Genomic DNA, 144179 nt, shown 5'->3' on the forward strand with positions numbered 1-144179 from the left:
AAAACAGAATAAAAAAGCTAACAGATCTGTTTTTTTGTACTAAGCTTTTTCTCCCATAGAGCACACACAACATCAAATAAGCTCTTGTCGGATGGTAAACACCCATAATACCTTGAACTATCCGAATTATAAAGTATTAGCCTTCTTGCTCTGTGTTCCTTTTTATTTTCTGTTCCTGCTGAGTTTGGGAAACAAAGCACATGGTGACATTGCCATTTATATACGCATTTCTAAAAAATTCTTCTGTTAGAGGGAATCTATATATAAATTTCTAGTTCTAGCAGCATTTGTTAAGGAAATTTTGTGCAGTTCTGTAAAATAATTCTCTTGACATAAGTGTGTGTCTTCTGAGAGTGAAGAATTGCTGAATGAATTGGGCATAAAACCAAGGGGAAACGGATAATGCCACCCAGGAATAAAGTCTAGTCTTTACACTCCAAATTCAGTTTGGTCGCCACAGGAGGCTACGCACTACATCTTTAGAAAAGAGCCTTAGTCTCAGTGCTACAATGAGAGGTCAGGGTTTACATAACATTCTGCTAAACCTACCTGTCAAGCTGAAAATTCTGCAGCTTCGAAATAATGCTAATCTATATGCAAGACAAGTTCCTGCTTCCTAAAACATGCCTAATCATCTCATTATGTATGCAGAGTTTTCCTTTCAAAAATAAGTCTTAAATTCAGCTTGGTGGAAATGCAGAGTAAATGGGCTAAGTTTCAGTTCACACCAGCAGAATGTGCACTTCGGTGCAGAACGTAGTGCCTTGTTTGTTGCTTCTGAGGGGAAAAAGTACAATTAGTTTTTCCTGAGTGGCACATACTAGAACACTTTGGAGTAGGAAGATTAATGTGATTTGTCATTTCTTTCTTTTGCACATGCTAAATTTATTAGTGCATAATTTTCCTATCAGAACTTCCCTGCCAAATAGGAAACAGAGAAGATTAATTTCCTAATCACTTTATAGCATTTAAATAATATGCCAATTTGTAGAACTCATTACACACAAATTTTAATAATTCGAAATATTGGTATAAAGGAGTTCTGAATAAAATCATATGGGGGAATGCTATTGCTGTGCTTTAGGAAAGAAAAAGTAGCGCTGGTTGCTGCCAGCTACCTAAAGAAATAATACTGTAGGAACAGGAAATTATAAAAACAAAGCACTTTTTAAACCTGTTTTGCATTGCTAATTACGATAGTTTAATATTTTAAACAATAAAAAAGTTTGCATCACTTGATGATGCAAATATTAACATGAGTTTGTAGAATTCCGTACAGTATCTGCTAAATAAACAAGTTTGGCAGCTTAGCAAATATATGATTGCAGCATCCATGATTTGAATTCAAACTGATTTTTTTTTTTATTTTTTTTTTCCCCTCAGCAAAGAGTTTGTAAATCAGAGTAGCACACTCCTGGGTTCTGGACGGTGTCTGACCCCAATGAGTTTGAGAAATCTACTTAATAGTGCATGGCCCCTGTGCAGAACTGCCCCAATCAAACGATGGTCTCCTTTGAGTTCCTTTTGAGAGACTGCAGGCCCAGCAGGGACTGCTGATTGGAGGGGACGTTGGCAGACTTTGGGATGAGGAGTATCACTCGCTGATTGGTCCGACGCCATTCGTTGTATAATCTACAGTGATACCTAAAGGATACCTGGGGAGAGAAAAGAGGTGTACCGTGTTAAGAGTCACTGTGGTCCTCCAAGAAATCAGCTGGGGCTTGGGGGGAAACGCCTTCAGGTGTAACACAATGCTGATGAGCAGCCTAACTGGGTGGGATAAAAACAACCAAAAAGCAGCGGGCAAAGATGAGACCTCCTGTGTAGATGGTTTGTTCCTGAGGTTGCCACAGTAGAGAAGAAAACCAGCCTGTGCCCTAACTTCTGCTGTTGCTTACCTCTCATTCCCCTCTTTTACAACAGGAAAAATCAGACATCCTGCCTCCATCTTTCCCAAGAACTAGAATTATTGGCAGCCACATGAGAATGAATTTGGGGTACTGTCATGCTGCAAGGTGTTAAACTGGCAAATAATGTCATTGTCTGGATGGTGAAGGCTTGCAGGTAGCTAAGCTGTGTGCAAACACTGACAGGGTTGTACGTTCCACCGTGTAACACTTTATTGCTGAACGCATCACATTCAAGCTCGCACATACGCAACAAGGTGAGTGTGAGCCATCTGCCAATGTGTGTGTCTCAATTGAGATTGTCTTTGAATATTTTTTTTTTTTTGTTACCAGCTAACCAATTTCAATCCTAGTGTAGTTCTGCTAATAGTGGAAGAGAAATGACTGACTGCTATGGATATACATGATAGCTTAGCTCTGTATATTTTTATTTTTTTTAAATAGTTTACTGCTTATTTTAGTGACAGCCAAGTGTAGCAAGTTACATTTGTGTAAGATGATGTACATGTACAGTTCAAAAAAAAAAAAAAAAACAAAACACAAAAAACCCCAAACCACTCACAAACCTGTGAACTGGCCCGGGACCTTTTTGGGGGAATGTGCCACATGACAATTATAATATTCTTGAGCTGTGGGCAGGAGGGACACAGGCACTGAGCACAGGAGGAACCTTCTCTTGTTAGCTGTTCTGTCTTCATGTGCAGCTGGTCATTTGTCACTGATTTTTTGCACGTGTGCCACTTCTGTAGGTCAGTGCTATTCAGAGGGCAAAGGGTGCCATAAAGGCTGGAGGTAACACGCTTGGTTTGTGCTTGTGGGTGGAAGATGCTGCTGACTGCAGAGAAGTGGCTGCGTGGGCTGCTATCGAAAGGGGCTGCGCCACTTGCTTTCCTGCCCCTACAGCAATGACAAGCTGGCTGCCAGTGCGGTATGGAGGGATATTAAGTAATATATGTGCCTATGAACGTGTCCTTCAGAACCCTTTCCTCATTGCAAAAAAGGGTGCTTTTAACTAAATAAATTATTTACCTTTCTATAAAATCCCACTAGGGACAAAAAAAGACTTCCTGGTTTTGTTTTGTTTTGGTTTTTTTATTAGATCTTTTCACAGCTGTCTGCTGTTAACAAGGGAAACGTATTGAGCTTTTGTTCACTAAGCAGTTGCTGAAAGACGGCTCTTCCAATCGGTGAATTGATTCCCCACCCTTCAATCTCCTCTGCTTCCCCTGAAAATAAAAGTTTGTATCTTCATTTCTGTAGAACATCGTATATGAAGAAAACACGAGAAATCAAGGCACTGCAGTATCAGCAGAAATCATGTGAGGAGGGGAAAAAAACAAAAACCCACACAAGACCTGCAAAGATGAATGCCATGCAAAATGCAGCGACTGCTTCAGAGGAGTAAGACAGAGTTTAGGTGTAGTTTTCAAAAAGCATCACACGCATCATTAGGCCAGGCTTTAACTGCTTGTTTAAGGCACTTTCACAGGATATCCTAGTTAAGTTTGACAGCTTGTTTACAGTGGGTTCTTGCCTGGAGGCAGTGTCCAAGCGATGTCAGCTACTGAACTGCCGCAGCGCCAGGGTTGCTCACCCAGAGCTGTTACACTGGGTGCAAAGCTCTTGAGATGCTGAGCAAAGGCCGGAGTTACATTGGTCCCTGGCACACTCAACTCCTTTGTTCGCCTCTTCAACAGGACAGCAAGAGGAGTGTCTTACTCTGAATTAACTCGGGCTAGTCTTTGTTTCAAACCAGCCATTATGTTATACTGCAAGCTACAGGGCCAAATCCTGTTGTACTCCAACCTGCTACTTGATCTTACAGGAGTCAAGATTACCTGAGAGCAAGAAAAAGCAGTGTGTGGCCCTGAATTCTTAGTTTAAATAGCAATCTGTTTTGTGTGTGAAGCTTTCTTGTTGGAAGTAGCAGGCGCTTTTTTTTTTTTGTGTGTGTGTGTGTACATCTGTTACAATGATTAAATGCTGAGGAAAAGCAACAGCATTTTATGGAGAACTTGGCTGTTTTACAGGAAGGGATAAAATAGCTTCTTGGATGCTAAAAATAGCGTCTCTCCCCTTCTCTACTCACTGGGATAACTGTGGTGTGTGAATATGCCAGCTTTTGCCTCCAGAGAAAATAAGCTGATTTACTGGAAGTAAAAAGAAGTTTTACTTTTCTTAATTTTCCCAGGACCTAAAGGAGCCTTATATTACACGTTGTGTTTAACTTACCCCACAGCACTCAATATATTCCCTGCACAGCCATAACTGAGCAAGCAGTACCGGATTTTCTCATTTCTGAAAATTAAAAGGCAGGTGCCACTGAAGCGCTTGATGGGGTTATCACTCCGGCGGGTGAGTCCATTCCTTGCCGCACGGCAAGGGGAGAGTGGAGCCTCCCCAAGGCAAATGTAGGCAGGGGCTTTCCTGCATGAGTGATGGGTCTCAGGCATGTCTTCCATGTGTAGGGTGCTCAGTGCCATTTGTAAAGCAGTTGCTTTAAATCTCTGCCTTGCAAATCTGCCCTCTGAGAAAATGCGTGAAAACGCTGCCACTCAAGCCTGTTGACTTAATCTGCAGATATACTTAAACCTCCTCAAAACTCTTCCATCCAGTACTAATGCTGTGGGGGCAAGGAGGGCATCTTCTGTACTGTGAAGAGAGCCCGAGAGTCCTCACCGCTTCTCCCTGCTCTGCCCCCTGAATTAACCCCATGCTGACCAGGAGGGCTACTCTGCCCTGGAAAGCTCCCTGCCTTGCCCTTCCCTGATGAATACAGGGCTTCATTAGCCCATCCACCTCCTGCTGGTCTGAATAACAGACCAGTGGAATTACATCTTCCACAACTCAGTGGATGTTGAAGATACTGTATTTCAAAATCAACCATAGTATGCATTTATGGCAGGCTCACTATTGCCGTATTCTCTAAGTGCCAATAACACATTTCTCTGTATGCTTTTAAAGGAGTAAAAGTTATAAAGTTAACAGAAGGGATTTATGCCACATACAATGCAAATGCAATAGATGGTGTTAGGGACTACAACTGAGACGCTGCAGAAGTCTTAATGAGCTAGGTCAGGTATGTCCGTGTGTCATGGGTGATTAAATCCAACTACTTAGCCGGACTATCCTTTCCAACTTGGAACCATTTTGGTGCTTGTGAATTATGTATATTAGGTAAACTGGACAGCATTTGGGTTTCTAGGACAGTCACACACAAAGGTGCCACATCACTGCTGAAGTACATGGCCCCCCTGTCAAAGGGCAGCGCTGCTGCTTCACAGAAGATGGAAGCAGAAACAACAGAAAGAGAACCTGCAGGAGGCTGAGGCAAAACTCTGAGCTTTCCCTACCCTTGTGCACTGCTAAAATTAGCCTGTGGTGCTCTACGGATGAGAAAGGGTTTCATTGTTAGGAATGAAGAAAACTTTATGGAAGGAGATGCCACCTTCCATAGCTTTCTTGGAACTAGCTGTTAGGCAGCGTGGGGTTTTTGTGTTTCCCTCCACCTCTCCTATTCCAAGCTTACGCTGGGCTCAGCATAGGAGTTTCTTGCCATGGGCTAGCTCTACTAATGCAGTTCTTAAAGTGCCACCTCCTCAGCAGCTTACACTCATCAAAAACTGCTGGAAGAGGTCAGGCATACAGTGTGAGAGGCCATACCCACTGAGGGGAGAGCTGGGCACTGTCCCTTTGGGCTTAGCGGCTGTGCCAGCCCCACAGGCAGGGTGTCTGTCGCAGTTTGGGCTGGGTCTGGACAGTGGTCTTGCCCCCACTTGGGGCAGCACAGGCTGAGATGAGTTTTTCCTCTCACAGCAGCACAGCCTTGCACCATTGCGCAAGCACTACCCCGTTAGTGTGAATGTTCCCTGTCTGCAGTCACTTTTCTGTTCTCCTTCCCCCACCAGAGCTAGAGGTGTGAAACGTCAAACTCAACAGTAACCTGGGGTTTTTCAGTGAGCTGCTAAACCACAGCTTGATCAACACTTATTTGGGCAGCTGTTCTCTGGGTTCTTTTCATTTCTGCTGGGCCATTTCTGCTAGTTTGTTGGTGTGCTGTGGCCAGGAACTGATGTCAGTTTAATGACTTGGCACAAAACAAGTGGCTTTTAGGATGTGACAGCACACCTGGGTGCAGGATGGGAATAAGGCAGCGGTTTAATCTGCACTGCAAAGGCAGCTACATTTCTACAGACCTGGGTGTGTGTTCTGCCGTGGACTTCCCACAGTACAATGAGTAGGAGGAATGCATGGGAAAGCATGGGATGTACCCACATCCAAGGCTTTTGGATTGTAAAATTGGCCAGAAGTTGGGTTAGAGTAAAATATGAATCCTCTTTGGCAGCCAGTTTGTTCACCTAAAGCTTTTTTGTGCACTGAGCCTCCACCTTCTGCACATTATCCTTGATGAAACTCCCTCCTATATCATCTGTCTTGAACTCCTCCGTGTTACTTCCTTCTCTCCCTCCTGCTATCCCCTCTGGTGTTTGTGATTCGGGAATTACTGACCCCAAAGGCAAACTGTCTTTCTGGTTTTCCAGAGAACTTGAATGGTGTAGAACTAAAAGGTTTCTTGCAGGCGTAACTTAAATTTATCAGTACAGAAGGTAAATATAAGCAATGTTTTGTACAGTAGTCCACCTGCTCTACAGCAGGTAGACTGTGTAATTAATTTTCTGATTTGCTCCTTTTCCTTGCTCCTGTGAGTTGAGTAGGAAACCAATACTTACTAGGGTCCAAAAGAGGTAAATAGTGAAGAGCGCGACAGTGAGTGCAATGAGGCCAACAGCTTCTAGCCTGCTACTAAAGTGCAGATGGTCCACCGCTCCTCGCAGACACAGCCAGCCAGAGATGGTCGCCAGCGGAGTGATAAACAAGAAGCACACCACGTCTCCAAAAAGAGTCCGTTTCTCGTGCTGGGGTCCTGGGTTCCTCAGCCACTGTAGGCAAAACGCAGACAAAGCAAGTGTCAGCACAGGGAGGACGTTTTACCTGAGATGAGCTGCTTGCTTGCAGAACACAGACCTGCCCCTTCGAGGAGGGAACACGGACCACAGGCAGGACGTGGCTTTGGCTGTCCCTAGAGAGCTCACACCTGAACTTCTCCCCCTTGCTGCCTGCTGATGCGCACCTCTACCTACCGCAGCGTTTATTCAGCTGTAGGAAAAGCTGCCTTCAGGAGGGGAAGTGTTTTGCGTAGCACGGGCCCTGGCATTCAGCTGCTGAACTTTCTGAGAAACTCCCTTAATGTGGAAAGAATCACATGCTCTCCTGACAACTCAAGAATGCAGAAAATGTTTGTTAATATTTTGTATGCTATTATGATTACTTTTTTTTTTACATTCTACTCGTTATATTGGCAAAGCCATTTTCAACTTGCTTTAAGATATCCACATGCAAGCAGAGCTGAATGCACACAAGGTTACTTTTATTAAGAGGATATTAATCTTGCAAAGCAGAGTGCCTGAAAGTCAACTGCTAGAACGAAGGCCGATTTACCAGCTATCAAGCCCATACACCCATGTTTCTATAATGAGGATTTTAGATAGCAGAGCTGAAAGAAGTTCAGCCTACAATAGTACACTGAGGCCTTTTAATAAAAAAACCTCATCACTCAAGTCAATATTTGAACAGGAAGACTACCCAGCCCTGCAATTTTTGCCAATGTACACCATAGGATTTGGTCAAAACTGCTCTTCAGCATCCTTTTGTATTTTTTTTGTTGTTCTTTGATCATCTAACCGTATGCACAGTACTCCCAAGGATAGCAAGTGTTTCTTACTGTGGCATCTGGGAACCCAACCAGCCTGGGAGCTGTACATATTACCTTAGCCAACGAGGGTGAACACACCATGTCCCACACAGGACTGCGTCTGCCCCAGGGAGCCCACGATCTAAGCAGAGGAGTCAAAGCCGAGAGCGGGCAGTAGAGGTGGAGTGAGCTGCCATAACCCCAGCTGCCTGCGCAGGGCAGGCTGTTGATTCCCAGACTGGCACAACCTCCCAGGCCCCAGCTCTGAGTGCGGAGGCCATGCAGAAGGCAAGGAAAGCCACGCTCCTCCAGGGAGCCATTGCATTATCGGTCATCAGAGCAACAAGAAACCAAAGCCACTGCAGCTGCTCTGTGCCAGTGGACGTGGATAAGGCTCATGCACCTTTAAACTGTTTGGCCCTCTTATTCCTCACAGCATATTATACGTGGCAGTATAAGTCCTGTCTCTTCAGCTCCAGAAACTAAGGTTGGGGAGGCAACTTTATCCCTTCACTAGTTAATGCCTTTTATTTCCAGCCACCTCAGGGCTTTTTTTTGTCTTCCCTGTTAAAACACTACAGCAATGACCCAGACGAATAGCAGCTGCAGAGCAGAGCAGCAGCGGAGTCAAAACTCTCAAGAGTTTTGACAAGAGAGGGCAAGGCTAAGAGCATTGTGCGAGCAAATGAACATTTCTCATCTAGGTATCCTACCCCTCTATTATTTTCAGACCCTGCTTCATCTTTCCCCACTTAGCCCACAACATGAGAACAAATGCAGCATTTTCTCTCCATCTTCATATGGGGTAAAATAACAGTCAAGAAACTGAGTGCAACCAGGAACAGGTAGTCACCGATCTGGCACAAGCAAAAGATGCAAATCAGTAGACAAGTTTGCCTCAGCTTTACCATCATCTCAGTAATGTGAAACTGCCAGGAAAATGAGAGGAACTGAATGTGTCTGGTAGTGGAGATTCTGCTTTTAAAGCTGAATGTAAATAAGTTTTCTGAAAAGTATTTGTTTAAAAGGTGACCCATAAGAGAATTGCTGAGTGCCTGCACTTCTCCTTGATCTCAATGGGAATTGCAGGTGTTCACCACTTTCGCATGGCAGACCTTAAAATGCGAACATCTCCTTATTTCAGCGCTATGTTGACTGTCACCCCTGTAACTGGGCGGTGAAGAACGCACTGCAACACTTCAGAGTCCATTTAGTGGAGGTTGCATCCTCAAATTACAGTCTGTTGCGACCCCTTTGGCATCCGTGCAGCTCAGCTAGTGCAAGAAACACTGTTTATGGATCTGAGCGAGAAGGAAGAACAGGAAGAATACATACATGCGAGGAAGCACATGCATTAAGGCATGTGTTGTGATCTCTGCCATATGACTTCCACAAGACACAGTAAACTGCACTTGAACTGACAGCATTTTATGGTGTGTCATCTAACTTGATTGAAAGTTTAAGGAGACAAAAATGGTGCGAGGCCGCTTCACTAGCTGGTGGCTCCCTGCACTCCGTATGTCTTGTCTGACCCATATGAACAAATAAGCAAATCCAAGCCATTCAGGTATTAGATGAGGCTAGGACATTCAAGAGTAGTATTAAATAATAGATAAAACCCGCACCATTCCACAATCTAACCTTAAAAGTTAGAGACATTTCATTACTAGTTCTGAAGTGGAAGTCAAAAGCGACGAGTAAGTAATTTCGGCAGCTGTATGGGTTTCAGCCACAGCACCTATTTTTCTCCTGAAGTAGTGAACGTGTTTCTAAACCTGTGTCTGTTTAGATTCTAGGTTTCAATTTTTTGTCTTGGAAATGTGCACTATCAAGTTACTTTATAGCTAAAAAGACAAGTCAGCAAATCCTTTTGTGAAAGTGAAACCCACACAACGATCCCAACAAAGTGCTGAGCAGATTAATTATTGTGGCAGTACAGTAGGGACTACCCTGCTGGCAAAGAACGAGATGTAAGGCCAAATGCAACTGTCAGATCTGCACTATGATACTCTGAAATCTGCCCTATTAAAATGTGTCAATGTGCTAAATTATTTCTGCAGTAAATTGAGACTCTCACAACAATAATTTCCATTTGGGGAAAAAAAAAAAAGGGGGCATCACAGAAAGGGTCACGTTTGAAGCAAAATGCTGGCCTGCCTGGCAAAGCACTGCTTTATCAAGTGCTATCTTAAAGTGAACTGTGATTCCTGTTCCTGATACACAGGTGGAGAGCCAGAGTAAGGAGACACAAATTGACTGTAGCAAGGGCGGCAAGCACAAATTCAAGAACAGGTAAGTGCAGCGCCTGATGCACAACCCAATATTGGCTCATGACTGACACAAGCAAAGCACCCTGTGCCTGGAGACGGACACACACCTGAGGAGAATCCCCCCCCTCGAAGAAACGTGGGGTCCCACCTCATCCCTCACAGTCACACATACCAAACGGGGTCTGCTCAGAAGGAAAACATTCCCTAAGCCCTGAGCTAATGGCAATGGCTGTGTAATGTCTCTCTGCTCCCCCATGACATCACTTCAGCAGTGGGTGCTGCTGCTGCCGCTGTGGTCGCCTGGACCACACGCTCTGCTCCAGCACAGGGTCTCTCCGCTCAGCCAGGCGCGGCCACACGGGGCAGGTGTTGCTGAAATGACCCAGACCCTCCATCCACTGGGGAACGGGCACTGCCCAAAGGGCAACCCCAGCAATCAGTCTGGGCAGGGCGACATCTTCGGCCACGTGTCTCTTCGCCCAGTAAAGGTGTGTGCCTCAGCCTGCTGGCAGTGGCAGCAGCTCCCCTGAGACAGCATGGTGGGTCTCCTCCTCTGCTCAGACAGGATCACTTCAACTGGGAAATAGAAAGGGCATTGGAAAGCCCACCCCACAAGAGGGGACTTTAAAAATTTGACTCTTTTGTCCAAGCAAAGTCACACTCTAAAAGCATCTTGGGGATGGCCAAAAGAAGGGCGAACAGAAGGGGGACATCAGTGAAGCAGAAGTGCTAATTAAGCTAATGGACAATGTTGGCCTAAGAACAAATGGATAATAGTTGGCCATATATTTAGGGTAAGAATCAGAAAAAAATTCCCAGCCTTCAGAGGATCCTCCCAAGAAAAGCAGTGTAGGCTAAAACCCCCAAAGCTGCGACAGTTTTATGAAGGAACTTACATTTTGAAAGGGATGTTTGTTGTACTGCATTTGATGCGAGAAGACACTGTTAACACACGCAAGGCCCCTTCACCTCATAGGCTGACGTGTAATACACATTCAAGGATTTGTTGCAGATGCTTCACAAAGCAAAGTTGAATTTGAATTATTATCTGCCCTAAAACAGTTAAATTGAGCTCTTGACCTTCATCAGAGGGTCTCCACCTTTCATCAACTGAATGCAAACTCTAGTGCTCAGGAGCTTAACGTGGATTTGGCAAACTTTTGATCTATGATACCACTACTGGCTTCCATAATTTTACCTGATATTTAAAACTGCACACAAAACCAGGCTGAGATGTCTGCGTGACGTGCCAGCAAAGTGAAGCCTTATATTTGGAGAAGGAAATCATCAGAACAAGCAGCAACCGAGGACCAGAACACGCTGGAGAGGCTCAGACTGGGAATTTATCTAACCTAAATGAATGAGTTGCCAGCAGAGAACTGCTGTAAAACACCTCCATGCATTTGAGCTGCTTCCTCATTGCCAAAGGCCAAATCCTGGAATCACCCCCTCCACAGATCTAACTTCAATTAGATGACTCACAAACGCTAGGTAAAGTATGTGCATAGTGTTTTCCAGATGAGATCCTAAGGCTACAACCTATTTCTACTGGGAAGCCCTTTTTTGTTCACTACATTTTCATTGGAAAATTGATTTTACATAAATGTTGCTGGTGTTATACCAGCAGCAAAGAAGATACCACAAAGTATGAAGAAAATCCATCACATTGCTTTTTAGTTAAAGGTATTTAAATAGTTATCACATATGAAGCTGGGGGAAGTAGACAGGAAGGAATTGTCTTCCCTAAATGTGTTTCCCTTTGAACTAAAAATAGCTTATTACACATCAAACATGTCAGTTAATTTCATTCCTTTCACACTGATTGTAGTGATTCTTGATGAAAGAATCTTGCAGTGAATCCTGATGAAAGCAGTTTGTACACAAGCAAAACTGCTAGCAATTATTGTCATTTCTGGTTTCATGCCAGCAGTGACCAATGGAAGCATTTTGCCTTGGGCTTTAAGCAAAGAAAGACTGATATTGTGGGGTTTTTGGAGTGTTTCTCTTGAATGAAGGACATTTTTAAAGACCAGAAGGTCCAGTTATTGGTAAAAAAAAAATAAAAATTACATCTGAACCGTTTTGTTCAAATACTGTTTTACTTGAAAAGTTTGTTTTAACCTATTTCAGTGAAATGTTTTTAAACTAAGCTTAACTGCGTGTAACTCAAAATAAAGTCTCCCGGACCAGAATGGTATGTCTGTTTGTTTTCAGTGCAACGAAACATTTGGGGTGACTTGAAAATCTTCTAGGTTAATGTTTTGCCAAGGAAAACAAATATTTGACAGTTACTCTTCTGTTGGAAAAATATTTATATTTCAGTTTTTGGGTTTCTGCTTAGATCAAATATTCAGTTACTGGCACAGTGTTATTGTCCTCACTGGGTGCTTTTAGAAAGGCCACGGTGACAGCTCGCAGAGATGTTCCTTTGGTCCCACAGATTGGGACCTGACCAACAGATAGCCTGTTGACAGCTAGAACTTTATTATGCTAATATTATGGCCTTTTTGTAACTGAGTCTCCTCTTAATTAAGTTTAATCCTTATTTTAACTCAAGTTCCAGGGAATAATTTAATCGTGGATGTCCAATGAGCCCAAGCTACTTTTTGAAACAGCATATTAATTTCATTTGCATGTTTTTGTAAGTGGAAAGAATGTTATTCATTGTAAGAGTGGTGCATGATACACCTTTAATTTTTTTTATTTTGTAAAAAGAATATACCACAGTGCAGATAGGAACCAACCCTAGGCGGTAGCTAAGTCCAAGGAGAGTACTACAGGCTGTTGCCATCACACCATAACCGAATTTGCAAACTAGACCTTGGGTAGTTTGGCAGCTGAAAATCAGGAGTTTGATATACAATGGTCCACCAAGTAGCAATACTACAGTGCCCAGCAGATGTGGTGTTCAGTTTCTGGATTATACAACTTTAATGTCTAAAAACAGGATTGGTAAATCTCTGATTGTGAAAACCAACAACAGAGCTTGCTAAACTGCGCTATAAAAATCTATGAAATTTCTTGCAGGTCCAATTAAACAATCTTATAGTCTTTAATGTTAGCTGGGCTTACTGCTATTCTGTTTTCCTACTACCCACTTTTAGTTTATATTTCAGGTGATGCTTGTATGAGGTAAAAGACTTCAAGATGTGTCAAGAAAAAAAGATTTTGTGGAACTGTGGGAGAAGCAGTATTTCCTTCTATCTGTATGTTTTTAGAAGCTCACGTTCCATTTTGGATGAATGTATTCCAATTAGGCAGACAAATGTATGCATTTAAGAAAATCAATCCACAAAAATCACGTTTTGCATTTTAAATCAAAAGCAAAGCCAATTTGCTATTGGCAACACATTTTTCAACACATTGCGAATGTCCTATCTACAAGTTCAAATATATGGAAACTAAAGACATGATAGATAAGAAATGCTTGGTAGCTCTCCAAAAAGACAGATGCAATAAAACTTTTCATCTTAGCACTTTTTTTTTCCGTAGAAAAAGCAAACTTTGACTGGCTCCTATTGGTGACAGGAAATGCTAAAGAAATGATAGCCAGGCAGTTTAGAACTGTATTACAGAATCATGATGCCCAAAGAAAAGTCACCAATACCATTATCTAAAATAAAAATAGCTGTAACTTTGAAAACCTACAGCATCTTCCCTCATCTTGCTAGTCCTTAAAGAATATCATTTGGCCTTCTTCAAAGCAGCTGTTTCCTCTCTGATTGTTCATTTACTTTCTCCTGGGAATTTTCCTCAACATTTTTTGCCCATGATCACAAGTTCTTTAAATTTAGGAAAAAGCAGTTACAGATGTGATGGTTTAAAGGCATAGTCTGTTCACTGACAAGTAATTTTTGGTTTTTTTCTTGGGGTTTTTTTTTGGGGGTGGTAGGTTGCTCTTGTTTGCATTCTTGCTGTCAGTACTAGGAGAAAGATTTGTGCTTGGGAAAAGTCAAGCACTGTAGAAAAATTTTCCATAAAAAACATAAAACAACTATTTCATTTCTCTTTATAGAAAAGAGAACAGCTTGTTTTGGTGTCTGCATTTTTCCTCATTGCAAATGAATAGAGTATGGTATTCTAGGTGTAAAAAGTGCATCTTGAAGAGGTCATGTTTCTAAAACTGTATGTGTTGGGGAGTTTATTGTTTATTTTTTTTAAATACTTTAACTCAGACATACTTCTACTGGAAGTCTACATGGCTGCTTCAAATTCTCCCCGTGTGACTTGGGTTTCAGGGTGGTGGAGAGGGGGCATTTACACAGCTGAAGACAACTAGGTAAAAAAGCATCTGCATCACCATCTTATTTTGCCCTTTTAGGGTCAAGAAGGGAGGGAAGATGTACACTTAAGTTATCTGCTCCCAGCCCTAACATGCTGTATTGACAGCTGCAGTTCCTCCAAACACAGATTCATGGAAGTTTCCCTTGTTGGTGACTACACTGAGTCACCATTTTCCTTCTGGCTTTAAGCGTGATCCTTCTATAAGCTATGTGTAGCAAATCTGGTGTCTCTTCATTACAGTAATTTAATGCTAATGACTTGCTTCACTGAGCAGTGGAGAGGAAAAATAAGTAAAAAGAATCCCAAGATAAAACCAGCATGACTCAAAGTCTTGCACAAAAACTGAATTCATATTTCAGTGTAAGGCTTCTGGAAATTTTAAATTATAATATAAGCTCATCTTAACTACTTCATGCATAGATATAGGTTTTAGTTGTGTTTTTTTGTTGGTTTTTTTTTTAATTTATTTTTCTTCTCTAGCATGAGCTCTACAGCCAGCAATAAACTGGGAAAAACTGAAGTTAATTTCTGAGAAATATTATGAAGATTATCCTGACTTTCATTTTTCTTCTAGTCATGCTGTTTTGCTTCTGAGTTTATACTGTTAATTAAGTGTTTTCTCTTTGTTTGTTTGTTTGCAAAAAATGAACCAATAGATACCAAATCCTGGTTGGTTTAAAACATGCAAATAACTTACAAGCAATGCAAACCTGACTTACATGGTCACATAATGTTTTTATACCGTATTTATGTTGTAGCTGGTTGTTTTCTAACAACATTTTATTGCGCACAAATACATTTTGTACTGCCGTGTTTCGTGTCTCTTTCTGTACTAAGGCAAGTGGAAGCAACATAGAAGCAATATGGAAATAGAAATAAAGATGATGTATAATACTCATAATAAAGCTTGCCTAATCTTTATGCTGAAACATAGCAAAAGCACCTATGTGAATAATGTCATGCACTTCTAGAGTGGATTTCTTTCTGTGGATTGGTTGCATTAGAAGAGCAGATTATATAAAAGTGGAAGCTCTATAAAAATCACTACCTGAAATTACTGCCGTTTGATTTCACTGTGGGTGTTTTGAGATCCTTCCAGGTTTGTGACAAGGAACAACAGCTCTATGCAAGTCAACCACCACATCACCGGCTTTTGTTTCCTCTGGTGTCTTAAGAGTTCCTGCTGCTTCAGCCTGGGTCCCCTGCATCACCTGTATGCAGGCTCTCACTGACAGTGGGGTAACCAAGACATGGGAGGCAGAAGTAGAGCTATTCAGCAGCAGCTGCTTTTTCCTTTGAGATGCATCATCCCCAGGCACATTCACAATGAGATATCCATGTGGCCAAACACACGTCCTGCACGCCTCTAGTTTCCAGCAGACTGTACAGGGGTGCTGTGCATCCAGCACACAGTAGAAGAAGTGGGTTCAGACCTTTGCCTGTACTTCTTGAATTGAATTTTGCAGTATCAAGAGCCCTGGGACTGAGGGGAATGAGCATGTACTGGTTAATGTATAAATGGACGATGTCTTTTGGATTACTGGCAAATAGGTCCTTTTAACTGGCTGTGGATGTCTCCAAACAATCCCTTTATCTGAAGGAGGAACTTTGAAATCAAGCAAAATGGCTAGACTTGCTCTGCCGGTGCCTGCCAAGTGCCTCAATGGCAACATGTTGTCTAGCAAAAAAGTGACTCCAAATGGCAGCTCCAAAGATGCTACAGAAAGCTTATGCTCCAGTAGATTATGTCTGATTGATGTTGGTGGTTTCAATTTTCCATGCCAGAACTTGCCAGGTGCCCTCCAGAAGGGAGATGAACAGAAGGACTCGGTGATCTTCAGTATGAAAAAAACTCATTTTCTATCACAATCCATCTCTTGCTCCTTTACAACAATATATCACGTTCTCTCCAGTGCAGCCATTGTGAACAAGTTCACGAGTGACTGAGAAATAAGGAAGTCCCAGGTCCCAATGGAGAGAGGAGGAGTATCAGCCCAGCCTCTGTCACAACAGAAGAAGGTTCATCTGGAGGGAGTGTGACAGCGCCCACTCAGTTAGCTTGGTCCATAAACATGGCAGTGTAAGTGCTGAAAGTCAGATGGGACAGGAGAGGGCTCTGCAGTGCATTAGCCACCCATTTAATAAAATCTGTGAAGGCTCAACAGCAAGCAATTCTTACCGACAACAGTAAAATCAAAAAGGGCACATTGAAACAGGGAGGCCAACAGTATGGAGACAAGGAACTGTAAAGGAGACCAGTCCTTTTGGCTGACCAACCTTTAACAAACACCCATGGAGGAGATTAAATGTGTGCATTCTCTGGTGTGTTCTTCTTTGACTTGATGAAGGACAGTTCACAGAGCTCCTTCACCCAATATAGCAGGAGGCAAAAGAAATAAATGGTGGATGGCAATCACATATCACTTTCCTTGAGCGCTGACGGAGGGGTAAACCCCCATCATAATGCTTGATTCATGGTTCAGAAACACAATTCTTCCAGGGAAAATAATCTGAGTTAAAAAAAGAAGAGGTCCAAGAATGTCTGAAGCTTCACAAAAGCAATGTTGAGAGGATGGATCTGCCTGACAGATTGTACTACTGTTTCCTGCCTCTCTGGTTGGGTTTTGGGCATCAAATAGCAGATTGGGAGATGCTTCTCCCCCAGACAACAAAAACATGTCCTCTAGCACAGATAAAGGAATGTCTCCCTTGAGAAATGCAGAGTTTGAAACTCAGCTGACCAGAGATAGGCTTACAATGGACAAAAGATACAAAGGATAAAAGAGGAAATGGAGGTCTAAATGAATGCTATTTTTCCTTCTTTTTTCCTTGCAAAAGAAATCCCAGAAAAAAAGAGGCAGCTGTGCCCAACATAAGTTGGGGAGAGGAAGCAAAGGCGAGCTCCCTGCATTTTTGCATCCCATGTGTGATGTATGCAGGAGGCAGGATATAGTTGTAGATACGTCCCTTGTACCTGAGCTAAAGAACTCCTGTTTGAGTCCATGGGCCCACATCCTTGATGTCAACACGGGCAACTGCTTAAAAGAAGGGAAAAAGCCATCTTGCAACAAATTTTTATGGAGCGCTTGCTTTCATTTCATAATGAACTGATGGCAAACTAGAAACATGGTGAGGGGTAGAGGGGGAAAAATGCTATGGGCTCACAAGCCTGTACTGATGCAATCACGAAGCACAGCAAGAAATTCTCTGCTGCTTCCATAATAATGTACACAGGGGAGGAAGGAATATGGCTGAACAACCAGCTGTGCCACTGACTGCTCACTTCATCTAAAGCCCACTACTGCTGCAGCCTCTCCTGGGTGCTAACAGCAGGAATGAAGTCAGATATGATATTTCTACATAAAGCAAGTGAAGTATCTCAATTTTTTTTCCATTGAGATTTCCTTCACACCCATGGATAAGCTGCTAAGTAGTGATCAATCCAGTGAAGGGATGAGGAGAAACCATAATACCGTGTTTGCTTTTTTTTTTGACCCCTTTAAGAAAGTGCCTAATATGTCTTTGAATAGTCAGAAATACCATTTTCTTTCCTGATGGAAAATCTCTAGGAGAAAAGATGAATGTGATGACTGATTCCTTCAAGCATTTTTTATATTACCTGTCACTGACCGGTGGATGGGATATATTCTCTGCATGAGATAGGGCCTGCTGAGGAGTTACTGGATAAGCTCCTAGACAGTATGCTCTACAAACAACTTTATGAGTACAATAGTCCCTCTTGACCTCCTAAAATGCATTGGTAAACTCATCATTCACCTCCACTGAAAGGACCATTTACCATTTCTACTATCTAGTTCAGAGGAATCTTCAGAGAACTAATTTTCTTACTAAATAAAGAGAACTTTGACTCCTCATGCCCACCTTCCCCTCCCCACCTGCAACCAACCAAACACCAGCACACACATGAGTTAAAAGCAGGTGGCCACTCTGGCTTGTCACTTGTCCAAAAATTACAGCAGACTATTGCAAAAGATGGTCCTACTATACCTGATACACCTCCCTCCGTGCCCTTATACGCCAGGTAATACAGGGAGACAGAAAGGACAGTGCTTTTAGGAGAGAGAAGATGGGGGAATCTGGCAACTTGCATCTGCTTTAGTCATGCTTTGGGAAGTTTCAGATTCACTGTAATTACTTGCATGGAAATGTCTTTGGATTTCTAAGCACTGTGTATTAACTAAGTACAAACTTTAAGGACAAACTTAAATTATATTAACAGAAATCTAGAAATTTGACTGATTTTTCACCTTGCATATAACTTCTCTTAGTTACTCTTTGTCTCTGCTGCTCTCAACTTTAAGAGTAAAGTTCCCATTCCCTTCTAAACTGAAAACATAGGGCTTGTATAAAATCACAAATACTTTAAAAAAATCAGTTGCCTTTTTTTAAGACCTTTTCTGCAACTGCATGTAATTGTTGATTAGTGCACTAGAATACTGTGGGGATGACAGCTGAGAAGCAAAAAAAGATCAGGTACTAAAGAGAAAAACATCAATTAACAATGTGTACTACGTTTCAGAAATTTTCTTGCACCTGGTTCTCATTTGTCCACAGCTGAGAAACAAAAGACAGCTTTATCATTATTATTGTTATTATTGTTGTTGTTGTTATTATTTATTACTACGTTTGCCAAAAAGAAGCCTCACTTCATCAGGGAATGATCAAGTGACCAGATCCCCCCAGCCTGGGTTAACTTCGCTTTCAACTTCTTCAATCATCATTAGCGCTGAACAATGTCACGTCCCGTTTGTGCAAAGCAAGGGTCATAAGCAGCTGTTGCAAGGGAACAGCTTGAGGAAGCTGGACTCTAAAATCCAACTGTTTACTTTGCACTGCCTGAGCAGTGCTTATCTTTCTTTTCAGAAGGCAAATTCAGAATGGCATCGTCCTCGCACCAAAACTCAACTGAAAACTGCTTGGCGCAGTCTCAGAGCAGCTGGATGAATGAAGATGTTATCGTCTTCGCTGGAGAATACTCAGTTATAAAAAATTTGCCGCTCAGTCGCTGACAGCCTGAGAACACTCAACAGCAGCGTTTCTCAAACTGGCACCAGCTTCCTGGGAGAGGCTGGAGTCCTGCTAGAAGCAGGTCTTGTGCTAAATACTGTGTCATGTACCTCTTTTTTTTGTGCTGATCCTAAGGAAGAATGAAGATATCCTTAGGCTTAGCCACAAAATGCACGTGCCTAAATTAATCCAGCACAAAGCAATTTTGGTAGTCTTCAACAAGAACTGCTCACCTCCCTCTCTGCACGGGCCCCGACCCACTTCCCAGCAGACAGTTTTATCCTGTATCCTCTCATCTGTGAATAAGTGCAAAACAAGATGCCTCCCTTCCCCCTTATTTTTAATACTGTATCTCTTTCAACCAGGTCTGCTGCACTTTACAGGAAAAATGGAAGATGCACAGGATGGATATGCTGTCCTGAACCCAGGCTTAGCTTGTAAGTGCCTGTGTCACCAACTGGTATAATAAGATGCTTCTCATCACTTTTGTGAAATGTTATTATTTGTAACCCCCTTTTAATTCCAACACAAAGCATATCTTTTACATTTTTTCCCAAATTAAAATAGGAGAGGAGAAAGACCATTAACAGTGTAAATATAGTGATCTTGGCTTTTTTTCTTTTTTTCTTTTCCTGAGGATGAAAAACCCAACTTTTCAAAATCCATGCAGCCACCAAAGCATCTATAGTTGGCAAAACCGGAATTTTAATTGATAAAGGAGAAACAATTGTCCAATTCACTGTTGAGCCTGGTACACAGGCAAATGGAGGCCAAAAGGTCACTCACAAATGGCTAAACATGTCAGACACAGAGCAAGAACAATTCCCTCTTGTGGGCTTGACATAGAAACCGTGTTTCTAAGGCTCCTCAGTTTGTTACCTCTCTCTCAAAATCAAGAAAAAAAAAAATACTCCTGACCTCTATTTAACATGCTGGATACTGACGCTTGTCTCACATTCCACAGAAACTGTTACTTAGCTCTCTTCCATCCTCTACCAAGCTGGCTGTTATACTAGGAATTCGCTGCACACTGTTTCCCAAATCTTCACGCACGCTTACAGTGAAGCAAACCCATCATCCCCATTCTTCTCGCTTGTTTTACTTTGGTTCAAAATAAGGGTTCTGTTACTCCTGCCCTTTCCCTGAGCCCCTGCCCTCACCTTGCCAAGCCCAAAACTCACAGCTTGCTTTGGCTTCAGCAGAGCTGCAAAGGACTTGCAACACCTACAATATAAGAAGAAACATGATTTGCTCTTAATGAGCAAGCTTTGGGGGATGTGCCCCGTCCACTGACCTCCACCAATGGCCTGGGTTTGCGTTCCACTGCAAACCTGAAGTGGCAGAGCTCACAGTAGCTGGTGTTCGAAGACGACAGCCAGTGCTCCAGGCAGCTGCGGTGAATGGTCCCCAGGGTCCCCGTACATTCGCAGGGGGAAAGCAGGTCTTCCTGACTGCTGCCCTCGTGGCAGATCCTGCACATTGGGCGGTCATTGAAAGGGCTGCTGGAGGAAGAGAGAAAATTGTCGGTCAGTGTACGGGGCTGTGATCTCGCCTCTCTCTCTCTGCACGGCACGAATTAACAATGTGGGAAACATTTGCAGCTTGCGTACTTTGCTCTCTAGTTAGTACACCAAGATGCTGGGCTAATAGCTGCAGGAACTTCGGCATTCTTGTTTGAAATATCTTTTCTGTGGGGGGAAAAAAGTGCAGAGTGAAAACCACATCAGAATGGCAGATGAGAGACCGACAACCAAGTGCATCTCTATCTTTGTATTTCCCACCTCTTCACAGTGCAATGGAGCAGCCACTTCAAGAAATCACTAAAAGTATCAGAGAAGTTTTAAACCTGCCTCAGGCGGGCACGTCTTATGCTAGTGATGATCTGTGCCACTACGCCACAGGGTAGCATCTCTTGTGCTAGTAATGATCCCCAGACCTACAGGGTAAGCTGTTTTCAGTGATAAACAGCAAAGGAGTACCAGACCTGAAACAACAGCACCTTGCCCTGTAGCGGTGTGACAGCAGGACCAACACGTCAGGCAGGGGCACGCAGGCAGGAAGCTCCTGTCTCTGGGGAGGTTTCCCTCTCTTTGGGACAACACCCCACGAGCAGCTCTGGGAGTGACATTAATGGCACTGAAAAGGAGGTCTGTGCCACACACATCCCTCTCACATGGCTGCCCACAGCTATTTCCCTTGCATTGCCTCCCACAAAGCACCCACCTGGTAGGTGGTGGGGTGCTAACATGCAAAGGGGGATGGGTGCTCCTCTTGCCAGTGACAAGCTGAAGATTCTGATTTTAACTATTGAGATTCTCTGTTTTACAGAGGCATCTTTCAGGAAAGAGGAAGGCAGCTGCGTGGCTCCCCAGGCTGCTTGGGCTTAGCGCAGCGGGAGGAAAGCAGGAGCCAGCTGCGAGCCCCAGTGCTGCTGAACCACGGATCCACTCCCCTCCAGCTTCAACTCAGCTTTCCGACTGCCAAGGCTGAGAAGGTCAAACTCGTGTCTGAAGTCTTGGAAACAAAAAGTCTCCCTACCACATACGGCACCTCAGGTGATCTCCCCAGAAAAGCAGGTTTTGTCACTGTCACTGACAAAGCCTCGTTACTGGATAGCACACAGCTGTTCCCTCTGTCCCTCTTCTTGCTCTTTGCAGGCTGCCTCAGGTAGACGTCACTCAACTGTAGCTGTAGGAAAGTGTAAAGAAGCCAGCAGGCTCCTTTCAATCTGCCTGGTAAAACAGTATGAAGTTGTGGTTGATGCTCTGCACACACATCCGAGCTGTGCAAAATGTACAGAGTTTAAAAAGTTGCTACAAGTAAAGGGGAAAAGGCCCTTTCAGGCTGTCACATCGCACATGCAGCAGCAGTTAACAATTTCACTCTTCACACAAGTGCAGTGGATTGGATTATGTTTGCTGCTTTGTGAAAATCCAGGGCTACTTCAAGACCTGTGCAGTCTTTCCAGCTTCACGTCTGTGAAGCAGAACTTAATTTTGACCCAAGTATCAAGTCTGGATATGGCCAAGCCCTTAAGCATCCTTTCTTGCTTCTAATGAAAACTGCATCCAGCTCTAGGGCCTCTAACATAAGAAGGACATGGACCTGTTGGAGTGGGTCCAGAGGGCCACGAAGATCATCAAAGGGCTGAAGCATCTTTCCTATGAGGACAGGCTGAGAGAGTTGGGGTTGTTAAGCCTGGAGAAGAGAAAGCTCCAGCGAGATCTCATAGCGGCCTTCCAGTATCTGAAGGGGGCCTACAAGAAAGCTGGAGAGGGACCTTTTACAAGGGCATGTAGTGGTAGGATGAGGGATAGTGGCTTCAAACGGGAAGAGGGCAACTTTAGATCAGATATCAGGAAGAAATTTTTCACTATGAGGGTGGTGAAGCACTGGAAGAGGTTGCCCAGAGAAGCTCTGGATTCCCCTTCCCTGGAAGTGTTCAAGTCCAGGCTGGATGGGGCTTTGAGCAACCTGCTCTAGTGGGAGGTGTCCCTGCCCATGGCAGGGGGGTTGGAACTTGTTGATCTTTCAGGTCCCTTCCAATCTAAACCATTTTATGATTCTATTAACACAAAGCAAATCCAAAGCAGGCTAGTGTTTAGAAGGGTATATTTCACCACTAATCTGCCATTCTAAACTGACAGCAGAAAGAGCTGCTCTCAATTACTTGGATGATGGCTGAAGCAGCAACACTTGTGTGTGCACCTCCACTAGAAATAGCTCGTCTGGCTGCTCAGCACACTGGCTTGGCAAGTGTGAAGGAAACGTGCTGCAGAAGTGCTGGCAGCAGCACACAGGCTGAACACAGCATCCCGTGCCATCCAGCGCCTGCCAAAGCCCCCTGCTACATATCGGGGCAAATCATTGCAGCTGGCGCACTTGAGCAGCATCATCCCTAGACAGCTTTGCTTCCCCCTTCTTCACTGAGAGTAATGGTGAGGGCTTAATTACATATGTAGCATAACCATTACAGAGTTAGGACGAGGGTTTAATTACAAGTGCACTGTGGTGAGTGTTGACGAAGCACACCACCACCACATCTTCCCTTCAAGCACCCGTGGGACGTGCGGGTGGCAGCCAGGGTGGGTGCACTCCAGCCCATGCAGGGAAGGGGCCCATCCCATCATGTCCACGTACCTCTGCGTGGCGAGCGTCCGCACGACGGAGGAGAGCAGCTGCCCATCTTTGGCTGACACCTGCATGACATACTGGGGGCAGCTGCTGGCTGGGCCACTGCCGCCGCTGCCGCCGGGCAGGGTCTTGCCATCGGCTGCTGGTGGGCGCGGGCGCTCCGGCGGGACTCCCGGCAGGTGACTGCAGCGGCTCGTCCTCATGGTGGTGGGTGGTGGGTCCCCATCTAGGGAGAAGGGAGGAGAGGGTGGTGGGCTGGAGGGAAGGGGCACCTCCCTCCCTCTCTGCTACTCCGTCGCACCGATCGATAACCAGGCGTGAGAAAAAGCACTCCCCGCTCCCCGCCCCAGCCCTTCGAAACCCGCGCAGCAGGGAGAGTAAGCTTACAACATCATGTGTGGCGGATAAACAGTCTGTACCTCTCAGAAACAGCAAGCCAGGGACTCTGCACTGCTTTTCTTCTCCGCAGACTCCTAAAATCACAAAAGATAAATGGAAAGACTGAACCTTTTTGTCTCTTCTCCCCCTCAAAATGCTGCGAAGGAATATACAATCTTCACCTGGTGCGCTTTTAAACCTAAAGACTGCCCCTGTCCAACAATGGGGAAAGTTGTGTACCAGAGGAGAAAGTGGCTGATCAGCTCCAAATTCCCTGTGAAATCTCTCCACTGCTGCTAAGTGCTTTCCACCACAAATCCACTGCAGAGCACGGACCTGGCAAATAATCCCGCATAGAGCTTTTGTCACACAGACTTGCCTAATAACAGCCTGCGTGCACTAATAATTTATGCCACAAGGTGAGACAGAAATCACAGATTGCCTGTGCCTTTCTTCTCTGCTTTGCTCTTATTCCCATCACTTAGAGCTTATTTTGCATGATGCTTTCAACCGTGGTAATTGGGAATGTAAATTCCAGATGCTTTTCAAAGGATGTTCCTTGCTAGGTGTGCCCGCCTGGGAGAGCAGTCTGTGTGATTCAACAGGCAGAGCATCAGGCTGCATGCCTGCAGGCTTGCTCTCCGGGACGCTCACCAACAACATGCCTATGGGGTAGATTAGTCCCCTTGGCAAAAGGAGGGGAAAGACTTCCTAGCACGCCTTGAGACACTTGGCTACAGTCACATGTAAATCCTACAGGTTGCCACTACGATATCCACATGTTGAAATCAGGCACATTTGTCTGTGCTACACTTAACCCTCAAAAAAAAGCATTTTGCATCAGACACCACTGTTACTTGTGTAGTACCAGTACCGCAGCAGGAAACTGAGTCTTTAAAAATTAAACATTAATCCATTCTATTAAACGGAGATATCTCTCTGGCTTTTAAGAGATCTTATAATTTGATCTCATTGGATTTGAGCAAATGGCAGTGCTAACTTTCTGAGGTCTTCTGAATGGACATCTTTGGCAGCAAGACTTTGTAGCTTGTGAAGAAGTGATGGTGGTGCTGCATCACTTGTACCATGCAAGTTTTCGTTTAGGAATTCATATTCTTAGAAAGGCACCTAAAACAGGAAAACGCTTGGCAAACTGTTTGTTTTACAGGAGTATTTCAGCTATTTTCAGACCATGCATACCCCAGGAGAGAGAACTGGAGGCTTATGAGACAGCTTATAGGGGATATAGTGTTCAGAGAACGGGGAAGGAAATCAGACTCTAGCCCTCATTTGCAATGAAAATGAAGCAAATGGCTGATTTCAAAACCATTAACACATAAAAGATGCAGACTTTTTAAGAGAATATGAGCCACGGACTCTCCAAGGAGACCATGGTATCAGCAACATTTTAGTTTTAAAAATCCATGCTGAGACTGTTTAACAAGAATATTCAGCAGCTCAGTAGCTGCTTCATTAAGCTTAAAAAGCTTAGGCAGTACCATGCTTACAAACCCATGCTACAGAACTATATATTTCTTTTCTGGTTGCTTCACTGACCTCATTAAATACAAGAGTGGGTTTATCGTTGTGTATAAAGTGACCATCCAAGCCTTTACAAACACATCCATCAGCCACTTGATGAGTTCAGACCATTTCCTGAAGCATCAGATGATGCAACTAAATGCAAAGCTTTAAAGCACATCAGAAATAATGTAGCTATATCCCAGCAATGATGTTAATTCAAATTTCTGCGTACAGTACTGCACTGATATCCCACTTTGGCATAGCAAATACATGTAACCCCTTTCTACCTAACTCATTTTTTTAGAGAAAGTTGGAAGTTAAAACATATTTTCCTGATTTCAGACAATAATTTTCACACAAAATCAGTGTACATGCATGAAAGTAATACAATTATAGAGTTAAATAATATGTGCTATAATACTGAACCCTCTGGTAAATAATGAAGATTGCCCTGAGAAGCACAGAGATCCTAAGCAAATCTGAAGTCAAAGCTGACATTAAGGGATTGTAAATCTTAATAACCACAAAACCCCAAAGTCAGTATTTACCTATATCTATGTATTATGTTCTGTCAGAATGTTTTTCACCTGAAAGAGGTGAAAATCTGTCACAAATACCTTAACAGAGGAGGAAAAATGAAGAGGAAAAGCAGGAAGATGTGTTTAGATGGTATTTAGGGAGAAATACAATATTAAATGGGGCAAGCCAGAATATCAGCATTTATTTCAGATGCCAGAAAATTCAGAGAAATGTGGCTGAATTTGGCAATTAGCTCTTTTCTTCTTTTCTGTGTTACTACACCCACTCCTCTTGCACATCTCTTGTCTAGCCAAAATCAATTTTAAGACTACCTTACTACTGTAATATTTAAACCAGATCGTTCCCCTGTTCTAGTTTTTCTGCTTTGCCTTTGGTACCAGTCTCTGACTCTCTCTTCTCACCTCCATCTTCTGAAGGGAGGTGGCAAAGTCCAACTGTCTTTCAGAGTCCCTCTCCAATTTCAGCACTATATTACAGCCATCACTGGTAAGTGTATAGTTCTTGCTGCATTTCTTCTCTTTACTTTCTTGTGCAATTACTTCAACCAGATATACTAAAATCCTATTTTCAGGGCTGTTTAATCATCACAAATTGAAAAATCCTGAGATAAGGGGAAAATATTTTTTAATGTGTCATATATACGGCAGTTTATATATACGGGTCTCTGTGTGTTTATGGGTATCAGGACAAAAGTAAAGATACTGCATATATTTTCTTTGTACTGTAAGTAGGAGGGAGGCGGGGGGGAAGGGGAAAAGCACTGTTAAATTCTCAGAGTTGTTCTGTGTCCACAGAAATTTCAAATTCCTGGATGGAAAGAGGTCAGTACAGCTTTTCCTGGTGGGAGGACATAATGGAACAGCATTCTATTAGTCACTGGTTAGAGTGTCCTAGTTGTGAGTCATTCCTTCCGCTTCATTCACTGCTTTATGGAGTAAATATCCCTCAGCGAGCACTGCAAGTCTCACGTATGTTCCTCTTTCTTTTGCATTCAGGTTTACAGACATGAAAAGCAACAAGTCTCAAAATAACAAGTCTACTCCCTTGTTCAGTTTACACAGAGATGCAGATGGTTACAGTAGATTGAGGTTATTTATGTTATTTCCTCAAAAAAAGTGCAGGCAATATACATACAGCTAGTAAATTAAACCTAGCTTTCGCTGCTGAAGCAAGAAACTACAGAAGGGAATGAGGTGAAGTATACTCAAGCAGATTATCTGAAGTCATGTTGGAGCTGGGTAGAAGATTCAAGTGCAACCTACATCCTTTGCCGCATAATAATTTATAGGATGTCATTCTAGCAAATATTAGGGACAACTTACACTTTTCTTTCTCTCTTGATCTGCTGGCTGCTCCCCGCAGTGTTAAAATGTAAGTCAGTATCATCTGATTATCTTGCCTTTCTCTGCCCTCTCACCCCTGCTTCATTTTTTAAATCATTCCAAAGTCCAGACTGCTTTCTAGGGATTCAGTAGCTACTAAGAAGTATCTGGAAGTATTTTTCTTCTTCACATTACAGCAGTGAATGCAAATATTTTGGAAAAGTGGCTTAGCCCCACAAACAAATGCCACCAATGCTTGCAATCTTTCTTTCAGAGACGAGCTTAGTCTCGGGTTAGTCAACTGTTGATTATTGTCCCCACTGAGCTCAGCAAACATTTCTTTATATGCTGCAAGGTATTTATAGCATATCTTCTTTCCCATGCTTATATTTATTTGTAAGAGATTTATAACTTCTGTATTAAGAGAAACCAGGAGACTCAACAAATCCCAGTGAGCAAGGCACTGGTACTCTTATTGAATTACACTCAAATGTGAGATGTGAAAAATTAGCATAACTGCCCTGAAAAGGAATTTAAAGAAGAAACCATCTGCATTTACAATAAGCACCTACAACTGGAATCCTTATTGCACTCTTTCCTACTGTGCATGAACTGACCTCATTTCTTAAACCCATAAAGCATTATCATGCTGATGAGTTAAATTATCACAGTAGACCTTTTTAAGCAGTGGAGCTCTTCTGCTGAAGCTGTGTGTGGCTTAGATTTGCATGAGAAAAAAAGATCTTACACTTCAAGCAGTGGGTTGCAAAAGTTAAACAAATATTCATGTAGATATTGTGTGTGAATTGCTTGCTTTTTCCTTTTTGTCAGCACTAAGAATAGCACATATTGCATCACTCATAGTTTCAAACTTGGAAATCCATTCACCTTTCTTATTCCATGTTCCCACGAGTCACACTGTTAGTTTCAAGAAATGCAACTCAAGGATGCATCAATCAGCATCAGGACTTAAAAACATGCATGAAAAACCACTACCTTCCCATCTGGAGACATTTTCCCAAGAAATACAGCTTTATTTAAAAAACACAGCCATTATGAAAAAAAACAAAGAAAAAACCAAAACAGCTTTCAGAGATATATTTCTGTTTCCTATTTATGTACTTTCACATGCCTGAAGAATATTTCTCTTTCGACTTTATCCACAGCCCAGTGTTCAAAATTACAATCCAGTATCAAGTAGAAATGGCAGACTAGTTGTCCTGAAGGCCAGGAGTGAAACCAAGCCACACACCGACACTGTGTGACTTGACAGGGCTGGGTCTCTTACACGGGCCCACAACCGCCTCAGTCTGCCCAGCAGATTCTGCAGGTACAAACCAATCTCCTTCGCACAGATTTCTCTAAGAAGTTTGGCCCCCAGTGACCTGTGTTCATGGACATTTTCTTCGTCAGGACAGGTCAGCAGAGTTGGAGCACAGATACAACTCTGCATCGTACTGCAATCTGGAAGAACGGTGCACCTCGCGAAGAAACGTCTTCTGGCTTTATGTCTTCTATCAATCTTAGTTCATTACTCAGAATGCAAGTTGTTGTATTCTAAGTAATGAACAAGTTACTGTTTTCAAAGGTGGTAATATAGTTATCAGAGGTTGTGTGAAAAAGCTGCTCTTCACTGGCTTCAAACCTATCAAACAAGTATTACAGTGTATACTATGTTTGTTTGTTTTTTTAAATGGAGAACAGGAACTCATCTTTCACTCACTGAGCTTTAGACAATATTTTTATGCCATCCTGCCTCTTAAGACAGTATTTTTTTTAGTAGTTTCTTAATATAGAACACGTCTATCTTCCAGCTATCCTGACGCTGCACGATCCTTATAGAGATAAACGAAATGCACAAAACGCACGAAAGACCTCTGCTTTAACTAAACTACTCTTAGGGGTAGGACAGAAGTCAGGAATGGCTGGCAAACCTCTGTGAGAAGCTAAATACTTAGGCGGTTAAGCCAGCTGCAGCTATGTTAAGATGCTTTAACTAAAACAGGCACTGCGATGACTGGATGCCTTGCTGCTTTGTCTCTCAGATTCACCTTCCCACTGAAAAACGCAAAAGAAGAACCAAAATTCTCAATTCCAGGGTACTGCTAAACTTCCTGAATTTTTACCTATTACGAAACCATTTAGGGTACTGTGAAGATGGCACGGCCAGAGCCTTTCTAAAAGAGTAGGACACGCTGGGACACCTGAAACTCTTATTTTAGTAACTCTGACACTCATGAAGGATTTTTCTGTACGACATTTTCAAGGCATTCATAGCCGGAATTGTTTCAAATGATTCTTGACTCTTCCCTCCACAGTCCACCACACGGAGCTGCATGGATCCCCCCCTGGTTTCAATCCCAATGAGGTTACCGAGTAAAGAAAATCATGGAGTAACTGCCAGTTACTCCATTTGTAGCCCCAGATGCTGTCTGCCAACATGGGGCATAGGTCCCTGCTTCTTTCAGTACATATATATTAGAAATCAGCTGGCAACTGTCAGCTGATAATTACAGCTTAGGAACCTTGTGCCATGGGAGAAGCCTGAAGGCCAGTCCCAGCCCAGGCTCCCACCCTGCCGCTCCTGTCCCCTGTGGCACGGATCTGGTCATGCCCCCTCCCTTCTGCATTTGCCTTCCCAAGACCCCAGCTTATCAGCTACTCTTGCTTTTTTCTCTGGACTCAGTTCCAGTCCTGTTGTGTGAACTCCTAATGGGAAATGCCAGCTCTCCTGCAGCCTTAGTAGACATAAGAATCAGTACAATTGGTACACTTGCTCTGTTTGTTAAAGAAATAAAGAAAATAAAAAGGTACAGAAACTTTCAGCAAAAAACATCTGAACTCCACAGGAGGTGCACATAAGGACCTTAAGCCCTCCAGAGTAAAAAAATAATTTCTGCAGCTTTAGAAGATGAAATAACTCCTACATCCAATAGTCACATGCGGTTTAGTATACAGCAGGACATATAAGATGCTGCCTAACCCATTCACTACACAGGTGCAAAACACTCACTGGCACCAAGACATCTGAGAAAGAGGGGAACCAGAGAGGAAGCAGCACCAGGACACAGCAGTTCTGGGACACGGTGACAGCAGGAGGAAGTTGGAGAACATTCTTGTTAAGAATCCATACAACCTGGTCAACAGCATTCAGTTTGTAAGAACTACACTACCACCACCAAACCCTCCCAAGGAGCTATGAGAGACAACTGAATGCTGCAAGATGAAGATGCAATACTTGTTTACCTGTTGAGGAGGGTAGTGAACTTTACATCCCTTAAAGATTTTACTTTAAAGCATGTCAACATACAGGAAGTAGTGTAACATCAAACCCCACTGATATTAGGCAATTTTAGTTTGGCTGTTTCAGCCCACAGTTTACTAATTTTTCGTGCTGTAGACAGCATTTTCTGCTCAGCTGGTCGACTGCAGAGAGCTCCAGGGCCTCTTAAAAACTACCATGCAGGAGGCTGCATGTAAAGTGTATTTTTATAAACAAGCACATCAAAGAACTGAATGCTAGGCTGAGGCAGTAACACAAAGCAGTTCAGCATGAATAGTCCTTAAGAGTCTTCCTATGCATTTAATAAAATCACTGTCCAGCCATAAATCAGTGTTTTTTTGTTATGTACTGAACCTTGAACCACTTTTCATGAAAGCAACAGACTACCATTTTGGCACTGTGGACTGTAATAAATTGCTTTATATATTTGCATAGCCACTAATTTCAGTCTTTTGCTTAGATTCTTCTTCTTTTGTTGGTTGTCAAAATGGAAGATGTCACATAATAATACATACCATAAGTACTTATGTTGGTGGCATTTTAGTCTTGCATTAATAATAAAAAGCAGAAGACACAAATACAGTTTACAACTGTGTCGTGGTTTCGGCTGAATTTACCAAAACCGGACCGACAGATGGCCCTTCCCCCCTCTTCCCCCCCCTAAAAGAGGAGAGAGGAGGAGAAAGAGATAAGGAGATTCAGAAGTTTAGAATGAACTAAACTACTTTAATGAAGAATTAATATTAAAATAAAAATGAAGATGAAAATAATGAAATAGATACAATATATACAAAACCTTATCAAGCTCCCAGGATGACAGTCACATCACCGGCAGGCACTGGGGAAGTCCCAGACTGGACTCAGTGACGAATGGGAACTGGATTCCAGATCTGGAGTCAGGAACACACGGATCAGGATCAAAGGCAGATGAACAGACAGACTCCTCTCTGGACGTCGGCCATCGCAGGAAGGGGGCTGACCCTTTGATCCCTCAGCCTTTATACTGAGCATGGGGCAGATGGGATGGAATACCCCAGTTGGTCAGGTTTGGGTCACCTGTCCTGTCCACTCCTCCCCACTGATGTGACCCCTCTACGTTTTTTCCGTTTCCGACCCTCTAAGGGGGCAAATAACGAAATGGGCTGCCCTTGGTTGTTATAGCAATAAGTATAAGCAAGGGCCTCCCTGCATACCATTCCTTGGCATGGAGCACAAACATTGGGTTTATCATTCTGAGAACAAGCAGTTTTCTCCACAATATGCCGTTAATTTCAGAGAGTTAGAGGAGGCCTGGCTAGGATGTAAAGTTACAGAACAGAAAATTGGTTCAGTTTTACTTCAAACCGGGACAAACTGGTCTGGAAATAGTAATGATAGTTTCTTTCTAAGTAGAAAGAAATACATGAATTTTCTTTTCTATTGTTAGCCTTTTCTAGTGGAAACGTCTTTCCTCATAGGAGTTGGAATGCAAGACCTGTCTGTCTCATTTTTCCTAGAAGACATTTTGGATTACTAGACAAACAGGAGGAAGTTATGATTCAGCATACTGAATGGTGCTGCCAACAGATTTCCCTCCTCAGCTGAACAAGCTGCTTCCAGGTTCTCTGGAGCAACATGGGTTGCAGAAAACCAGTATTTCCACAACTGCCCTTTGCATGAACAGGCTCCCTGTGCCTACAGAAGCTGGTAGAACATAGGCATGAATAAAACAGCCTAATGTGCTTAATTGCACCCTTACTAAGCATAATCCGGGAAATAAATGAGTGGTTCTGCATATGCTGCCGATTTTGCATTTGCAAATTCCTGGCAACGGGCTGGTATTGCGAGCCAGGCTCCCATAATAGCCACTTAATCTACACTTGCCTGTCATACGCGCCGGACGTAGACACAAGCTCTGCCGAAATCTTTCTCTCTGCCTGCCCAGCACTCCTTGTAACTCTGTTCCAGTTACCCCAGCCCACACAACTGGCTGTTGCAGCTTCAAGTCCTGATACCACTTGCTAACATGGGTTCCTCTGGTCTAAGGGTCCCCCAAGTGCTGGGCTCCCTGGACGGGGATATCCACTGGCTTCCGAACACAGGGTGACATCCTGTGCCCGTGCATTCTGACCGATGTATTAGGGAAGGAGGAAAGGAGCGGGATGGTAAAGGTTACTCTGGAAGGGGGTACTAAAGACATGCTGCTCTGAGATAATCATCCTCAGTGAGGAATGATGTGGTAGTTTTGCTGAAAATCTTGAGTGAAGGAGTCAGTCATTAAGTATTTTCCAGCTTCTTTTTCCAGCCTCCTTTATGCTACATGCATTAACTGAGAAAGCTAAGAATAATTGGAACTGGAGGCTAAGTCTAGCATGCACCTATTTCTGGGTCACTACGCTCAGGCTGAATCCCTGCAAACGGAGGAACGCTCTCACCCTAACACATTCCTAAATTCCCTCTTTTTCATTGCCACGTCCTCTCCACAACTCCCCCTCCCTTCTTTCCCCACTCCTGCCCACAAACTTTCTGCTTATTCCAGCCCAGCTTAATGATAAGTTTTGAAGGACAGTGAGACACAGCTCCTTCCCCTTCTGCCAGCGTGGGGGTGGCTGCACCCGAGGAGCAGGGCTGACCCCACACCAGCCCTCTGCATCCTGCAGCCACAAGCACATCAGTTACCCCTGTTTCCGGCAGAAACCCAAAGCCACCTTTATTAAAAGACCAAGTCAAATGCTGAAAAGCGATGATTACTGCCAGAATTATGCTAAGTGCTTTTCTCCATTTCTTTTGATTAGTGGGTAAGAACCGGGAAGTCTGGCTTCCCACGGAAACAATGTGGCCTAATGAATAAATACAGCTCCTGAAGTCTGACCCGGAATGCATCTGAAGGGTGGCTTCCCCCAGGGGAGGTGTGGAGTTGGCACTGCCCTGAATCACTGTTTCCAAGTGATTTATTTACATCTTGTGACATCCCAGGACATGGCTTAAACTGCAGGTGTTTTCACACTTAAGCACCAAAATGCAGCGACAGAATTAGTACCTACTATGTGCTGAAAGGTTACAAGTTAAGAGGTCTGGAAGCTCATTTGTGGGGTAGAAAGTAAGTTCTGGATTCTCTTTCGCTTTCCTAAATTAGGTCACTTTATGCAGGTGAGACAAGTACATTTTGTAACCAAATGCCAGACATGCATGTTTATTTCTTGGCTTAAAACCCAAAAGATGAGGCTTGCACCATGAGAATTTAACTTCTCTTTAACAAGGGTGAAAGGACAAGGAATCCCATGTCACTCCTTTAAGTCCAGGCTTCATCTTTAAAAAACACCAAGTACTTCATTCTGAAGAGTGGCAATCGTTTTTGCACAATACATATTACTGACACTGTGCTTCCTTTAGCACAGGAACTGTAAATTTTCAGAAATCCCCCTCTCTGCCGGTACCTAAGATTTCATCAGAAAACCTGTCTTTTGCAATTTCCAACAGCAGCAGTTTTAACCAGATCAGTCAGTGCCTCTGGACTCTGTTTGCCCTCTCTTCTATTTAGATCCTTCATTTCTGGTGCTTGTTTTATCAGAAAAAGCGTAATCCAAGAGCACAGGATGCTCCTTCCACACACTACATCTCATTGCACCCTCTGGGACTCACGCTACATCTGAGCAATTTGGGGCAGCTGAGTGCACCAAAGAAATGTAACAGAAATTACACCTACTATACCCTGACGTTTTATAGCTATTTTTTCAGCCGACGGTGAGGACCAAGACAGTGTGAGGACCAATCTCTCTGCCAGATACAAAGAAAGTCTTTGTTAAATACAAAGTCTTAAGAGAACAAGTCAAGTCAGACCCTATCCAAATGTGCTGCATTTGATGAAGATGTTACTATTGACCTCCCCCAGCCTTACATTGGACTCAAAGTTACAGTTCAGCAGCTGTAGGATAAAGCTCAGGGGAAAATGCTCGAAGTTAAATCTTTATGTACTCCCAAGGCCATGTTTTCCCCAGGGAAGATTCAAAATTAGCCCTCACCATTTCCACTACAAGGCTGAAAGGAGAGCAGCTAACATCACATTAATTATAGCCCTGCCTCACATAATAAATCCCTGACTGTGCTTCATTTTCTACTCACACAGGTAAACATCAGCTGAATTAAACTGATTATTCCTGACCAGGTAAGGTCAAGCTAAAAATGACTTGCTTAAACTGCAAATGGTGTAAATATTGCTTAACTTCCTGCCTGGGGTTTAGTAATGAATTCCTGTTTGTGTAAAGCTTGTGTAAATGAATTGACAAACGGGAGCAGTTTGTAAACTTGTGGTTTTACACGGCTCACAGTGGTCTAGTCCACATAAATCTGGAGTGGGACTATGACCGAGCAACCTCCCTGTACAAGAGCTTGCACAACAGAGCACACCAGCAGCATGGGCTGGCGATGGACGCAAGAGTCTCAAAACGGCGGGACAAACAGAGGCAGGGATGAAAAGCAAAAAGCAAAATGTTTTTAATTAGTAAAGGGGAATTCTTGGAGAAATATGGTGACAGTATTCCTACAGGTATCTTAACTTAAAAGCTGATTCTTTTGTTCATTGTTGCTAAGTCAATTATTTACCCACTTCTGGTATATTTGATTCTTCCAGCTCTTGCAGTCGAGACTGCACTCAAATATGATCTCATTAAAAATATCACATTTATAGTCCTCACCATTGATGGAAAAAATGTTGAACATTTGAAAGTTAAAATATACTAAAGCCACTTTCAAATTAAAATAAATAGAAAATTAAAAACATTTATCATTTTAATAGCTTTATATTTCAGCTCTAGGGTTTAGCAATATTGGCTATGTCAGTCATACTCGCTAACAAAAACTTCATTAGAAGCTCAATGAATATGACTCCTCTTTACGATTTCAGTTTTGAAACAGAGAAACAAAGATTATTATCTTACCTTGAATATCTCTGTTTTGATGCATTGTAATTTAACCTGAAATCATTCGGATACCTTTACATTCATTTATTTTTTTCTTAATCTTCGTCTCCATAAATATTTAATACAAACATTTATGTCCTGTATGGACCACCTCTCTCCTTCCTATGTGATGCACCCCAAACATCTTGCCCTGTGAAGCCTTTCAGTAGTTCTCTATGCAAGGTATCTGCATCAGTAAAAGCATCTCCTGTACTCTGGGCTGAAGCACACATGCATTAAGTACAATGGAAACTTAAGCAGAGGGAAGGGAAGGACTCTATCTCTTCTCCCCTACATACAGTGTTTGTCAGTACCACAATGAGGCTGCAAACTCCCTGGGGTAGATGCAAGTCTTCTAATGTTTTATTTGGCAATGAATCCACTAATGACACTTTGTAAACACATGAAACATGTGACCTGTACAGGCTGGAGAGCTGGGCACAGAAGAACCTAATGAGGTTCAACAAGGGCAAGTGTAGGGTCCTGCACCTGGGGAGGAAGAAACCCAGGCACCAATATAGGTTAGGGTTGGATCTTCTGGAAAGCACTACTGAGGAGAAGGATCTGGGAGTCCTGGTGGACAGCAAACTTTCCATGAGCCAGCAATGTGCCCTTGCAATTCCATTGCCAAGAGGGCCAATGGGATCCTGGGCTGCGTAGGGAAGAGTGTGGCCAGTAGGTTGAGGGAGGTCATTCTCCCCCTCTACTCTGCACTGGTGAGGCCACAACTGGAATACTGCGTCCAGTTCTGGGCTCCCCAGCTCAAGAGAGACAGGGTACTATTGGAGAGGGTCCAACGTAGGGCAACTAAGATGATTAAGGGATTGGAGCACCTCCCTTACGAGGAAAGGCTCAAAGAGCTGGGGCTCTTTAGCCTGGAGAAGAGATTGCTGAGGGGAGACCTTACCTATGTTTACAATTACCTAATGGGTGGCTTGAAGAATGATGGAGCCGAACTCTTTTCAGTGGTTTCCAGTGACAGGACAAGGGGCAACAGGCACAAGCTGGAACCCAGGAAGTCAAATATGAGGAAGAACTTCTTACGATGTGGGTGAGAAAGCACTGGAACAGGCTGCCCAGGGAGGTCACGGAGTCCCCTTCTCTGGAGATTTTCAAGACCTGCCTGGATGCAGTCCTGAGTAATGTGCTCTAGGCAACCCTGCTTTAGCAGAGGAGTTGGACTGGATGATCTCTAGAGGACCCTTCCAACTCTGACAATTCCATGATTCCATGAAACTTAGCTTGCACGTGATGCTTTGCAAAGCATGTCTAAAACAAACAACGTTTATAAGTAAAATGTATGTTTTCTCTTATTCTAAGACTGTGTGATCACCCCGTGTGTTTCTGAAGATGCCATCTAACAAGCCCTTTTCCTCCACTAAAGAGAATTTACTTTGTATTATTCCTATCTTGTAGTGTTTTAGTTAGCAGTAGTTGAGCTTTTGATGTTTACTGACAAGGGAATTAGTGTTGCAAATGTATTGTTTAAAAAAAAAGAAAACACTCTTTAAAGAAAAATTACTCAAAATTCAGCACTTTTCCTCTTCCCTTTTCTCTCTTTATCCTTCAGACAAAAGCAGCTAAAAATACTCTCACTGCATTTTCCTCCACACAGGAAGATACACTAACATTCAAACAAAAAGAGTTTCTTTTTCTCAGCAGGAGCAAAATGTAGATGCCATGGCTTTCTACAATGTTTACATAAAGATTTCCCTCTGAACTTGAATTCTGGGGGGAAAGAGTCTTTCATCAAACTCTAAGACTTACACTCTAACGATCACTCCAGATGTGACAAGCACGTGGGAATACTGCAAGTTAATTAAAACCAGTGCTAGTTCCCTACGCTAACTAATTTTACATGCATATGTGTTGTGCTGTGTAAAACTATATGCTGCAGGGACAGGACAGTCCCATTCCTTTTCCAGCAACAAGCACACCAAGAATGCTTTTAGTCATTGTCAAATGAACTTGGCACTGGTCAAACAAATCAGACCTGACAGGCAGCCCTGGGAATGAAAAATAATTGCTGTAAACAAAGCATAAGAAATTCATTTTCTATGCAGTAATTTTCAAGCAAACTACTGAAATGCTGCACTACTGAACCAAAACCACAAGACAGAACTAAATCAAAACAGCACAGGTAAGATTTGACTGGACAACATTATTCTCCTTACCCAAATCCAAGAAAAATACCAACAAGAAAACTAATATCAAGTGTCAGAAGTGAACTAGGTGTTAGCTTTAGTACTATGAGAAATAAAGGCAATGGAAGTTTGGGGTAGGTGCTGATCTCAGTTGGGATTTTAATCTCTGTGTTATCGTGACTTCTGCACTGGAATCAACCCCGAGAGGCAGATTTTCTTGTGTGCCCAGGATAAGCTTGGCACAGGACTGTGATAGTGGAACAGCTTCAGGATGACATCTCAGCTTGCGCCAGTGCTGTTAGAGCTTCGCAGCAGCCTAACAAATGTTGTCTGTTGTACCGTCGCCATCTATTTCTTCAGGGGCTACATACACAGTGTAGTCTACCTGACTGATAGCCCTACATAGCTCTCTCAACTGTTGGAATTCCCAGCTACCTGTCATATCCAGATTCTGGCCCCTTATCACCAAGATAGCATCAGTTGTGATGTTCATCTAATGTTTTCTACAGCTGCAGGAATTTTGAGTGTGGTCTTACTAGTCTAGGAAATTGCATCCAGCAGTACCAAGTCCCAGATCCATGAGAAAAATATCTTACATACTTGCATCATGGACAATTGTAAAGAACAAAATAAGAAATATGTAGTCGTCCATTTCGAATGGCCTTGAAACAACTCTTTCAATGCCTCTTAGATTAGGCTTCATGCTCCTACTTCACAGGAATACACCCCAGTTTACAATCATGAAAAAATTTACTTATGTCACTTTGGCCAGAACAAGTTTAAAAAATCAACACATACCTGTATCTAATGGGACAATATTCATAAACTCCCAGCAAATATTCCATCCCATAACCAGTGGATACTGAATATTAATTCTTTTCAAGCTTATTTATCGTTTGAAAGGTAACTTTCCCCTTCTCAAAGATGAAACATGTCTGTCAAGCCTAATATGTATAGGGAGAGAGAACAGTATTTAGAGAAAAGTGGGCCATTATCTTCCTGCAAACTTGCTATGGTTTGGAGTTCATCCTATGCATATAGATATAATGAAGGGACTCTGACCAAATTCCGTAAGAAGGCCAAGTCCCATTAGGTCTGAGGATTTGATGATTGTGATATTCCTCCAGCCACCCTCTTAGAGCAGTATCTTATTATAGATTCACTTATGTCTCACCAAAACATATGCATATGAACCACTTTGCATATCATAAAGCATCACTGATGGCAGAAAAAGCATCCGGGAGTGTGGAAATGCTAGAACTTGGCTGAGCACATTGGCTCTGTTGCAGGCCAACCTACATGAAGTTAATTGTTGCCAAAGGGCAAAATAACTAAAGAGCTCAAACTTTTGCCTGAGGGGCTGCAAAATTCTGGGGTTTCTGGAGAAGTTGTGAACAGCCAGGAGTAAAAGGTAAGACAAAATCACTATCTGTGTTTAGCAATGCCTTATGACAACCTACTTCACTCTCCAAAACATTATCCGTTCTTAGAAAACAAGTAATTAAAGACTCTTCTCTGTAGCCCCTGATCTGCACAAGACTTGCCCTCCTGTCACTGCTTGCTGGTGAGGTAGGTAAGGAGGAACGTTCTGACGCAGGTGCAGGATGTAGGATTTCCAGAACCTGTTGATCAACTTCTACCTTCCACAATGCAGGATTTTGTGGATTGCTGTCCCCCCACTGCTCTAAACAACTTATTTTCAGCCAGTCCTACCCTACATTAAGACTGCAGAAATTTCTAGAGCCTATCCAGTGACTATATTCTGTCCTGACACCTATGGTCCAGTTACTATACACAGCGGTTGAGAAGAGTATAGCTAGCGACGACTAACAATGAAACCTAAAAATGGAAACCTTAAAAGTCCTAAGCAATAGCCCTAGATAGGTACTCTAGTTGTGTCTCTTAATCAAGATCCATTTACATAGCCTATTAAAAGTGAAATTTGAGGATCTGGCTTCAACAGGGTTGCATAAAACCAGACACTATTTAAAGGAATAAACAAGCACACCACATTTTCTATGAAGAGCACTTTCCTTGGTTCAACACTCAGGCTTAAGCTTTTAAAGCACATTTAATGATAATCTAAACATTGTGAGCAAACAAACAGGATCAAATGACTAGTTTCCAATTCCATCTACTTATTTAGTACATGATGAGCACTGAACTCTGAGGCTCTGAGAGACAGAGAGAAAAGATGACGCTTCTTGTCCCAGGAGGCTTCCACACAGAGATGTCTCAAACTCAGTAGTAAATTGATTACACAGATGATTCTGCTGGTTCTGGCAACCAGAAAAAAAAGCAGACAGACTATTTTTAGCACGGCGCTTCATTATCAGTTTAATGGCATCCCAAGGTTTATCAGCCTGTCAGGTCAGAAAGAAAGTACACCTTGTTAGAGGGAAGCAGTGAAACAAATTTCCTCATTAAGTACCATGTCTCCTAGTTTTTCCCTATTGCTAGAAGGATCATTTTTCACCCTGTAAGTTGCATAACTAAGAGTCAAACATTTTCTATTTTATGCTAGGCTATCTCCATCACTTTTGCCTTTCCTGTCTTTGGCTACTGCATTTTTAAGTGGTTGCTTCTGGGTCTTCATATATTTTCAAATATATTTAATAACACCATTGATACTGAAGTAGAAAAACTGATCACTTTATGTATGAATATCTTATTAGACTAGTGAATCTTAGTGAATTTTTGTCTCATCATTTTGAGACTGCTGCATTACCAAAGGTTAATTACATTTCCCATACCATCTGGGCATTGTTCTCAGTTAGTCACACTTGTCCTTAAATTTGTTCAATTTTCCATCAAAAGCATCTCCAGTGTTTTTATTAGAAAGCTTACGTCCTCCAACAACCCTCCTTCCTTTCTACCTCCTAGTTTATCTCTTACCACAGCTGCGGATACAGAATGAGTTCCTGATATCACATCATTCTATAAAATATATTTTAATGCTCTTGACATACTTGTCTATGTAATATCCCCCAGGCACACAATATATTTGTAATCCTCATGAATTGATTCAAAAGAGAGACAAAAATTAGTTGAAAGTAAGCTAGAGTTTTGTTCAAACCCCTCCTCAGCTCAGCTGTTCTCTTCGGGGCAATAACTAAAACACCTATGTGCATCTAGTATTTGTGAGAAGTGCCCTTTCTGGCAACCAGTATCTGCTTCACGCACATTACATTCCCGGCTGCTGATACAGCCAGGCGATGGACTAATTATGGATAGGTATTTGTGACCAAGTGTTCCCAGAAACTAAACTGAGATTATCTGTCTCATTGCATATAGCCACCAGCTCACAACTGCCAGCAGGGCTGAAAAAAGCAAAACAGAGGTAGAAAATTCCCTGTCTCAGCCCCAAAATACTGAACAACCTTGGCCCCTGCCGCAGCTCAGATGTCTTGTCCAAAGGAAAACAACAGGAGCTTAATGCTCAACGACAGCAACTAATTGCAACAGGACAGTGCAGGAGGAGGTGAGGGAGCCCAGATGGTGGCAAAATTTCACCTGTTAATTTTTTTGGTGCAAACGGAAGGCAGTAACTGACTCATCGCCATTTGAGTCTTCAGGGAGGAAAAAGAAGATGTACCTGCTTACAGTCCTGAACACGTTGTTCTCCTAACTGAGTGTGAACAAGGGAATGGTGAAGGTCTGTCAGCCGCCACCCAAATGAGCTGGGATGAAGATGTCCTTGTATCATGCGGCTTTAACACACAGACATACACGAAACGTCAATTCCTGTGGCAAAACTTGAGCTGTAGCCACTCAAGTTTGTAATTTTTCATTATCCCACTTTGATTTAATTAATAAAAGCTTTCAAATCAAGCTAACCAGATCAAACTCTGTCGGAAACCTGCAAAATGGGCTAGAATAAGAACAAGTGGGTGAGAGAGCAAGAGCAACATGCTCGTGTATAAAATATTTCAAAGGACTGAGAGGGTTGCCTGTTAGTTTCTAAACCTTAAGGGCAGCAGAGCATGATTAGAACAGTAATGCCCAGTGAAGTACTTCCAGTTCTTTCTCCCCGCTGCACTTTTTGTGGTTTCTGTAAAATGCTGGCTGTTCGTACGGGCAGCACCTGAATGACAGGCAGTCAAACAGCAAGTAGGAACTAACTCCATGTTGTAGGTCACAGCTGAAAGCGCACACTAGCCTTGCAGCTGACAATTACCCCCAGCCCAAGACGTGTCCTTAAAAGCAGGATTATCATACCTCTGCAACACAACCCTATAGTCACAATCAGTGACCAACCGACCATTCCTGCGCAATGAAGTCAGCTTACAGCTACGAAGTTAGCTTTAAGGGCTTTATTATGGATGAGTTCCTCCTGTGCTATTGAAAATACTTTGATCTCTTAGGTTTTAGCACAGCCTAAATTTAAAATAAGCTGCTATAAGGGAAACTATCCCTTTATGCTCCAATTGAGCTGCATGGATTGAAAGGTTACAGGCACAAGTTGGAGGAAAGCAGGAATGGGAAGATTAGCTACCATATTCGTCTTCCTGCCTGCCTTTGCACAGACCCATCCAGTAAGCCAGAGAAAATACAGCTTCAACAGTCATAAAAAAGTGGCTCTGCATTTTGCTGGGAGGGGAAAAGAAAGACATAAGATTAAATTTCCAGCTTCTTAAGATTTGATCATCTTCAGGGACCAGTCCTAGAAAACAAAGCCTATTCTCTGTCTTACTAATACTCCCATTCACACAAAGTAATTCCCCTCCCCCTGCTGCACCAGTCTCCCTCAGACATGATTTAAACTGTCACACTACTAGCTGTTATGTCTTGTGCATGCTTTAGAAAGGGAGTATCATAAACAACATGCTAGGTGATGGTCACAAGTCTGTGTCAAAGTCAAGCTCTGCCAGCATGCTGGGCTCTGAACTGACTCTTTAGCCTTGGGCAGCAGCCTGTGCAGAGGTCTGGCGTCCAGTCAATGCCCAGCAGGGCTCCTCATGGATCATCCAGGAAAATAATCCCCTGCAAGCTTTGCGGCCCAGCTGCCTGCTATAGCCTTGGCCGCATTCAGGATGTGATGTGCAGGATGGCCTCCACCAGCCGAGGACCCGCACCAGCAGCTTCTTCAGCTTCCACAGCCCTTGCACAGTTCACCTTCGGAAGAGTGGGCCTGAGGATATCTGTAACAGTTCATAAGGTCTCCAAGTGGCATCCAAAGAAGTTATTTTATTCTATTTCACAGAAACCTGAGCTCAGAGGGAATCAGACCTTAAAGATTAATTTGATGGTTCAAACAGCCCAAAGGATGAGGCTGTACGGCTGTCCTTGTGTGAATATACTACAAGGACTTTGTCAATACCGAGAGCTTAAACAAGCCCTGTATATTTACTAATTCCAGCTACAAACATGAACTGCTACAGCATTTTATTTCGAAACATTTTAGAGATAAATGCATTTGATGCCTCTCACGAACAGCCTAGAGCAGATAAGCAAACAACTAACACTGACCTTGTGTCACATTTACAATTTTATTTTATTTTTTAAGCCCTCAGAAAACCAATTACCTAAACCCTAAGCTAGTTAGGAAAAAACCTGATCTTCCAGTCTTCAGCCCAGTGAGGCTTGTGAAGCAGCTAGCTGAGGGAGACATAAGAATGCCCTTGAGAATGATGATGTGCCAGCCACCGAACAAGCTCTTTCTCATTTTGTTCCTCCAGCCCTGGCAGAAGTCAACTGCCAAAGTCCACGGATAAATCTCCACCTGTCAATCGGAGCTGCTACTGGAGTAATATGGAAGAGCAGGAACACACTGCAGTTACACTGCAGTTTGCATTTTCAAAGGATTATGCAAACACTAATGAACGATGGATCAGGTCCCCAATTTACATGATCAATATTACTCAACTTCAGCCGTAAGCCATTTTCTCTAAGGAAATGAGGTTTCAAAAGGCCTCAAAATGATGTCAAGGAAATGCCAACGCACTTTTTCATGCAGCTCACACGTTGATGGAAAGAACCACATGGGTAAGAAAGGACTGCAGACTATTGCAGCTTTGACCTCACTTCATGCCGCTGTATCTCCTGAAATAAAGCCCTGGTCAACTACAATGAGAAATGGGATACCAGAGCTCAGTTTTGACGACAAAAGAAGAGGAACGTCTATTGCATCTCACCTGCAATCCAAACATCTTGGATTGTCTCTCTTCCTTCACATCACTGATGGTGGCTTAATGGAAGAATTATGCATCAGTGAGGAACACCAAGCCATGGATAGGCACCACACACTGACCATACTGTAACAGCAGTCACCATTTTTGAGTGTGCAACTTTAAACACTGATTAGGTGCTAATTCTCTGAATTGCACATCAACCTGTAAGAATCCCTGGTTAGATGTCTACCAACATAATGAAAAGCAGAGCTGAACAACCACATTCTTCTCCGCAGTTGCATCACACCTCCTAACTGTCCTCAGACCTTATCCCCAGCTGCTGCTTTCCCCAGAAGTTTCTACGCCACTGCCCATGCAGACACTTTGTTCCACAGCACCAAGAGTGTTAGCTGTTAGTATTGCCCCTCCAGAGGGATTTAGGAGAGAAGTAAAAGGAATGATGAAGACAACCCCAATGAAGACTGGCAGTCACTACATGGTGGTACAACCTGATCATTGGATAAAAGTTAAAATGTGGGATGAAATTCTCTTGCAGGGAGGGAACATGGTACACTTTTTTCTATATTAGCTTTTCGTAAAGTACCAAAACGAAAATGCTTCAGACTGCCTCGGCTGTAACAACTTCACAACAGTATCTATTCAGCTGTGTTTACTGTCGTATCCTAATAAATATCACAGTCAATAAAACTTTGAATGCAGTTGCCTGTATCCTTTGGCTCACCTTCTGCAAATCTTGCCTATTCATCATGACTGTCATCATTAAGCCAGAAAGAAGTCTCTTTTGCTTACTTTTTCACGATGGGCATTTCTATGCAGAGACTACATTTACAATTTTTATGAGTTAATTTTTTAATACGTGCACAGTGTTGTAAAGTTGGGCAGACTGATACAAATGTAAGAGAATATTAAAAGAATCATTGATCAACTGTTAACAGAGCTCTTCTCCCAACTCCCAAAGGAAGATCTGCGCATGGCCATTTCTAAGGTCATGAGCCTGAAAGCTGGGCCAAGTGACACCGGTGGCCACCTCCACTTCCACCTTCCACTAGGATGAAAAGCACGGCTTCTACTTTTTTTAAACTGTTCTTTCTAAAAAGATACACAACATTTGAGCAGGAACTTATCAAGGTCCTCTGGCAAGCTGCACGACCCACAGATTTATTTCACGACTTTGACTATTTTTCCACGTGCTACCAATGCTCACTCTTGCCGGAACTGCCCCAGGAAATGACGTGTCTCCACACGTCCCACAGGACAGCCAACATAGAAAATTGTTAAAATTTAATAAAAGTAAAAGAGCCCATCAGAGTCAGTGTGCTCTATCCAAGCCACTCTGCTTCTCTACACGTAGCCACGATAGTTAGACAAGGATATTTGCTTATCAAAACTCAATTATTAATTATCAATTCCATACGACAAGCAGTGAGTATTCATGGCAGGAGCTGTGGGAAATAGCATGTGAACATGCCATAGTCAGGAAGATCATTACATAAATCATTCAGTGCATTATTTTGAAAACCAAATATGACAATGAAAAGTTATGCATGAGGATAATAGGTAATGACAGGATAATATCACAGCTGATTTCTCTTGTGCCCAAGTGGTTGAGTTTCTGCCTTTGTTAGGAATGTTGATAGGTGAGATAAAACTTAGCAAAGATCTGCAAGAATCAAAGAAAAGGGATCCAAGATCTGTCTTGAGCGTTTAGAGGTGGTTTTTTTTTACAAAGCGTTAGACTAAATATTTTGTCTTTGCTTGGTAATGCCAGCAATGATTAATCACCATTAAATACTGTTAAATAATTAAAACCAGATGATATTTCTGTTCTCTTTTAATAACATTATTTTCTCTTCCTCATTTTTTTTCTTTAAAACAAATGTCTACCAGTCAGTTAATTAACATTCATTTTTCTAGGATCTGTTCAGAATAGGAATACACTAACTCTTCAGGGGAAAGTAATTTATAGACTACATTATCCTAAGTTATTTTCTATTACTTTGTCCTTGACAGAGGAGCATTGCAATGACAACCAACAAGTTAGAGCAGGACATGTTAACAAGATTGTTCATTTCCTGAGTTCTGCTAACAAAAAACCTCACCATTCTATTAAATAAAAATGAATGGCAACAATTAACAATTTTATTATTCTTCCACAAAGAACAGACAGTACTGATAACCAAATCCTCAGTTCACTGAACTGTTAATTACTCCAAAGAATAAATCCCAGATCCGTGAAACCTCTTATTCTCCATATTGTGTTTCTTCTAATGATGCTGCTGTGAAAATAACTCAGTTCTGAGTAATCCTAAGAGTGTGTCTTGGACATTTGTGAAGGAACTTTTTTGCCACGTAACCATGGAGAAGCACTTAAAGAGGAAAAGATCGTGTCCCTCCCAGAAAACTTAATGTTTGGGCATAAACTGACACTTTTACTCATTTCATGGGCGAGTCTGAGATTCGGTACACTTTGTCCAAATTGCACATGTGCATTATCCCACTCCTTAAAGGGTTGCTGTGTGCAATGACCTGCAGACAGAACTTCGCTATAGCCAGGGGATTTTCACACAGACCCCCTGAACCTGTTTCTACAACACAGTAACATCTGCTTCCTTACACGCTAATTGATGGAAATTAACATTACATTTCAATTAAAAAAGTAATAGAGAAAGAAAGGCAGATTTCTCAAGCCAAATTTAGTTTTATGCTTAATTTTCAATAGTTTTTAGAAGCGCTGACAGTTAAATTTTAAGGAAAAATGTGACACAAAACTAGGACTTTTAGTCACATTGAAGCAATGCCTGTATTAATGCACTTTTTTTAGAAGACAGGCTTTCCTGGAAAACTTGGGATAATCTAGAGAGCTGGAGACACGACACTTGCATCAAGTTACTAATTCACTTCCATTTTAGAAGACCTTCCTGGAATCTCTGTATGCTAAGTTTTATGAAAGCATAAAGCATTTCATGTTTGCATACCTCTATGCATGCTTAAAAAGTTGACAAAACAGATAACTTTGACTATTACTAACTTGACTAGTACTTATCACATACAGCTTTTCCTTTAATATCTGATAAGGAGGTATAAGCTTTATTCCATCACTGGTAAGTATTGTAGCTTAGTGCTTAATTTATTAAGAAGGATTATGTATTTTCAGAGAGAAATTCACTTCCTCCCATTTTGGGAGGCTTTCCATTTTCTGTATGAGTTCTGTGCTAGAGAGTGTTGGAAGTAACCTGAGAGGCTGGGTGTTGTGCAGGACTTTTGATCTCTCTCACCCTAAGCGCCTGATATGGTTTTGTGGGGGGTTAGTCTTAACACTGTATCTACCACTATTTTATTCTTAAACCTGTGTCTGATGTAATCCAATGTTTCTGTCCTTCTGCCAAGCACAAATTTTTATTGTCTTTATTTTATTCTCTTAAAAAAAAAAAAAAAAAAAAAAGATGTATGTATTCTTAGGAACAGTATTTGACCTGATTGCATATGTAAGTATTTACTTATGTTCCACGAGGGCTGAAGTTAACAAAAAGAATGCTATTTTTAATTTCAGACCATAATTTTTTAAATAATTGCATCCCTAGGCACCATACAATAAAACGTGATACAGAGCAACAGGCATGTTTGCTTCCAAAGTTTATTGCAACCCCATGGGACCCAGCAGCTTTCTCCTGTGTCATGCTGTTGGACTCGCTCAAGAACAGCGTCAGCCATATAACACCTGAAAACAACAGCTTTTTTTAAAGCTCCAGACTGGGAAAACCCCAGATTTTTGTAAAGTGTGTTACAGGAACAAAGCAGAGCAGCCACCAGCGAGGCATGCTCAGCAGGAGAGAGTTTAGTCAGGTGCAAATCCAATAAAGTAACATAAGCAGAAGAAAGAAACAAAGAAAAATGTTCTTTCCTGGTGCCTGGCTCAGCATACAAAGTCCAGATATTTCACCGGTAGCTTTCCATCCACTTCAAGCAACTCTCAGGGCTTGTTTTTCCTGTACGGATGCAGTCTGAGCACCACAGCAGGAAGATGTTGGCCATTTGCTCTCCTAATTTAAGAAGCATTGATATCAAGCTCTGGTATTACCCTTCGGTACATCTGCCATCATGAGCATTAGAAATGGCAAATCTCCTAGCAAATGCATTTGTTGCAACTAAGGCCTATAATTAAGGTGACAGTCGCTGCTCTGGACCAGGTGTGAGGGACCCAGTGAGGCATTCAGGTATCTTTCATGCACCACACATTAACACGCACCTTAAATGTTCTCCATAAGTAACAACAACAAGTTTCACCTTTACTGCACTAATTCAGTTTCCACATGCTCACACGGGTCTGCCCCATAGGACGTGAAGCTGCCCCATAGTACGCAGACTGCAGGTGGTCAGCTCCCCACCCATCCTCTGGATGCCACCACAGAGGTGGTATCTAACTTACACTGGCTTTTCCAGTGCAATGTCTCTTTTTCTCACTGAGGCCTCGTGATCTTATAACATTAACTTCTCTTCTCTTGGAATAGGTAGAAAATACCAACTCTCATCCAGCATCTACTTCTGAATCTACCGACTTAAGGAGAGGTTTGCCACAGACTTCAACAGGGCCAAGATTTCCTTGCTCTTAAGCAAGACTCCATTGCATTGGCCATCATCATCTAGCTGCTTCCAAACAGAGCCATCTCTGTAGGCTCTTGGCAAGATCAAATATTTTGCATGCTTGAAGAATAGGCCTTGAAACTCAGTTTACAAAATTGCTAATTAGAAATGCTAATAATCCTAACAAATAGAATTTACACCAATTAAACTTAGTTCCTTTGTGCCAGCTGACAAACTTAATAGCAAGCTATTTCTCTGTGATTCTTCACTTGGTATTCTATTTTGCGTCAAATATTTGGTGGCTAATCTTGCTTTCACTATCTCAAACCTTAGAAATTCCAAGCCATCCAGAAATGGCTCATACCAGTCTTGAGGCAGACTGAGCAGGTTTTTTTAACAGTACAGGTGAGATTACAGAATGCCAAACTTAAACTCATGCTGTACCTACACTACAGATTAGTTGCCACACTCGTACAGCAGGACAGAGGTTTGTAGCAATGAAAATTTAGCTAACCATCCAGTCAATTACACAAAAAATTAGTTAAACTGAGCTTTCTGCTCTTTTTTTGCTCTCTGATTGTTTCAGTGGCATCTGCATACAACAAGGACAGGTGCTTCAGAGACAGTGGAAGTCAAGGCAGCAAATGCATCTGAAAAGTGAAGTAATCAAAAAACACCTGGAAAGCCAGAAATGTAAATGCTGTTTGCAAGCAGCCTGCCAGGCAGGAAGTCAGCACTGAGCACGTTGTTATTTCTACACTTGATAATGAAAAGGAATTTATCATTGCTTCAGCTGTACATCCACATAAATATAGAACTGCACATGTTCCCAAAATGCTGGCAGTAATTAATGATAAATGCTTTTAAGACTGATAAAGCTGAAACTTACTCCTTAGAAAGCATGCCTGTGACATCATCCTAGCTGTGGAATTAATAAGCACCCAGGCCACCCACTTCAGTGTTAGGCACTTAAAACCATAGATGGAGGTCACTGCATTTCTGGCAGTACTCCACTCTCAGAGAGGACAGGCAATTGCTTTCTAAAATGTCTCAAAAAACAAAAGCACTTTGCATCTCTGTGAGCTTAGGATGAGAACATCTGCTTTGTATGCCCAGTCATTGTCATCCTCTCAGCAGACGTTGTCTCTGCTTGGGACAGAACAGGTAGAAACAGCTCTTGCTGGCATCAGAGCAGCCTGCACAGAGGCACAATGTCCCGTGAAGCGAGATGGCAAAGGTCCAGTTTGCTCTTTGTGGAAACTCAAGGTAGTTTTGGTTAGACGTTGTCAAGAAACAAAACTGCGGAGGAAAAGATGGGTTGCATCATTGCAGCAGCGGGTGAAGAACTTCCCTGCACTGAGACTTGTTTCTGACCCTGGTCTTTCTTAGGGTGGACTAAATCTTTGCAGGGAGGAAAGAAAGCTTACTGCAGAAAATGCCAAGATGTGGAGGGGGGAAAAGAAGTGTTTACAGAGAAATACCTGCAGTTAAGAGCTCTTTGGCAGTTCAGACAAAGACACAGCAAGATGTATGAACTCCCAGCTAAAGAAAGATGATACTCAAACTCACAACGAGAGGTGTTTTAAAGAGGAAGGAATAACAGTGGATTATTATAAAAAAGTTTTATTTGCCTCCATCACTTTGGAGATTGAATCTCTTGGATCCAAAAGAGAAATCTGGTTTAGCATAATGTCTTCCCTTACATTCACTTACATAGCTGGGGAAAAATAATTTCTTCTGCTACCAAAGGCTTTATGGCGTGAACTTCTGTGGGTACTTAAATGAAAACAAATCTCCATTCTCCGAGGACCAATTTTGCACCCTTTGCTCTGTAATACTGAAGGAAGGAAATGTAAAGGAAGGAAATGAAAGGAAGAAAAGCCTGAAAAATCCCACAAGAAACCTGAAACATCACAGTCTTGCAGCCATTTTACAAAGTTATGGATAGATAAGAAAGCTCTGAATGAATGCATGAAGGAAATGGATCATGATGTCATTGATACAGGGCACAAAATTTCAAGGCCTTGGGAATGAATGTTTTGTTATAACTTAACGTATCATTAGACTAGCAGATGGAAGAACAGACTTCCATGTGATGCATTACCCTAGCACGCCCAAAGTGACTATTTAAACATGAAGCTGTGGAGACAGATTTTTTGATCAGCTGGCTACCCTCCTTCTATTAAAGTTTTAATAGAAGAAAAGCTGACATACAGTTTTATGATATCTAGTTTTGTTTAGAAATTATAATGCAGTTCCAGAATGGCACTGGAAACTACGAACAGCGTTGTTGCTTGACCATAGCTTGTTTAATAGGACAGAGATGCCAAACTTATCAGTATCTCTTCCCAAACGCATTGCATTACTAGAACATGCCAAGTCAGTTCTGCAGAAGAAATGCATTTGGTAGTGTGATGCAAAATAAATCACTAAGTACTCTTAACCCATTTGTTTATACCTGTCCCTGATAGATGACTTTCTCTGAACTCATGGTAGTAAAATCAAAAGACGATTTCTTTACCACTCCCCACAAAACTGCAGAGAGATCTCGTTAGCTAAACATAGTCAAGTTACTTTGAGAAATCCCTGTGGATGAGGGCTGCCTTCTGGGGGCTGCTTCTTCCACTAACTGAATTACAAGCACTTACACAAAGCTTTAAGTGGTTCAGTATTATAGCATGTATTTATTTAACAAAACCAAGTACAACATATCCAGAGGACAGAATCACAGAATGATATGAGGTTGGAAGGGACCTCTGGAGATCACCTAGTCCAACCCCCCTGTCAAAGCAGGTCCTCCTAGAGCAGGTTGCACAGGAACATGTCCAGGGGAGTTTCGAATGTCTCCAGAGTAGGAGACTCCACCACCTCTCGGTGCAGCCTTTTGCAGTGCTCTGCCACCCTTAAAGTAAAGAAGTTCCTCCTCATGTTTAGATGGAACTTCTTATGTTCAAGTTTGTGCCCATTTCCTCTTGTCCTTTTCTGACAATCCCAAACAAACTCAGAAGCACTGAACAAGTATCTGCGCCCACACTAACACTGCACAAAACCCCCCTTCACTTAGTTTTGCATAACTTTGCACCCCCAAAATACTGTTTTCTCAAGATTATTATAGGGCCAAATAAAGAGTTTCTATTTATGTTGTGAACATACAGGTAGCTGCTCACAGTACAAAATTCAAACCCATCCTCTGCTACGTAGAGGTACCATTTTTACTGGGAGAGGATGTAATACTCTCATCTGTCTGATACTTTGGGCATGTGTCTTCTCCAGTCCTTTCACATGAGCCTCAGGAACGTACCCAGGTGAGAGTTCTTTATAGTTCTGAGCAGATGAGGTGGTTACCAAATACCAGATGACAAAGGACACATCAAAACTGAAAAAGCATCTTGAGAAGTTTTAAGTTTTTCATTAGTGTCTACAGAAAAGTATTTCCTGACCATATAACAAGAGGACAGCATGTACAACTCTATGGAGACTCTGAACTACAGAAAACAATCAGCATGCCAAGTTTGTTTCCCTACCCACCCTACCAAATTTTCAGCATTTAAGAATTGTACTTTTGCAGTCATGCATATTGCATGAGCAGACACATTGTAATGGAGCCTTTACTCTAGTCAAACGCAGACAATAATTAGATGATACATAGGTAGTCAAATTTACGTAGGCTTATACATCACTAGTATTTCTCTGTCTGGTCTTCAGCTTTGAACTTTCAAATGCTGCAGCTACCAGTAACTGTGATCTCTGTCTTTTAAAGCTACTACATTTACTTTCACAGAATCTTGACACAATTAGCATGAAAACTTAGCAAGGAGATTTCAGAACTCAGCATGCCTAAAAAAAAGAGCACTTTGCACTCCCAGAAACATCTTTCTGTTCTCTCTCAGATATGTTGGTAGACTGCATATAACCCATTTTCTTTCATATAGCGAAGCTTTAAAAGAACAAATAAAAATCCTGTATACAAATCCTTCGCTCTCCAAACCAGAGTCATGTACTTCAATATTTGAAAAGCAATGTATGCAAAGCAAAAATCAAGAATCAGGCATCACCCTGGATTTATCTTCCTTCCTTTCCTCTAAACCCAAAATGATAATTCCGGTGCTATAGCTCCCTGTGTACCTTTGGACACTAGCATTTCAAAAACAAGCATATGCTTCCCTGGTAGCTTTATTCTTTTTTTATTTTTTTTTCTTAACTTTCTCCATGCTACTTTATAAATTAAGTACCTTAAAAACTTGGGAAAACGTACCTGTGAATCCTCTGCAATGACTTATACATAAAAACTGTACAGCATTGCAAACTTACAGAAGTACTCAAATAGAGAACAATTAATTCACTGTGAATTGCATCACTCTTCCAAATAACTCAGGATTTTGAAACAGCTTACTGCTATATAACTTTTTCTACCACTTCTAACGCACAGATTTCTTCACCAACAGCTCAATGGGTTTGGTCATAAGGTGACCCAAAAAGGACAGAATTGATGAAACAATGCAGTACACTCTTCCATCTGTGAGCACTTTCATGCTCTTTCTGGATCCCTAGCTTGTGTTAGTATTAAAAGAAACAACAACAAAAAAACCAACCAAACAACAACAACAAAAAACCAAACACAAAAACCCAACCCCAAATCTTGTTCTATTTCATTAAACACTTTAAAATTTTGTTATCCTTTTCAATCTTTACAGACTTCTCATCCTTTTAGTACAGCCACAATCTGAACATTTACAACTGCCTTCCACAATATTCTTAAGGCACTCACTTGTGCATGCAAACCCCTCTCTCCTTGTTAGTCGTTAATGCTGCAATTTTTCTTTCAGCTGAAAGGATTAGATGTGCGACTCCATTAAGAAAACTACATGGCCAGAAAGAGTGCTATAAAAAGGCAAAAGACAAATGCAGCATTCTCAGTCCTAGCAAGGAAGTGCATCTCTTACAGCACTGTCTATAAAGCTTTGTTATTTTCCTTCCTACCAAGAAAGAGAAAAATGAAAAAAGATCCCCACCTTCATCACTAGGTATTTTGCACGCTCATACCATACCCAAAGTACTACACTAGAGCTGTTTGTGTCATACCACCCTGACAGAAGAAGCCATGTTAGCCAGCTTGAACAGCACATGAAAGCCAGTCCTCCCTGCTTTCTCTCAGCCTCTTCGCAATGGCTCTTGCCTGTCCATAACTTACCCCCAAAGCCTCACAGCACATTTTGGAGCCTATTGCTACAGCCTACTGGGCATCCAGTAGCAGTCAAGGTGATCTGTCACGCTGAGGACTGTACATATCACACAGATGACTACATGACAGCTCCAAGTTATAAAATTAAAAGAAATTTAAAGTTGTTTAACAAAATTTATTTTTTTAAAAAAGACTGCAAAATCTTTATTCTTTTAACTGAGGCCATAGAAGATGCATTCCAGCAAATGGAGAGAATCCCCTGCTGTATGGAGCTCACCCACTGTACACACTTACCTGCACAACTTTCAGTAGCAGAAAACTGCTGAATGCTTTAGGGTTTAATTTACTGTCTCATCTTCTGCCTTCCTCATAACCTAGCCACTGAGCCGGCAAGCATGGCAGTAACTTACATAGAGCATGACTTAAGAGGCAAAGCTCAGAAGTGCATTTTCCAGCAACCGAATCAATCTGTGCTGAGCCTCATGCATTGTGACCACATCCCAAAAGCACTGGAAATACACATAGCTTCAGCTGTTAAAAGCCTGATTTTAAATGTTTTCATACACACAGGAGATGCTGTATGGTGGTGGGAATAATGGGAATTTAACTAGAAAACTCAGTTTCCCAGGTCACTTAACAACAAACACACAAGGCAGTGGGTTGTTACTACTGGCGCCAAAGACTTTTTCATAAGGATACACTGTTAACCTTCATCTTATTTTTAACTTTTTAATTTAGTCAGCAATTTCACTTGCACTAAGCTACCTTGAGGTATAGCACTCTTAATCCTACCCTGCAATGTTAAGCAGTGCAAAAGCTACTGAACAGCAAATAGCAATGGCTTACTCTGAGGTGGCTATTTATTTTAACTAAAAAAAAAAAAAAGTTGAAGATGAAAAGTTGCTATGCGTACTTATGAGAAGACTGAACCATAAAACAAACTGTAATCCTCATCAGCATCATTCTTTCCCTTTCACTTCTTTGAAAGGAGAGAAAAATCCCAGATGCAAGGCAAAAAACTATTTGGGTTTTTAGAGTATACTGAGCATGGACAGCATTATCTTGCCTGATTTTGATAGGCCAGCACCTGGTAAATGCCAGCACTTAATTAAAAGGGACAGTGAACCACCGTTGCTCCATGCAACATCTCTACCCAGCAGATGAGCAAAAATGAAGTGATGCAGTTTCACCTCTTGTGAAAAGGAGCACTGAGTGCTGCTGCACATAAGCTCAGCACAGAGAGAGGGGGGAAGGTACTTAAAAACAGCCCAAAGTACTATCAACAAAACAATACTCAGGACTGGTGGGCAACAGGACTAGCGAACAGGAAAACTAGGACTAGCGAGTGACTATGTGCCTGGAAAGTAAGCTCACAAAGCAGCTAGAATCGTTTGTGCTGCTGTTCCTATTGACATCTCTGATCTTCATTTAATGGTCAAAAATCCTTAAAAGAATTCCAAGTTTAAAGCCTTCTTTGTAACCTGTTAAACAACACAGTGTAAATCACTTCTTTAATCAGGAAGAGGTAAGTAATTTATCACCTTGGCATTTCTCACTCCTCCTCCTGGATTTACCATTTTTTTTGAGGGGGAAGGGGTGTGGATGGTGGTGTGGCTTTTCCCCAGTTGAATTCCGTGTGCTTCATCTTTTCCTTTTAGACATACACAATTTATGTACCTTCTTTTTCCCCTGTTCACTCCTGCATCTCAAGCTTAAACTTTGTCTCCCAGTTCTATAAATCGCTTTTGCAGTGTATCTTGTCTTCCCCTCTTATCTTCAACCAGCTAACCTCTCCTCCCATTTTCCATACATGCTGTAAACAGAAGAGCTACAAATGGTGACATCTAAGAATGAGGGAGCTCAATCAACTCAACTAATGACAAAACAGAGGTTTCCAAATGTTTGTAAAGCTAAATATCCTTCCCACCATCTAGTTGTAAGAAGAGAGCAATATACTAGGTTTCATTTCACACATGGATTTTTTTCTGTAGAAATCTCTTTCCCATAAGCCTCCAGCTAAGAAGAAAAAGTTTCCTAGAATAAAACCAAACCTCTGACATTGTGACTATTGGAACACAGACCATTTCTTTCTTTCTTCCCACCAACCTCTTCCGTCACAAAATCTTCTGGTCACCACAGAAGCGGGAGGACAGGTCTCCATCACGCTGCCTTTTCCCAGGCTGATTTTAATAATTCTCCCTGTGAATGATTAAAAACTACCAGAAAAAATACCTGTCTCTGCAAACACAGAAAGCATTCAGTCAAATCCTTCTATGCTAAACAGTTATCCTCCCTCTTTTCTTTTTTGAAAGCTACACGTGAAAGTCAGAAGACTTTAAAGACAACTGAAGGAATCTGCCCCTTGTCAGAGCAATGACAAATGTTAATGCTTCCAAGGAAAACACAGTTAAGGCAAGGCTGAAATTACCCAGACTTAGGGCTGACACACAAGGCTGCCCGTACAGATTTCAGCCCATTAAAAAGATGCACAAATGACAGGAAAATGTGTTGATGCACTCAGTTTCTCTTTTCACATAGAAGGATCCAGCTTTATCACCATGAAAGTATTTATCTCTGCTTTTAGAAATATTAGACGTTTGACTCTGTTTCTGAACCAGGAAATCTCAGCAGGCTAAAAAAAACCCTAATACTTTTGTATTACTTTTGTGTTACTTTGACTGTAACATTATAAAGATGAAACCTAAAAAAAATAAGAGGCAAAGAACTTTAAACCCTGGGCTTGGAATTTTAAAATCTAAATAGCTTCTAATAAAAAATAAAGGGCACAGAGAGCTCTACAAAAGTCACTCTTCCCTGTTCCTGCAAGCAAGCCTGACCAAACTCTTATTCCAATTTATGATCATTTCAATGAACCCCCAGTGACAATAAAAAATAAAAGAGGAGACTGAAAAGAAATAGTGCATCTACACCCCAAATGCTTAATAAAAATATTTTCAGGCATAGAAGGTGAGGAGGCACAAAATCTATCCTTTGTTCTCCTTTAAGCACTGTGTCTGCATGTAAAGAGAATTCCACTTTTTTTGGTAGTATGTACTAAAAATCCGCTGCTATCTCCTGCCAAACTACTCCCCTCCCTCCACACCAACCTTCCTCCAAAAAAAAAAAAAAGCTGAATGAGGACCAGTACTTTATGGGAAATCAAGAATATTCCCATTTCTGTTGCACAGTTCTTTTTTTCAACACACTGAGACACCCTGTAAATCAGCTTAAAGTATTTTAATGTATGGTTTAAAGATAAATATGTCTGTGTGTATATAAATGTGTATATATATATAGATATACACACACACCCCACAGCTTCTTGTGGGACCCTAGAAAACTGGCAAGAAATCAGGCTACTAACTTCCTTCAATCTAGTGAAAACAGAGACATTCCTTCCAAAAGATGCACCTAAAAATCAGCTATGCCTTCTGACATATGTAGTCCTCCAGGCTTGGTTTCACTCCACCTACAGTCCTGTCCTAGGGTGCTGGGATATCCCACTACTTCCAGATTTAAGAGAAACTATTTTACAAACAGCATAAAGAGATGAAGCACTGAACACTGTTGGCTTTGATTAGTTATTTCATTCTTTATCAAAGATTACACACTTAAAAAAAAGGCAGGGGGGGAATAAACAACAGGGAAAATCAGCATCAATTTACAATCTTGAGTAGCAGTTAAAAAGCAAATTAATTCACACTGCTTGAAGGTGGAGTTTTTAATTATTCATATATTTATTGTTACTTGCTTTATGAACCAATATCGGGCTAGAGCCACCATTGATATTTCTCTGCATAATCCTTTATGTGAAAAGTAGGTATAACACACTGCCATTTAGAACTTGTCACAGTGATTACAAAGATGCAGGCAGGCTGTGAATTAAGTATCATACTTTTGTTTGGAGGTATGTTTTTCAGTTCCACATATCTGTTTTTAGCATATTTCCCCCTTTCCTCAAATTAGATCAGACAACTTTGTATAAATAAAATACGATAATCCCCACATCCTAAATGCTCAAATAGGAACACACAAATATTGTGATCAGCTTTTCAAACTCTGACAAAGCCTGTCAGCGTATTTCTTCAAGAAATATTTTTATTTTAAAAAATAACAAAAAGAACCTACTATATGCTGCCTTTGATGCACATTCCTATGGCACCGATTTTTTTGACAGCAACAGGGCAATGGAGATGTGGAGAGGACCACAAGATATTGCTCAAGGGAGCAACAATTTTTCCCCCAAGGTTACAAGTCACAGCATCTTACCAAATCAAAGAAGAATTAGCTTTTGAAAAGAGTCTGGTCAAAAAAAAAAAAAAATCTAAAATCTCTCTTCCCTTACAATAGCAGAACAGACCCAAAACCCTGGAGCAGATTCAAGTTTAGATCACATCTAAGACAGAGGTAGTACTAAGGTCCAAGACTTCGCTTTGGGCCTTTCCTGATGGTTTTGTTGGTTTGGTTGTCAGGTGTGGGTATTTTTGTTGTTGGTTTGTTTGGTTTTGGGTTTTTTTGTTTGTTTGGGGTTTGGTGTTTTGCTTTGGTTGGTTTTTTTTGGTTTTGTTTTTGTTTTTAAGTTCAGCATATCTACTAAGAAACTCAGCCACTGCTGTGAATGTCAGTGAATGAGTGACTGCTTGCTAAATACTGTAAATTGTACCTGTAAGAAAACTGAACAAACCAACACTGCATTAGTTGTGGTTTGGCACAGCTTCACATTGGCTGCTTCTTCTGAATGGAGCGCAGGGTCTGGAGATCTGCCAGTAGCGCTGATAAAGTGAACCAAACCATGAAATGTAAGACACAGGGGAAGAAAAAAATTCTTTTACCAAGAAAATGCTGTTGGCAACAGCACGGCATCTTCACGCACACTTTTAAACACCCCTATATTATTGCATAACACTTCAAAATTTAATCTTTAATATGGTATAAACTTGTCTTTCTTAAATAACAAAAATTAACAGCTGACAGCTACTTCCATTATTGCTTTTCCCCATATTCATTAGTGCTGTCTTATGTTCCTTGTTAAATACGTTCCCCAGAGTGACAAATGTGCCTAGCACAGTGCAGGCTTAACACACCAAGCTAACATAACTCTCCTTAGATTTTTCCACGTACTAATGACCGTTCAGAATTGATTTATAGCTGCTGCCAGTGGTGTTTTATTCACGCCATGTGGAATACGGAGAAGCTGCGTGCTTAACTTTCCATGAAAACACTAACGGTTCTAGAAAAACTGTTTACTCAGCGTAAATGAGGAGCACTGGTTCCTCATCCAACACCTAACGGTGTAATGAAATGGCTCTATTCCTGCTACTGGGACAGAACAGTCAATACAAGCTTACAATTATTTTTACCTCTGCATATAGTACAAGGCTAATTACTCCCCCTTTAGCTCTTTATAGATCTACTACAAACTTCCAGTCAGAGATCCATAATCAGATGTAACCAAATACTATCATGCGCATACGAATGCTTATTTACAATTCTAAAACCTAGGATTTAGAAGTGTTATTGTTCCTGTGAATAACTCGAAACAACTCAATACCCCTTCCAAACAGTATTCTTATATCCCTTCTGGCAATCAGTTGCATACTTCAACAATTTGTGCTGAATGACCATTAGACAAGCTGCATCAGAGGAGAGCAACCCCCAAAATACTTCGGGTGGCACCTCTTAGAGCAGGAGATTCTTCGCTCACGCCCTCTCTAACTGCAGTACGCATCATGACGGTGACACAAGACAAGAGGAGAGGCATATAAGGTTGAGATTCAGGAATCGGCTCACTACTTAAAAAATCATCTTTTACTAATTTATATTCAAAGTGCAGTAAGAAAATAACTGGCCTTGAAAACATGCCAAACACTGTACCAATCTTTCCATTTGCTTGCTGCAAGAGGATAATGAATTTAATAGCATGTCCATCTGGAGTTCACCTTGCACATGTGCTGAGAGGAAATAATTAAACCTACAAATCAAAAGTCTAACCCTCCCTTGTAAGGATTCAGTGTATGCTCATGACAGCCTTCGAAAAGAGAGTATCATTGCTTCCTTACCTGTAACGTTCTTCCCTCCAAATAAAAAGCCCCAAATACCTAACTAGTTTTGGAGCCCACCAGCAGTTTGGTGCAGAAGCAGTGTATCAAGCAGCTTTCCAGAAACGTCACTCTTGACAAAAAGCAGGTGTGCCGGCAGTGCTTTCCTTTAGCTACAGGCTTCCTCTCCAACCGACGAAATCCCTACTCTGTGATGACAGAGTCTTATCTGTGGTCACCGTGGACAGACCTACTGCAGGTAGCTGGAGTTTTACATACCTAGCAGTGAATTCTCTTTGGAGGGCAGCCTGGATCCATGACCGCATTAAGTGAAGTGGACACTGTGTTTATATTTCTACTCTTCGGTCTGGAAAGGTCCACAGATCCATAACTGGATTTTATCAGAAACAGACAGCAATAGAGGACAATTTTCTTTCCCCTAATGGATACTGAAATAAATTCTGCTTACCGCACTGTTTCTGATAGGATGAGGCACTAGAGTGTACAGCGAAAAAAGGTTTACTCATCAGCCTTGAAGTATTCTGAGTAGGTTTCTATCTTGCCAGTCTGTTCATACAGAGTGTGCACGTCAAACCCAAAAAACACATCAATACCTTTTGTGAGCATCTTGAGTTCTTAAAGAAGCAGACCATTAGTATCAGCTACCTTGGATATTCACCATCAGATTTTCCTCAACCTTCAAAAACTTTCTGTCTCAACTAAACAACAGAGAGAAATGATAAACTCTTTCAATCTGTGTTCATTTATTTTTCTGTTACTGAACAGCCTTTGTATACTGCTACAGAGCTCTGCTTACAAGAGTCCAAAACGTTAAGACCACAGTACTGTCTCCTGTTATTTATCGTATATGCAGTTGACTTTTCGTGTGAGTGCCGTGTTCATCTGAAGAACCTCTTTGTCAGCACGAAAAATGCAGTGTGAAGGCTCTGCAGACAGTCTTTTGTTCTAGTGCTCACCCAGCCAACACGAATTACTGGAGCTAGAAGTGAGAGATGATGGTAGCAGCTGATGCCAAGAAGCCCTGAGGGACGTGGATGGGGAGACCACCACAGACAGGAAAGAAGAGGAAAATAAGGGGAAGCGGTAGAGGAAACTAGTAACAATGCCAGGCAAATACAGAGAGAAAAGGAAGACAATGAAATTGTAATCAACCAGCAGCAACTCATCAATTACAACTGCCACACCAGAACTCAGGGGGAAAAAAAAAAATAATCAAAGTTTTTTCTGGAATGGAGAATACATTTGTAAAATTATGAAAATAAACTGTGGGCTGGCAAAGTTTAAAAATCAAGAAACACTATTCTGTCCTTGTTAATGACCTTTACAAACTCCTTTCTGAAGTGAAGCTTTGATCACAATCATTTTACGTAGAAGACTGAAGCAACCTTGAAGCAAAATGAACTGTGCAACTGCTTCAGCATAGGAAAGTAAAATGCAAAGCTAGAGAAAAGACAAATGACTATTCCCTTTGGCTATCATTAAGGAAAAACTAGTGATTGCTGATCACTGCTGGAAGGGATAATAATCTACCAACAGATGTGTCATGCAGGCTACCTGAAGTAAATCAGCATACCTGGTATGGCTTTAGAAGATATCCTGAAGCAATCTGGTCCTTCAAGCGTCACAGATAACCAACACTGCTGTTGTCAGTTTACTGAAGTTATACGCAGCATGCAAACCTACCACACCTTTCTAGCAAAGGATATCAGTACTAAAATACTACTCAAATCATCATTTTAAGGCAGTTGTATTCATTTTACAAGTAATAAAACTGAGGTGGAAAGAATTACTGCCTGGCTTTTTCCCCGTTTGCACACAGAATGAAGGGCAGTGGCAGGAAGAGGAAGCCCTGGCTGCCAAGTTTCCCCTTTTTTTACTGCTAGGCTCAACTTGCTCTCTCTCCAGAGGCTGTGCCTCCACAGCACCAATATTCAATACAACTGAATGTAAGTTAGTTTATACGGTAGCAGGGCTCTGTCAACTCTACAAGGACGATTTGGCATCAGTTTCACTGGCCACACCTCAGAGGACCCTGTATCACACACATGTCCTGCACTGCCTTCCAAACACCACAGCCAATTTCCTTCCTCACAGAGAGAGGAAGGGAGAGAGGGATGAGAATATTTATGTGCCACAGGTTAGGAGAGAAATGCCTACCTTCTGACAACACCTCTATAAAGCTACGACACATTGTGGGGAAGATCAGAGAGAGTCAGAACTTAACTTTTCCTTACAGGAGAGGGCAGTTTTGTTCACAGGATCACTTCCTATACTAATTAACAGTTTTCTGAAAGAGTTTTTCTCACAAAGATTTTCTATTCCACTTTAAAGGCCTACATTGTCTCTGGTGCTAGACTCTGGTGGCTTCTCCAACATGACGCAAAAAATCACAAAATCCTCATGGTTGGAAGGGACCTTTGAGATCGAGTCCAACAAAAAAAAAAAAAAAAAAAAAGAAACCCACACAAACAAACCACAAACAGACACAAACCAACAATCTCGGGCACTTGAGCATGCCCGGAAGAAGTGCCATGTCTACATGTTTCCTAAATACCTCCAGGGATGGCAACTCCACCACCTCCCTGGGCAGGCTGTTCCAGTGCCTGACCACTCTCTCAGTGAAGTAGTTCTTCCTAATACCTAATCTAAACCTCCCCTGCCACAACTTCAGACCATTTCCTCTGGTCCTGTCATTATTCACTTGGGAGAAGAGGCCAACACCCACCTCTCTACACCCTCCTTTCTGGGAGTTGTAGAGGGCAATGAGGTCTCTCCTCAGCCTCCTCTTCTCCGGACTAAACATGCCCAGTTCCCTCAGCCTCTCCTCGTATGACTTGTTCTCTAGGCCCCTCACCAGCTTGGTGGCTCTCCTCTGGACACGCTCCAGCAGCTCAATGTCCTTCCTGTAGTGAGGGGCCCAGAACTGAACACAGCACTCGAGGTGAGGCCTCACCAGCGCCGAGTACAGAGGCACCATCACTTCCCTACTCAAAATGAAGACAAGAAAGGGGAGGAGTTTCAGGTTTTACTTAATAATCCATCTGGATCACACAACACACAAAACTGCTCATTTATTGAGGTGGGACATATTGGTCTTTTTGTATTGTAACTTGCAGCTGCTGTGACAGTAAATTCAACGTATCTAACTCTGGCCACAAACTCGTCTTTAGACAAGTGCATGGATGCTGCAGGAAAGGTTTGTTGACGAAATTCTTACAGGTTTTCCACGTATGGCTCCATTGCAAATGCCTCATTAAAATAACAGAGTTATTTTATCTGGGCATATTTACAAATGCCCAGAAAACCCTTGGTCTCTGCTTGATGACACTTTGATTATTCTCTGATAAAGACAAAGCTCTAGAAGTTGTCTGGGATCCACAGTTCAAACTGAAGTCAAGGGATGCTGCAAATATTCCTCAGTGTTACGCATGCGACTGAGAAATATATTAAATCCTAAAATCAGTACTAACATCTAGTTTATAAGGATTCCCCTTCAAAAGTTAATCTAGCCACAAACAGCACCAAGACAAAATTGGTTTTAGCATTACTGGTAAGCACAGAAAGGAAGGGAAATAGGTAATGATTTTACCTTACCTCACTAAGCAAGTAAGCAAAAAAAGAAAAGCTGTGTTCACATGTTTACAGATCGTTATATATATATTCTATAGAATATGCACAGAAGAGAGGGAATATTTGTATTACAATTGATCACCTGTAGACACCACCAGGCTACAAACTCCCTCAGTGAACAAACTTTAACTATTCTCAGCCTTTTTTAGTACAGTTACTGCACACAGGCTACTGCGAAGTCAACAGAACAGCCTTGAAAATTGTATTTTTAAGCAACATTATGCTTTTATTGTTGTCTGTTGCAGCTTAACCACCTTGAATATTATAAAGGACTAACCAGCATTTCAGAGAGAATTCAATCATCGTTTTTTCAGGTCAAATGTGAACCCTGCCATTTTTAATATCCAAAACATTAAGCACTTCAGGTAGGACACATATATTAATATGAAGTCACTCTTCCCAAACCACAGCCTCCTTTTCCTCAGTGACTTTTCAAATTTCTAGATAGCAAGCGGAAAACACCACTTGCAGAAGTACATACCTGCTTTTGTTAACTTTGGCATTCCTCTTGCTAACATATGAAGTCAGAGTCTCAAAATACCCAACTGGTTTGAAGCAGTCTTGGTACCTGACAGCATGACGGGTAAGAGTGCACATGCCGACCATCAGACTTGATTATGTCTGAAGCTGCAGGTTTGTTTTGGCTTTCCAGAATCTGGCAGCATGTGGTAACAAGGACATCACATGCAAAATTACAGCAGAACTCCTCTGGAACGCTACAGCTACTTACTCTGTATTGATAGTGGCATTACGTTCAAAGATGGTTTGCTACTTGCTTGCTAATGGTTGTGCTAAGATATGAAGTAGTTTCCAAATAGGAAAAATAGGTACACTCCTTGGCCTAAAGCATTTATAATTCAAATACAGAAAGCAACAGAATGTAAATTAGGGGAGAATAAGAAAAGTTACTTAGGTAAAAGGTGCTCACACCTATATAACTCGCCTTTTATAGTGCTACAGTGATAATTTATGAGATAGGCTGCTGCTTTACTAAAATGGACTGTCAGCTCTAATTATATATAGCTAATGTTTAAAACTATGGGACAAGTGGTCGAGGATATCTCTTCTAAGTGGAATCACAGAATCATAGAAGGGTTGAGATTGGAAGGGACCTCCAGAAGGCATCTTGTCCATCCCCCAAGCTCCAGCAGGCGTATATAAACTATTTGCAATTACCCTTCATGTGTCATTATCAGTCAGCAAGTTTCCTTGTAGGCATTGTGGCAAGCATTTATCTGCCAGAAGGGTCTGGAGGAGGAGAAAGAACCTTCTGAGGACAAACTTGAGAACAGCTACCCACATACAGGAGCACAAATGAAAACAGAGACATGATTACAAGAGACTCAATCAAACGATGTAACAAGATAGGCCTGAATGAACAAACACATAATAGAAGGGGCTATAACATACAGAAGACAGGTATCAAGGAGGTAAAATTACGTGGGACTTTGAAGAGAATTTTAATTTGGTTTCGTGGAGACATCCAAACAAGAGGTGACAAATCCATGTCAAGGACTGCTGTGGCCATTGGGAAGAACAAGGGTAGAGAAATCTACAGTTAATTGTCTGCAGGACAGGGTCAGAAAGAAAATGAACAAGCACAGATACCATAGAAGAAGAATTAACAATGCTGCTCTCAGTATGCAGTAGAATTGAGCAGGAGACTACTGTACAATTGAGCAGAAGATTATGGGTCTTGGTTATGAGTCTGACAAGATAGACTGAGAACAAAGAGAAGCAAAAACAATAGCCATACAAGGGAAAAGATAAGCAGTCCAATTTTTTTTGTGCCCAAGTTTTTGGAGACTCTCATTCAGGAAGCCTCAGAGAGATGGGGTAGTGAGGAAATAACAGAGGGATAAACGCTAAGAAAAGAGACAGGTTACAGGTTTAATTGTTGCACATTAGTGACAGCTGCCAGGGTCATCTAAATTATGAGGTGGTGGAGGGCAAGGGATGGGACCACAAAGGAGTCAAACAGACTGTGTCTGCAGAGTGGGGTAGAACGGCTCTTTCCCATGCCCTGCAGTTTTAGTCTCTGTGCAGGAAACGGCACATTCTGAGGACAAAACGGATACTACCCATAGTCTAGCCATGCTGGCCAGTCACCCTGGGGCATCTCTAGGAGTGCGCTTCAGTGCCCCTCCTGCCTGCAGACAAAGTTTTCTTTCAAAGGAAACCATGTCTGTCCTTGAGTGCTGACAAATATTCAAAGCCAAGAGAAAAAGAAAGAGAATAGTCTGTTAAAAGAGAAGACACTGGGATGTCCAGAGAGGACCCAAAAGACTCATATCAATATGATGAGGAAGCTAAATATAATTCAATGAAGTAGGAAGGACCAAAGGGTAAGACTTGCCTAGAAAATGCATTTAAGACCTTGGTTTAAAATGGAGTGATTTCCATTAGGTTTTGATGACACCAGTGTCAGAAACTCATGTCTGGGGACTCATTCCATCTGATCTAACCACACTGTTATCTTTCGGTTTCATATATTCTTAAAGGAAAAAGTACACAAGGCTTCAACTTCTAAGTCTTCCCTTATCTGACAAAACAGAGCCTATTCAGACATTTTTAACTAGTTTTCCCACTTTGCCATCTTCATCTACCGTCGCACAAATTTTTCAACATGAAATGCCTCTGGCTAATGATAGCAACTCTGTTTTAAGGACTGTGGACAATGTCAAATGCTTTAGGAGGTCAAAATAACCAAACTAGCTAAGGCAAAATTTCCCACTGAAAAACTGGGGGAAAATGAAAGCACTGATGTAGCTTAAAGAGATCACTAATGCAGCACAAGCCACCGATCCAATCAGTTATGCTTTCATTGCAGCATATTAGCTACATATTAGCTACACAAGTTAAGGCTCTGGTTTTTGCCTTCTGAGCAAATTCGTAATAGGGAAATCAAAAGTTGAGTTGATTAAATAGCCACAGTTACTCAAAATTGCTGCATCATTTGTAAATAATAAGTGTGACTGCAGTACACACAAAATGGAGAACTTAGTTATTCCTCATTAGGAAATGCATATTTACACTATGTAGGACAGCATTCAAATTAACTCGGCTATTTAACTACTTCTCATCCATCACCTCACTTTACAAAACGAAACAGGTTTTAGCTTGTGTTTACTGGTAGCACTTAGAGGAAAAAAAAAAAAAAAAAAAATCAAAGCTTTGTTCTGCCTCCATGATCCCAGGGTGACTCTGAGGCCACCAAGATCCTAGATCTTGTGCTGGATCACAGGACAGGACTCAGAAAATCCCCATGTGTTTCCTGTCCTGCAGCTAATGACTTTCACATCTGCATTCAAGGAGGAACTATGAGCCTTCTACCTTACCCAAATTAAATGATCATCCATACTGCTATCTGTCCCTTTAAGAAAAAATCGTCTGTAAAGAAGGTAGCATCCTCCTGGGAGACCAATCCTATTACATGCCCAGTGCTCCTTTTCTCAATTCCTTTGTACAGCCTTGTGGTGGGCTGACCCTGCCCAGCAGCCAAGTACCCATGCAACTCCACTCACTGCTCACCCCACCTGCCCCCAGAGGGACAGAAGAGAGGACATGAAGAGCAAAAGCAAAAAAACCTCATGAGTAGACATAAAGACAGTTTAATTGATGAAAGAAAGATTGGGAGGAAAAAAAAAAAAAGAAAGATGCAAAGGCAGTCAGCCGCACTTCCCACAGGCAGATGGGATGCCCAGCAATGGCCACCTTGGAGGACAACACTCCCACCCCATCCACCCTCCCCTACCCCAGGTTTTATTGCTGGACATGACACTGTATGCTATGGAAAACCCCTTTGGCCAGCTTATGTCAGCCATCCCCAAAACCTACAATCTACTCAGAGTGGGGGGAGGGGAGGGAAGAGAGCAAAAGCCTTGACAAGAGTGCTCTAACCACAGACCCAAAACACAGCACCTTACAGCCTGCTATGAAAAAGTTCTCTCCATCCCAGCCAGACGCAGTGCGAACACGAGAAGCAGTACAAAGTAGCACACAACCCTGCTGCAGCCCACTAGCCAGCTGCAGACATGCTTACAGTAGCCCCATCTCAGTCAGGATGAACTTGTCCAGAGGGCACTGCTGTACCACACACGGCAGTTCTGCACCACACAGGCAGCGGTCGAAGGCAGTGCCAGTCCAGACATGAGTTTCACGGGCAGAGGACCATTCACCTGCTTCCTGTCTTCTCCCAAAAGAAGCCTGACACGCAGCAAAACCCCGCTGCTGCTCAATGACCAGTGTTGTACGAGATGCTGGTACAGGTTTCTGTCAGACCTCAAACTCCCTCTAACAGTCCTAGAACAAATCTGTTGCTTGTGGGGTGAGGGAATTCCAGGTAACGCCTATAGACCTGATAAAGATTATGGATCTGAAACTTAACGAAAGGGCCACATGCCTTTGGAAGCTCCTCAATAAGAAAAATGGTCCCTGAATGCTTCTTTCTAAAGGCTGTGAGAGACTGATTTGAATCCTGCTGCCTAAAGTTGGAAGTGTTTCATCCAGAGACCTGCAGAAGAAAATGTGAGCCTAGAAGTTTCTGCACATTACTGCAGCAGCTATCTGTGTGGTGTACCCTGTATTTATAAGCTTAGGTTATTTCTGCTCAGGACTTTCATAGAGTGAATGAATACTTGCTCTCATAACAGATTCAAATTCAATCATCACGGCATGACTCTATCTACTCATCCAAATAACCCCGGGCTTTTTAGGCATGTATTCAACCGCTTAATCTAGCATGATGGGACGGTTTCTATCAGTAACCAAAGCCAGGTCTCAGTCTGGCACTAGCAAATGTACTCAGGTAAGCAGACACGATGCAGAAAAGCTTTCTATTCTGCTCAGGTTAATATCAAGCTTGCCTTTTTTTTTTTTTTTTTTTTAAGAATTACAATTTTCCAAGAAAAACTGGGCTGGGGTTTTTTTTTGCCTTTCTATAGCAGATTGAGGATTCTCCTATAGAAGGTTGAGGATTCCCATGTGTCTGTGAAAGTACGTTCTCTTGCCTCTCCTTTTTCTGGCTCACAGGTAAACTTGTAACCATTATGGAAATTAAATGTAAAAATATTTTTTAGCAAGGATTTCCATTTTTATAAATCTTAAAGAAAAAAACCCAGCCCAATAGTCATTGGATTATCTGATTAAACAGTGAGCAAATAAAACACTGACAAATTATTTATAGTCATCATGTTCAACTTAGACACATGAGCCATATATTTGGGGTGGGCAATAGAAGACTAACAGCTATGATCAGCTAAGTAGAACAGTTTGTCAGGCAACCTGGGAATTTAAGCAAAAGTAGCTACAGAAGTTTTACCCTGTTGGATGTAAGTATTTTCTCCTTTGATATCATATTCCCTACTTTTCATAATGATTAAATTAAAAACGATTCCTAATAGGGGCACAGAACTATTTCAGGTGATAAAGCTACGCATTTCAATAGTGTCTTGACTTCCACTTATTAACTAATCCCTTCTAAATGTATTCTCAGATAGGAATACTAAGGCTCAGCTATTTCACAAAGAAACAGAGGCAGAGATGAGAAGACTTAAAGTCAGGGAGGTCCCAATGAAGATTCTGCTGTAGAGCCGGTCATCAGGGGACAAACCTATACAACTCTTTTGGAATTGGAGACAATGGGAGAATAACCAAAAAAATAGTTCTTCCTAAACTGAGAAGTTCATCCCAGGCAGCTTTTCAGATATGCACAATGGACATATCTGCAGAGGTGGCAAGATGCATTGGTTTGGCTTCTAAAAGCTGTGATGTTTCCCATCTCATGTTACACTACTGAGCAACCTCCTCCAATTTTTACATGCGATTTTCAATGTTTAAAGTTCAGGTCTGAAATCTGAAAACTGCATTTTACATCTTCTCTACTTCTTGGCCAGAAACCCACTATGACTACTATCAGCAAAACCTTCGTTTGAGATACTGGGAGTGCTCTTGTAATTTGCTTTTGCCTAATTGAAACTTTAGGGATATAAGTGATGCTTGATAATCACATCACTTCTTATTTCCATTGTTTACAGCTTTTTAAAAACATATAATGCATGATCTTTGCCAATCTTACAGAATGGGAGAGGAAAATAACTCTATTGTGACAACGTTTTTCAACTACAGGAAAAAAGACAACTTCTTTAACTTATTATTCTAATTTTTTACAGTGTCTTACATAGAAACCAATTAGTTTTAATCCCTATTCAATTTTATGGAACTTCTCCACAAGAACTCTTAACACAAAGCTAAGACTCAAGTAAGCACAGTGTAAAGATGATGAGAACTCTGCTAATATTATCCTCACAGAGATGGCAGAATTGCAATTTTCATGTGTTTTTGATAAAAAGTACTGTGGACACAATGTTCAAAATTGTCTTAAAATTGTGCCTTTGGTTTACATTAGCCATGGCTGCATGAAAGCAAACTTCCTTGTGCAGTCACTGGAAGTACAGACAGAAAAATTCAATCCAAAGAGGCAGAAATAGAAAGAAAAGGAACAGTTACAATTCTGGAAAGCAAAATGAAAAGATTAAAAATCAATTTTAACTAATCACTGGAATTAAAAGACTGCATTAATTGCTAATGCTTTTTAGCACAGATATTTGAAGAACTGTAGTTTAGAAACCTCCCTCACCTTCTTTTAAATACCTGGTTGAATGCAAATTACCTTTCTGAAGATTGCTGAAGCTATACTGGTTACTTATCTGGTGAAGCCTACTCAAAATTTGGGGGTTTTGCTAGCTTTGATCCACAGACCCTCTGCGAGCTGAGAAAAAGACTACTTCGCTATGAACAAGTAACAATACTGTACCTCCCACACCACCACCGCCAGAGCACAGACGAATTCCCAAAACTCCACTCTCCCAAGCCTTCAAAACAAGAGGGAAGCAGCTTGCAATACACCTCTTTACCTTTATTTCAGAAACTCTAGGGCCACTTCTGCCGTTAGGCAGCTGCCTTTGTGGATCACAAAAGAGCTTTCAAAGTGTACCACGCACACACAGAAAAGCTCATGCCGAGCTCTGGCTCCAGCAGAGCAGACTCACTCGTGTTACTTCAGCTACGTTGAGTGCAGCCACCAAGGAATCACGGAATCATGGAATTTTCAGAGTTGGAAGGGACCTCTAGAGACCATCCAGTCCAACTCCTCTGCTAAAGCAGGGTTGCCTAGAGCACATTACTCAGGACTGCATCCAGGCAAGTCTTGAAAATCTCCAGAGAAGGGGACTCCATGACCTCCCTGGGCAGCCTGTTCCGGTGCTCTGTCACCCTCACCGTAAAGAAGTTTCGCCTCGTATTTAAACAGAACTTCCTATGTTCCAGCTTGTGCCTGTTGTCCCTCGTCCTGTCACTGGGAACCACTGAAAAGAGTCCAGCTCCATCATCCTTCAACCCACCCTTTAGGTAATTGTAAACATAGGTAAGGTCTCCCCTCAGCCTTCTCTTCTCCAGGCTAAAGAGCCCCAGCTCTTTGAGCCTTTCCTCGTAAGGGAGGTGCTCCAATCCCTTAATCATCTTAGTTGCCCTACATTGGACCCTCTCCAGTAGTACCCTGTCTCTCTTGAGCTGGGGAGCCCAGAACTGGACGCAGTATTCCAGTTGTGGCCTCACCAGTGCAGAGTAGAGGGGGAGAATGACCTCCCTCGACCTACTGGCCACACTCTTCCCTACACAGCCCAGGATCCCATTGGCTCTCTTGGCAACAAGGGCACATTGCTGGCTCATGGAAAGTTTGCTGTCCACCAGGACTCCCAGATCCTTCTCCTCAGTAGTGCTTTCCAGAAGATCCAACCCTAACCTATATTGGTGCCTGGGGTTCTTCCTCCCCAGGTGCAGGACCCTACACTTGCCCTTGTTGAACCTCATTAGGTTCTTCTGTGCCCAGCTCTCCAGCCTGTTCAGGTCACGCTGGATGGCAGCACGGCCCTCTGGAGTGTTGGCCAGCCCTCCCATTCCTTCTCTTTGCAACTGCTTCTGCTACACATTTTCTGTAAGCACCTGCTGTTTCCCACCCCCAGAGTCCGCAAAGTAAAAACACCTTCCCGTCGAACTTTACAGGAACATCTTACCAGATATGGGAACGCAGGTGGGTACACAGGGGCTGAAGTCATCTTCAGAAAAACATTTTTTTCTTACCAGTGCTCCAATATCTGTCTTGCCTAATGAAATTCATTAGGAAATGGTGTTTTAAAACTGTTTACATAATATATTTAATGACTGGAAGTTCTGATCGGAAACCTATGCAAATTAAAGCAAGTTCTAATACTCTTTGGTTGAACTGTCTCTGATGTGATAGCTGGATATAAAATAAATCATGGTAAGCAAGAAATTTTCCTGACACAGAATGCAAAATATGTGTTGTTGAGACAAGCTGCTCTAACTCTTTCTCCCATGTTCAGTCTTCCTAGAATTACGACTTTAATGAAGAAGAGGACGTTCCTTAAACTGCTCTGACAGACATGGTAAGAAACACATACAATCATTTTTGGCAGCACACTCAAGAACCTGGGGACAAGTGAAAATACTCCACTTGTCAAGATCTGGAAAAATGCATTTGCTATTCTCTGTCACAAAAATGGTTTCAGTCTGCTAGATATTGTGGAACAAAAGGGTAAAAAACTGAATTTGCATGCCTAGAAGAGCAATGTTCCCAGAAGAGTAATTTCCATTTTCAAAAAATAGTTGTAGTTTGCTAAAATGAATGGAGATATTTTTACAATTAATACAGATTCCTTATGCTGATAGCTTCACTGTTCAGGCCTGAATATGATTTTACCAAAAAACAGAAGACCATTACAAATGAGCCAAAAGACTTACAGGTATTCATGCCTATTACCACACGGCAGCTATCAGGGACAGATTTGTTCCTAACCTCCATTTATGGAAATACTGAATTTAAAGACTGATAAACCGTTGCCACTTTTGCCACTTTTTTCAGGTATGCCTTGTTTTCTTTGTCAGTCCATATTGGTTACAAATTTTTTGGCTATAATCTATTTTATAAATAGAGCCCTCATCCTTTCAGTTTATTTTGAGATAACATGATGTCAAGCACCATGTTCTGCCAGCAGGAACGAGTCTGATATTGTTAACCTGTGGTATAAGGAAATCAAACCGTATGACAACTAGAAAAGAAAGCTGGCTGTTCAGGAAACAAGCATGCTAGTAATCAGCCCTTCTCAGAACAAAACAAAACAAGTGTGTTGCTGTTAGATGGGAGTTTGTTACAACACTCATATATCAAACAACATTTACACAATTGTGGCCTGTTTTTAAAAAAATCAGCTTAAAAGAATCTGGCTGGCAGCAGCAAACCAACAATAACAGACTGAAATAACCCAAGAAAAAGGGCAACAACAGAACAACTATGTGCACAGAAAAAATGCTTGAGACCGGCTTACGGCTTTGTCCAGCCCTGCTGTCCTCGGTACAGAGACACAGCAACTTGTGTGTCCGTGCAGGGGAACCTTTCCAAATAGCAGCTTTGATGGCTGCTGGGACAACTGTAAGACTCTGTCCGCATGTTTCAACATTGTGCCCATATGCAGACGTTGCTGGGCATGCTGTGGATCTTGCTTTATAGATCCGGGATGTGACAATTACATTTCGGATACAGCTATAATGGTCTCTTCTCCTGCCTGTGGCCAGGGCTGCATTTTGCCCCATCCGTTGACTTAGACCATCCAGATGTGACAACACATGTTAGCAGGGTTTCATGCTCCCCCAGGGGTAGATACCCTACATTTCAACTGTAGGCTGGTCTTCACAAGCATATGCATTTCTGCTTGTCGCACTGGTACTGCTGGAGCCTGGAAAAGCTCCAGTCCAGGGTCAGTGTGGGACATTGCAGTGGGGATGATGCCAAAGAAGGGTATGTTTACACAAGCTTTTGCAGGCAAAGAGGAACTTCAGTCTACCTAATTCTCCTGGCCAAGCCAGAACCGTATGACTGATTTTTGGCACATGGGCGAATATGAGGTAATAACTCTAATGCAGCCTGGAGTAGAGGCAGAGTAATTTTGCCCCTACCTGCAAAAAACTCCTTAAATGTTCCCTTAGGACCCATTAGATGGGGCTGGGTTGCATTCTAGCATAGCTACACAGCTTCTGAAGTAGAGACAGCTTCTCTCTGCAGCTCTGTGCACAGGGAGAGTGAGCAAACACCAGCCTAGACCCAAGGATGCAGTCATACCCACCAGCCTTACAGGCACTCTGTCCTTGCAAAAAACCTTAAGCAAGTTGTAGTTTTCACCAGAAAATGAACACTATTTCTTCTCCTATTTAGATAAAAACCTAACTGGCCTGAGGAGCAATTCAAGAACTCATGTACACACTGTAGTTGCTTCCAGCCTAACCCCAACCCAGGGCCTAAGCTTTGCTCATCTTTGTTAAAGAGCTGCTGTTGGTAGAGCTGAGAGACCTCTACAGAGGAGCCAGGAGGCTGTCACCTCTCTGTCTGGCTTTCTGTAGCTAATTGGAAATGGCAAGGCTTGTTAAGCTTCAGCAGGCAGGTTATTTGCCTTATCCATGAATACCACATGGATGATGTCATTAACCATTACTGATCGCAATATACATTTGCGATCAGACTTTCTATTTGTTGGCATGTGCCAACTCAACTCCAAATAACATCACTGCTGAGAGGAAAAAAATAAGACTAGGAAAGCACAGCTAGCAATTAAAGCAACATGGTCCCAGGAGACAGAAATTTTCTAGGTGACATTCAGCAAACCATATGGGCTACAGTTCCCCCATTTAAGCCAAATTACAGTACTGTACAGGACTACATTCCTTTCCCTTCCCCCTTTAACCCTGGTGCAGATTCTTGTTCCTTCCCTTTCATTCGTAACTTACAGCGATCCAACTCTGGGTGCTGAATTATCCCCAAATTAGAAAATAAGCAAGGAGCTTTCTGCTGATGTACCTCTCTCAGACAGCTCACCACTGAGCCAACCTGGCCCATTTCTCCAGATCAGCTCCTTTGACAAGGTTCCTTCCCACTTAAAAGGGGACAGCTTGCTTCTTGCAAGCAATGCTGCAAGCCCTCTGGCCTCTGCGAAGCCTCAAGCCCAGACAGTTTGCTTCAGCTCCACTGAGCACCTGGTGGAAAGGAAGGAGGGTCTCCTTCTAGGCAGCTGTGGTGGAGGTGTCCTGGGCCAGAAGGCTCTTTGAAGGCTCTCCTGCTTCACAGGGAGAGGAGACAAACTCAGAGCATGGAGCTGAAGTTTGGCATACCCCCCCCTCCCATTCACATTCCTCCAAAGCTTCAGGACTGGCTCCACCGCAGCCAGACAAGGGAGCCTGTGGGGAACAGACTAAAGAACAGCCCTAGCCTGCTCTCATGGTATAAGTATCTCCCACCAGTTTCCCTACAAGAGGGGAAGACGTTGCCCATGTAGGCAGCTCAAGAAGCCCATTTCCCTAGCCCCAGAAGCCTGCTTCTGTTGCGATGTAGCAAGGTCGTCAGTGCATGACTCTTAGCTAAATTGTTTGATTCCTGTTTCGTATCTAACACGTACAAATTTCTCGGCATTGAGAAGCTCTCTGTATGATTCAACAGACCTAAGCACAACATGTTCTGTGTTTGCCATTTCTCCACATAATAAAAGTTTTTGTTTGTTCTTCATGTAAAACACACTGCCGAGGTGACACAATTCAAAACAAACTGTAAATGAAGGGAAATACAGAAAACACATGTGGAACGTGGAAGTTTATCTCCTTTCTGATCTCCCTGACATCATCAAAGAGGTATCACCATGATTACTATGGTAGTACATGCTGGTGTCCAAGCATGGGGATCTACCGGACCACGCGCTGTACAAATACAGAAGGGTGATCGAAATCCTTGTCCTAAATTGTTTAGAATGCACAGGCAGACACTGAGCAGAGAAAAGGAAAACACAAACGCAGAATGATGGTGTTCACAAATACACTCATTCTACCACCTACATTTTAGAAGGGGAAGGCTAACAAGAAGAAAAAAAAAAAAAAAGGGTGAGGTAAATACCAGCAAAATGGAAAACCAAGAAAGTATAACACCCAAAGGCAGAAAAAAGGTGAAGACAAGGAAGTGTGGAAGGATGCTAAAGTGCCAGGACTGGGCACGCAGACATACTGCATATGCCTGAGACAGATTTAAGGTGTGGTTTTGTTACAATGAAGTGTTGTGTGGATGTTACCATTTTTAATTCCACTTCAAAATGCTGTTGCTTAATGGTAATAAACAAGGCCTGGTGAAATGATTTTGCATGAATGAGTCTCACGCCAAAAACTGAAGTTTGTCGACATGAAGTAGTCCACCCACAGGATACCACATTCTTATATTGGGAAAAACATACTGAGGCATTTTGTCTCGGGTCTTAGTCTGAATCTAAGCATTTAGTTTCCAGGAACCATCAATCTGCGAGTACCTCTGAGATCCCAGTGTCCCACAGGAGAGGCAGCCCTGCCTGGGAGCTCTACCAGGAGGGGACACCAAGGGTACTCAAGAGATCAGGGAACACCCTGTTAGTCTGAAATGGATTTGTGCTGGGATTAGTGCTGACCTCAAACACAAAGTTTGGAAACTAAACATTTCCCCTTAGAAACACCAAAACTAGATGTTCTGATATTTCCAGGAGGATTTTTTTTTTTTTAATTTTCCACTAAAGACTTTAATTTCAGGATGGAAGCAAGTACCAAGAGACTAGAATTTTTAACATAACAAGAATTCCCATTTTGAAAGTTTACCCAGGAGAGCTATGGCAGAATCGTGGTAGTCTTCAGGAAGAAACAGCTCATTCCTCTCTCCTCCTCCCTCAAAACCCCAACAAACCACAACCACTTAGAATGCCATTAGGCCAGTGAGAATTTTATATTAAATTAATGCCCTTGGCCACCCTGGGCCCTTCAGCTGAATTAAGTCAAAGGGACTGCTGGCAGGCTTAAAAATAGGCATGTGTTTAAGAGCTTTGCTGCTGCAGCAAAAAAAAAAAAAAAAAAAGGAAGTTGGAGAGGTATCAGTCTGAAATTGAAAATATCACCAATATCTCCAAGACACAAAATATAATTGGAATTAAGAATTAATTCTGGTCCACAATGCCTTACATGAAGCTTAACTGAGAGCAAAGTGAGAGATACTAGCTCTTTTTCCCTTCCTGTTATTTTATATTCATGTGAAAACAAGTTCAGTAATGAGAAAAAAGAGAGAGAAAAGACACTATGCTGTGGGAAGGGGTGTATGATAGTAAGGGAACTGAGAAATAACTACAGCACAGCACCGAGTGGACGGACACAGCAAGGATGACATATGGGTAGGGAAAGAATTCCTCGATAAGCATTCTACTTTGTATTATCTCTTTGGTGATTTTCAGTACTTCGATTTTGTGACAAACCTTCCTGCACAGTGCTATTAATATTTTTCCTCCCTTTAAGACTGTGGCTCTAAGCAGCAGCAGTATTTCTTCCTGCCAGCTTCCAGAAGGAAAGCAGGACATTCCCCTCAGCACTGGAAATCTGCTGTGCCTACCTTTATAACGTTCCCCCATACTTTTCCTTGGTCTATAATCTATGTTCTATTTTAAACGAAGGATGCCCACAACGGCTCTTCTGGGCTTGCTCTAGCTAGCTGGAGTCATCTTTAGGGTAACATGTCATTCCATCAATGACAGTATGAGGATGCATCCATTCAGAAGGTTGGCAAAAACCACGCCTTTAAAATTTCTGTCAAGGGACCTGGAGAAAAAAAACTAATTGCAAAGAACAAGGCATGCAGGTGTTAGCTGTGTTTTCAAATGTAGATGAAGTTTCTAATACTACGCATATCTCTGGAAGAGTTTTTATATACTGCAGAGAAGGAACAAGTAATACTCTACACAAATTCAGGAAGGTGTTGGAAAAGAGAGAGCAGACATATGTGGATTTTCCTTTTAGATAAGCCCCATATTTCAGTAACAACATGCCACATTTTCTCTCTTCCCCGCTGTCTTTGTTGTTTTCTCTTTCCCTCCTACTTTTCCTTCTGATGTTTTCCAATGCAGCCCTGCAGGTTGTGAATGTACACATTACAACTAGTGTTTCGGGAGTCAGCTGAGACACCAGAAACATTGTGGGCACACTAATACAGGAAATAAATCAGTGTGTGTGAAGACCATGGTAAAAGCACAGCCAGTACCTGAGCTTGCTCATCTCTACCTAGTGCTGCAGCCAGAAGTTCGGCGAAAAGGACTGGCTTTTTTCTCTCTGCGAGGTCTTACTTCATCCACATGTCACACTGGCTCCCAGCTATGGGGAAAAGAACTGAGCAAGCTGGAAAATTGTCTCCCTGACTTCCCCCTTATTTTCCATGTTTTCTTCTCCTGCCTCTTGGAGAGTCAGGGCTGCCCCCACAACAGCATGATATTAAGCAGTGTTATTTGTTTTGCAGAGCTCTGCCAGGGGGCCGTGCTATTGTTACCTCTTTAATCTTCAACCGCATATGAAACATTTGAAGCTAAGCCAACGCCAGCAGTGTCAAAGGAGGATGCAAAATAAACAGCGTTGCTGTCTACTGTCCAGCCACTGGAGACAGACAGACAGACTAATGTCAGGCAGGGTCTTGAAGGTCAGTATCTACAGTATTTGCACCTAACCAGTGGTGGAACACGGAATTTTAGAATAAAATTTGCAGCTACAACACAGAGTGTGCTATCATACCTGCATTAATTAGGTATGCTGTCTTTGGAGTTCTCTTGGGTACCATAATACCCATTGCCCTATGCCATTTCAACATGTTCCAAAAGACTTAACTATCTGCTCACACAGAGGTGGTGTTACATCACCCTGGCTGCTTTCATCCATGCTCTATAGCAAGGTTCATCCAACGGCGAAAAAATAGTGGGAACCATCTTACAAGCTACATCTAATGGGAAGCCACAATGGCCACCAGCAGGCCATGGGATAGCAGAAGCAGTCCACCTTCCCAACCCCACGCAGGGCGGAGAAGTCCAGATGGGACTCACAGCATTTTCTCCTCTTTCTGCAGAAAGCAATGGCAAGGTAAGGCAGAAAGCCCCACCAGAATATGATCGTTGCACGACAGGCAAATTCAGAAAAGAAGAAACCAGGGTATCATTTTTGCACCACAGCTCAGACAGAATAAAAAACTTTCCAACAGGAAGCTCTCACTTTGAGGTGCCCCCGACAGCATTTCACATCATGCAAGGAGGAGAAGGCAGCTCTGCCAGAAATGCACCACAAGAACTATAATTATCCTGATGTGTTTTAATAAGCATTATATGCAAAATCATATTTTGATAGACCAAAATAGCTCTCATACTAATTACAGGCATGAAGTATCAGATATTACTCACCCATTTAGAGCTCAAGCCTGTGAGCCACTAGACAGTTTGAAAGTGCTTGAACCCCTGCTGTGGATGGAGCCTGTCTTTAACGGCAAGTGGAGACCACACAGAAGTTATGGGCTTGATACAGAATTTCCTTGTGAAATCCTGTGGCCTATAATAAGCAAGAGATCAGAACAGACAATAGACAAGGTCCCTTCTGTCTGGGAAATCTGGCAACCACCTAATCTCTATGTTTCCAGATGAGTCTATTGCCCAAGTAAGGCTGTAACTGCTACACGCAAGTACTCCATCATCTGGAAGTTTCAAAACAGACATTGTACACTCCGAGATACTGTCACAATAGTCATTAACACAGAAAGACAAGTTGCAAGTTGGCTGCTTCATCAGCCTAACAGACTGCAACAGACTAAGCCATTAGCAATTAATTAAAGGTCAATGACATTTAAAACCCTAAAGAACGCACATCCAAGATTATTTATTATTGGCAAATACACTTAAACAAAGCAAGCCATAATCCCGCTAGTTGTTGTCTGCTGCTGCTGCTGCTGCTCTCCACCTTATCCTCCTCCCATTACAAATGGTGGGGACCGTGACAGGGTTACCCACAGGAGTGCTCTGCTCGGGATCAGCACCAGCCCGTTTCCAACACTGTGCACTGGCAGCCTGGTCTGAAGCCCACAGACATGAGTCATCATCAGCGAGAGTTTTTCTGTTTATTTCAATGGGCATTGGATGGGATGTAAATATCCTTGCCAAAACCAGCCATTTCTAACAGATAAATACCCTCTGCTTTCACTGGTTTCATGACTTCGAAATGGCTAGATTACTCTGTACAGTCAGAGTTGAGACATTACTTGGCATACTTCCTGCACGCGCGACCAACAGCCCATGTCCAAAGATGAGCACAACACAGGGTTAAAATTAAGTTTAAAGTTGACATTGAAAGTTAAACTCCTCTGACATATGCAGGCATTATTACTGAGCAGCTTCATAATCCCTTATATCTGCAAAGAGCCATATGATCCCTGGCCATTAAAAGGAAAAGAAAGGAAAAAAAAGGCAGAAGAATATGAAACTCCAGGGCTGAATCTCAGAAATGTCTAGGGTTTGTCACAACCTCCGTAACAGAAACTGTGTTTCTTGTCTCCCCGCAACTCCCTCGGAAAAATCAAGGAGGTAATTCTGGCTTAAAGAGTCTTCAGCTAGACCACTTCAACCTGGACATTTTTACTGTTGGTACTGGGTTTTATTTTTTTATGATAGGGTTAAAATTAAACCTCAGTTACACTACCAAAAAATAACAAAACCAAAAAACATAGTCGTAGCAATTCATCTCTGTATAGATAACACACTCCTCCCAGAGCCGGGCATTTTAATCTGCATGTGTCCAATTATACTTACTTCATTTTCCCGGACCCTCAAACTGTCCTTCCAAAACACAAACTAAACGGCCAAACAAATAACAAAAAAGCCCCCGAGCGACCCACGCACCATGCCTTCGGCTCGGCTGGCGCCACAGGACTTCGCTGCCATCAATCCACGCGCGGGCAGACGCTCACAGACCTCTTCCTCCCCCTCCTCCTCTTCCTCCTGGCGGGGATGGGACGCGTCCTTCGGCGGTGCTGCCGCTTTCCCTGCCGCGGGCGCGGTGTATTTCCACAGCCGGATTGAGAAGCAGCGGCGGGGCCGGGCTGGCCAAGTTGCGGGGGGCAGCCGGGCTCTCGGAGGCGGCGGCCCCTCGGGAAACCAGCGACGTGCGTGGGGAGGCGGATGGCGGCCGCCCTGCGGAGGAGAGGCGGCAGATCCGCCGGTAGACGCTTCCTCCCGCCGCCGCTACTCGCCGCGGCCACCTGCAAATAGGGGACGTGCCTCCCAGGTAGCCCGCCGTGACACGGCTCCCGCGGTCCCCTCTCGCCCGCCCTCCCCTCCGCCGCGCAGCCCGCAGCCGGCCGTGCGGCTGCAGCGCGGCGCCGCCGCCGCCTCTCACAACTCATTGACCCGCGGAGCGGCGGCGGGGGAGGCGGTCCCGGTCCCGCCCCCTCCCGCACGGCCCGGCCCGGCCCGGCCCGGCGGGGAGCACAGGGAGACAAAGGGCCGGTGGTTAAAGGCCCCCGCGGGCGCCGTGGCTTCCCCTGCCTCCAGCCCGGCCGGCACCTGTACCAGCCTGAACCGGGGGCCGCCCGGGAGCGAGAGCCGCCGGTAAATCTCGGTGTTCGCGGGAACAGTGCGAGACCCAAGTCTAGATTAAAAATCCAACCGAACACCTTGGAAAAGCAATTCAACAGTTTCCCGTGGGAAACAAACAAACAAAAAAGTTAAAACCTCGAAATACCTGTTTCCCAGCAGACTGAGAGAAAAAGGCTCTTGGAAGCCTGCTGCACCTCTGCGCCTGCCAAGCTCATGCCGATGTCAATGAAAATGTCCAAGTCGCTGAAACTTGGTTAAAGCCGCATCGAAAATGACAGCCCCAAGTTCCTAAGATAGCAATGACTAACCGAAGGGAAACCTGAAGGCTAATATTTTTGTTTGCCTAATTATATAGTTCTATGTTTCGTGGCCTTCCTCAAGCAACCTTGCTTTCTTTGTTCAAAAATAAATGAACATTGCAGGGCTGAGATACTGTTTGGCTGTATTTTTGTAAAACTGATGCGTTCTCTTGACACAACTGCACATTAAAACACCACAATATACTTAAATTTTGCTAGAAGCCTAATCATGTGGGGGTTTGCCTTTGTTCTGCTTTCCTGTCAGTGGAGGAAAAATCCCCCACCTATCTTTGCTCCTGGCTGTGTGTTCACCCCCAGTGACACAGGTGCTCTTCCAGGTGGAAACAGAAGCTGCGTACCACCATATTAAAATAAAACGAGAGGGCCCAACACTGGTTGTTGGAGTCACTCAGTAAACCTTGGCAGAAAGCAGGTAAGTTAAATTGCGCAGAAATGTAGATACTCACTGGAGTGGGAACATTAATAAAGTCTCTTGGAACTCAGCCTTGCAAATGGACCCACTGCGACAACCCTTACCACCACAGAGACCTTGTTGCGCGGATGCCTCGCCTCAACATGCATCTAGACCTATACACACATCAAATCTGTGTGTATAAGTATGGTTTCTGACCACTTTTTTGTCTTGAAGTGTCTGAATTTTGCAGTGATGTGTTTCAAGAACTTGCCTCCACCTAAACAGTCTCTTTTGTGAGAAACAAAATTAATGAGCCTTGTTACCACTGTATTGGTATCCTTTATCCCATAAACCTCCTTCTACTGCAGCAATGTGAGTCCCTGGCATATTTGCTGTGATATGCCTTCTGGATGAGAGATGTTAAATGTCACAGCCAGTACAGAGCTCCCCTTCTGCTGTTTGCTTGGGAGCAGCCAGCTGGCCAAAATGCATGGCAGCTTCATCACGCTTTTTACCTACACGGGGACATGGATGGAGAGATTTCTCTCACCTTCTTCGGAACAGATCTTCAGAAAACTTGTAGGAATGTAACAGCTGAAAAAAACCCCACTCCAGCTGGATCACTTCGTTGAAATTCTCCCTGGGTTAAGTTCCTGGGAAGGAGTCAGAGAGGAAAGGGAGAAGGTAAGGAAAAGAATTGGACTGATACACAATTAGATGGTCCAAGTGTCATTTCTTTAGGAGACAGGCTAAAAATATATGGCCTATAGTAAGGCCCTGAAATAAAGCTGGCAGTTTTACATGCCCTGATCACCACAGTATCTAGGTGCATTCCAGAAATCAATGTCAATTGTTGTTCCTTCACCTCCTTCCCAGAAGAAGTGAGTGTAGTTGTGCCTCATTGCAGTAAGATTTGTGCGTGTGTATGACTGGGGGCGATTTATTTTATATTCTGCGCATAGAGTTTTGATCAACTGTATACAATCCAAAAGGCAACCTGAAGGAAAAACATGGAGTGCCTTCCGCCGCTGCAGACAAGACAGACACCCAAGAGTATTTGTCTCCTGAGGGAACTCATTTTACCCTTTGGATAAACTGGGCATGTGTCATGTATCGCCTGAAGATAAAGACCAAGAACTAGAATTTGATCTGAAATGCTGCGAGAGGTGAGGGTAGAGGACAGAGGGTGTTTTTGTTCTTACCCTGCCTTTTGCCAAGGCAGCACAAGTCAGTATTCAGCTGGAGTTTCCTAATCACTGAAACTTCTCTGTTCAGGTGTATCTCACAGCTCCAGTCCTGCCCTGCAAGAAATCAGGTTTGGGTATGCAAGGTCCAGCAACTTCACAAGAATGGGACAGAGCCTTCTTGCCAGCAGGACATGTTAGAAAACAGACATGGTATTGGTACAGTATAGAGCAAAGCTGACTGGAAAATGATGCTGTCGCTAAGCAGGAAAAAAAAAAAAAAAGCTATGATCTTGCAAACATTTGCACATGTGGCTTTGTTTACTTCCACGTGTTGCTGCACTCCTAGTTAATCCAGATGGCCATGTGATTAAGGATGAATGCACGCACAAGACTGAAGCAGAGTTTCATACTTTCATAATTGGCTAAGCCTACAAGCAGGATTTTTGTTATTTTGGGGAGTTAGACACTAATAAGAGAGATAAAAAATACAATATAAGTAAGAACAATGCTTTATGAAATGATCTTTCTTTAAGGAGCTAGGAGGGAATCTGAGATTATGTATCATAGGCCAGTGTGGATGGGAAGACACTGTGCTAGGAGTGCTATGCTCCAAGAAGTATGACATTGCTGTCCATGTACCGTGTATGATTTAAAGACACAAATAAAGAGCTGGTGAAGTAGAACATATAAGCAAGTAAGCCTGGTGGCTTTTTGTTATTTATAGTTACTGGAAGAAGATAGGACATCGTGTATGTGCTTTTTAATTGGCCAGATAAATAAGTTCATCTTGTATTCAAGCTCTTTTTACATTACAGAGATAGTACATTACGGAGCTTTGCACTCCCGCCAACATTCACTGTCAAAAGAGTAAATTGCCAGTTTTCACAGAGTTGCATATGCCTCCATAAATACACATTCAGCATATTCTCATTTTAAGGTTATACTTTAACACATTTGATTAGATAGATGCATGTGTTGGGAGCCTGCTGCATTTGTTATATTCCAAAAGAAGAAAAACCCCACAAATTTACGTATGATACATCCTTTCTTGTTTTTTCGAAAATGAAGGTGGCAGACCTGCTAGTCTTGCTAAGTTCTTGTTCAGTCTCCTCACATGTCAAAGGAAATGGAAAGCAGTTAACTATTTGAGATAAAATTCAGGTCCCATTGAGGTTAATAAATTATTTTGCCTGTGGGATCACAAATTCACATGACTATTTTTAGGACTGATAATGGCAGGGAAATGGAGTGCTGAAACACTTCTCTGATCCACTACTTAAAAGATGTGAACACTTAAGTGTTCACATGTGAAGATAGTCATTGAGTGCCACCTTATTCCACTGAGCAGAGCTGCTGGCTTCAGAAGAGAAGGTGGCCTCCCAGAGTTTTTCCTTCATATTTTGTATTCCTCAGAGAAGGTAACAGACAAGGGAATAACATCTTCAGCAACCTTGACACAACCTAATTTTGCAATACAAAACCTGCAGTAGCACCTACGGTGCAAAATGAACTGTCAGCCTCTTGCTCATCACCTTGTCCATGCGGTGCTTTATCTGGAAACAATTAGAACACAGCTCCTTCTTTGAGGTGTGCCACCAATGCTCCATATTGACATGTTTCCACCTCCTGTCTTTGTGTCCAAACTGATGAGACTAGGGCTTCTAAAACAGTAGAATAGTGACATCTTCTCTGATACCGTTGGAAGGTTTTGGCAGTATATCTCATGTTTTGGCTTTGGAAGGACAGGGTGGCATTTGGAGAAGAGTGTCTGGCAGTGATCTTTCCACACCATAGAACTTTCACCCTGGAGTCCACGCCTGTTGCTTGCACATGGGTCTACATGGACCTTTCTCATGCATCTGAATCTGTTACCTGTGTTGACAACGAAAATAGGATTGAGGCATGCACAATGCAGGGCTGTGTTTGATTGTACACCAGAAGAGCTGGAAGAAGCAGCCACCCCCCTTCCCTGTACATTATATGCTAGCACCCACAGCCAGAATGAATGGAAAACCTCCATCTCACTAATAAAGACAAAAGCTATTATAAAAATCCTGTTATCATTCGCTTTAAAAAATAAAGGGGGAAAAAAAATCTGGCACTGGCTACAGAATAAAACCTCCACAGTCTGAGGGAATAAGGAAAAAGGGATTCATCATCTCCTATATGATTAAGAAGTTTGCTTTTAGCTTCCTTTTTTTTTTTTTTTCCAAAACAGACCTTATTAAAAATAAAACAAAGGCAAATTGCTCTCTGATGGCTATTCCAGCCTCTGTCAGTGATGTATATTGGGAAATGGGGCAAGTCCACATGACCTCTGTCCTCCATATCTTTGAAATAATAATGCTATGTTTTAGAAAAGTGCTTGAACTATGGTTGAAAAGTGCTGTATGCCAGTTCTCTTATTACAAAGCCCTAGTAAGGAAAAACCTGGGCTCTCTGCAACCGTGTCAGATTATGGAAGGAAAGCAAATGATGCTTGCTGATACAGAGGTAATTCAGACCTATTATTTAACAGTAACTTGTGGTACACTTAGAAGTTTGACTGTAGCATTATGAACTGCAGAAAATAGAAGTTTTTGTCTCTAGGGTCCTGTTCTTCTGTCAATGGTAATGAAAAGCACTCTAGACAGGGCAAACCTATGCTGCAACATACAATTCAAGAAGCATCTTGCTATTTCAAGTTTTGCGTTTTTTTTTTTTCTCATGTTGGGGAAAGCATCACACTTAACGCTTTGCTGGGTTACTCAATTTCACTCACTCCTGAGACTTTTCAGCTTGTTCTTTGTTAACAATCTCCTCAATTTACTCTTCCTCTACAATGTAAACGACCACATCAGGGTAAGGCAGCAGGCGTTAAAAGTAAAGTAAGGCTACAAAAAGAATAAACTAGTTACTTAAAGTCAGGATGAGTATTTCCCTTTCAAAGCAACAGTTGGCTGTAATTTCAGTTTTGGATCAAACAGTTCCAGAATTGCTGATGAAAAGCCTTAAACAGTTTTAAGGAGACGCTTAAACTTCTAAGCTTCTCTTCAGTTCTTGCAAAACTAGTAAATCAATCCTGTTTGATGCCACTCTCTGCAGACCTCCTGAGGAGGGTGAAGTGCTATGAGATGGAAGTTTCTGAAGTCCTATAAATCGCAGGGTACAGTCAGATGAGACGGCTGAATTTACCTAAAGCTCTGCTACAAAAAGGGCGTAGCTCTCCCTCCTGGGAAATCTTGGATACTTTCAGACCCCTTCCTGAGTTGCTAAACGAGAAGGAAGTTTTAATTTCTCACCCCCCACTGCCCAGAAATTTATCAGCTTGCAGAACACATCAGAACTGAGTTGCAGATGATCTGTCAAACGCGAAAAGACACTGTAAAGTGGAGCCATAAAGGAACCACCCACTTTTACCATGGCAGATCAGCTAGCTTTTTATTGAACCATACTCCAAAAGCCAAAGTCTGTAATGAATCCTAATGAATTTCAGTTTGCTGTTCTAACAGGTTATTTTGTCTGGATTCTCCCCCCCCAGATATGTGAAGACACATCTGTCAAATGTCCCTATTCCTAGTGATGAGAGAAGACTGAGTACCATCATAGTAGAAAGAACAGAAATGCAGCAGGTAGGGGTTAGTTTGTGTTAAAGGATCTATTAAGTAGATCAAAAATACCAACAACTTTCTCCAGTGCTTATAACAGACTATTCAACTTAAAACAGTTTACTTTTCCTTAATCTGTCTTTCTCCTCCTCCTGAAACTATATTTAACTTAGGCATTCTCTCTGTCTGCCTCACATCCCTACATAGACAATGATGCACTAACAGAACTGCAGTAACCCTTGATAAAATGGTATTCTTGCCACATGATAAATGGATTTGCAGTTGTGCTGCAGACAGAACTGAAATGTGATTCCTTTCTGTCAGAAAGCATAATGACTGGACTCAATTACAACAGAACTCTAATCCATAGGACCAAGCACTGTTCCCATAACATCAGAGAAACATGTTTTCTCTGTTCACTGGATTTGGAATGATGGAGAATTATGCCATAAGCATCCCTAAGCAGGGGAAAAGATCATACATTAGCATGGATTTTTTTTAAGAGCATAACTGCAGTCTAAGGCTGAAGTCCCATATCTTAGGCCAGGAAATCTTTAATGACACTCCTAGGGTTTCTTACTGTCATTTTACACTCTGAAATTAGTAGCACTCAGAGAGACATATTTGGAGTTAATAAATGCTATTTTCATTACATATTTGGTTCTTTTGGCTCAATTATAGTTCACTCTTTTTATTTTTTCTTGTGTCTGGGAGTAACTCAAGTACTAAGGAGCTCAAAGCTTGCTGTAGCAGACAACATAGACTTAAGCCCAACATATGTTCAACCCACTAGAAGAAAAATAAGCTGTTCAGTGTTTTTGTGTTATTAACAGCTGTATCAAATTGTGATCATTGTTCTATAGATGTGACTCTGCTTCAGTGAGAGTGTGCTGTCTTTTAATCAAGTGTCCTTTTCATTGGCAGTAAACTCCCTCTTCTCCATTTCAAATGAGCACTTAGGATAGCCTCCTAGACTTCGTCAAGGAAGCTTCTTACAGACCTACAGCTTACACGTACTAACAATCTTGGCACACTGTGGTGGGTTGATCCTGGCTGGGTACCAAGTGCCCACCAAAGCTGCTCTATCACTCCCCTCCTCACCTGGACAGGGGAGAGAAAATATAATGAAAGGCTCGTGGGTTAGGAAAGGGAGAGATCACTCACCAATTACCCTCATGGGTAAAACAGACTCAACCTGGAGAAATTACTTGATTTTATCACCAATCTTGATCAGGATAATGAGAAGTAAAACTAAATCTTAAAAACACCTTCCTCCCACCCCTTTCTTCTTCACGGACTTACCTTTACTCCTGATTTTCTCTATCTCCGTCCCCCCCAGCAGCACCTGGGGCCAGGGAATGTGGGTTGTGGTCAGTTCATCATACATTGTCTCCGCAGCTGCTTCCTACTCAGGGGAAGGATTCTTCACACTCTTTCCTGGCTCCAGCATGGGGTCCCTTCCACCACAGACAGTCCTCCACAAACTTCTCCAATGCAAGTTCTTCCCATGGATGCAGTTCTTCATGAACTGTTCCAGTGTGGGTCCCCCACGGGGTCACAGCCAGCAAACCTGCTCCAGCACAGGCTTCTCACAGGGTCACAGCCTCCTCCGCGCACATCTACCTACTCTAGCACGGGGTGCTCCACAGGCTGAAGGTGGACATCTGCTCCTCCGGTAACTTCCACAGGCTGCAGGTGGACAGCCTGCCTCACCATGGTCTTCACAACGGGCTGCTGCGTGTAGCACCCCTCTCCCTCCTTCTTCACTGACCTTGGTGTCTGCAGAGCTGTTGCTCTCACATACTCTCACTCCTCTATCCAGCTGCAATTGCTCAGGTTCCCCCCCCCCCCCACTTCTTAAATATGTCATTATAGAGGCACTACCACCATCAATGACTGGCTCAGCTTTGGCCAGCACTGGGTCTGTCTTGGCATTGGCTCTATCAGACACGGGGGCAGCTTCTACCATCTTCTCACAGAAGCCATTCCTGTAGCCCCCCCGCAACTATCAAAACCTCACCATGCAAACCCAATACAAACACATTTCACTTTATCTGCTATTATGGACCAGCATTTATTCTGTCAATAAAAGCCAGCCTAGGATAGCACCAAAGGAATGGTACAGAAAAGGCTGCTACTGGTGCAGCCGGGCTGGATAATTAACACAAAATAGAATACAAGTCACTCAAGTTTTTTTGGACGCTGGTACCATATGTTCTAAGAAACATAAGGCCAGATAACGAATACTGCTTTTTTCCACAAATTATGATGCACAGTCTTTTCAGATCCATACCAGAGCAGCTGCATTTTCTTCACTGTTTTCCATCATTTTGCAACTCCAGCTTCGTAAGCTTGTCCTCAAACTTTTGAATGTCTACACGATGCTTCATTAGGAACTTCCCATTTAAATGAAAAACAGGTATGTCATATTTGTATTTATCATACCATGCTGAGTTCTCTGGAAGGGTAATATCCACCTCCTGCAAAATAAACTAACAGAAAAAAAATATGTTAGTACTTAGAGACACTGAAAAACAATACCTGCTTGTCTTTTGTGCAGTATTTTTTTCAGAAATGCAATCCTGTTTTCTTGGTGCTTTGGCATTGATTCTTCTGTGTTGTAGACAATTGCCCATTTTGCGGGTACCAAATGTATGTGTCCACAATCCTCGGCTGCATGTCCACAGAGGACTCTCTCCAGTCCAGGACAATATTCTTGATCTGCTGTGCAGAACCACTCTCCTGTGAGGACCAACCACAACAAATGTGCAGCTGGCAACACAACAGCTGCCTGTTAGGCAGCAGAGTGCAACACCTCTTAATGCTTCTCTTAAGTTTCATCCTTCAAGAAACAGATCAAAACCTGGCTGAAGAACAGCAAACACTGCAATCACACATAGTTCAAATATTTGAAGCCCCACTTACTAACATCCTTCCCAAATGATACCGCTACCTGGCTCATAAAAGTTGCAAACTCCTCTATCAGACAAGGCAGTAGTATTTACAAAAGCAGTGGTTTTAAAAACTACTGCGACAAGGTGTATATTGGTTTAGTTTGCCAATACTTACTTGAGTAGCATTGTCGCAAAATGCTTTTGGATAATGAGTTTTATGGAAATCAGTGCTGAAATTGTTTTGAAGAGGTCACCCATGAAAGAATAATGGATGCAAATAAATCCAAGCAATTTTCTTTTACAAAGAAAGAATCCTGATTAACTGTTCTTTCTATATAGAAAATGTATACAGTATTGCAATACATTACCCTTCCCTTATATGGCTCAAGGACTTCTTTTGCTTCATCACATAGCGGGCACGGTTGCTAAAGAAAAATATTCAGACCAACTTAATGCATACAGTAAAACACACCGATTATTTGTACTGTAAAGTAACATACACAGGAGCGATCATTGCTGTAAACGTGGGTTCCTGTACCACGCTGTCCTACTGCTATCTAAATCTTTATCAGTGTATCATGGATGAAAAGAAAATAAACTACTCAGCCACAGAAATTAATTATTTCTCATTTGCTATTATTTTTCTCATGGTGCAAATTAACAGTTTTCAACAGCTCTTCTAAAGGCTGAGTCAAGGGCATGGTTTGGAAGGTCATGCACAGACCCCTTCTTTTGGTCAGCAGCAATGAATATTCAAAGCATTGCTATCACCAGCTGAAAACAATTGCAGCTACCACTCTTGATAGAAGAATTTGATAGAATTGATAGAAGGGGAATGGGGAAGTCACATGAGTAATTTCTAATGTGTTTCAGATCGAATCACTTGGGTCAGTTCAAATAGCAAATGAAGGTGCTTTAAGATGACTTGGCTGACTTTGCCTGAAGGGAATTAAGCATGATCCTCCAACCTGCAGAGCTAGGAGGACAGTAACTTCCAGCAGTGAGAACTGGCAAACAGCTTTGACCTGTGATGGGGTCAAAGAAAACCTGTAATTTTTGAAAACTCATGTTTTCCACTACAGTTATACAGCTGACTTCTGCTGATCGTGCATCGTGATCATTAGAGCAGTACGTACCTGAAGAAGTGACTCACATGAAGGCACACTGCTTCAGTGTTTGCAGTGGCAGACTTTGGCCTATAATTCACATAGCAAAGTATACAGTGGTGAAGGTGATGGCTCTGTCCCTCTGCCACGAAACACCTCTCACACTTGGAAAAGACCTTCTCCTCTCCCTCCCACTTAAAATCTTCCTAGTGCTTGTTTAAACATGGGTATACTCTGAAACAGCTACTTCTCATTTCCTGCATGTGAATTAAATTGGACTAAATACTCTGCTTTTAATTCACATCTAATCTAAATTGCCCTTTCCACATAGACAAGTCCTTATGCTCTGAAACCCTTTGCAAGATGCCAAAGATCAACAGCGCTGTGCTCTTGCTAATTGTTGTTGCTTTTGGAAGGACTGATATACCCGATACTGGTGACTGAAAAGAACATCCCAAAATCCTGCACATCAGTTTTGTAATATGCCAGGCTCCTTACAGTTAAAGTAGGACATATCTGGTTCCCCTAAGCTGTGGAGAGCTTTCTAACATAACATTATGTGAGAGCTTTCTCACATAAAAGCATTTGATAAAATAAGTTGACTCTTAGCAAACTATGTTTTCACTCCTCTGATGGCAAGCTTAAACACTATGTGGTACTTATAAGGTTGGAACTGGTTTAAGATCAGGCAGTGCACTATTTCAGCTAACAGTGAAATCTGTTTTAAAAGTCCATTTATATTAGTACGTATTTTTCAGTAGAACAGGGCAACAGTAGGTCTCTGCCATCACTTGCTTTATGTTAATTTGTAATTGGGCTGCCTGAATAAAGCTGTCTTGGACAACCTTCTCTCTCAGATGCTTATTACAGTGGCAAAAGGGACTCCTACTGCTGAGGTAATAAAAGCCCCTTCCCAAAGTGACATATGCCATGCTGACAGCTAGATCTGTCATGTGGTGGAAGGAACAGGTTTTTTTCTACAGATAGTTGCCACTCATGCTGCAGACTTAGACTGAAGGTTTGTGGTCATTTTAAGGTGGCACTGATGCTGAAGGAAGCACACCCATCTTCCTGTCACTGCTTCTTTCGTGCTGGCATAAGCAGTAAAACAGCTGCATACTAGAGCTAGACAGGAGAACTGATCTGAGTTAATAAAAACCTTGCAAAAAAAAAAAAAGGGTTTTTTTAACCTGGAGCAGGTGTTGCACAAATGCTTGTGTTGGCATAGAAGGAGCCTACGAGGGGGAAAACATTTGGCAGTGCTAGCTTCTATCAGTTTGAAGTGGCTGCAGAAGTCATAGGTCCCTCCTGCCTTCTCCTCTTTCCTCCTTATTCTTAAAATAGGAAGGAGGTAAAAAAGAGTTAATTAGCATAAACTAAGAGTGTAGATTAGATTTATTTTAAAGTAGTCTGCAACTTGCCTTTCAACTGCCACTGATATCAGACATGAAAAATATTTTAAGTTAAAACCACACTCAACAAGAGGCTACTTCAGAGAACTACGTGAACTCTGCTAATAGAAAATTTGATTTCATACAGTGTCTTACCAGTTAGAAATTTTAGGATGCAAGAATCATACAAAGAGCTTTTTTCCAATTATTAACCCAAAGGCAAGCTCATTATTCCTTACCTTATCACATCTGGATTATGAAAGAGTTGATGCTGAATCAGGCAGGGGGAAAGAGTGATGCAACTTTAATAGCATGCATTGCTCTAATTAATAAACAGATGGTGACCTTTTATTTTTTAACCTATTCATGTGTTACACAGTTTAGATCCTCCTTTACGGCTAGGGATAGAATGAACAAATATTGTGCAGGAGGAGGATATTTTAATCGTATCCACCTCCAACAAATACCACTATAATGATGTCAACATTCCCAGTGTTTTGCATTTCTAGTTATTGTCCTCTTGAAGGCTACATCAATCATATAAATGCAGTATAGCCCGCTGTGTGCCATCCTGTCTAAAAGTGCAGAAGACCTCCTCTGCATATAACACAGGCTCTTAATGACAGTTCATGGAAGGTGACAGTTCACAACCAACCATTCCTGCTGATCATGTCTGTTTTCTAAATATGCTTATGAATACTATCTGCTCATGTCACAGACAAAACTTTGCCTGTGTTTTATTCCTGTTATTGTTACACAGCCAGTAAAGGAAAAAGAGGGTAAAGCACAATCTACTTTTTCCTTGTGCGCTACCAACACTACTTGGATATATTTTCAGTCTCACTGAAATTAAGCATGAGTGCTTTGAAGAGCCTACTTTGGCTGCTCATGCTTGTCCTGGGCAGATTATGTACAACATTGTTCTCCATTTCCAGGATGAAACACTGCTAGTTAGAAAACAATTTTCAACCAGTAAATGGACCATAGCATCACTGAGACACAACTATTTCGAAATCTTCATTTGTTGGATATAACTACTTGCTTACAACAATGAGAGTAGGACTGTGCTGTAAAGCCTTATGCGAAAGGCACCCTCAAAGTAAAATGCTCAATATTGCACAAATCTGAAGGGGACAAAAAGCATGACCAAGCCATTTCATCTTGGATTCATGTATATCAAAGCTGATAAATATGCAGTCTTGCCTAGCTTTATTCTGTAAACAACTTTTACCTTGGTGAATAAAGTCAACACTGGCCTATTTACGCTGGCTGAACAGAGTTGTCTCCCCAGTGGACTGGATGAATGTCTTGCTAGTTGCAGTGTTCTGCTCAGAAAACAAAGCACCATTGTCCTGTTAAGGCAAAAATAAAATTGTTTTACAGCAAGTTATAGCTCATGAAATTTAATGTTAAGATAAATGTGGTGATTCAATCACAGTTCTAAAATACACACAATCAAAGCATTTTTCCAGGGTTTTTATGTTCATAGTATCAACACATTCATCAGAAAAATCGTTTACTATGCAGCAGGCCAGAAACACTGTGTAGCTAAAAAGGCGTAGTTCCATTTAAAAAAACATACCCTAGGTTTTCTTGCTGAAATGCCCCATTTAAAATCCCTAACGCAAATGCTGACATAAATGCATTATGCTGTTTCAACTGCACAGATGCCAGTTAGAATTACACGATATTAACAAAATGCAAAGTGCTGTGCTTTGAACCTCAGTAATCTTACTGCAGTGCTTGACATATTCTACTTACTCAAAATTATTCCATCAAAAAAATAATCTGTACCTAATCAGAATATTAATATAATGCTTTCTGCAGTGAATAAGAAGCTACAGCCAAAACAATTTAACTTGGTAACATTAAAAGCATGTACATTGCCTCGAGTCCCTCCTGCAACAGCAAATTGATTTATGAAGGATGTTGATGGGTTTGTGATTTCTTTGGGAGAGTTCAAATAAATTTAGTATTGTTGAAGGGTTTCATATGGGAGTCTTGAAGTCACCTATTCATAGTAACACTAATAACAACAGTGCTTCCTCCAAATTTCTGTCTTAATGGGACCTTTACAACACATTTTAGGACTGAAAGGCAAAAAGCAGAAGCAAAAAGGAGTCTGCACGGAACTATCGGCAGATGTGACACTTGACATCAGAATTCACGCTGGGAATATCAGTCCCTTTTACATAAAGCCAAACTGCTTCTGTTCAGTTTCTGTTCAGGCACAACTTACCTGTAGTTCCACTAACTAAAACTAACCACTAACACACGATGTCACAGCACAAGTTTAAACAACTTAAGTGTGAGCAGGACTATGCTGCAACTGACAAACATGTTTTAGAATGCTCAGTAAGAAAAGAGCCTAATGCATTCACTGAATCTCTCAGTACTAATATTACAGTACTCAGTACTAATATTATATCTCTTGTTTTAAGAGAGACAGTTTAGCCAGCGTAACGGCTAAGGAAGAACAAAACACTGCAGTGGACTCTAAACTTAATGCTACTTAACTGCTATGTTTCTAAGCAACAACTACAAGAAAAATCAAATGAGTGATGTGACACTGCTCCACCAGCCTGACTGACCTGTCAAAGACACCTTTTTTTCCAGAGGGCTCTAGTGAGGGTAACTTGACATGTTTCCAGAAGAAGTTTCAAAAGAGCAAATACAAAGAAAAGGTATTCCCCTTCGAAAATTATAGCCTGAGTTAACAAATTTCAGTGCTAGGAAAGAATCAGATTTTTTTTTTTAATTTGACACCGTAAAAATAAAGTTGTCTAAAATAGAGTATTCTGCAACAAACAGGGTTTGGGTTTACCATTCAGTTTGGGACAGAAAGGATTCTTCATCTGTACGTGTAGGCTTGGTATCAGTAAGACTCAGCTGCAGGGGCAGAGCGCTATGCTTGCTGTCACTGCACAGATGCAGGTGACTGGCACAGCACACACTGCCATTGGTCACAGTCCTTGGCAGCTACTGCATTGGTTTTATTTAGCCAGGAGGAAATCTAATTGTCTGGGATTTTACATAATAAATACAAAAATAAGCTTGGAACCTTCTGGAAAAATGCAAATCTTGATGACAGTAAATAGTGTCAGTCACACTTAGAAATTTTTACGTCCACAGTAAATAGATGCCCAGAACGAATGTGGTTTTGGCATAAAAAACTGCAGCACCGTCAGTCTGCTCATATTCAAGATAAAAATGCCAAAGCAAATAGTTCACATTCTGGCAAGTTTTTAAATGAATGTTTTTGTTGCCAGCCTAGCAAGCCAAATTTTGTGCCTTCAAAACAAGGAAAATGCCCCCAAATTATTCTGTGAACAGCAGAATTAATAAAGCCTAGATTTCCATGTATCTTATTCCCCCATCTATGAGTGTAAAATGGCTCTGGTTCACTCCTTTACACCCACTTTGTTGATCCCTCCACCTTCTGGCAAATTTTGAGTCCAGTGGACAACTCCTACCAAAACATCAACTGAAGGGGAATGAGTAAGGCAATATCAAGTACTGAAGCTTCAAGATTTCACAAAAAGAAATAAGCTAGCAGTGTCTTAATTCCTTACCAATTTTAAATAATTATATGCAACACTATCTTTGGAATTCAGGACCAAATCTTCATTGACCAGTACTACTACTGAAGCAAGAGCTTGCAGTTTCCAGAGTTAGCATAAGACTGGATGAATTATTTTATAGATAACCTAAGGAAAACGGAGTTCTGACTGTCAATTTATTCACCTATGTAGAATGATACTAAGGCCATACGGTAATGCCAGTTACAAAAAGACTCAAAGAACTAATCTCAATTTATAAAATGATGCCAGTTTCCATCCAGGCCCCAGTCATGCTCTGCTCTTCTATCATTGTAAAGCAGTCTGAGATGGCTAGCCTTGAGGGAGGGTGAGATACTGTCAGATGGCATCATGTTCCCACAGTACGGATGATACAGCTTAATTTCCCTACGCTTCTGAAGCCCACAGTTGCAAGACAGCATCATTAGGAAGGAGGGCAGTCAGATCTGCTGCATTTAACCTGGACTAAAGCATGCTGCAACTTCAGCTTCACAGGACTGCAACTAAGGCTCTACCCCCATAGAAATTTGCTTTTAAATCAGTCGAATCTACTAATCTTATATTATTGGATTAAGTAGAAAGATAGCAGCAGTTTCGCACAAACGCTGAAGGGTTCTAATATTGTCTAGGGTTAAGTATAGTTGCTATTGATCAGGAGCTAAAGAAAGCGAATATCCAATCACTTATCAGGCAAATCTACGGCAGCAGCTCAATTTGTCTGAACAGCATGCCAGAGCCATATGGGTGCTTAGTGCATGCACATTACCATCGTGCGAACAAGCAGGTTCCCAACACTGGCCTGCGCTAAACTGAGCAACATTTCTAGAATGCAGAGCTCCAGCCTGAGGGGTCACTTCCATGCTAGTTTCATCACTGACAAAAAGGAAGTGTCGCACAGATGCCCCACAGCATTCACGTCCAGCTCACATCTGTATTGTATGTCTTTTTTTTACGAAGAAACTAAAACACTGAAAACACACACAAAATCTTTCAACACAACCATTCTGGAGCTCTCTTTAGCCTACCCCCAAGTATTATAAAGATTTGTTCGAGGAATAAAATCAATATGCAAAGAAGGATGCTTGCAAACTTCAGAACTCACCCTCCCCTATACTAAAATGCTACAGAATGATTTAACAAATGATGCTTGTAAGCCTGGACTTGGCCCGTGCTGTCTTTTGCAAAGCCAAATTGGACTTGTTTCCTGTTAATAGAATTTCCATCACCTAATAAGTCCTCATCTGCTGGAAAAATAAAATGTGACACTAAAACCAGCCATTATTTAGACAAGATAATTAGCTGTATAAACTTTATCTTAGTATCAATCAAGGACAGACAAGCATGTCTGATTTTTTCTCCAACTATGTACCTTTTAATGATGCTATATACTCTTAAATAATCTCAGCTTCAAGTTACCGATATACTCTTGCTCTGTGGTTTACTGTTTTATATGCATAATTATCAACAAACTGGACAGGATTATGTCCTGTTTTCCATGGGTTTGTATACATACACGAGGATGAAATTATTATGAACTTGCAGGCATTTGTCTGTACACACTTTAGATTCATGTAGTATTTGATTTTGGAACCCTAATCTGGGTTTGACAGAAGATGGGGATTTCCTGGACAAATGACACCTTTTTCTGCAAGGTGACAGTTACACATCAGGAACATGGAAAATGTTACATTGAAAATGTCCTAGACATTTCCTAGCTATTTGTCTTGAAGAAACTTTTGTCTATTAAGCTGACTCCTACCCTCCCTTTAATCCTCATTCTAGCATGACAAAACAGTACCAAGTGAAAGAGAATGGGGAAAGCAAGCAGATGCAAATGTAAGAATACCTGCTGATGGCCCAAATCAGTGGTGGTTTAAAACACTCTTCTGCCGCCCCTCATTCAAAGCTGGCTATGGTCATGAAAGAAAGCAAACTTGCTGGCAGTCTGCTGTTGTTAGTCCGATTACTTACAAGGGAAATGCTGAACAAGAAAATACAGTGCCACAGCAAGAGACCAAGGAGCACACGTGAGTAGGGACACCAAATCGGGTAGCTGTTGAGATCCCTACAAGGCTTTCAACCCACCAGCCTTTCAGAGAAGGCATGCAAAACACAGGAAAATCTTGAACTTTTTGCAAAGGCAGGTGACTCTAAAGGTCTTTGGGGCAAATCAGGTTTTTACATCAACTCAAAATTCAAAAATGCCACCAGTAATACCATTTGTTTCTGTGAGGTGATGTTATGTATCAGTCACTGTACATTTCTATACATTTTCTCCGCCAAACTACAGTAAACGGGGGAAAATGCCCCAAATCTGATGCATTCCATCCCAGAAAAGATTAAAGGTATAATTCCATCCTAACGTGCAACAGATTTTGTTTAGCGATCCCTCCAGAGGTACCCCTTCTAGATTCTGGTCCCAGGCCCACACTCCAAAATTTCAGCCAATTTAAAAAACATTCAATAGGCTGCTGTAATGGCCACGAGACCATTTCTGAACATTAAAGAACTTGCATATACAATGGACCATTATGATAAAACTGTAATGGAGTTTAAAAGCCTGTTTTAAAATTCTCCATTTGAAACCTTTTCAGCTAAATGATCCATTCCCCCGGTAAGGGCTGGGGACGAGTCACACCGGGTACGGAGTGTACCCAGAGGTCTTCCCATTACCTACTGTAATGGGAAAGCCTTATTTCTTTTTGATAGTTTCTAAGTAACTAATGCCCTCTACAGCCAGACAGAGTCAAACCCCATTAAAAGGCAGGCGGGAGAGCGCAGGAGACTGGCCAGTGAAGGCTGTCCGGGGCTCGCCCCGCCGCCGCCCCCCTACCCTGCCTGCTGCGCCCGGGCGGCCTCCTCAGGCCCGCTGTCGGCGGGGCCCTGCCTCTCCGGCCCGGCCCGAGGCCCGCGCCCGCCGACCTTCCGCCGCCACCGTTAACCCGGGGAGGGCCCTGCGGCCGCGGCCCGCCCCGGCGCTCGGCACCAGCCAGCGTTAAGCCGGGAAGGCCGCGGGCTTGCTCCACAGGCCGGGGCTGTGGATACCCACCTGGCGGCGGCTCCCTGCCGCCTCCCTCCACCGGCTCCCGGCCACCTCCGCGGGGCGGCGGGCGGGGCGCGGCCCGGCCCGGGAAGGGCGCGCGGCCTGGTGGGGCACGGCCCGTCTGGAGGCTGCGCCCGCCGCCGCTGCGGCGCCCTCTGATGGTCGCCTGCCCCCTCGCTCCGCCCCGGGCCTCCACCGGCCGAGCCCCGCGGCGCCCGGCGGCCCCGCGTGAGGGCGCCCAGCTGCCCCCCGGCGCCTCTGATTCTGTTTTCCGCACGAGGCAAACCTCGACAGGCCTCGCCGGTGGGAGGCGGCTGCCCTGGCTCCTGCGGATGTCCTCCCCGGGGCGGAGGAGCCCCTGCAGCCGGCGCTGCCCGACTTACCAGGAGCTGGGAGCTCAGCCAGAGCTGGGTGCCCTATTGTTTTTTCTGCTGGAGGGAGTTTCTGGCTTGCAATATTGACCTTGGGCCACACTGAGCTCCCCTGCTTCTCTTGCTCCATGCCGGCTGCCTCACCACCTTCTTCATCACGGATGGATGTGCCGGACCTGCATTCTGGCCACCCGCTCAGGGTGACAAAGGAATGCCTCTAGATAGAATGGAACCTCCACACGCACATTATTAGACTGTATCAGGGAACTACAGGCCAGTCAGTCTCACCTCTGGGCCTGGCAGAGAAGATCATGGAGTAGATACTCATGGAAATTATGCTAAGGCACATGCAAAATAAGGAGGTGATCACTGACAGCCAGCATGGATTCACTAAGGCCAAGTCACACCTGACAAATATGGTAGCCTTCTACAACGGCATTACAGTGTTGGTGGATAAGGGGAGAGCAACTGACATCATCTACCTGGACTTGAGCAAAGCATTTGATACTCTCCCACACAACATGCTTGTCTCTAAATTGGAGAGACATGGATTTGATGGGTGGTCCACTGGCTGGATTAGGAATTGGCTCAAAGAGTTACAGTCACCAGCTCAATGTCCAAGTGCAAACCAGTGATGAGTGGTATTTCTCAGGGGTTGGTACTGGGACTGGTAAATTTGACATCTTTGTTGGCAACATGGATGTTGGGATTGAGTGCACCCTCAGCAAATTTCCAGCAACACCAAGCTGTGTAGTGCGGTTGACATGCTGGAGGGAAAGGATTCCATCCAGAGGGACCTGGACAGGCTTGAGAAGTGGGCCCACACAAACCTCATGAAGTTCAACCAGGCTAAGTGCAAGGTCCTGCACCTGGGTCGGGGCAATCCCATGCATAAATACAGGCTGGGCGCAGAACTGATTGAAAGCAGCCCTAAAGAGAAGGACTTGGGCGTATTGGTAGATGAGAAGCTCAACATGAGCCGGCAATGTGCGCTTGTAGCCAAGAAAGCCAACAGCACCATTGGCCTCGGCTGTGTCTTCCCAGGACACCATCAGGTCGCTTTGGCCATACAGTCATCTGCAGGCACATGCGGCAAGAGGGTTCACCGGATAACCCCTCGTGTCTCCCTGGGAGGCTGCAGGACAGTCCTACAGTCTCCAAACCCCAGCACTGCTGGCCAGCCCTCTTGGCTCCCCTGATTCCTTCCATGGCAGGGCACAGGCTGCACTTAGTTTGATCTGAGGGATTTTCTCCTATTTTCTCTCCTACCCAGGGTGGGGAAAGGTGAGCAGGGGTGTTCTCCTCTGCTTATTACTCATCAGTTCTCATCTGGGCACTACATCCTATTTGGGGTCACGGGCGGGAGGCAAACCAAGAAACCAGAGGAGCTCAGGGGAGGCAAAGAGGTTCTGTGGGGCTGGGGCTGCTTCAACATGGACCAGAGAAGGCGTTGGGGCACCTCACAGCACATCCCGGTGCCTATGGGGAAGGCATCATGGGGATGAGGACAGGCACTTCCTGGCACTGACTGGTAGGAGGGTGAGAGACGGTGGCATCCCCTGAAACTGGAGGGGTTCAGGCTGGAGATAGGGAATCAAACCCAAAATCCCTGTGAGGATCATGAAGCATGAGTGGGTTGCCCAGAGAGGAGGTGGGATCCCCAAGCCTGGTGGTCTTCAAGACCTGAGTGTTCTTGAAGCACAACTGTCGCAAGCCCATGAAGAAGTGCTTGCTGAAGTGCTGGAGAAGATGCATTGCCAGTGGGAAATGGAGCAAAGGTTTCCAACAGTGCAACAGCTTCCAGAAGCTGCAAAGTCAGAAGACTGCTTTCTGTTTTCTCTCAGTTCAGTTTTCAGAAAGCAGTTTTTAGAAGCATTGATTTAGCATGGAATGGAATGGAATGGAATAGAATAGAATAGAACAGAATAGAATAATAGAAAAGTTCCAGTTGGCAGGGACCTCCAATGATCATTGAGTCCAACTGCCTGACCGCTCCAAGACTGGCCAAAAGTTAAAGCGTTATTAAGGACATTGTCCACATGCCTCTGAAACACTGACAGGCCTGGGGCATCAAGCACCTCTCTCAGAAGCCTATTCAGTGTTTGACCACCCACTTGGTAAAGAAACATTTCCTAATGGCAAGTCTGAACCTCCCCTGGTGCAGCTTTGAACCATTCCTATGTGTCCTGTAGCTGGAACTCAGGGAGAAGAGATCAGCACCTCTTTCTCCACTTCCCCTCCTCAGGAAGGTGCAGAGAACAATGAGGTCGCCCCTTGGCCTCCTTTCCTTCAAACTAAACAAACCCAGAATCCCCAGCCACTCCTCACAGGACATGCTTTCCAGCACTTCCACCAGCTTTGTTGCCCTCCTCTGGATGCATTGAAGTTCGTTACCATTCTTAACCCATCCAGGTATACAAAGCACTGTGACGGCATTAGCCCAGGCACATGTGCACAAGTGATGTGAAGTTATGCAGGTATAAATTTAGAAGGGCCAAAGCCCAATTAGAATGTCATTTGTCTACTGTTGTAAAAGACAACAAAAATTGTTTCTACAAATGCATTAAAAACTAAAGGAGGTCTAAGAAGAATCTCTGTACTTCATTGGATGTAGGTAGAAACATACTAACAAAGGATGAGGAAAAAGCTGAGGTACTTAATGTCTTCTTTGCCTCAGTCTTTAATAGTAAGACCCATTGTTCTTGGGTACCCAGCTGGCCAAGCTGGAAGACAGAGACGGGGAGCAGAATGAAGCCCCCATAATCCAAGGGGAAATGGTTAGCAACTTGCTACACCACTTAGACACACACAAGTCTATGGGGCTGGATAGGATCCACCCAAGGGTACTAAGGGAGCTGGTGGAATTGCTCACCAATCTTGCTCACTTTCAACCATTAATCAACAGTCCTGGCTAACCGGTGAGGTCCCTGTTGACTAGAGGCTAGCAAATGTGACACCCATCTACAAGAAGAGCCAGGAAGAGGGTCTGGGGAACTATAGGCCTGTCAGTCTGACCTTGGTGCTGGGGAAGGTTATGGAGCAGATCATCTTGAGTGCCATCACATGCCCCATACAGGACAACCCAGGCCCAGTCAGCATGGGTTGATGAAAGGCAGGTCTTGGATTGACTAACCTGGTCTCTTCCTATGACAAGGTGACCTGCTTGGTGGATGAGGAAAAGGCTGTGGATGTTGTTCACCTAGACTTTAGTAAAGCCTTTGACACCATTTCCCACAGCATGCTCCTGGAGAAACTGGCTGCCCGTGGCTCGGACAGGTGTACTGTTCACTGGGTGAAAATCTGGCTGGAGGGCTGGGCCCAGAGAGTGGTGGTGCATGGAGTTAAACCCAGTCGGCGGCTGGTCATGAGTGGTGTTCCCCAGGGCTCAGTATTGGGACGGGTTCTCTTGAGTATCTTTATCAGTGAATGACCTGGACAAGGGAATCGAGTGCACTCTCAGTAAGTTTGAAGACAACACCAAGTTGGGCAGGAGTGTTGATCTGCTTGAAGGTAGAAAGGCGTTGCAGAGGGATCTGGACAGGCTGGATCGATGGGCCAAGGCCAATTGTATGAGGTTCAACAAGGCCACCCTGCACTTGGGTCAGAACAACCCCATGCAACGCTATAGGCTTGGGAAAGAGTGGCTGGAAAGGGGTGTTGGTTGACTGCTGGCTGAATATGAGCCAGCAGTGTGCCCAGGTGGCCAAGAAGGCCAACAGCACCCTCACCTATTTCAGGAACAGCATGGTGAGCAGGACTAGGGAAATGATCATTCCCCTGTACTTAGTGCTGGTGAGGCCCCACCTCGAGTACTGTGTCAAGTTTTGGGCCCCTCACTGCAGGAAAGGCATTGAGGTGCTGGAGTGGGTCCAGAGAAAAGCAACGAAGCTGATGAAGGGTCTAGAGCACAAGTCTTATGAGGAGAGGCTGAGGGAGCTGGGGTTGTTTAGTCTGGAGAAAAGGAGGCTGAGAGGAGAGCTTACCACTCTCTACAACTGACTGAAAAGAGGTTGTAGAGAGGTGGGGGTTGGTCTCTTCTCCCAAGTCACAGGCGATAGGACAAAAGGAAACAGCCTCAAGTTGTGCCAGGGGAGGTCTAGTTTGGATATTAGGAAAAATTTCTTCACTGAAATCATTATCAAGCACTGGATCATGCTGCCCAGGGAAAGGAATTATTTTCTGTGGGTGAAACGTGAAATTCTGAATGCTCAGGTAATTTAAAAATGAACAAGTAGCAAATTGAAAAAACAATCAGTGTCACAGATTTAATAACTTACATAAGGAGTGAAGGAACATCAGGAAAATATTTTAGAGAAGTAAATTTGGCTCTAAGGTTAGAGCAAATTCTGGCAATAAGGTGTAACTGCAAGGAAGAGCTCTTAGATATCTTAGCCAGAGGCAAAACACCTTGAGGAATATATTAAAAAAACCCACAATGTTCCACTTTAAATGATGAATGTCAGTTGAAGAGCATTTTCCTCTGCCTAAATGACCTACATTACTGAAAGCCAGAGGACTGCCTGCCTATGAACTTTCTCTCTCTGTTAGCTCGGTGATCATCTGAACAGGAGATGTAGTGACACATAAATGACCCATTGCGTAAGAGTGATTTGGACAGTACTCTGACTTTGGTTTTGTATCTAATCATTTCTATTGGAACATTGCTGTGATGACTGTTATGATATCTGCACATTAGTTTACTGAGCACCAATAGAACACTTTGTTACAGGCTAAGCCAGAACACATTGGAAATCAATGTTATTCTTTCCCTTCTCTTTAGAAAGCTTTGGGTCAGACCATTCCTTTGCACGCAGCACAGAAAATAATTGTGTTATGTTGGTCTGAGTGTTAAAAAACAGTTGAGTGTGGTTGCATTTAACAGCTTTTTAAATAGTAACATTTCCTTTACAAATTCCTACAATTTACAAATTCTAGCTCAGTGGAGAGTATTTGTAGGAAGATGGAAGTGTTTTATGGGAGCTAGGATAAGCATGAGCCTTATCTTCAAACAAATGTTAAGGCTCCTCTGATAAACCGTGGTTGTAAATGTCCTGCTCCCCTCATCTCCAAGATCATATAGTTGAAGAATAACAGGACAGTGAAATAATGTACATAATTTTGGTCCATGTGTCCTCAGTAAATTATGTGAAGGTCTTGGTAGTCATTTTTCCAATCAAAATTTTCCCATCACATACTAGGCCTTTGATTGAAAATAAATAGCAAGTAGCAGTTGTTTGGTATTATCAAGTGAATAGCTGAGATTTTGTTTTTCTCCTGTACATTCATGCCTTTTTCTTAGAAATGTCTTCTTGTATTTTACATGGAATTATCTCCGAAGGCAAAAAAGAGCTTCTTATTGTATCATACTGCAACACTCATTGCTTGAAAATGCATTTACCGTTTGAAAGAAAATGAGAAAACAGACCGAATGTAAGGCCCTGGTATCCTTCTCTCAGCTATCAAATGAAGAAGAGTTTCTTTCTCAGGGTAATGATGTACTGTGTAATGATGTATTAAGTAATAATGTACTACCTAATATAAAATGTGTTGCTTTTATTTCCTCTCATAATACACGTTTCTAAAGGAAATGGATCTTCTCCCGGTACCTTTACAATGTTACCACATTTCTTTCAAATTCACACAAAATATAGTTACTATCATGCAAACTCTGATTTTCGCTCTTATTCCCAATTGATCACTTTATAATCAAACACAAGGAAGTCATATTCTGTCTCTCTGCTAAAAAGCTAATAAGAAAGGTTAGAAAGTGTTAAAATCTACTTGCAGGTCATTCTGTGACGCAGATGATCTGGTGAAAACTAATTTCACAATATGAGATAAAATAATCTGTTCCTGAGACATAAATTAATTGTTTACTTGACTCCACATAGGCAATGTACCAGAAGTTTGTAGCTGTCTCACAGTTGTTGAAGTTTTCCTTTCATGTTGGGCCTTCTCACCCTGACATTTAATCAGCAAATTTTCATTTGTTTCCTTCGCAAAACAGTGTAAAGTATCCTAAGCAGAAGTGAAAGTTTAAATATAATTGCAAATTTGATGAACTATCCAATACTTGTTCCTTTTGAAATTATTATATAGAAAGATATACCTATAAATATTTTGACATCATAAGGCTTTAGCATAAATTAATGCTTCTTCCTTTTGAAATTGTTATATGGAAAGATATACCTAAAAATATTTTGACATAAGGCTTTAACATAAATTCAGGATAACATATTAGTGAGTTTTACTTTATTCCCAACTTTTCTATAATATTTTCATTCGAACACTTACAATCTTCGGTAATTGCACAGACTGCATTGACCCACCTGATGTTCCTGAGGAGCTTGTGGATATCTTATCTTACAATTAATCAATCATTATTCATTGATGAATTTTAAAAAATAAGTATTACCCATGAGTTTGAAGAAAAATTCCCATGTCACAACAAATAATTCCTGAATTCCGTGGAGCTAGTAGAGATTTCTAAGAGTGATTTCCACAGAGGGTTCAACAGTTTGTCTGAAAATCAGATCGCTTTAGAAATAGGCCATTCTGGAAACAGTCAGATTTTTCTTCCTTAGGTGGGTTTTTTGGTTGTTTTTTTTTCCGGTTACATAGTCATAACTGTATGGTAAGAATTACCACATACACTCTTTACAAATGTAAGAAGCGAGTCTAAGGGCTATGAAGGCTTGCCCTTTTAAAGCTGGATGATAAAAATCCACTGAATATCATACCATGGGTACTAAGAAACACCTAATAAATAACCTGCAGTCCACCCTTTCTTAGAGATATTTTGATCTTGTTTGCTAACATAGTAAGCGCTCTAGTCCAGTGGCATAACATTTTTTACACCGACTGATTTTCCATCCCTGATTACTTTTGATAGCAAAACGTTGTGCACATAGAATCTCTAGTGGGTTATTATTATTTTTGTTATTAGTAGTACTCTAACATTTACCTAATAGGTTTGGAGGTCTGGGTAACTTTATAGGATGATACTGGAAATACTGTATTATACTGAATGCAACCAAAGCATAGTCTCTCAATGATATTTATGTGTAGTTGCACAGACAGGAGGAAAGTTTGTAAAGAAGATGATTATATACTTATATAGGAATGAGTACAAAATTAAAATTATTTTATCCATTTATGCTTCAATACTTATTCTAGTGTTTACCAACCCTTAATTTTTTGATACCAAATCCTACACAGATGGATTTGATATATTTTAACCCAGCTAATCTCTCTCTGCTGCGCTCCATGACTTCTTCTAGCAGCTATTTTGGAAATATATATTGCAGTGTTCTACCCATAGTAACGTTAGTTGATACGTAGTTTTTTATTTAGCTTTGCTGTTGATTTTGCATTGCCATGAAGAGGTGCTGATACCTGGTTTCCATTCATATGTTAGAAACTCAGAAAAGGGTATCGAAGGAAGGTTCCAGTTCTTAGCTGAGAACTAAGATGAGAAGTGTAAGCAACAGAAATTAATAAATCAAAAAAATTTGGGTCCCACAGTGAGCTGAGGTAGGAGAGTCTTCTGTTTGACATGTTTCTACAGCTTTTGAAGGAGAAGGAATGAAATTCTCCTCAGCAAGGTAGCTACTAAAAACAAGAACCTGTTATTCTTGAGAATAATCACCGCAAGTTAGCATACATTTCAGCAAGCACTTGAGTACTTTGGGGTGAAGAAGCAATTGCAAAGCCTTATAATTTCCTTAACAAGACACTTGCAACTTTCCTCACAAAGTGAAGGAATCAATAATTTCTATTGATCAAGGAGTGCTAATCTCTGCTAAGGTTGTTTCATTATGGATTTTAAACCAATCAGCGCAGATCAGTTTTTCTCGAAGCAAGCACTGGAAAGAGCCATTAACTACTTAACCTCATATACTTCACAGGTACAGAAGAACAAGACTGCCAGAAGGCATTTGCAGCTGAAGAATGAAACAGATTTTAAATTAAGGAGAAGTCTGTGCATAATAGCGTAAGAAGTGGAGCACCATGATCTTGGGAGATCAATTCCAAAAATGTTAAGAGCCTGTCTAAATATGGTACAAACTAATTACACAGCAGAGCGAAGCATCTGATCAGACTTTTGTGTGATGATGGAGTGGAAAGAAACGAAGAGTTATTTGAAGTTTATCTGGCTCTATCTCTGCATGGTACCTGTTCTGTTGTTCCATGAGTGCTGAATTTAATTTCTTGTTTTAATAGGTTTGATTGCAGTGAAGGAATTGTAACATACTTCATAATTCCTTAAAGAGAGTCATCAGGATGCGAAATCATTCCTCAGCTCTTTTAACCGCATTTCTAGGTATCATTACAACTTTTCCTATTGTCCTAAATTTATTGGGCAAAGAAAATGCAGACAATGTTGGTTATTTGACAGTGAGAATAGCGGCACCCTGTGGCTTGTGCTTTGCTTTGCAACATTTAAAATCGTGCAATAAAATCTCTCTTATTGACTCCCTCCGATGTGTGCTGGTAATTATTACAACACACATGAAAATAAGTAATTTATTTTAGCTCATGAAGGACAGTGGATTTTGCTTTAGAAGCCTTGATTCTCTGCAGATGAGACAAAGTGTATTTTGGGCAAGAATATGACTCCACCTTCAAAAAGTTACTAAACCAAATAGCTTTCACTCTCTGCTGTTAACCTTTACTAGTTTGTGTCTACTCTTTTTTGTTATTCACAGAAAGCTATGAAGCCATCTCTGAGCTCATATACAGGCATGCACATAGCAAACAATATGGATTGCAATGAATCAAATTGAGCTAGACCTCAAGTAGTGCCTCAGATAGGGCTTTGCCAACCTAATGTGCTGATATTTAGAAACTGGGTATGTATTGTTTCGATTCAGTTCTGAAATAAAGGCCCTGCTAGTCATTTCTGGAGGCTCTGGGTACCCCTCTTTCTGATAGTGCAAAGGACTCTCAATAATGAGACTGTATTCTGAGCGTTTTCCAGTATCACGCCTACTGTGCCCCTGTGGATCTGGCCTCTGGGATGAGGGCTGGGGGGGGAGCTCTGCGACACCTTTAAGTATCACTGCCACTCATGGCATTTTGACAAAATCCTGCCACAACTGTCACAAAAGTGAGGCAGTGACATAGTAACAAAGGATCCCATTTTTTGCACTCTTACACTATTGTTTAATATATTCTTTGTAAACCAACCCTAAAATCATTACAGTTTGTTTCACAGCCTATGTAATGATATTCCTCTATTAATAAATCACTCCAGATTGCTGTTCTACTTGGGAAGAAATGGAAACTTTGATGTTGTTCTGTTTTGCTAGCCACCAAATTTTTGGTGCTCACTAGGGTTCAAACAACAGAAGTCCCAGGCAACAGATTTTGTACCAACAACACAGATCTATATATCCTGGTCTTGACAATGCAATATAAACATTAAGCAGTGCTTCTTGATGAGTATAGTATGCCTAAAGCACCTAGAGAAGTATACAGGATGTTAGCTAGACTGAGTTTGGATTATAAAGGAGTATTGGTTATATAGGTGAAAGTAGGGCTTAATTAGGGCGTGCTGCCCAAAACCAGACCAATCTGTGAAACACTTCCAGTAGTATCTGTTCATAGATTATCATAGAAGATTATCATAGAATGGAAAGGACCTTAAAGATCATCTAGTTCTAAGCCACAGGTAGGGACACCTTCCACTAGGCAAGATTGCTCAAAGACCCATCCAGCCTGGTCTTGAATGCTTCCAGGGATGGGGCATCCACAACTTCTCTGGACAACCTGTTCCAGGGTCTCATCACCCTCACAATAAAGAATATCTTCCTAATATCTTATCTAAATCTACCCTCTTTCAGTTTAAAACTGTTAGCCCTCCATCCCATCACTACACTCCCTGATAAAGAGTCCCTCCCCATCCTTCCTGTAAGCTCCTTTTGAGTACTGGGAGGCTGCTATATGTTCTCCCTGGAGCCTTCTCTTCTCCAGGCTGAACAACCCCAATTCTTTCAGCCTGTCTTCATAGCAGAGGCGTTCCAGCCCTCTGATCATCTTCATGGCCTCCCTCTGGACCAACGACAAAAGGTCCATGTCCTTCCTGTGCTGAGGGTTCCAGAGCTGGACGCAGTACCCCAGGTGGGGTCTCACCAGAGTGGAGTGAGGGGGCAGAATCACTTCCCTCAACCTGCTGGCCACGCTTTGTTTGATGCAGCCTAGGATGCAGTTGGCTTTCTGGGCTGCAAATACACATTGCCAGCCCATGTTGAGCTTCTCATCCACCAACACCCCCACGACCTTCTCCGTAGGGCTGCTCTCAATCAGTTCTGCACCCAGCCTCTATTGTGCATGGGATTGCCCCAACCCAGGTGCAGGACCTTGCACTTGGCCTGGTTGAACTTCATGAGGTTTGCACAGGCCCACTTCTCAAGCCTAGATCGGGGTGGAATCCTTCTTCCTTCAGTGTGTCAACCACATTACTCAGCTTGGTGGTGCTGGCAAATTTGCTGAGGGTGTACTCAATCCCAACATCCATGTTGCCAACAAAGATGTCAGATTGTACCAGTCCCAGTACCAACCCCTGAGAAATGCCACTTATCACTGGTTTCCACTTGGACATCGAGCTGTTGACTGCAACTCTTTGAGCCATCTCCTAATCTGCCGAGTGGACCACCCATGCTTGTCTCTCCAATTTAGAGACAAGCATGTTGTGCGGGAGAGTATCAAATGCTTTGCTCAAGTCCAGGTAGATGATGTAAGTTGCTCTCCCCTTATCCACCAACACTGTAACGCCGCTATAGAAGGCCACCAAATTTGTCAGGCACCTTGTTGGCTATCACCAATCACCTCCTTATTTTCTGTGTGCCTTAGCATAATTTCCATGAGGATCTGCTTCATGATCTTGCAGGGCGCAGAGGTGAGACTGACCAGTCTGTAGTTCTCCTGGTCTTCCTTTTTTTCCCTTTTTAAAAATGGAGGTTATGTTTTCCCTTTTCCAGTCAACAGGAATTTTACCAGACTGCCATGATGTCCCGAATATGATGGATACTGGCTTGGCAACTTCCTCCACCAGTTGCGTCAGAAACCCGCAGATGAGGTTCTCATCAGGACCCATGGACTTGTGCACATTAATATTTGTCAGATGGTCTCAAGCCCAGTCTTCTTATATAGTGGGTGATTCCTCATTCTCCCACCCCCTGCCTTTGCCTTCTGAGACTTGGGTGGTGTGGCTAGAACCCCTGATGGTGAAGACCGAGGCAAAAAAAGTCATTGAGTACCTCAGCTTTCTCCATATCCTGGGTGACCAGGTCTCCCATTTCCTTCTAGAGAGGGCGCACATTTCCCCTAGTCTTCCTTTTATCACTGACATACCTGTAGAATCTTTTCTTGTTGCCCTTGACATCTTTTCTTGTTGCCCTTGAAACTTCTATAGATATGTCAGGGACAAAGGCAAGACTAGGGAAGTTCTGGGCCCTCTCCGGAAGGAAACGGGAGACCTGGCCTCCCACGATATGGATAAGGCTGAGCTACTGAACAACTTTTTTGCCTCAGTCATCATCGGCAAGGGCTCTAACCACACTGCCCAAGTCACGGAAGGCAAAAACAGGGGCTCTGCGAATGAAGAACTGCCCACAGTAGGAGAAGATCAGGTTCCAGACCTATTAAGGAACCTGAAGGTGCATAATTCTATGGGACCGGATGAAATCCACCCACAGGTCCTGAGGGAGCTGGCGGATGAAGTTGCTAAGCCGCTTTCCATCATATTTGAGAAATCGTGGCAATCTGGCAAAGTGCCCACTGACTGGAAAAAGGGGAACATAACCCGGATATTCAAAAAAGGAAAAAAAGAAGACCCAGGGAACTATAGGCCAGTCAGCCTCACCTCTGTGCCTGGCAAGATCATGGAGCAGATCCTCCTGGAATCTCTGCTAAGGCACATGGGAAATAAGGAGGTGATTGGAGACAGCCAGCATGGCTTCATCAAGGGCAAATCGTGCCTGACAAATTTGGTGGCCTCTTATGATACTGCTACAGACTTGGTGGTCAAGGGCAGAGCAACAGATGTCATCTACCTGGACTTATGCAAAGCGTTTGACACTGTCCCGCACGACATCCTGGTCTCAAAATTGGAAAGACGTGGGTTCAATGGATGGACCACTCAGTGGATCAAGAACTGGCTGAATGGCCGCACTCAAAGGGTTGTGGTCAATGGTTCAATGTCCAATTGGTGGCCACTGACAAGTGTATTCCTCAGGGGTCAGTACTGGGACCAGTGCTGTTCAACATATTTGTGGGAGACATGGGCAGTGGGATAGAGTGCACCCTCAGCAAGTTTTCTGACAACACCAAGCTCGGTGGCGCAGTCGACACGCTGGAGGACAGGATGCCATCCAGAGGGACCTGGACAGGCTTGAGAGATGGGCTTGTGCAAGCCGCATGAACTTCAACCAAGCCAAGTGCAGGGTCCTGCACCTGGGACGTGCAATCCCAGGCACAAATACAGGTTGGGCGGAGAATGGCTAGAGAGCAGCCCTGAGGAGAAGGACTTGGGAGTGCTGGTGGATGAGAAGCTCAACATGAGCCGGCAATGTGCACTGGCAGCCCAGAAAGCCAACTGCATCCTGGGCTGCATCAAGAGAAGTGTGGCCAGCTGGTCAAGGGAGGTGATTCTACCCCTCTACTCTGTGCTCGTGAGACCCCACCTGGAATACTGTGTCCGGCTTTGGAGTCCTCAACACAGGAAGGACATGGACCTGTTGGAACGGGTCCAGCTGAGGGCCACAAAGATGATCAGAGGAATGCAGCACCTCCCCTATGAAGACAGGCTGAGGGAGCTGGGGTTGTTCAGCCTGGAGAAGAGAAGGCTCTGGGGAGACCTCATAGCAGCTGTCCAATGTCTTGAAGGGAGCCTATAGGAGAGCTGGAGAGGGACTCTGTCAGTAAGTGTAGTGACAGGACGAGGGGTAATGGTTTTAAATTGGAAGAGGGGAGATTTAGATTAGATATTAGGAAGAAATTCTTTACTGTGAGGGTGGTGAAGCACTGGAACAGGTTGCCCAGGGAGGTTGTGGATGCCCCATCCCTGGAAGTGTTCAAGGCCAGGCTGGATGGGGCTTTGAGCAACCTGCTCTAGTGAAGGTGTCCCTGCCCATGGCAGGGGGGTTGGAACTCGATGATCTTTAAGGTTCCTTCCAACTCTAACCATTCTATGATTCTATGATCCCTGGCCAGATTTAATTCTGTCAGGGTTTCAGTTTTCCTAACCTGATCCCTGGCTGCTCAGACAATTTCTCTGTAATCCTCCCAGGCTGCCTCTCCTTGCTTTCACCCTCTGCAGGCTTTCTTTTTGAGTTTCGGTTTTTCCTGGAGTTCCTTATTCATCCATGCAGGCCTCGTGTTTTTACCCAACTTGCTTTTTGTTGGCTGTTGTATTTACATATTGGTAATGCCAGAGGTGCTTATTTCGTATCCCACATTCCATACATGCTAATTTTGCACCCATATTTCAGGGGTTTGCCTTCAGTATTGAAACAACAACTGGGTAGCCTCTAATAGCTGACATCATTTCTCAGATACATTCAAGTGAGAGCTACCATGTCAGAGTGAGCAATTGACAGTCTGGTTGTGGCTGAGGTGGAGGCAGCAGTACTGAAGCAAGAAATCCCAGAGCAACTTGACAGGCAAATGTAGGAAAACAAAGGAGAAGAGGGCAGAGAAAACAGGTTGATGGGTGTACATGTGCATAAATGAGAAGAAAGAAGATCCTTTTGTTTTTCATTTTTTGACATTTGACATTTTTTGTTAGATATCCTGTCAAAGGCCTTGGAACCAACTCATTTAGAATGATACAACTATATAGCAGGAAATTTAATGAAGAGATCTTCAGAAAATATTGCACTGTCCTCACCTTTCAAATGGATTTGTGAAACGAAGGCATGATTTTGGCCTCTGAAATAAACATCAGGTTTCATAAGTATGTTTGCAGTCATTTATCCATTTAAGTTCTAATGCAGAAGAGAAGTAATAATTCTGATGTGTTAGAAGAAAACAAGACTGAAATCTGTCAGTATCACATTTCAGTAACTGTGCTACATCCTGACTGTAGTTAGCGTTGGATGGAGTTGCTAGCAGTTCAAGACCTTCTATAACTAGGTCCTTTGAACATTAACAAAAGTCTGAAAAATATGTAAATGGTATAGAGAGGTTTTTAGGTCAAATCGGATTGCATTTAATTTAAAATGTAAAAAGGTGACAGCACAATTCAAAAAAAGAATTCAAATATTCAAAACATGGTATGTAGGATATATGCTTTTTTTTGCAAAATATATGTTGTGTTTCATGTTAAAAGTTTACAAGTATGTACATTTACAAGTATGTACAGCTTCCTGTGCTGTGCAACAGGCAAGGAGTATCTAGCTGAGAGGCTGGCTACATTACTGTAAAACTTTTCTGAAACTTAAATGAAGGTTCTTAAACTAACATGTAAACTTACTTTCTGAAGAAATATTATAATTTTATGATAATCTGATTTTTTTAATATAGATATTCCATGAGCCTAACAGCAGCTTTCTAACCTTAAAGTATTTTTTAATAATAGAAAGAATACTTATAAACCTTATTCTGTCTTAGATGGTCTCTCTGAAAATTTCCTGATTAATAATAAGGCTGCGGAAGTATTACTTTTGCTTCCTTCATAATCTCAGCTATTTTTTTAATATTTTATTCTATGGAAAAAAATATCTAGCTATGTAAAGTACCACCATCTCACCAATTTGGTTTGTAAAAGTCTATACTACTGTAGTGGGTTGTATGTGTTATAACTGCAAGAAGCCTGTATACTTGCAAATACTAGTTTGAGGAAAGTCGCTCATCATTCAAGTTGGGATGTCCAGTTTTAAGAAAGCTAACAAGAAACTGAATGAAAAAGATGGAGTTTTCATGAGAAACTCTGGTCATGTAAAGTACATAAACATTTTAGGTAGAAGCAACTTTTCTTTTTAGATAGTATATAACACAGGAAACTTTTCTGAAGGAGGAAAATAAAACTCTAAACTCTGGTAGCTTGGAAAATTCTGAATTTAGAAAATCTCACTGCAAGAACTTTACTCAGTAGAAGAGTTTCAAGAATTTCAAGAGGAAAAAGTTTACTTTCTAAAAATCAAATGTAAATGCCTGCTTAACAGTTTGTAATTTTATCTGTAGACTCCTTCCTATTTCACCATAGCAGTTGTTTTATAGCATGAATATATTTCTTTATCAGTAGCAATATCCTGTTCACAAATTCTTGCAGAGAACATAAAGCTGTATAAGTATCCTTTTGCTGTAGGTATCAAAATGATAAAGAAATATCTTGCAGAATAAGAACTCTTGCTCTTAAATGCCTTTTTTTTTTCCACCTAGGCTTCTACATGACACAGGATTATCTCCTTCAAAGTGTATTTTGAAGGTTACACAGCCCAAAGGACCAGGTAACTGAGGTAACTTTTAAAGTTACCTTTTTGGTAATCCGTCTGGTAGCATTACGGAAAAGGCTGTGACAATATGAGTCTTGGGGTATATTGGCACTCTTGGCATCCTTTCCAGGCAAGTGTTGTTGCAAGTGCTTGACACTAGACTCAGCTCATGCTTGTGGCCTTGCTTGCTCCCCTAGGAAGGGACAGGGATCAAGGAATGTTTTTCATTGTCGGGTCAGGGCCATGCAATACCTGGGGTAGCTCTGGACATATTCTTGCACACTAACAATTTTCATTTTCACCTGGTGCTCTGATTAGAGAAATGCATCCCATTGCAGATGGTGCCCTTTGCAAAGCTCAACGCCGACATGCATAGGCTGCTTTACATCTACACACACTTAAAGATGTCATTCAGACATACCCTGGGTAGCCTTATATTGGCCTCATCTAAACTGCCATGGACAGTATGGCCAGGAGAGAGAAAGAAAGTATGGAGACAGTGTCTGCACATGTAGACAGGAGTGAGTGTCGGGTGGCATTCCTGGGACCGGGATGCATCCAGCCGGAGCCCGGATGCATTCAGCAGTTCCCCTCCCTGCCCGCGTCATTAATGAAGGGTTGTAACCACGTTAAGCAAGTGTGACAAGTTTACAGGTACCTAAAGGGTGGGTTGAAGGATGATGGAGCCGGACTCTTTTCAGTGGTTCCCAGTGACAGGACGAGGGGCAACGGGCACAAGCTGGAACATGCGAAGTTCAATTCAAATATGAGGAAAAACTTCTTTCTGGTGAGGGTGCCAGAGCCCTGGAACAGGCTGCCCAAGGAGGGTGTGGAGTCCCCTTCTCTGGAGATTTTCAAGACCTGCCTGGATTCAGTCCTGAGTAACGTGCTCTGGACAATCCTGCATTGGCAGGGGAGTTGGACTAGATGATCTCTAGAGGTCCCTTCCAGCTCTGACAATTCCGTGATTCTGTGAGACAGTGTTCCTGTTGCATGACTATCTTTGGCTTTCAACCAGCACATTCCTAACTCTGCACTGCAAAGACAGAGGAGAACAACTTCAGTTTAAAGTTTGGCTTTCAGTGCAGGTCACCTGAACCTAAAAATCGACAAACAGATATTCATGCTGACATTATTACCTCAGTTAGATGCTTTTGACTGCAGTGTTGGGTATGAAGTGCTGTTTCCTCTGCAAGTGCCTAAAACTGCACAATAGCCTTGACTCCTTTTCCCTGGAAAAAACCTACAGCAAGAGTCCCCTTTGCCACTAAGACTGTGGTTTCCATTTTCTTTGCTTGACATGTACTTACATGCATTGTAGCATCTGGAGTGGCTGCAATCGTTCTTGAGACAGTGCAGTGAACTATAAAACAAAGTACTGTGCAAGTGTTCCCCTCCTACCATATTATGCCTTTTCTGACTGTGGATCTATAGCATGATTGATGGACCGCACATTAACAGGCACCACATCACCTTCTGCATCTTTCAAATGCTGAAGTGTAAAAATAATTTGTAATTTGTGCTTTATTATGTGGAAAGAAAGCAAAGGTTGTAGCCTAGTTTCCAGTGGGATGTGAGGGTAGACTACATCATAAAAAAAAAAAAGGGAAAAAAAATCCCCAAACGTCATTAATAATGCTATAAATGCATACTGAAGCTTCTGAGCCTGATCTATTGCCCTCAACAGCACAGGGATTTTTCTGGGAAGACTGCATAGCTGCAAATATAATTGCCTTATTGATTTCCCTCATCTTAGATATCAATGTGTGCCGCAGTAGAGGAGAGCTGTGCTAAGCACAGACACATCTGCAATGTCTCGGAATTGCAGGTGATATCTACATGTCTTCTTTGCAATCCTATTTCCATATATGCTTTACAATACAACCATCCCTGGTATGCTGCACTCAGGGCAGTGGGCCACACTTCCAGATGTCCACCATGTTTAAATATTGCAAGTACGTAGCTCCATAATGAAATGAACAACCAGGACTTGAGATAGAGCAAAGTGCTGATAGCAAATAAGCAGTGGCATCTAATTGAACTCCAGGCTACTGAATTACATTGGAAGGAACGTGGCAGTATTTCCCACTTTTGTTTTTCTAGCCTGGCAGACTTTTCTAGTCTTTCAAAATCCCAGCTCTGCCAGAAAATGTAGCATTATACAGCTTGCATTAACTTTGAAGAACATCCTTTTAGTGAGCAAGACTAATAAGCTGTTTAAGCTAAATTTGCAATTCAAAAGAAGTAATCCCAAAACACAATTTTCTTAAAAAAGCAAATAAGAAATCTTTAAGGAAGGAAGGTTAATTAAACCCTCCATTCTCTTAAATGCTACAGAATCTGATACATTTAAATCTGAGCTAAACATATGAGGCATCTCTGATGATTCCCAGTGCAAGCCAGTAGGGCAGCTTTCAGCGCCAGGCAGATCGTAGCGCTCCAGAGACTGTGGACCTAATTGAGGGATGATTTTCTTCCGTTTGCTGCATATAAGACATGTGATTGATTTAAACTGCACTTAGTTTTATGAGGCTCTGAACATCTTAATTTTCTGCTTCAAACTCTGAGGATGAATTTGTCTAAAAGGGTATAATTTATTATTTTGTTTTTAGTTCTCTGTAAAACTGGTTAGATTAAAAAAAAAGCATAAACGGAACAAATTCTTAACAGCCAATTTACATATGGGTTTGCCTCATTTATTTCTTTTCTACGTTCTCTTTAACGTTAAATCACTCAACATACCAACCTCAGGGTTCTTGTAGTTGTATGTCAAGATCTTTATGTGAATACCTCTGTCATCAAATGTCAGTTTCCTTTGCTTCCATATCCAAATGAAATATACCTTATGAAGAGGTCACAATGAACTGGAAAATTTAATTTTGTGTACTTACAAGGTACTAAAACCTGCAAGAGAAGCACTATATCTTCTTCTGTGTTCGAGAAAACCATTTGCCTTTATGCACTACAACAAACATAACTATTTAAATGGTACTTAGACAAATCAGATCTAACTTCAAATAAGGCTCTTCATTTATGTGAATGTTTTCTTTTCCTTACTGTGGGATCTAAATGCAAATATGGCAATACTAACTTCATATTCTGTATTGAAAACTGTGTTAGCAAGCCACGTTAGCAAACTTATTGAAAACTGTAGAGATTATTTCTTTCACCTCAAACAAATATTCTGATATATACTATTTATACACATAGGATCTAATATTTGAACAGGAGAAAATATAGTTTTACACTAGACGTTGAATAAATAAAATTGTATGCCATGACTATTTTGACTATAGGCAGTTCTCCCAGAGTATGTGAACAAGTTCATAAGGCGTGTTTCTGTAGTGTGGTGGTTATCAGGTTTGCCTCATATGCAGAAGGTCCCTGGTTTGTAACTGGACAGCCAACACTTTTTTACTTCTATACAGTTGGACTCAATGATTTTCAGGGTCTTTTCCAACCTACATGACTCCGTGATTCTAAGTAGAGAGAGCAGAGGTTCATCTCTTGTCACCACGTAAATGAAAATTACTTTATTGAATTAGAGTTGTGTCTTGGACCTTTACATATATTCTTTTTCATTCATGTGTAATGAAGCAGGCTGAAAATCTACAATTACTGCTGCAGAAGAGCAAGCATTTTCTCAGAAATGAAATTTGAAGACCTTATTAGCAACCTTTAAGAATTTGAAGTGGCAGGCTATCAGAGCCTAGTGCAATCAGAGATTTTGGGCTATGTTTTTGAAAGCACCAAAATTTTTTTGTAATGGTGGGAAAACTATTTTTAAGAAGTGATATTGGGAAATCATGAAATAAAAAAACCCACTTCTTATTTTCTGCCATGATGAGAATCTAATGTGTTTATTTCTACTCAGTGTTCTGTTAATTCACATGATGTTGTATTAAAAAAAAATAGAAAAAAGAGGAGTTCAACTAATACCCTCAGAGCCATACTTTCAAACTGAGAGGCTCAAAATAGGAAATTACAAAGAAAAGTTATTGAAATTTTAATTGTGCGTTGTTTTCTTTTCTGCATGTGGTTAGCTAGTGTTTAAGTAGCTATTTCACTGAAAGCGCTACTGTTTTGTACTCCTTTTCTGTATCAGGACTATGGGTTCCTATGACCTAAATATGTTATATGGGAGCATTGAATTTGAATGAAATGGAACTCGTGCTTTTGCATTAAATAGATTTCAGAGACTAAATAGCAAATCAACAGGAAGTCTTATCAACTTCTTTTTTACCCAAGAACTTGCATTAAAAATAGTTTTTGTACAACTGTAAATGTTGCTGTAAAACTGTTTTTTAGGTAGGCTGTAGCTCTGTTGTGCCACAACAGAACCTTGTCCTTGGCTAATTTGAACACTTTGGGATGACATCATCATTTATTATGTTGCACCTTGAATATTCTTTAGAAGTGTTGCTTTGATTTTTGAGTAGAAATGAGTTCTTTTAGCCTGAGACAAAAAAAAAAGAAAAAACAAACAAACCAAAAAAACCCACCACAAAAACAACAACAAAAAAAGAAACAGAACAGTTAAACATTTTTGCTAGAGTTGAAAGACCTGAAATGTTGCTAACGGAGGTGACGCTGAGCTGCTCAGTTTATTCTATCACTGCCTGCCTCTTACAGGAGATAAATGCAATGTTATGTTGATGTATTTAGAGTGTCCTTCCTTGTCATCTGCACTAGGCTTGACTGTATTTTGGAGTGGTAGGGGGAAATCACTTTCTGTCTTCTGTCACCGGCCTCCCTGCACTGTTCTGAGCAGCAGTGAACTGGTGGGAAGGCTTTATCCTGTTGTGAGAGTGATAGGAACTGCTCAGTGCTCTTTCATAAAGTCAGCAGCAGAGAGATGGTGAGAAGACAAGGAAGGGAAGGGCTTGTGGGGGCCATTGCGTGGGGATGGGACCGCTGTAAGGTGGAAGTGTCCCTGAATGCTGTTGCTTCTGAATGGAGTATAATGCCTCCCCTAGGTGTTATGATTTCTGCATACTGGAAAGCTACAGAATAAAATCTTATTTTAAAAAAGAAAAAGCATTGCCATTAGGCTACTGTAGTGTGTTGTTTTTTTTTTTAAACAGAGTGCATGTTTGTTCATAAGACTAAAGATGCTGTTACAGCTGTTCTTTTTATCAGTGTGTGAAAAATTCGGGTTTACGGAGAAGCGCACAAGGCAACTGATTTCATCCTGAGATTTCAGAACATAAGACTAACTAATTCTGAGTTCTGGGGAAAAAGTTAAGTTTGAAGCAGTTAAAAGGTGTCACCTGGTACTGGCAAGTTGGGAACAATGATTCAAAATATCTAAGCCCTGATTTAAGCTCTGTCATTGGGCCAGTCTGAGCCTTAATTTACCAATGTATATGAGAAATGTAAGTATCTCAACCCTTACTGTATTTTTGTTTGCTCTTTTATTAGCAGTAAGATGAACAATCCTGGATTTTCCTATTACGTTACCTTAAATAACAGGAGTATAGCACCACTATTATTTTTATAGAGAGAATCACTGCAATGTAAAGGTAATTTTTGTACACAGAAAATGCTGTATACCTCTAAAAGCCAACACTGTACATTATATCTTATTCATATTAGGTTTGGTTTTATGAGATATCTTACAAGACTGCTTCTGTCTGCTGTGCACGTTTTGTTGTGCCTGGAATGTTAAGTACTTGTCTGCTGGCCACATGAGGTATTTTTTTTTTTCCACCTGATAATACCCCTGGTCTCTATTGTAAAGTGAAGAAAGATTGTTTTCACAGGTAAACATTAAATGTATTTTAACTCTTACACAGCATAAAACATACGAATTCCAGTACTGAATGTCTTTCTATTTTACCTGTGTCTTCAAATCATTTTGTTCCATTTTCATACTTAAGTTTTCATAATTTTTTCACTTACAGATTTATTGGAAAACCTCTCATGATATGTCCCCAAATCCACACCAAAAAGAAATGGAGATTCAGCAATTTTTAAATTGCCCTGTTTCCCTCTGATATCACATCATTATCACATATCATAGCAGGATTACCACCAGTCCTCATGCCTAGAACTAGGCCCAAAATAATTTTGTTATGAAACAATGAGGAATCGTTAAAAATATTGCCTGTCTTGAAATGCAGGATGGTTGTCTTTGAAGAACTTGACAATTCAGAAACCATTCTTGCAAAATCTCTTTCATATTATTTGGCTTATTCCTTTCTCCTCCCTCATTCTGTTTATTATTTTGGCTTTTTCTCCTTACTAACTTATTTTTTCCCCACTTGCTTCCTTTCTTTCTTTTACATTTGTTTGCCAATCTTGTTCTTTTGTTCTACAGTCCCCAGAACATTTTACTTTCAAGTCTAGGGCCACCCCTTCATTTCATCTTTGACTTCTGAAGGCCAAGGCACAACTAAGAGCTATCCTGATTTCAGTGATCCCGTTTTTTCAATATTCCTCTTCTCTGCAATTACAGTTTGAAAGCAAACAGCCCTCCCCCATCTCTGAAAAACAGCATATGCCTGAGGCACTTGGGGAATGCAGCAGCATTATTCTGTGTTTCTATCCCTTCAAAGTTAAAGAATGATGAAACTGCTTGTAACTCATAGTCACACCACTTCTCTCCTTCATACCTCATTTTCTGAGAAGGAATATCTCATCCTGAAATCCTGACAGTGTGAAATTGTAGACACAATCTGGACTGTGAGTGCAAATGTCATGTTCTAATGCAATTGTGTTTCTGTGTATCAGCTGGATCAGTCATGTTATATGTGTTCAAATCTAGTTACTTTCAGATCAAATAATTTGGCTGGCACAGTGGTAAATAGAAGTGGAAAATATTGCATAGGTATATCTGCAGGTAGCACTTTCTGTGCTGTTTATATACATGCATATTTTATGCTTTTTTTCTCAGTAGAGAGTGTTCAATACCTTTCCTCTTCTGGACCTATGCTCTTCCTTTCGAAGCTTTACTACTACCCAGTGTCACTTACGTGTGTTCATAACCTCTTGTGAGTGTAATCAAAGGTCTTGAGACGACAAAATGGTCAAAGACAACTTCCCCTGGTATTTCTGCTCAGTGTCTAGAATCCAGATGTTCCACACAAAAATTTAAAGTTTTCCATACTCAAAGAGAAACCAGATCAAAGACATCATCACACAATTAATTTCTCCTTGGGAGTCAGAGCGTGAGACTGGCTATTTCTTATTTAAAAGTGTTACTTGTGTGGAGAAATGGTCATGCTTACACAGAAATTATGTGGACCATATAAGAGCATCATAACATTTTAAAACATTTAGAGTGTTTTGAAATTAAGCTTTATTGGCTGAATTGAAGAGCATTAGTGATAACATCAGAGTGCAGACATAGTAAGTCTCATTCTTTGTCCTGTAGTCCTCAGAATTTTTAAGAGTGTTCAGGCTTCATTAACAAGTCAGACGTTTTTATCATCTTGCAGTATTCAAGATATGCAGCTCTCTTCCGCACTCAGAACAGGAATTACTCCTTGATTGCTGCAATTAATTGTTGAGAATCATGACTTCTTGATAGCAGCTTCTTCATAGAAAGGCTTTGCAGATCCATGTGTGCTTCTGCCCAGCAACCTGGATACACAGCCTAGCACGTCCCTGAGTATGCAACACAGGGTGGTTTTCATCTTATGCAACCTATCACAGTCTAAAAGCGAAGATATCTAATCTAAATTGTGGCTAGTCAGCAGTGACGGACAAACATTTTCAGAGGCCAGTTCACCCCATCCCAAGACAGGTGTCTTACCACAGGTAAGCTGAACTGCCCTTTGCAATGATGACTAGCTTAACTTGATGCTTGACTTTTAGGGAAGATTACGTTTGAGTATAGTGTTTGATCTTCTACAGGTTCATAATTTTTTATAGAGACACTTGAGTTGTATTTCAGATTGGTTTTGAGCATATTCACTGAGCAGTGTTTTAACCTTTGTCTGATTAAGGATGTTTAGGATGGTGGAATTAAAAATAACCATTTGTTCTCCATTTGTTATCAGAGAAAATAATGTTCCAAATAACCAGGAAACAGTGTGGACTTCTAGAGTGAGGAGAGATGTGGAAACTGGCTTCTAAAGTAAATAATTTTGGCTCTTGGCCTGACTTTTTTGTCTTGCATGTCTCTAAACTAATTCTTATCCTCATAGTAATACAGGGCTATTTTGAAGAGTTCAGTTTGAAGAGGTACCCCTCCCTCCCAAAGAAAGAAGGAACTTCTTATCAAAGGTGATCCAATTAATTAGTAGAACATCTCTTTGCATCACTTGTTGCTAAGGTTGTTAATTTTCTACCTGGTATGTGTATTTCCGTGACAAGTGTACTGTATAGGAAGTTATCTTCAAATGAGCACTTAGGGCCATGTTCTTATAACATAGTTCCTTATTCTTCTACAACTTCCCTTAAAGAAAATGAGACAATTCGCGGGAGAATGTGGTTCTCAGTGCTAAAGAGGATGAAAAATATGCATGTATTTTCTTACTGTTTCACATTTATATGCATACATTACAGATGAACAAATGATTAAAAGAAGCAGGGAGGAAGATCTTCAAGTTGTAAGAGATGTCAAAAAGGAGTAACACAGAATTGGCATAAATTCATTTGATATGTTAATTGGGGATCTGAAATTGAGAATATCTTTCTGACACCAAAACTGGAAGAACAGTGGTGTGCAACTAAGCTTACCACTTCAGGGAAACTGTAGTGTTTTAAAACACAAGTCTTACAGCACACACCATTGTGAAGGAGCAAACAGATACGTGCTCCCACGAAGGATAATTAACTTAACCAAACTTAAGCAACAAGCACACAACTGACACTGGTGATTTTCAGCTGACTAGATCAACTCCTTGTGCAGACAATTACCATTTCATTTTGGATTGCCTTAAAAAATCTGACTGTTAATTAGAATACTTAATTTGAATCAGCTTGTAAAATTTAATTTATTTTGTTGTATTTGCCATCTTAGTGCTATTTCCTAGCGGTTTTTAATCATGAGGTCAGACCAAAACTGCCATTAGTTCTAACAGGGTTAGATACAAGGACTAGGAATATAGGTCACAAGAAAATTTGGGTTATTGCTTTTTTGTTTGTTTGTTCACTTTGGTAAATCGAAGATATTATCTACCGATAGTATTACAGCTATGACAGCTGTGTAGCTGCCGTACTGTGCTGGAAGGAGCTCCTCAGAGCTCCGACGCCTGCAGTGACAGCAGGTGTCTCAGCTTCCCAGCACATCCCGCCGCAGATCCCAACACATCCCGCCCGGCCCTGCCGCCTCTCCCTCCTGCCCCAACCCCAGACGGAGCCACCGGCAGGGAGAAAACCTACCCGCTGTTCTGTGAAGAAGATGCTCTAATGGCACAACTTCCTAGTATGTGAAGAGCGAAGAACAAAATTCCATCTATTGGCAAAATAATACTTCCCAGCTATGCAAGGCAGATTTCTTCTTGCAAAAGCTCATTTGGTAGATTAGCTACTGTCCTCATTATTTATGATCGCTTTTCATATTTAAAACATACTAACATTATCGTGCAGAGGATGTGATAAAAGCGGGGAGGGTAGGGGGTGGAGAGGGGGAGGCGGGACGACATTAGTCAGTCTCTTTTGCGCTCCCTTTTGTATAAAGACACTAGTAGTGGTTGCTTAGTTTCACGCAACATTTTCCTTCCCGTGCTCCACGCTGCGACTTTAGTCACGAAGCAGGCTTGCAGGTCTGATTTACCTGAAATACTTGGGGAATAACAACTATCTCCACCTAAATATGGGATTGGAAAAGTAATGATGTCCTTCCTTTCTCAAGCAGTACCGGACGGGAGCGCACAACGTCTGTTTTTCTGTGGATTTGGGTCTCCTGACGGAGCCGAGGACCAGCTCCAGCTGGTGGGACCGAAGGAGCTCTGACGACTTTTTTTCCTGGGTCACCTGCTGGGTAGGTACCCATCTTTCACCGGGCCGAACGAGGGACCTCTGATACCCCTATGTAGTTTTGAATTTGCCTGCAAGTTACACTATTTTGGGGCGACGGGGTGTGTGTGTGTGTGTGTGTGTGTATGTTAAAGACAGTATCCGCGCTGGGGACCGCTCCGCGGACGACACTAGCCCAAAAAGTGTTTAAGTGGTTAAGTGTCTGTCTGTCTGGCTGTCCGTTTCTCGGACACCGCCCCGGCGGCGGGGTTGGGGGCCGGGGCCAGCGGCGGGGGGGGGGGGCCGGGGCGGGCCGGGCGGAGGAGGGGCTGCGCCCCGCCAGCCCCGCCGCACTCACCGCCCCTCGCTCGGAGCGGCGGCGGCGCGGAACCCGGCGGCGGCTCCCGGCGGCGGCTCCCGGTCGGACGGGGAGGGCGCCCGCGGGACAGGTAGGCAGGGACCCGTCCCGTCCCGCAGGTGCCGGGCGCGGCGGAGCAGCGCGGCAGCATCCCGGGTCGGGCGGCGGCATCCCGAGGAGGGGGCGAGGCGGCAGCATCCCGGGGGGAGCGGGGCGACATCGCCCCCGGAGCGGAGCAGAGCAGAGCAAAGCGGGGGTTGCCCTCGGCAAAGGTGTCCTCGGTGGGATGCCGGCCTCGCTGGTGGGTACCACCGCCCTTGCAGAGCGTCACACGCCCGTCCGTGTTTCTCTCCGTGATGTCGCTGGTGGGGGACCGGGCTGGTGCGGAGGCTCTGGGGCTCCGGTCAGGCTCGTCGCTCTGTCCCCAGCTGGTATCGCCTCCCTCTCCCGCCCCGGAGACGGAACGAGTCGGTTCAGGCTCCCCGTAGAGCAGAAAATTTGCGCGAAAGATCTGTTATTTAAAGGTTACCGTTCGTTTTCACGGAAAGCTTTTGGCAGTTCTAAACGGAGACTGGAACGAGGGTACATACTGAGATAGAGGGATGTTTGTGTATATATGTAAATAAGCATGACCTGCACGTGAAAATGCACATCTGTTTAATAACTTGACTTCATTCCCCCAGCGTATGTCTTTCAGGAGAAGCTGCCTAGAGAAATTCTCCGGTTTGTGGTATCCTGTACAGATTTTCTTTTGGCGACAATCATAGTAGTGTAAATGTTTCCTATTTGTGTTTCAGCCAAGAAGTAGGCTTGATCTGGAAATGTAGGCACAAATCAATTAGGAAAAATAAGCAGCTGCTTTTCCTAGAATGAGCTTGGAATGCAGGGCTTTTTGGTAACCTTATGAATTACTTAAATGTTGCTGCCAATCATTGAGTAAATGTACTCAAAGCAGACATGTATTTCCCAGAATGGTGTACAGATCAGAAGTTTTTCTCAAGTACCAACTTTTGATTGTAGAGTGGGTTTAACTCAGTTTGGAACATGCTGTCAGTACTGAAGATGTTTCATGGCATACTTTCTCAGGTTTGTAACTGAGCTTTGGCAGCAGCGGTTTGGAAAGCAGATTAACATAATGACTTTATTTAGGAAAAATGTTTTTATCCAGCAACTTTTAAGAACAAAAAAAAAAAGCCAAGCCTGGAAAATGACAGTTGTTTCCCTGCAGATAAACTACAGAACCACACTGAAAAGTCTTAGATGCTTTGACTGAGCAGCATGTCTGATGTGAGTCTGAAACTGAGAGCTGCCTTCAGGCTTCAGTTTCCTTGTCAACACCGCTAAAGGGCATTTGTGCCCAATAACACAATACCAGGAGAAAAGCGTACGTAATTAGGTATGTGCGTTCTTCTTGTAGTGCAGGCGGGCGTGCAACTGTCTGAGCTGGAGACAGAATTTAGGAAAATGCTAGCCTGGGTGGCCAAATTATCTGTATCGGTTGCTACTCAATGGCCCTGAAAATGAAACGGTATTAGGGAGCCTATTTTTATTTTCCATCTGAAGTCAGAAAGGCCAGCTGGATAGGTGTGCTTCAGATTTTTAATAAGCTGGATGAACAATGTAATTTAGGCCCAAGTTTGTACTTGTTTGCTTATGTAACTCAGGCACTTGCATAGCATCAAAACATGGGACTTTATGTAGTAAAATTTTTTTAATCTTCTGACACAGACAACTGTAAGCACCATGTGGCCTTGTCATACAATCAAATTTAAATGCATATCTCTCCCACAAGAGGTGGATCATCATGTTAGTATTGATTGTTAATATGCTGTAGAGATGGCATGGCTTTGCGTTTGGCTTCTTAAGATGGTGCAGTTGTAAGTCTGGAGTGTTACAAGTCCCTGCCAGAACACAGAGCAGTTCACAGGATTGGCAATGAATTTTCTGTGTCTCACTCACTGATTACAATCCATATCTGGCTGCTCAGTGGCCTGTGTGAAGTTAGCTGGTTTTATCTACTTAATTTCCCTGGAAATCACTTACCAGAGTTCCCCTGTTTTGAGTATCAGGTGGTGAAAGGGGCCAGGTCTGCACTGTTCTCCAGGGGCAGGGCTGTGCACACCAGATTTGACTCCCCACAAACAGTCCCAGTAGACAGAAACTGCACTGCCTTTGTCTCAATAGCATGATGCTTTAGCCCTTTGGACACCATACATTTTTCCATTTAGCTGCTCTTGCTAAAATATGCATAGCTAATGCCGACACTTTAAATGTGACTGGAGGTGTGGGGTTGTGTCCTTACACAAGGACCTGTCCAGGGATTTCAAGGTTTAACTGAGCTGTTCCTGCCCTGCAGGTGAACAGAAGAGTTTGACCAAGGGAACAGTTCAATGACTCTCATAACCCTGTTTTCCACCAAAGGATGTGCTCTGCTATATGGGGGAATGCACCTAGCAAATGCAGCTTAACAAAAGCAGTTAACTTATCTATGCAAAGAGCACGGGAACCATGCGTTAACATACTTAAGTTTGATTAACATCTAACAGAGTTTGGAGTGGGCTTTTGACTGCAGCTGGTAAGGATCCCTTGAATTTATATTCAGATTACTTGGCAGGAGTTTTGCACCGTGTCTTTACATACCTTTTTCTTGTCTAGGCATTTTCACTTTTTCTCATTAGGGGTAGTAAGTGGCTTTTGAAGAGGAAAAACATAATCAGATTCTTCGTGCTACAACTTTAGTCAGAGCAAAGATATGTTGATTCTTCCATGGAGAGTACTGTAACATTGTTTTTAAACGGAACACAGTGTAAAGCAGTAAAAACCCACTATAAACATTTCTTTAGGTTTGGTGTGGAATGGTGTAGTGGAATTACAGTCAAAGTTCTTGCATCCTTACTCCCATTAAGTAGTGCCTTCCTTGATGAATGATGCCAGTGTCACCAGATTTCACTATATAGTAGTTATGTTACCAATTCACTGTCAGCAATGGAATTTGATCCTGACTTTTATTATTAAGAGATGAGTTTCCCAGTAATCGGTACTCATAATCCCCTTGAAAGAAAGCATACTCTAGAATCAGCATATCATAAACTTAGAAATAACTGTATTATTTTTTTCATCTATGAGAAGAATCTGTGTCTTGGTATTCCAAATGTCTTTTTTCTTATAAAAAGAGTATGTATCATCTAAAGCCATCTGTCATAAAAATAGGAGTAGTATTCTGGGGAGGGATTGGCTTTACTAGAATAGCTTTATTGATTGTGTCAGCATTCTTGTTAATTAACCCATTCAAACTGTCTGGTCTTTAATTGATGTTTTGCTTGTGTAAGGATTTGTGGTTCATGCCTTTGGATGTACACATTAGGTTTATATTAAAATGTAGGCAGCCAGCTCTTCATGTTTTATCTGTGTTTTGTATCTGATTGTCAGAGAAATTAGCCCATAGTCAGCAATGAGGTACTAATTCTGATCCCTTTTGATGTGCAAGACAATGAAAGAATATAGATTGGGAAGCACAAAGCATAATTTTAACTTCGACACTGACTTGCTGTGTGACCTCAGGAAAGAAATTTAATCGTTTTTCTGCTGCTGTAAAAGAACAGTCTTCTAAGCCTACCAAATTATTTTTGTTGAAGACCCAGAGATGCAAGTTAACTCCTGCAAAGAAACTTGGATATAAAGACTTCATATTATTGTGTCTTATATTTAAAATAGAAACACTAGCACTAACACCTGCTAGGTTGTACAACTCTAGTGCCCCACCCCTACAGTAACAGGAGCTGTACAACAGCACGAAAACAATAACAAAAATGATCTTGCCTTTTATAATCTAAAATTTAAGACAAAAGACAGTAGGAAATAAAGAAGGACAATGAAATAATGAAAACAGCTGTCAAGCCACAGTAAAATCAAAATTATTAATCAAAAATCATGGAAATTCAAATATTTAAAGGGATTAATGATAGGTTTTTTCAGAGAGTCCTCGAATAGGAGACAGTGTAGAACTACTTCTCTGAAACACCAATATATTAAAAAATGAGGGCTGGTACTGTGGTCCTGCCAAAGAAGGGGTCAACATCTTGTGAAGTACGAGCAATGTTGGGCATGGGAAAAGACCGTGAAAGGCAAGGGGAGGCTTGGAGAAGTCATGAACTTAGGGTGGTGCAGAAAGTGGATTTCTCAGGCTGGACAAGAGAAGACCATCTGGGTTTTGTGATGTGGGTGAAGTTGTCCAGGCATGAGACTGGGGGGTCCCTGACCCAGCCCAGTGGTGTCCCTCATGGGCAGTGATGGTCTGGAAGGGTGTGCTTGAAACAGTTGCAGAGGATGTAGAGAAGAGGGGGGGGCTTGTCAGGGCTGCCCAAGAAGGAAAAATCATCAAGAGAGTGATAATGTGTGTTAAGGGTGACTGACAAGTCTATAAGCAGTAGCAGGGTTGAATACCAATCCAGAGTTTCACAGAAGATATGCTACTTTGATGGACTGCAAAGGAAAGGAAAATGAACTGGACAGAAAACAATAAGCAAGCTGGTAGTTTGTTGTTCCCATGCCCACCCCCATTTCTTTTGGAAAGAAGCCATTGCTTTGTGAAGTTTTCTGTACATCGCAAGCATTATGCTATGAGTTCTTACTGCACCCCACTTATGTCTTTCAGATATAGATCCTGCAAGCCCTTCTCAAAGTGAGTAGTGCTGTACTCCCTAAGTAACTGTATGAGACAAATATGTGCAGCACAGAATGATTCAGGGAGACAGTAAGGGCAGAAGGATGTCGTTCTTAACATATTTTGGTCTTAGCTCTGTGAGAATATTTTTCATTAATGAAAACAAAGACATCCGTGAAGGGTCTCAATGAGTTCAGTGTGTTCACAGCATCTTTTGAAGTTTCTCTTATACAGAAATCTTTTTTTTCTCCTTCTCAGGACTTTTTTTGGGTACTTGGTGAATTTAAAGGATTTACACAGCCAGTAATAACATTGTCACCTGGTAAGTTACTAATTTTTGTCTTGTGGAAATGTTTTGATTTTATCTTGCAGACATTCTTCCAAAGTACAGGAGAAAAAATGTTCAAGGTGAAGATAACTTTGACTTGGGATTTTTCCCATCTCCAACTGTTACTTGGAACAAAATACTCTGCTGTCAAAGGGCTTTGGAGAAGTCATGATGAAATCCTCATCCGTGGTTCGCAGTGGACGTGGCAGTGCCGCACACCGCCTGAACCCTGCAGTCACGCCGCGGCTTTGCAGCGGTGCCGGCCCCGGGTGTGGGAGCTGCCCGAGAGCTCCCCAGCTCCGGCTCTGCCCTGTGTATTGGGGTTTCCCATGGGGAGCCCGCATGGTGCCGTGGGAGGCGGTACACTGCAGGCTCATTTTAACACACAGTTTTGACCGTCGTCGTAATTCATATCTAAAGCTCAGGGCTACAGGGTGCATCTGCCTTGCTCTGTAGAGGCAGGCGGGAGCAGCGAGGTTGTTAGTTGGTGGAACAAAGGGGAGGAATTCGCAGCTGCAATCTTGTGCTTGTCTTCTACTAAAGTGGGCTTTAGGGGGGTTCCCACTACCGTGGTGGTATCCTTCTGACCTCACATACCGCAAAGGCGAACTGAACCAAACTTACTTCTGTGTTTTCCCTGTTGTTGGCTTCATTCAGACCTTTTGTAGTACGGCGGTTTATTTTTTATTAACCATGTTGCTCAGCGCTTGAGTTTGGTGTTGCTTCACGCATAGTGATTTAGATCATGGCTTTTTTATGTTGCTTGCCCCTTTCTTCATGTGACCCATAGAGAAGTTTCAGAATCAGTGGATTTGGATGAGAGCTTTTGAATCCTGACTTTTAAAGTTTCGGCATTGCAGAACAGCTTAACTAAAGAGGAGCGAAAGGGTTTCGATCACAGGGCTCTGCCAAAAAGAGCCCCCAAAGTGAATGTTTTGTGTGAAAGCATGCCTTGCAGTTTAAGCCCAGAGTGACAATGATTGTAACACAATGCTGTTCATGTGACAGCCAGACAAAGAGGCCATTATGCACGGCTGGCTGGCATCAGATCCTCCCAAAGCCAGTAGTCAGACTGAGCTTGGTTGCCCCGAGGACGTGAATACACTGGAAGCACTTGCATGTTAAAAAAGAAGAAAAAGACATATGTGTGTGTGTGCACGAACATATGTGTGTGTGCCAAGGTCCAGTGTCTATGTGCCAAGGTCCAGTTAAGTTGTAAGTACAAAATGACACAATCGATTTGTTTATGGTTTTGTGGAAGTTGCTTTCAGGAATCGGCAAAACCCATGTAATACAGCAGTGAGGACAAACATGGTGGGAATAAGAAGGAGTATGTCAGCAGACCAAGTGGATCTTCCAGTTCCCTTGCTCCATGCTGCAAGATTGCTTCCTGCAGCGTGCTTTTCAGCATGTATAACTGAGTTTTAGCTTCCTCTAAAGTGTGCACAAAATTGTGGTCTGTCAACATACACGTTATGATTGCTGGAACTTAGGCAAAAATAATGCTTATATTTGTTTGGTGACTTATAAACCCTCTTCAAAGGGTTCAAGACCACCGGCAAGAATTAGAGCACTTGATACATGAAGAAACATCCTTGACAACTTGTGAGCTGCAGCAATCTTGGCCCCAAAGGCAGCATACTTGCGTCAGCCATTGTAAATCTACTGAAAAAATAGGGTACAGCAGCTGGAGTGGAAAGCTCTTCAATTAGAAATGTATTTGTTTAAAAACAACTGTTTCGCCGTTGCAGCCCTGAGGGCTGGATTGTCTTCTTCAGCACACAGGAGCTGGCACCAGATGATGACCAGAGTCACTGGTGATCACACCCGGCAAAGGCACTTTGGCCTCATTCTCTAGCTACTGCTGTAGGTTACTTTATTTTTTCCGTTTTTAATTCTTTTTTCCCTTTTTTTTTTCCTTTTCCTTTTTTTTCTTTCCCTTTTCCATCTTTTTCCCCTTCCCCCTTTCTTTTTTTAATCCTCCTCGTTTTCTTCCCCCTTTTCTTTTTTCTTTTCTTCTTTTTTTCCACCTCTCTTCTTCCCCTTTCCCCCCTTCCTTTTTTCTTGTTCTGATTGAGGACCTTTTTAAATTAGTGTTTGCTTTTGAATGGTGTTTGCTCCTAAACTCTTAGCTTGAGGGAAACACATAATTTACAAACCAGTCTTTTTGGTATATTGGTACTGGTATAAAAACAAAACACCGTGAGTTCAATTTCTTTAATTTCATGTAAGGTTCAAATATGTTTTTCATTTTCCTCTGACTGTTACAGTTTTTCAATATAGAAATTCAAAATAGAAAATTATTTCATATTCTGCAGTTGTGTTTTGTTTATACTGACACATTTTTCCTACTTTGTTTACACTTTCCTAGTGAATATTTTATTTTAGAGAAGCTTTTGAAGTGTGGAGAGGAACAGAAAGCATTTTTTGCAACTGGTGACAGTGTAGTATTATATAATTCATCTTTTTATTTATTCACTTCTCCATCATTAGGCTTTTCTTTGCAGGGTTTTTTTTCGATGCTCTTGGGAGTGATGATCACCAGAATTACTTATGCCTATATTGAGGGTTTTGTGTCATCAAGAATTAATCTGAAGAGGGTCAGGCTGTATTTTGTGTTTGGGGTACAAATGATAAACCAAGAAACATGGTGTATTGGTAGCTCTACTTAAATATACAATACAAGTGCCTGAAGAGCTGATGATTTTGTTCCTCCCGCCTGCACCAGTGAAGAGCCAAACTCAGTCCTGCTCCATCCAGCATGTGCTGAAGGCAGCCCCCAGCCACCACCACTTCCATACACTCACCCCACCACTCCAAAAACATGACTCTCAGGAGTTGCTGCAGGCTCTGTATGAACTTGGCTCTTTTGCTCACAAACTCCTTTTTGCACCAAGTTGTTTGTGTTTGGGTATCAAAACTAGAGACCTGAATGATTTCGTGTGAATTTTACATGTCAGTAAAAATCCCAGCCAATTTTACCCTGGCACTTGGATGGTTTTTTGGTGGTCATTGCTTCTTTCTTTAACCTTAGTGTGCTTGAAGAGTCTCACTGCTCCTGGGAAAAAAAACAGAGGTGTTTGATTTGGGGAGTGAGGTTGGCATAGTTAGACTCCTGACCAGCTTCTTCCTCCAGTGTTTACCTTACATGTGTTAGTAAATATTTTTAATAGAAAGAAATACCGACAGTACAGCCCAGGTGGTGTCAGAGGGAGACTGAGCTTTTGATCTGAGAAATTACGTGTTCTGAGTAAGTCAGGTGAATAAATGCTTGCTGAGGGTAAAGGTGGGGCTAGATAGGCTGTTTTTTTTCAAACAGTCCTCAAGAAAAGTATCAGCACATAATAATTCTTTTAAACTATGTTAGAAGGGTGCTAGACTGCATGGAAGTTAGGATTTCCTTTTCTCTTGCAAGCACTGTGGAAATGATGCTTGTGATCTCTGTATGTGCTGCCATTAAAGGATGTTTGTAGGCCACTGCACAGCCTTATGACAGCAGTGGATTTTAATTATCCATGTAATGACTTTTTTGTGCATCAGAATCTCTTAAATTATAATGTCACTATGGATGTCCTAAAAGTGAGTGTCACGTGAAACAGCACATTGTCTGTCTCCTGAAGACAGCAAAGCAAACAGCCTCTCCAAATCTGAAATCCCATCTCTCTTCTGGCCCTCTTACTCAGGGAAAGGAAGTTACAACTTCCAAATACTAATGTTTGGATTTGTACAAATGAACTCATGTCCCGGCCATGCTTTACTGTCCACAGCACATCCACCTGTACCATGTTTGGTTTTCAGGCCACAAAAGACAAGGATGTTTGAGTATGTATTTTAAAAATCATGGTTAGTGCTTAATGCAGAGATGGTGGTGTATGATTCTTTCCTGCTGTATATGGTTTGGTATAGGTATCACTATCTCTCATGATGTAAGCCCTCACAGTCCTGTTTGATGTTGTCAGGTCCACCCATTCTTTTGTATTTTCTGTTGCATTGCCAGTATACAAATTACTGTATTCGGTGACATCAAAATACAGGAGCTTTGAAGCTTGTGAAATTTTGGGGTTTTATGATGCAACTAGGAGACTTTGAGGAATCTAAGCACCTCAAGAGGATTTCGTGGAAAGATGGGAAGGACATTTATTGGTTGTGTTCAACAAGTCTTAGTTTATATCCTCTTTAGAGTGGTGTTTACTTTCATAGAAAATCTAGATAATTGTAATAGGAATAAACAGACACCGAAGTCTAAACAGAATTTTCACAAACTCCTAAATGGGACTCCCATTTGCTCATGAAAAAAGAGGACGGGGCCAGTCTTTTTTCAGTGGTGCCCAATGACAGGACAAAAGGTAACGGGCACAAACTTGAACAGAGAAAGTTCCATCTAAACATGAGGAGGAACTTCTTTACTTTGAGGGTGGCAGAGCACTGGAACAGGCTGCACAGAGAGGTGGTGGACTCTGTCTCTGGAGACACTCAAAACCTGCCTGGACACATTTGTGTGCAACCTGCTCTAGGTGGACCTGCTTTGGCAGGGGGGCTGTACTAGGTGATCTCCAGAGGTCCCTTCCAACCCTGTATCATTCTGTGATTTGTACCATTGTCCTGTTTGCCCCTAATTTTGTGATGCTACTTCTAGAGCCATTACTCACGTGCTTTGTGAGTTCTCATGTGCTTTTTGAGCAAGTAGGTGAATATCCACAAACCCTGCATAGTTCTTCTGTCACAGACTGCATGTACCCCGCTGCTACTTCACAGTTCCTCTTCCAAGATGCAGGCCACGTTCCTCAAAGAAGCAAAGGTGAAGCAGTTAAGAAGTCATTATTAACTGTCCACATTGGCTGTGTGTTGGTTTGAGAGCACGGAAGAGAGGCAGAATAAAATGCCTGGTGCCATTATTCCTGCAGGGTGGTGTTGCTTTGCCCTTTAAACTGCGGCTGAGGAGTGTTTCACTGGCTGCAGGGCACGATTATTTTGTTTGTTTATTTATTTAAGTGGATTCTGATTAACCACATGATCGCTTTTTATGCATACGAATGCCAGTTAAGACATTGAGTTTTTCCTGCCATGACAAAGACCTGAGCACCTATGGCCGGACAGCTGCTGCCACTCCTTTGTGCTGGTGTTGTCTTCCTGGCATGGTCCACTGGAAACTAAAAATACATAATACTCTGCAGTTTCTCAATGTCATATTTATGAAGAGAGGAACTGTAAATTCGGGAGAAAAAGTCCCACCACCCCGGCCCTGCTGGCCGTTTTGCTTCCCTGCTGAGGTGCAGGAAGGCTGGTGGTCTACCAAGTGTAACGGCCCCGGTAAAACTGTCTCCTTCCCGTCCCATGCAGCAGACTGAGGTCTTAAATCTTGGCCAGGATATGGGCTTAGTGTGGACTTGGCCACTCTGGCTGTAGCCCACGTGGGTGCTGAGGGATGAGCTCTGCCTTTCCAGCAGGTTGAGGAGGCATCCCCATACGGGGAGCCTCTGCACCACGTACTCAGGTGTTCGACGTGGGGACTGCACCTTCCCCTGGTTTTCAGTTTTGACAATGGTGTTTCTAAGAAAATTTCACCATTTGCACAGGCTGCCTGACTCCATTGCTCTGTCACCATTGAAATCTGTTCACTATTCTCTTTTTTGCCAACAGAAACCCCTCTTAACACTCTCATCTCTTTCCCTCCGACTTCCTTTTGCTTTGACAGTGAAAATATAAAAGCAGAAAAATTGTTTGGGTCCTTTTTTCTGCTCTGGCCACAGACCATGCAGGAGCTGGGGGAGACTTCTCGGGGCAGAGAACCCTTACAGGGGTATTTACCGGTGGCACCACTGGCTTTTGCATTTAACTCGCGGCTCCGCCTGCTCTGTAATGGAGCTTTAGTGCTGCTTTAATCCATGCCACATGCGGGTGACCCAAGCAAACCCTGTGGGAAGACAGAAGCCCTGTTGTGTGTTTGTGGAGCAGTTGCTCAGAAGCTGATGTACAGCTGTGGCCAGGCTTGTTTGGAAGTGAAGAGTAACTTGATCTTTTAATCTTTTTTTTTTTCCTCCCCCCCTTTTTTTTTCCCCTTCTTTTTCTCCCCAGACTGATACTGTAAATAACAACTGTTTCTGAAGGGTACCTGCCAGTGTGATTGAAATGCATGTTTTAAATTGAAGGCTAGATTTCATGACGATTTTAGCTGTGTGCAAAGAATGTGCTTTTTCTTTTTTTATAAATTATTTTTAACTAGTTTAATTTCTTTTAAAATAAAAGGCATAAGAGAACAAAGGCTGAAGGCCCAATTTTCTTACTTGCATTGATAAACCAGGGATAACTCAAGTGAAATCAGTTGACTCTCAGAGTAACTGAGAGGAGGTGCATGAACATGGATTCCTTGTGAATCGCCTGGGTAATACATTGTAGGATCTGTGAACACACACGTCTGTGTCGTCCAGATATCCCAAAGCTGCCTCTGCCAAAGCCAGAACAACTGGCCTCTTTTAATCAATTATTAAATTTTCTTTTAGAAAAAAGCCAAATTACCAGCTCTGCAATGGACTCTGCTGAGAATGCTTAGCAACACCAGTGCTCTTTGTGCTTTAGGGTTGTTTTGGATTAAAGGTACTACACGTTGCAAATACTGCTACGCAGGTATGCCACAGGGCTTCACTGTTTTAAGACAGAACGCGATACTGAATACAAGTGAGTTTCACTAGTTCCAGGGAAGTTGCTTAAACTCTGAACCCACAAAAGAGTGCATTTTTAATTATTGAATAAGAAGATTGGGTGAGTAGTTGTTGAAAAATGAAACAAAAACACAGCGTTTTAAGTTCCTTACTTTAAGTATCGTTGCTGCTGTCAGTAGATTTTGCCATCTCCATAACCCATTTCAGAGAGCTAGGAGACTTAATCTCATCTCTGGAACAATGTTGTTCCTCTGCAACTTTAATGCAGTTCTAAGATACACTTCGTTCTTTCATACTGAACACTAGTTCATGCCAATTTGCATTATGTATGAATAACGACAGCCAGGATATGCATTCATGGTAAGTGAACCTCAAAGGATGCTGTGATTTGGGGTTCTGGTCTGCACTAATAAAATACAGAAGAATTTTTTTGTGTCTTTGCAGACTGTCAGCCTTTCTGTGTTTACCATACTCTTCTACAAGTTGATTTTTATTTTGACAGTAGAACAACTTCAGAAAATAGATTTTTGTTTGCTTTGGTTTGGTTTGCTAAAGTAGTGCTGGGATGCAGGGAGCAAATGCTCTTTCTCATCTAGCAATGAGAGAAGATGTAAAAAAAGTCTGAGGTTGCTGCCTCTTGGTCTATCAGTAGGAAGTTTTTGGAATGAAGTAGAAACCCAATGCAGTAATTCCAAAGTCTGCCTCCTAGCATGTACTTTAAGCTTCCTCTTCTTCTCCTGTGGGAGACTCTCACTACACTTCTAAAAATTACCCTGCTTTCTGCTGTATTGCCTATCTCCAGGGCAGAGATATACTAAAGTTTTAGTACATTGAGGTTTTTGTCTTAGGCATGTATGTGTGTTTTTCTTCATTGCAGTTTACAACAAGAATACCAATGGGAAAAAATAAAGAAATGGAAAAGCAGACAGACAAGGAGGCATTATTGGCCTCTTCAGAGGTGACCCAAATCTGTTAAAAATTCTCTCAGTGCTGATATTGTGTGTAGTGATTCCTTTGTAATGTCTAAGACTAGAAAGTCTGTATTTCATGATTCTGATGCTACATGGTTAGCACGGTAAGTATGGTGTGCCCGTTACTGCCATTGTGGAAGAATATCGAACGGGAGGCATGGGTTTTAAGGATAGGCTGAAAATAGAGACTAGCAGACCTACATTCTGTTTTCAGCTCTGCTGTTGATTTGTTTTATGAAATGAGATAAAACATTTAGACAGCAGTGGTTAGTAAGAGTAGCCTTACGAACAAAAAGCCTTACAATGTTAGGAGTGTTGTAGATCTTATAGGGAGTTACCTTGATACAAATACTGTATGTGAGATTATTATATAACATATATCTAAAAAGAAGTGTTCTTAAGTGAGTGAGTCCTATCTTTTGCTAAATTAAAGAGGTTGAGGGAGATCAGATATTTGGAAAACACATGTGAAAGGGAAGAGACCCCGGAGACAGAGAGCCACATGGAAACTTGCTGGAACTCCTTGCAGCGTGGAGCAGCCTTGGACACCGGAGAGCACAACAAAGACCTTCAGACAGTGACAGAGAGCATCTGCCATGGCTCATCTCACCCGTCGGGGGAGACTCTTTCCAAAAAATGGTCACTTGCTCTCCTAGAGGGAGGGAGGGAATCAGCGTGTCCCAATCTGCCCTCCAGAGAGAAGAGAGATTTATTCATGGATTAGCTTGCCGGGCAGCTGACGAGTTGGGTCAGATGAAGTGCCCGTTGCTTCCCCCAGACAGTGGTGGAGAGCTTTGCTTTGGCTTTCAACATAAGGGCATCCTTCTGCCTTTCAGGAGCGGATGCAATGGATATTGGTACAGTTTTCTACACATTCCTACCTTTCTTTGCGCTCTATAGATCAGGGCAGAAAATCAGTAAGGAAGGTCAAATGATCCCTTGCTCTTTACTGGATGAAATGGATGAAAAGAAGTAATATTAAGCAATATGGCAGCTGGCCTGTCCATCTTCCTTGCTGACAATAGCAACATACATTTCTGTGCTTTTAGTAGAAAGCCTCTGTGAAATTGGAAAGAAGCAGTTAGTTGAGGGAGAAAGTGCATGTAAGCTCAGAGTCATTTTGCTGTATCAGAATGGGTAGATGCTAAGACCGTGCTTTTTAGAGCCAGAAGCAGATCAGCTGGTAGTAAAAACAGTGTAATAGCAGTTACTGGCCAGCCCAAGCATGGAGTTTTCACCAGGTGGTGTGATTGTGAATCTGAGTCTTTAGTCATCAAAAGTCAGTTAGTTGTCAGCACCACCCAGCACAGGGCCACCGGCAGGAGGAGGGATGTTCTTCCTCCCAGCATCATGCGATCCCTCAGGGTGGCTCCTCTGATCTTTCCCTGTTACATGGGCTTTGCTTTCCCCTGCTTGTCTGCTGCCAGGGAGCTGCTGTTGTGTTTGCTGTCCCTGCGCAAAGTGCCCTGCTAAGCTGCCTAGAGTGTCCATGCTGCAGCCAGTGAGGGGACCCGGCAAACGTTGGCAGTGCCGCTCTGGTTTTCATGGAGAACAAGCAGTTTCGTGAGTGAGTTCAAGTTTCATCCCAAATTTCCATGCAGATCAGAGAAGAGCATCCATTCCATTCTCGCTCTTCCCAGAGGCTCCCTCACCATGATCGTTTGGTCCCCCTGCAAATGCTGCGCTGTTTTTCACTCTCCTCCCAGCTGATTGCTCATCCGCGAGCAACGAAAGGTAGCAGATGTTCTACTGAACGCCAAATTTCGTCCTGTTGCAATTTCCAAACTCTGGATTGCTTGTGTCTCTCGTCCGTTAATGAGAGGTGACACATTCGCACATTCACAACATTTCCTTCTGAAAATAGTGAATGCTTTTAATTTCCCTTTAGAAAAAACAACATGCGCAATTTGCAATACTTGTTTTTATTTTTAATGAATGACTGAACCGAGGCCAATGTTGCTGTAGTTTGAGCGGTAGCAGAAGTTGACACAGAGACGCTTCTAATGCCAGTTGGGCTACAAGTTATAAGTCTACTTACAAAGTTTGCCTGTTTTCTGGCACAGTCTCTGACACATACACTCCAGTCAATCACAGTAAAGTGCCTAATAACAGATGTGGCAATTAAGCTGAAGAATTCTGTCTCTCTCTTTTAATTTTTATTACAGGGAATAACAAAGTACCTCATTAAACCCACCATCATAGAGATTTTTTTAATTTGGCATACAAATGTCTGCGAAAATTAGATCTCTGAATAGGGTGCCTTGTTACTAAAGGTGCTTTGTCAGACAATGCTATGAATAGACCATTTTTGTAATGACAGATATGTGCTTGTGATACCACTGTCCTTTTACAACCCATACTGCAAAGAGGTACAGGTTTAAAGAAGGCAACACGTGTCCTGAAAGATAACATTTTGAGGGATTTAGGACCTTGTGCTTGAGTTAATAAAAATGTGGTCTTGATTTTTCTGGGTTTAAATTACACTGCCTTCAGCTGGAATTAGGAGCAGACATTTAGGAAGGTTTCAGATAACCTGTAGCCAAAGTAAATTAACATATTTTAATAAGAGAAACTATTTTGAAAAAGGATATTAATTGCAACCAAAAAAGTCTTCTTTTGATTGTTAGAGCTTCTAAGGCATTTGCCTTCATTAGTTTCTTTTAATGATGTACTGGGCCCTCTTTTTAAAGGAAAGTCTCATTCGTCATTAAAAGAAATTAATTTAAGAATTTAATGATTTGAGATGTCTTAAAAATTATGGTAAGAGAAAACTGAAACTGATATAAATCAGAATTGGAAACTTTGATATGAAATTGTTCCTTTAATATCAAAGTGTTTTTATGCATAAAATACGAAGTTGTTTACTTTGTCATTGTTGCAAAGAACATGTTTTTTTACTGCCCATCATGAGCGTTGGTAGCAGTTTTATTTCTTACAGGTATTATTTATTCACTAAAGCACAGCTTCAGCTATTTGTTTAGGAGTATACTGAATCTGTCTGTGTCTATATACATTCGCCTGTATGCATGTATATGTATGCACCAATGTGCAGTCACACATACACATGCACACACAAACAGATGAAAGACAGAGAACCTGCAGACACCAGTGGCACCTGGCAAGCAGAATTTCTCCCTAGGAATATTTTTTTTCTCTGCTGTCAGATAGGGAGACTAAGCACTGAAATTATAGAACTACAAACATGGTTTTAAACTTGTAATATTTTTTAAAAATAATATAATGTTGAGTTTAGGTGTCGTAAGTGTTCAGCTACTCCTTAAACTGTTGTTCATATTATGTCTGTAGACATTAGAGGCCACAGATGGGATACTGAGACCAAATTGTCATCCTGTAATGTCAAGGAGCAGTGCAAATCAAACAAGCTAGTAAGTAAAGGTCAGGGAGAAAGCTCTCAGATATAAGCGTTGTTTCCATAACTGCATATGCTTACAAGCTTTATGAAAGATATACAGTTAGAATAAAAGTTAAGTCTTACCCCAGTTCTCCTGGGGCAGTATCAATGATATACAGCTGCCACCAGTATAATTGGACACAGTATGATGCCACACTTGGTGGCTTCTTGTTAGGTAGCAGTAAATGAACTGTGGTGAAGAGAGACAGGGAGATGGGTGAGAAATGAAATGAGTAGGTGGGAATATGGGTCTGATCTTGCACATGTTGGTCCGTAGAGCTCCTTCCATTTATTCCAGCTAGTAGTAACTCCCAAAGATGCACTGAAAGGATCTCCCAATGTCATTGAGCCAGTTTACTGTGCAAACCAGAGTCTTGTGTGTTACTCACACTATAGGATGGCTTCATTGGGTTATACTGTAGTGTCAATGGAAGCCGGTCAGGGCAGAATTCCCTTTGACTTTAACAGGAATAGGATTTGTCCCTTTAATTTTGATTTTGTTAAAAAATTAGAATTAACCAGTCTCTTCTGGTTTTGCATTATGGTCTTCCATTTTCCCCTTTGAGGAAAGAATACAGGAGTACTACATCCATTCTAACCTTTGCAGATGCCAAAATAAAAGATGGAAGAAGTGAATGAATGAAGTGTCAAAGGAAACACTTCCGAGTTCTCCATTCTTCTATGAGAATGTTTTGGATTTACTTTGCAGGGGGGAGAGGGGAAAGGCAGTGTGAGAGGCTTGTGCAACGAATCATAGATGCTTTGAGCTAGATTGCTGGAGGTGGAAAAGAAAAGCAGAAAAGTAATGCATTCAAATGTTCAGAAGCTGTAAAAATGAGATGGCATCAGAGTTAATTAACTTTTTTTAAATTTTAAAAAAGCAGATTATTTGAAAACTGAAGTCTGTAACAAAGTACTGCAATAAGAATTTACAGGAGTGAAATGCACAGTCAAAATCATGATAACAGGACCTAACTAGAATGACAACGTTATTTTCTGTGAAGTGTTATATGCAAAATGGCACTTCCTTGGATGAATTACAAAGATAAATCTACTGAAGCAGTATTACCAACAGATTTGTTCATGAATTATAACAACTTGTTAGTAACCAGAAGATATAAACAAATGAGGGTGTTATATGTCTGATTTTCATACTGAAAGAGTCCAGTGAAAGGCTGTGACAAGTGTGGGGAATTGCAGACTGAAGAATTTTGCCAGTGATAACGGAGGCTGTGTCTGGGAAGGGGAAGAATCTAATGTATGATGAAAATGTATGCGGAAAAGGAGAACATGCATGTAATGGAGGAAGGAAAGGAACAGAGGTGGTCTTTGAAGAAGGCTGAAACAAGAAAGCAGAAGACTTTTAGAGGAAGGCAGGCACGTTTGAAATGGATCCTAAATTGCCTTGGAAGCTAAAGGAATTGTCTGAGTTCTGTCATTGTACTCCTTTATATGCTGGTAATAAACGGGAAGTGACACAGTGTCTGGAAGGCTGGTACTTGAGATAATAGGAAAAGAAGGGTCACAAAAGCTACGGTCAAGAGAGGGTAAAACCATGAATGAGAATTTCCACAGCAGTGGAACCCGGGCATCAGTGTATTTAGGCAACCACAGGATTTTCCCAGGCAACTTGTCAGCAACGACAAAGTTTTCACAGTTGCATCCATGAATACAATATCCTTTCATATATTTCCCTTTAGAAAAAAAAAGAAATATCACATGTCTGGTGATGCTATCTGCTTAAGACACTATGCTAAAAATTAGATACAGATTTCTTACCATGTTACTCTGTAAAAAACAGAGTTTTCATACCTGCTACTAACATCTAACTGGAGAAATAGCTTTCTTTAAACACATGCATTCGGCCATTTTTACTCTTAGCTTTCTAGCCTTCACCTGTACTATTAAAACAGACCTGGGATTAATATACAGACTGATGGTCCAGCAAGGAATACATTATTTGATTTTAAAAAAGAAAAGGGGAAGAGAGGGGAAAGGAAGTCTGTCTGTGTGGATATTTTTGTATCAAGCCCTCTACTGTATAACCTCTCTTAAAATATGTGTTATTTGCTTTTGTTGCTGTTAACTGACTGTTAACTGTCAACAGCCACCCTGGGAAAGATGCCCAGGGCTGATAGGTGCCATCTGTGTATGGACTGAGAGCTGCTGGTCCCTGCATCGGTAGCCTTGTCCCAGACGGCTGACTTCACCAGCCAGCTCCTGGCTCCTGCATGTCTCTGCATCCCGCCACTGCTTTCTTCCAAAACACGGCCTGTGGCTTCCTGGGGGGCAGCTGGCCAGCCCCGGGGCAATCCACAGCTGTGGAGAGTGGCTGCAAGGGGAGGAGGAAGACCTTGAAGGTCTGGCTGGAGGGTGAAGGCAGCAAACAGCTGCAATAGCTTGCCTGCAAACAGACCGTCAGCTGGGAAATGGCGACCTCCCAAGATCTACACACCCTTAAGAGAAAGAGATGGTGGCTGAGAATGGCCTTTCTGAAACGAGGCTCCTGCGTGGTCCTCCGTAAGTGTGGAAGAGGGAACTAGTCTTGGTCCCAAGTTGTCCCCTGGTGACAAGCTGCACATTGCTGTTACCCAAAAATATGACACTGAGGCAATGCTACCACCAACTGTACAGAAACACCCTGTGAGGATTTTCAGTGGTCTGTGTTCACAAAATTGGTTTATTATAACTGTTGTTATAATTAATTATTTATTTTTCGAAACAATTTCCTTTTGTTTGTTGTTCCTCCTCTCACATACAACTTCTCTGTTCATCACTTACTCTTGCTTCATTATTTGGCTTGGGACGAAGAAGCATTAAGCATCTTGAGGAATTTTCCCTTTTTCTTTTTTGGCAGAAAAACCTGAAGTTAAAGCAATAAATTATTTCCCACTAATACCCAGACCAGAAACAGATAATAAGTATACTTACCTGACATAGTTTTATATGGTTCACTTGAAGTGTCTTATGTAAAAGAAGTGTATCAGGGTTGATGTTCTAGCGACTATTTCATCTTTTGAAAGTGTGCTTTTCAGATACTTTGGTTTGGATTCTAGACAGCTTTAACTGTCTTTATTTGGTAACTTTTCATCTGGGTGGAAAATAACGGGACAGCACATTTAGCCAAAAGATTTTTGTCAACAGTTCATCCTGTCGAATTCTCGTGTGAATAATCTTTAAACACACAGTACCATGTGCTGTATGTGACAATCCAGGGTTGCACGTTCTAGACCTATACTTGTTATCTGCCTTAAAAAACAATAATAAATCTTTTAATGTGAACAGAGCTCTGATTTAGTGGACAATGACAGCCACAGTGAAGTGACCCAATGCTTGTGTTGTTTGGCAGCCTGCCTCAGAGGAATAATAATGAGTCCATCTGCAAAGGATCTGGCAGGCTGGCATTTGTCTTTACCATGCCTCCTTGCCTCGTGCAAACTTGACTTCCACTGAACTTTCTTTCCCTCTCATTTTAATACTGATTTGAAGGAGAAGAGGACTGATAAATGGATATATCACCCCTGCCAGCTTAGCAGCTTCGGAAACTCTCACTGTATGGTGAGAGTGTTGTACAGCAGTGTGTGAAGTTGGTGGGCCAAAGAGTCTTGCTTTTCAAGAGGTCAGAAGATCGTAGGGAAAATCCCATCTAGCCTCTTACAAGTTAGAACAAATATTGTAAAAGATACTGCTGAGTGACTTGCAGGGAAATACGGAGTCCTTCAGGATGCAGTTTATTCTGGTCGTGGAATAACACTGTGCTTTTGGGTCTGTACTGCAGTGTGACGCTGGGGCATGCAGTGCTATGGAGGGGCCAGCCATCTGGGACCCTGCCACAGCACTGGGGGGCATTGCTAATATAAGGCTAGGTGTTTGCTGAGAGTTAAAGATTTCTGTTTCCTCCAATATTCAGAATTTCCTTATTTCATTCTGGAAATGGAACTGTCCTTATAATTGCAGTCCAAGAGATTGTTTGAC

General features: G+C 42.2%; 2 protein-coding genes across 2 annotated transcripts; both read right to left on the bottom strand.

The window, feature by feature from the left end:
- Nucleotides 1-1181: 1181 nt before the first annotated feature.
- On the bottom strand, nt 1182-80399 carry MARCHF3 (membrane associated ring-CH-type finger 3). The gene is made up of 6 exons (XM_074166346.1): nt 79904-80399; nt 23795-23848; nt 23382-23601; nt 20536-20743; nt 6638-6847; nt 1182-1655 (listed from the first exon to the last, which is right to left on the bottom strand). Exons 3-6 carry the CDS (start codon nt 23576-23578, stop codon nt 1497-1499), a joined length of 774 nt encoding a protein of 257 aa, XP_074022447.1. The 5' UTR covers nt 23579-23601; nt 23795-23848; nt 79904-80399; the 3' UTR covers nt 1182-1496.
- Nucleotides 80400-83266: 2867 nt separating this feature from the next.
- On the bottom strand, nt 83267-98155 carry CZH5orf63 (chromosome Z C5orf63 homolog). Its single transcript, XM_074166694.1, has 5 exons — nt 98106-98155; nt 92710-92830; nt 89350-89406; nt 87390-88579; nt 83267-84372 (listed from the first exon to the last, which is right to left on the bottom strand). Exons 2-4 carry the CDS (start codon nt 92824-92826, stop codon nt 88400-88402), a joined length of 354 nt encoding a protein of 117 aa, XP_074022795.1. The 5' UTR covers nt 92827-92830; nt 98106-98155; the 3' UTR covers nt 83267-84372; nt 87390-88399.
- Between the last annotated feature and the right edge of the window lie 46024 nt (nt 98156-144179).

This window comes from Numenius arquata, chromosome Z, assembly GCF_964106895.1.
Source record: "Numenius arquata chromosome Z, bNumArq3.hap1.1, whole genome shotgun sequence".
NCBI lineage: Eukaryota > Metazoa > Chordata > Aves > Charadriiformes > Scolopacidae > Numenius > Numenius arquata.

Excerpts from the sequence above, each read along its gene's own strand:
- MARCHF3 (XM_074166346.1), bottom strand. The coding sequence starts at position 23,578 with ATGAGGACGAGCCGCTGCAGTCACCTGCCGGGAGTCCCGCCGGAGCGC. Across the intron at positions 20,744-23,381 it reads CGGACGCTCGCCACGCAGAG|CAGCCCTTTCAATGACCGCC; the intron begins GTACGTGGACAT and ends CTCTTCCTCCAG. Across the intron at positions 1,656-6,637 it reads TTTACCTCTTTTGGACCCTA|GTATCCTTTAGGTATCACTG; the intron begins GTAAGTATTGGT and ends TTCTCTCCCCAG.
- CZH5orf63 (XM_074166694.1), bottom strand. The coding sequence starts at position 92,826 with ATGGTGCTTTGTTTTCTGAGCAGAACACTGCAACTAGCAAGACATTCA. Across the intron at positions 89,407-92,709 it reads TGTTGACTTTATTCACCAAG|CAACCGTGCCCGCTATGTGA; the intron begins GTAAAAGTTGTT and ends ATTTTTCTTTAG. Across the intron at positions 88,580-89,349 it reads TTGAGCCATATAAGGGAAGG|TTTATTTTGCAGGAGGTGGA; the intron begins GTAATGTATTGC and ends TTTTTCTGTTAG.